The 140,114-nt window shown below is 43.8% G+C and overlaps 6 protein-coding genes across 12 annotated transcripts; 4 read left to right on the top strand and 2 right to left on the bottom strand.

The window, feature by feature from the left end:
- Window positions 1–351: 351 nt before the first annotated feature.
- LOC139548841 (TLC domain-containing protein 2-like) lies at window positions 352–24,002 on the bottom strand. The gene is made up of 5 exons (XM_071358729.1): window positions 23,628–24,002; window positions 23,150–23,232; window positions 16,336–16,418; window positions 3,170–3,338; window positions 352–2,131 (listed from the first exon to the last, which is right to left on the bottom strand). Exons 1-5 carry the CDS (start codon window positions 23,804–23,806, stop codon window positions 1,890–1,892), a joined length of 756 nt encoding a protein of 251 aa, XP_071214830.1. The 5' UTR covers window positions 23,807–24,002; the 3' UTR covers window positions 352–1,889.
- Window positions 24,003–24,696: 694 nt separating this feature from the next.
- LOC139548842 (putative nuclease HARBI1) lies at window positions 24,697–28,395 on the top strand. 6 transcript variants are annotated; one of them, XM_071358735.1, is made up of 11 exons: window positions 24,697–25,063; window positions 25,343–25,413; window positions 25,501–25,677; window positions 25,768–25,829; window positions 25,912–25,998; window positions 26,086–26,127; window positions 26,196–26,369; window positions 26,449–26,484; window positions 26,583–27,137; window positions 27,419–27,530; window positions 27,625–28,395. In XM_071358735.1, the coding sequence occupies exons 1-8, from the start codon at window positions 24,906–24,908 to the stop codon at window positions 26,482–26,484; spliced, it is 807 nt and encodes a 268-aa protein (XP_071214836.1). In that variant the 5' UTR covers window positions 24,697–24,905; the 3' UTR covers window positions 26,583–27,137; window positions 27,419–27,530; window positions 27,625–28,395. The 6 variants fall into 6 exon arrangements, with proteins under 6 accessions (XP_071214836.1, XP_071214835.1, XP_071214834.1 ...); XM_071358734.1 differs by having other exon boundaries at window positions 26,196–26,484; window positions 26,583–27,322; XM_071358733.1 differs by having other exon boundaries at window positions 26,196–26,484.
- Window positions 28,396–31,528: 3,133 nt separating this feature from the next.
- Window positions 31,529–62,218, top strand: LOC139548843 (vacuolar protein sorting-associated protein 53 homolog). 2 transcript variants are annotated; one of them, XM_071358736.1, is made up of 22 exons: window positions 31,529–32,088; window positions 32,628–32,708; window positions 34,539–34,588; window positions 34,674–34,740; window positions 41,192–41,278; window positions 41,942–42,057; window positions 42,496–42,615; window positions 44,342–44,420; window positions 44,588–44,731; window positions 46,636–46,778; window positions 47,203–47,344; window positions 49,001–49,093; window positions 49,326–49,420; window positions 50,465–50,707; window positions 51,712–51,859; window positions 51,930–52,012; window positions 52,145–52,223; window positions 52,321–52,469; window positions 52,628–52,697; window positions 52,866–53,003; window positions 60,639–60,743; window positions 60,894–62,218. In XM_071358736.1, exons 1-22 carry the CDS (start codon window positions 31,999–32,001, stop codon window positions 61,062–61,064), a joined length of 2,493 nt encoding a protein of 830 aa, XP_071214837.1. In that variant the 5' UTR covers window positions 31,529–31,998; the 3' UTR covers window positions 61,065–62,218. The 2 variants fall into 2 exon arrangements, with proteins under 2 accessions (XP_071214837.1, XP_071214838.1); XM_071358737.1 differs by lacking the exon at window positions 50,465–50,707 and having other exon boundaries at window positions 60,894–61,286.
- A 1,497-nt stretch (window positions 62,219–63,715) lies between these two features.
- On the top strand, window positions 63,716–66,641 carry LOC139548845 (refilin-B-like). The gene is made up of 3 exons (XM_071358738.1): window positions 63,716–64,358; window positions 64,625–64,719; window positions 65,042–66,641. The coding sequence occupies exons 1-3, from the start codon at window positions 64,161–64,163 to the stop codon at window positions 65,358–65,360; spliced, it is 612 nt and encodes a 203-aa protein (XP_071214839.1). The 5' UTR covers window positions 63,716–64,160; the 3' UTR covers window positions 65,361–66,641.
- Window positions 66,642–66,643: 2 nt separating this feature from the next.
- On the bottom strand, window positions 66,644–68,618 carry liat1 (ligand of ATE1). Its single transcript, XM_071358739.1, has 2 exons — window positions 68,036–68,618; window positions 66,644–67,321 (listed from the first exon to the last, which is right to left on the bottom strand). Exons 1-2 carry the CDS (start codon window positions 68,211–68,213, stop codon window positions 66,906–66,908), a joined length of 594 nt encoding a protein of 197 aa, XP_071214840.1. The 5' UTR covers window positions 68,214–68,618; the 3' UTR covers window positions 66,644–66,905.
- Window positions 68,619–103,631: 35,013 nt separating this feature from the next.
- Window positions 103,632–112,091, top strand: LOC139548847 (protein ABHD15-like). The gene is made up of 3 exons (XM_071358740.1): window positions 103,632–104,777; window positions 109,811–110,163; window positions 110,737–112,091. Exons 1-3 carry the CDS (start codon window positions 104,211–104,213, stop codon window positions 111,356–111,358), a joined length of 1,542 nt encoding a protein of 513 aa, XP_071214841.1. The 5' UTR covers window positions 103,632–104,210; the 3' UTR covers window positions 111,359–112,091.
- The last annotated feature ends 28,023 nt before the right edge of the window (window positions 112,092–140,114 follow it).

Below are 140,114 nucleotides of genomic sequence, written 5' to 3' on the forward strand. Positions count from 1 at the left end.
TGATCAATACCAACATGCCACTTCTATTCTTCATTTGGATGATTTCTTTTTCTTCTGGTTGAAACATTAAAGATTTCAACAACCGAACAACTAGTCAAGTACACCAACCTTCAAATAAAAAGGCCAATTTCCTTTTTACCGGTTTGCAATTGGCAACAAGACAGCTAAACCCTTACAACATAGATAGCAAAGCTCATGTTAGGAACAGATGCAGCTGCTACAGACTTTCGAGGTAGTAAGTGTTTAGTTTAAATAAGAATTGGCCAATAAACGTCTTCAATTCTTAGTGCTAGTGTTACTCAACATGTTTACAACATGTTCAAGAAGACACAGGTTTGGATTCAATGATTCCCTGTAGTATGTATATTTTTATATATTTTTTCTTTGTCAGTGCTATGGGATTTGCACCTCAACCTGTAAGACATTTCATATGTATAATTTCAAATGCCTTGACTTTTTCCACATTTTGTTAGGTTACAGCCGTATCCCTCATTAATCTACACACAATAACTCATAATGATAAAGCAAAAACAGGTTTTTAGAAATGTATTCAAAACAAAAAACTGAAATAGACCCTTTGCTATGAGACTTGAAATTGAGCTCAGGTGCATCCTGTTTCCATTGATCATCCTTGAATTTAATTGATTGGACATGATTTGTAAAGGCACACACCTGTCTATATAAAGGCCCACAGTTGCCCTTGCATGTCATAGCAAAAACCAAGCCATGAGGTCCAAGGAATTGTTAGTAGAGCTCTGAGACAGGATTGTGTTGAGGCACAGATCTGGGGGAGAGTACCAAAAATGTCTTCAGCATTGTAGGTCCCCAAGAACACAGTGGCCTCCATTATTCTTAAATGGAAGAAGTTTGGAGCCACCAAGACTCTTCCTAGAGCTGGCCGCCCAGCCAAACTGAGCAATAGGGGGAGAAGGGCCTTGGTCAGGGAAGTGACCAAGAATCCGATGATTACTCTGACAGGCTCCATAGTTCCTCAGAGGAGATGGGAGAACCTTCCAGAAGGTCAACCATCTCTGCAGCACTCCGCCAATCAGGCCTTTATGGTAGAGTGGCCTGAATGCCAAGCATCACGTCTGGAGGAAACCTGGCACCATCCCTACGGTGAAGCATGGTGGTGGCAGCATCATGCTGAGGGGATGTTTTTCAGCGGCAGGTACTGGGAGACTAGTCAGGATCGAGGGAAAGATGAATGGAGTAAAGTACAGAGAGATCCTTGATGAAAACCTGACAAAGATGAAAACAGGACAAAAACCCTAAGCACACAGCCAAGAGTGGCATCGGGACAAGTCACTGAATGTCCTTGAGTGGCCCAGCTAAAGCCCGGACTAGAACCCAATCGAACATCTCTGGAGAGACCTGAAAATAGCTGTGCAGCAATGCTCCCCATCCAACCTGACAGAGCTTGAAAGGATCTGCAGAGACGAATGGGAGAAACTCCCCAAATATAGGTGTGCCAAGCTTGCAGCGTCATACCCAAGAAGACTCAAGGTTGTTATCGCTGCCAAAGGTGCTTCAACAAAGTACTGAGTAAAGGGTCTGAATACTTATGTGAATGTGATATTTCCGGGGGGGTTTTTCAAATTAATTTGCAAAAATGACTAAACCTGTTTTGGCTTTGTCATATGGGGTATTGTGTGTAGATTGATGAGGAAAAAATGTAATCCATTTTGGAATATGGTTGTAACGTATCAAAATGTGGCGAAAGTCAAGGGGTCTGTATACTTTCCGAATGCACTGTAAAAAGTAAAATGTAATGAATAGTAGAATTGTATATTTTATACATACGTGTATTTTTGGCTATCATTCAATAGACTTTGTGTGTGTAAATTGTAAATGCCTGTACCCCAAAACAGGAGAGAGATTATCCCACACTACATCTCCTTCTTTCCCTCTCCTTGCCCTCTACTCTCTTTAACCTCTGTGGGCATGGGTGCACTACTCTTGAGGAAGTCAGACCTCAGCAGGCGGTAGAACAGGACTATATTCATGGCGGTCATGATGGCAAGCCCTACACTCCCAGCTGTGTAGCTGAACAGGGGGACGTTTTCCCGGTTCAGGACCAGCCAGCGGGTCATCCAGGCCAGGGTGTTGATCCGGAACACCACGTAGGTACCTGGAATGATATGCAGGTTGTTACTTTCAGTACAACGTCTTAGTGGCAAGAACATATATCTTATTAAATGATATGTATTTCTATACTGAACAAAAATATAAACGCAACATTCAACAATTTCAAAGATTTTACTGAGTTACAGTTCAATTGAGGAAATCAGTCAATTTAAATAAATTCATTAGGGCCTAATCTATGGATTTCCCATGACTGCTGGTCACAGATACATTTTTAAAAAATGGGCCTTTACAATGGGCCTCAAGATCTCGTCATGATAACAGGTATTTCTGTGCATTGAAATTGCCATCGATAAAATGCAATTGCGTTCGTTGTCCGTAGCTTATGCCTGCCCATACCATAACCCTACCGGCACCATGGGGCACTCTGTTCACATCAGCAAACCACCTGCCCACATGACGCCATACACGTGCTCTGCGGTTGTGAGGCTGGTTGAACGTACTGCCAAATTCTCTAAAACAACATTGGAGGCGGCTTATGGTAGAGAAACTAACATTCAATTCTCTGGCAACAGCTCTGGTGAACATTCCTGCAGCCAGCATTCCAATTGCATGCTCCCTCAAAACTTGAGACATCTGTGGCATTGTGTTGTGTGACAAAACTGCACATTTTAGATTGGCCTTTTAATGTCCTCAGAACAAAGGGCACCTGTGTAATGATCAGTATGTTTAATCAGCTTCTTTATATGCCACATTAGTCAGGTAGATTATCTTGGCAAAGGAGAAATGCTTACTAATAGGGATGTAAACAAATTTGTACTCAAAATTTCATAAAATATAGGACCAACACTTTACATGTTGCATTTATATTTTTGTTCAGTGTGTATGTAATTCTGTATGTAATTCTATGGTGCTAACATTTGTATAATCTACTCACAACAGTGCTTTACGACAGTTGAAACGTCATGTAGACAAACCCCTTCATGGCAACTCATGATGTGAAGTTATAGATAATGACTAGCACAAGCCAGCTGTTCATTAAAAATATGCTTTCATCATTGAAACCTTATGAACATGACAGTACCTAGGTTGACCATGCTGTTGATGCGGTAGAGGTCGCCCGCTGCTAGGTTGACCATGCGTAAGATCTGCCGCAGGTGGAGGAACACCGAGTTGATCTCAACCAGGAGGGCCACCACAGCAAATCCAACGTAGCGACCGGTCAGGACGGCGATGCCGAAACAGCTGATCACCTTGGAGGAAGAAGAGGGAGAGAGAGAAAGTTAGTCACTTAGTGGCAGTGATGTATTCAGGTCCCTAAATCGAGAGTTTGACTCAAGTCCTAAGTCCCAGCTTTCGAGTCCAAGTCAACTCACGAGTCCTAACATAACAAAAAAACAACTAACTCCTCTACCTAGAAGTCACATGGTTAACCATCATCTCATGAGGTAGTGGTGGGATGACTGGGATCTCATGACTTAGGTCATGTCTACCATATTAACAACGGTGCAAAACGCACCACATCCCGTGACCATCTCTGTCTGACTCACAACACTACAGCCTTTGTTTTTATGATAAATATTATATTATTTCCAGGAAAATGTCATAGTTAGATTCTCATAACAAGCAATTGTTTTTCCTTTATTTGATACATGCCTCTGAATGTCAAACACTATATAATTACATTGAGGAATGTCAACATGCTTATCAAACATCTGCAAGGTCATGGTTATGAAATTAAAGTCAGTGAGGTTACAGCATATCAGATAGTCTAAGATTTTTATAACCAAACCAAGATAGACTACAGCATGTCGTTTTCAATGTGAACAAATGAGTCATAGTGGGCAGAACAAGCAAGGAGGTGGGCAGAGCCAAGCACGAGCTAGCGAGATCTTATTAGCCCGTTCTAGCATACATCTGCATATTTCCGTTAGGGAACGCCTACTCTGTGAAGTTGGCGTGTGCAATAACTCAAATCGCCTTTGCATTCCTTAACAACTAAATTTTTTACAACTTTGGCAAAGATTAAAGTCTATAAAATGTAGTCCACTCTGTTCTTAACAGATTATAGTTTTGGAAACAGAAAACTGTATTGAGATCAAATGTTTCATCGATGAGAACATTTGCAGAAGGTCGGCCAAAATCCATCTTGTTCCATCTTCTCCCACTGCCGGCCACTGGGCTTCCTCTCACTACCATATTTGGTAGTGAGTAGAAACACCAAGCAGATGCTTCACATATACATCCTGTGAAATATCTGTCTCATTGTTCTATCTGTGAGAGAGTCTTTGGTAACAGGGGGTGATGTTGTAGTAGCGTACCAGAACCAATAGGTGGCACCCAGTGCCAGTCTACAATAGAGACACCATGAATGTATAAATTCTGCTCTGTATACAACAACTTAAGAGAAATCTTTTGAAAAATATTTTATTAGACTGCAGCTGCCTTTACAAGGTCTGTATTGTATTGTGTGTCAGAGTTTGATCAGTAAATCTCACATCCAACTTAGTTACTGTAGCAGACTGGAGGGCAGATTTATGTTTTCCTAAAATATCCCATTCCGAAAGAACAACACCCTAGTAGTACAATGACCTCACCCTGTCCACACTGTTACTAACCCTAACCTTCTCCACACTGTTACTAACCCTAACCTTCTCCACACTGTTACTAACCCTAACCTTCTCCACACTGTTACTAACCCTAACCTTCTCCACACTGTCACTACTCTCCATTCAAACCACTGGATTACTCAGTCTGTCTCCCAAATGGAACCCTATTCCCAATTTAGTGCACTACATGCGTGTGCACAAAAGTAGCAAACTACTTAGGGAATAGGGTGCCAATTGAAACGCAACCTTAGCCCCCCAGAACTAACTGTAGACCATGTTACATAGCAGTTACTGGCACACCAATGTAGCAATGTAAAGCACAAAGGTTCAAACATCCTCAATGGCTTGGTTGTGAGACTGAGCTTAACAATTAGGCAGGACCCAATGGGAGGCTTTAAGTGTGTGTGTGTGGCCCCAGGGGTGAGGCTGAAATCAACGGAGGAGGTGCCGTCCCTAAACTAACAAATGGTCATGTGATATACAGCACCACACACACACTGGGGTCTAGTCTAAAGGTCAGCACACACACCAGCTAGTGGCTACCCCCTCAACAGGAATAAAAAGACAGAATGAGACGCTTACATGTAGCAACTCAAGTCCAAGCATGTCTGAATAATAACACCTATTTAGCCAGACTACCAGTAGGCCAGCACTGACATGTATTATGTCCTATCTTCCCCTTATTTTCTAATATAGAGGCCCTAATCACATGCTGCTCTTAGTCAATAAGGTGTGTGTGACTCTCTCCCCAGAGAGAAGCCCCAGGTAAACACCCCAGTCTCTTATATATACACACTCACACTAAACCTCAAGCTGTCTTATCATTCCTCCTGGTCACACACACACAGACATCTCCCCAGGGACACTCAAACAGGAACTGTGGAGGTCAAATAATAGCCTTATACAATGCCCTGATAAGAGCATGCCCTGATAAGAGACCTCATGGCCAGGATTCTGTTTACATACTGTAGTTATCTATCACCTAGCAGCTCTCTCTGTGACGTCTTGTATGGTCTCTCAACGTTGATCGTTGGCACTCACTGTGTAGACTGGTTCTCACTTCAGCTGAACATCAAGACAGACACTTGCTGTATGTATTAAGAACAACTGCTTGGTTAATTAGAACACACATTTTTGAATCACCTATTTCATGAATACTGTTAGATGTTCAGACACTATTTTGGTTACCTATCTGTGATACTTCAAATAGTAGAATTTGACCATGGATTACTGGTTGAAATAAAAAGCCTGCATAAGGCAGGTAGCCTAGTGGTTAGAGCATTGGGCAAGTAATTGAAAGGTTGCTAGATTGAATCCCTGATCTGACAAGGTAAACATCTGTTGTTCTGCCCTGAAAAAGGCAGTTAACCCACTGTCCCTAGACCGTCATTGCAAATAAGAATTTGTTCTTAACTGACTTGCCTAGTTAAAAATAATGATTCCTGGGACAATAGACTTATCAGACTCATTGGAGATCCTAGTATGTGTGTTTATGCCTGCTTGTATGTCCATGGCTTCCTTTATGATGTTTGAGGAGTGTTGTTAGTGAGCGGGATCTTCAGTAGAGCCACTGATTGTAGTTTCCTCCCTGTTCTTGGGAAGGTAGGGGGTAATCAGAGCCATGTATATAATAACTGACTGTAATAATTGATATAAGTGGGTGAGAAGGCACTCAATAACCCCTTACACAATCTCCAGAATATATCACCTTACACAATCTCCACACTATACCACCTTACACAAGCCACACACTATCACCTTACACAAGCTACACACTATCACCTTACACAAGCTACACACACCCTACTACTATAAAACACGTGAGATGAACTGTACATCTCTTATACAGCAGCCAGCCATTTAATACAGCAGCCAGTGGTTACAAAACCTTTATGCCTTACTATGACCCAGCGAATCAGTCAGGCCATCATCTGGAGATGGTAGTCCCAAAGCACCGAGTATGTCCCAACTGACCCATCTGAACTCATCCTGAGAGAGACAGGGGGTCATCACTAGGCCCGAGCTCAGGCATGTGACTCTTTGTGGGGTAGGATTAGGACCAGAGACCATAGCCTGGGTCCTGGCTGGGACTTGTCAGTCAACCTAATTAAATCAAATCAAACCATGAGAGGGGATGAATCCCCAACCCGTGCCCGACCGTGAGCCCCACTGGCTGGGGTTGAAGCTACTGTAATGCCCCCTTCCCTGGGTCAACACAGATAAGACAGCCCCCTGGACCATTAGAATGATTCAGCATTAGCAGGCTATCCCCTGCTAAGCCAAGGTAAGCCTGGACATCTAGCTGCTGGTAGCTTATTAACAGTGCCACAGACAGACACATAGTGGATACACACAGGGCCAGGGTGATGAGACTGCTGGCAGGGGACCCAGTCTGTGGGCACGGTGAGGTTAACCTTGTCCCTACAGTATGTGCTGCTGTGTCGTGTTCAGTAGGGTACAACGTAGCAATACGTTTTGAAACGGAAAGCAAAAATCAGCAGTAGAACCCTCGTTTCAAAAGAGTTATCTCGTTTTGTGTATATTGAACAGGTTGGGGATAAAGGAGAAAGGGTGAAAACAGTATGTGTGTGTGTGTATTTCCTTAACCACAGTAAAGAATGGCAGATAAGGGACAGATAGAGCCAAGATGGCCGATGTTGTTCAGGAAGAGCCAAGGTGACACACAGCAGTGGCAGACCTACGAAGGCGGAGGATAAAGACGTGGCATAGATACTCAATTTGTAGGAATAACATAGAATGGACTTTGATGTAGAAAAGCCTTTAGATGCAACTTCCTCCTAGGGTCATATGGTCATGGCCAAGATGGCAGACAAAGATAAGGCAGCAGAGAAACCAAAATGTCAGCCAGGTGTGAATGGAACAACAGAGTCAGTCCATCTTCAGAGCACCTACCTCTCTGAGTGGTAGAGACACACCTGGAACCAAACCTGTTCCCCTGGTTACAGATTAAATGAAACCTCAGGACAAAAAAAGGCTTCCGGAGTGAATGTTGGCAGCCTGAGCAGCCTGTTCTGCAGGATAATCAGAATGATGAAATTACGACACGCTACACACACACACACCGCTACCATCTAGAAGGTGGAAACAGTACAGGTGCATCAAAGCATGGACCGAGAGACTGATAAACAGCTTCCATCTCCAGGCCATCAGACTGTTAAACAGTCATCACTAGCCAGCCTCTGCCCAGTACCCTGCCCTACACCTTTGACACGGTCACTAGCCGACTACCACCAGGTATTCTACACTGCACCGTAGAGACTGCTGCCCTTTAAAAAAAACATAACAAAAAATGGAATCACGATGGGCACTTTAATAATGTTTACATAACTTTTTACCCACTTTATATGTATATACTGTACTCTAGTCATGGCCAATCCTATATAACTACTGCTGTACATACCTTTTCTATTCATACACTGTCCATACTGTCTATATCAGGGGTCGGCAACAGGAGGCCCAAAACCGGCTGCGAGTGACTATATTTGTAAAAAATAAAAAAGTTTAGTTTTTGGTCACAAAAGACTAAATTACCAGCTGAAATGTAGTTTTATTTAGTAAATCTGTTTCCAATTATTCCCACAAATAAAAATGTAAGGTATGAGAATGTAAGGTATGAAAAGATTGTTTGAAAAATAATATATCTCTTTTTGGGGCTTAGTTGTGGTCAATCTTTTGGGCTTAAATTATAATCTTCCGGCCCCCAGACCATTTGCTCGGACAGAAAACGGCCCGCGGCTGAATCTAGTTGCCTAACCCTGGTCTATACCATTCACATACATATATTTATTCATATCCGGACTTTGATATTGCTCGTTCTGATATGTCTTCCTTTCTTGTATTTATTTATTTTTACTTTTGGATTATGTGTGTATTGCTGTTGTATTGCGAGATATTGCTGCTTTGTTGGAGCTATAGACTTAAGCATTCTGCTGCACCTGCGATAACATCTGCAAAACTGTGTACGCCACCAATACATTTAGATTTGATTTGACGAGCACCCCCTCACACCAAATCTTAATGTGTCTCATCACAGCGTCAAAGGTGAAGGTTAACAGCCTTTGTGATGGCCACTCCTCAGGGCAGTGCGGTATGGGTAATGTAAACATGGGGACAGGGACCAGGCAGTCAGGTAGTATCACTGCATCACACAAATTCCTCACAGGGCCTAAATATAATAGGAAGGCATAAACAACACTCAGACCCTAACTCCCTGTACAATATACTATCACGCACATGCACACAAACTTCACACACAGTCAATAAGCATGCCAAACCCAAAATGGGGTATTACGTGTTTGATGCTTTTGTGATTTTATCACAAGGCTAAAGATTAAAGAGAGTGGGTTGAGTGGGATGACATCAGAGAGTGGGTTGCCTAATATAGTGGCCTCTAACTATGAAGAACATAGCAACAGCAGGAGTTCTGTGTCATCTCGACTAGTCATGATTCTAAGAATCAAAACGGTAACAGGTATTCCTAACAAAATGTTTTTCATTAAGAAAAACCCACACAAGGCGTTTACTGTAAAGTTGGGTTGCACAACCAGTCTTGTAAGCTCACACACACAACCCCATAACCACCACTGCATTCAACACTCGTTACAACACTCACCAGCCCCCTCCACCCCCACCCCATAGGCTAGTCCCAGAGAGCAGTTTACTGACTAATAACGCCACGCTCCATAGCGACCATCACACTCAAACATTTACACTGATAGCAACGGGTCAATACTGGACTCGAGTAGACAGATGGAGCCATTTCCCCTTCCCTTAGTGTAAGGGAAGTGAAAATGGGCTTGGCAAGTCTATGGTAAGGAACTAATGGGAAAGCCTTGTATAAAGCAGGGCCAGGGTATGGTTCAGGAGAGGAAGTTTTATGTACAGTACGGGAGTGTAGCGAGGGGTCAAAGTCTACACGTAAAAGATAGTGTATGAACCATCATGTTCACACATATACACATACTGTCATGCCCTGACCATAGAGAGCCCTCTGGGTTCTCTATGGTGTAATAGGTCAGGGCGTGACTAGGGTGGTTTCTAGGTATTATATTTCTATGTTGGTGTGTGTATGGTTCCCAATTGGAGGCAGCTGATAATCGTTACCTCTAATTGGGGATCATACTTAGTGTGTCCTTTTTCCCACCTGCTATGGGGGATATTGTTGTGTATGAGTGCCTATGTGTGCTACGTATTTCACGATCATTATATCTTTGTTGTTTTGGAAGTTTCACTATCATTAAAATGTGGAACTCTACTCACGCTGCGCCTTGGTCCAATTATTCAAACGACGGTCGTGACACATACATACAAGCTTGCATAAACATAAACACACACATTACATAAAATAACACACATCCGCAGTAGTAGATACTATGATGACGCTTCTAGGGCTGACAAGGGTCAATGTCACAAGACTAAAGTTAAACAGATGACCATAGATTTAAGAAAACCCAAAACATTATGTGTATGGTGTGTATCCATGGTTAGTAATGGTAAAAGAAAAACAAAGTTCATCATGGAATATGTTTAGAGGTTGCTGTGACATTATTCATAATCAAGTCACTAGTCCTCACTAGTGGTTGCCAGGCAATAGGTGTGGAAGGGTGAATGGGTTTTGGTGTGTTTTTGCAGTGACTCACCTCACTATTTCTCACCTAACTGTTTCTTCTAGATGTTGATTAGTACAGAAGCTACTTTAAAAACAATGTACCTACACTATTCAGTGACCCCTTGGCTGTATATGTACACTACTAGCAGTGAAACAATACACTTATCCTATGGATACTTGTGCATTGCGTGTTGAGCAAATGAAAATGTTTCCATAACTACCCAGCGTACAGTTAATGGTGTGTAATCCGAACAAGTGTAAGTGAGCTAAATATAGGAATTCCCTTACACACATGTTGGAATCTGGGATATCTTTTGAGTACATCCTCTCCTCCCAAGACTACACACATTCCATAGTTGCTGGAAAACCACAGACGTGCATGCTTTGGAATTCCCAGGTATCCTTCTAGCTGGCAGCTAAGTCAGGGAGGGATCTCTCTCTGTGGGACACACACACAAAACAAATAGAGACCGTTCCTCCTCAAGTCAGTAAAGGCCAACTCCCTCATTCTCCTCCCCCTGAGCCTGTCGCTACGGTTTCTAAACGCGGCAGATTCCTCGAAGAACCGCATTCCTGGTTGCCATGTCAACGTCTCACAACAGTCGCTCTGTTTAACATCTGGATTTCCTGCCCAACCTTTGGAACTGAAGGTGTTGTCATGACAATGAGGGGACCGTGGGGACAATGTGGGGTTTTTCTGACAATGTGGACACTTCATAACAATGTATGGACATCATGACTTCGCAAGGACTTTTTCTCTAGGGGACGTTGTTGGCATTCTTATTGTCAGGCCCTAGGCACAAGAAATATGTTTCTGTCCAATACCAGCGTACAACAAAATGTTTACAGTTCCCTGAGTTATTAGAATTCAAAGAAAATGTATTTACTTGCATTTTTGAGAACTTTACTCATGTGCCCTGCATGATTTATGGTTGACTGGTTTATAGTTAAGTGACTGGTTCACTCTATGTATGGATATTGGATGAGAGGGGCCTTAGATAGGATGGTATCATTGGGTGAGTGGTTTACTGTATAGAACAACACTGAGGAATGGAAAGCTAAATGATGAAAGGGGCGGAGGCTGTCTTGAGTGGGTGGATTCGTGGGGGATGGGGTGATGTTTTGACTGTGTGGGTGTAGGGGATATGGGGGTGGACTGCTGGGCTGAGTGTGTATGAGAGGGGGTTCATGTGGAGACCAGATGTCTCCTGTCTGGAAACACACCAGGTGCTCTTTGGAGTGTTTCCCTGCTCCAAAGAGATGTGGCCGCAAAACACACCCCGACTCTCCTGCCAAGAATCTATAGACACGTTCTCTCCCTCACCCCACTTTCCTACCCTTCACACTCAATCTCACTCTGAATCCCATTATCCTTCTCTATTGTACTACTCAGTAGGTGGGTGGATGCTGGGTAGAATGGCAGCCCAACTGAAAACTGGTGTTCTCACTTTGGCTATTATAAGTTCTAATAACATTCATGCAGTGACAGAGCTAAAACACCACATGAGGTTATAGCTCATAGCTCTAGGTTAAGGCGACATGTTAAAAGAGATGAGAATTGCGCAAAAATAAACGGCAAGCGGTATTCCTTCTGGCTCCTCAACCCACAGAATAGAACCCTGGCCAAAATGGGAGTGTCTGTGTGAAACACATGAAGTTCTTTGGAATATTTATTTTGCAAATACATTCAGCAGCCTACTATACAAATGAAATTGCTCCTGCTGGCATTGCTTCTTCAAGTCCAGGGACATTTTAGTGGTTTGTGAAAAGTAAACCACAATTTAACAAACCATACAAACCACATGTTACGGAAATGTATGTTAAGGAATTTACTTCCGAAGCAAAGTAGATATTAAAACTCAACTTGCTGTTTTGCTTTTAGAGTACACATAAGAGAGAGCAGGGGGTTGAGAATGTTCAAAAATGTTGGAATGACGAAGCAGAATGCATGGCATGTACCACAGCTGTACTGCGGCCATATTAGACTGCGAGTCAGTGGAATATGACAGAACGAGGGGACATGGAGAAAGACTGTTCTGCAGGAGTAGGACTATCAGGGTCTGTAGAGAAGAAGCTTGGGGGAGAAGAAATGAGAGGACAGGAGAGGAAAGGAGGAGAAGAGAAGCTGGCAGGCATGACATTCCATAAGTGTCACACCACACCACAGTGACACAGCCACCGGTGGCGGCCAAATACGGCCATGCGGAAGTTCTTGTAGAACACTGAGTCTCCAAGTTAGGCCTAAATCACGGATCCAATCGCATGACATTCTCACAGGGAGCAAGTGGAAACTTCCAGCTTCTCCAATACTGCCTGCTTATATCAATCATCACCGTAGTAAACTGAACAGAGTTCCATTCATATCTTTAGGCTGGTGTTTTATGACCCTTCAAGTGGAGAATAGACTAAGCATGGAGATGGGGTGAGAGAACCTGAGGGAGGATCAAGGAGGGTAGACTGGGTTCCCAATATGGCAGCAGTAGTAGACAGGGCACATACAGAATGTAGGGGAACGGATAAGATAGTAGATCTCAAAGATGGAACACAGCAGTCCAAATATCAGTTAGAGGGTAGCACATGACACTCGCTTCCCTACCACTACAAATAAGCGAACTCAATTATGCGTAACGAGACAGGGATGAGGGAAATGGCAAACACACTGTGGAAACCTTCAAAAACATCTGACAGTGAGAGAATGTTTGAACTGAGAGCGTAGCTATAGAGAGTTCAATTATAAAAGCAACTAGAGTCAAATGACATCTTCCCTGCTGATCTACATATCTTAAATGAACTGTATTAGATGCAATGCCATTTTCAAAATGCTTTTTTCATGAACTTCTGCAGCAGTTCTCTAGCATCTACTCACCCTCGTTCATAGCAACCTTAATATTTCCAAATATCATGGCCAACTGTGGCAGCACACGAGGAGGAGAGGGGAGTGTTTTATGGTAAATGATTCCTTGTTTTTCCATGAACCCAGTCGAGGGCAGTGGCAGCTCCAAAAATGTTACTGAAACTACAGGAGAAAAACCCCTTGAAACAAAAAGCGTACCTGACAACTTCTACAGTTCTGCAAATGCAAATCTAGTGTTTGTCAGAATGTCTGTGCATTTCGTTCTGTTTCCAGACACTTATAAAGCCCTTATCTTCTGTTATGAATCTTCATGATGCTTTTTCATACATATTTTACAGTATCTTCTCAGTCAGATCTGAGTGGGGCAGTGCTGTGTTGTTACAGGTGCCCTATTTCTGGCACAGACAGTTTCCCAAAGGAAGGGAGGGGTCAGTAGTTGTTTGGCTATACTAGGGGACTCTGTGTTGCTCTGTGTCAAACTGCCAGTGGTGTACCCATATGTCATTGTAAGAGAACTCCCGCCTTTCTTACCCAGCAAGCTCCACTTATGTGGAAAAAATCCCCAAGTTTCCATGGAACGTTTGACAGCTTATCCACCCCCAGTTATTAAGACTGGGTCATGTTCACTAGACATGAAATGGTAGAAAACGGGCTGAAACTGGGAGGTAGCCTTCTATCTGAACTTGTCCAATAAGAAACCCTAGTTTATGTTTTGCGTTGCACATCGTTTTGACCCATTTTGCTACGATATACCCTGATGAATACGAACCCTGGTCGACGACTACTGGAAATACTACTACAGCTTTTCCTTGTTAACTCTTTCGCGTCGGTCCTTAGCTTGAGTCTTTAGTGTTGTTAAGTCTGCATTTCAGAGAAACGCCTCTACAGGATTACAAAGTGAGTGACTGTAACCAACATTACTTTCAGAGGATGAGGATGGGGTATGCCAAACGAAGGCGGTTTTTGCCGCAAACCATAGAAATTGTCAACAAGACAATAGCAAAGACCAACGAAATGCTCCATTGAGATCTCAGATTCAGAAAGAGAGTTTCTCTCCGTTTACTTCTCCCCACAATCACAAAACAATGTTCTTATTTATCATTACTGCCAGGCCCAGACCCCAGCAGTAAACACCAGGTGGAAGGAGGAAAAGAGAGAGTGAGAGCAAGGAGAGAAGGAGAGAGAGAATAAAGAAAGACTGATAAGGAGATAAAGAGAGGATGGGAGCGGGGAAAAGAAAGGGATCACAACACAGAGAAAAAGGAGGATGTGAGAGAAGGAGAGGAAAAGTGGAAGTCCTAGTTCCTCCCAGGCCACAGCCATGTCTGTCAACACTCATCCATACCTCCTCCTTCTCCTGTCCTGAATGGAGCTTCCAGCAAATAAAAGGAGCAAAGAGCAACAACAACAAAACCTCAGAATGGGGGACTGGCTGGCTGGCTGGCTGCCTGGCTGGCTGGCTGCTGGCCCTGGGATAGGAGAGGATGAGAACCATAGGGAGACATCAGGGGAGCTGGGAGTCCAGGGAGAGACTGAGCCAAAATACACTGGTTCACTAACCTTCCAGGGCCAGAAGCAGGTGGAGCTGCCTGACAAGCTGAGCTGAATCCAGTCAGTCAGCCAGTCAGTCAGTTTAGATATGGAGCTGCCTGGCAGGATGAGTCCAGTCAGTCAGTCAGTTTAGATATGCAGGACTTGCCCTGGACAGTGTTGATACATTGACGAGGAACAGCCAGCTGTGAGTCATACATACACATGAGAGGCTGAGTGTGAATACTGTACTACTCACCAGCATGTGTGCGAGAGATACTGAGACACACACTTATAGAGGCTCACACATATAAACAGGCATGTACCCACATACATTGGCTCAATTTCAGACGGGTATATACAAACATTAAGTATATAAGTAAGAAATCTATGAGACAGGCAGACAGAGACCGACACAACACAATCCTTGAAAGGCAGGTGCAAACCTACAGAAATCATCTATCCACTCATCTAAAAATGTACATCAACATCCCAAACAGGTCCTCAAACAAAAAGGTCTTCAAAAGCTCAGCATTGCCATGGAAATGGGTCAGGCAGACGACCATTGGCGCATGCCATGGTCAGTTTAGCATTTTACACCTCAATGGTTAAGGTTAGGATGGGGGGAGGGAAAAACTGATCCTAGATCTGTTCCCAACTGGCAACTTTATTCCCTGAGGTAAATCCTCGAGCAGCATTCTACAAAGATGAGACATTCATTCTCAAGGGAATGAAAACAAGACCATCAGGTCTTTCTCAAGAACGCTGTTCATCAGGTCTTTCTCAATGAACACTTTTCTCAAAGGACAATGATGAACAATGAGCATTTCTCTTCACCAGGTGCTCTCATTTGAGGCCTATTACGTAGTACTGGAGCTGTCTAGCTTTGATGGGAAAGAGAACGATAATGAGGGGTAGTTCCTAGCTACTGTGACCGATGGGGTTAGAACTCAATTTTCTGAGGGACAGAAGAGCACATTAGCCTGCTAAGCTAACGTCTAGACATTGACTTAGGGAGCCAATGCAACTCATCAGGTCTCTGGCAAATCTACTCATCATGCGAGGGTGGTTGTCCAAAGACCTCTGTTACACTGGAGTGCCTGGGGGTTGACATCCTCAAGGGGATGTCTGACAGGTCAGGAGCCTGATGAGGAATGCTAGCTGGACAAGGTTAACAGTCAGGTTCTGATACGTCTTAATTTCTTGTTCTTCTTTTTATTTATTTATTTTTTATTATGTGATTATTGTTATTGTATTGCTATATATTGCTGCATTGTCGGAGCTAGAGAGATAAGCATTTTGCTGCACCTTTGATGCCATCTGCAAAACTGAAATGTGATATGATCTGTGCTGTATGCTAACAGGGTCCAATGACTGTGGTGGTTTTATGTGTAAAATGTGTGTGCACTGTTTCAGTATTCTCTGGTGGGTGTGTTAGCTAGATAATAAGGTTGAGACAGGAGATTCTAGGCTAGGTTTTACCTAACCGCTGATACAGGGTCAGATATTCACCATCCCCCTAATGATCAAGGTTATGGTGAGTGAGGTAAGGTAACCTGATCCTAGATCTGTGGTTGTACACAACGTGTACCTCAAACCTCCTAGATGCTACCAGGAGGACCACTTACCACTGTGTGATGGAATAGGAGCTCCCATGACAGGATCATCTTCTGGTTAAGCACCATATCAAGGAAGTCATAGATGAAGTAACCTGTTGAACAAAACATAGAAAAGGCATATTCTAGCTTAGAACCAAAACAAAGGAATGGAGATCGATAGAACAAAGGCTTTTTCAGTAGAGGACCATTTGGCATATCAAGTATATTTAGTGGGGACCCCTCTTGCCAGTCGCTTCCATGACGAAACCAAGGATGGTAACCAAGATGTCAGTTAGAGAACACTATTTATATCAGTCCTCCGCTATGGGTGTAACCATGGAGATGGGTTTTCAGAATGGTGTAAAAATAATGAAGATTTAAAGATAGTCTGGCGTGTGTGCGTGCGCGTGCGTGTGTGTGTAGGGGAGGAGGTCCTCCTCTAGGGCAGACTAGAATTAACCCCAGTCTGTGTTCCTACTACATATTCCATTTGACATCCATTTGACAACACCAAAAAGCTTCTGTAAATATAGTGATGAGATGTGCACCTTGAGAGCATCCTCAGTTGCTACAGTATATGACAAACACACGCTGAAGAAACAACTGATGTTTACTTAACCAAATCGTCCAAATTGAATCCCAAAAATAATTCTCACTGTGCATTGGGAATCGATTTTGACTGAATAGGAGCCATAATATTAGATTTTTAAAAAGTGTCATCCATTCATATTTTATCATTCCTAGAGGTGTATAAAGAAAAGCCATTTTACAACCAGTGAAGACAGGCAACCTAGGTCAAGCGTTCACATTATCGAACCATGGTAACATGTGACCAACACTCTGCCAGTTGGCCTTCCAACAGGCTCTCTTATCATTATGACACTGACAGTATTTCATAAGGATTCATTGGTTCTGTCTCTCTCTGCCTCTCCCTCTGTGTGTCTCTCTCTTTTCCCCTTTATATCTCTCTCTCCCCCTGCCCCTGTCCTTCTGCCCCAGTCTCCAACCTGTCTAACACCACACGTGGCTGAAAAAGTTGTATTTTTTGAGTAGTGTTTAAATACGACAGCAGCATAGCTCTATATGTTGTCACAATGGGGACTGGAGCCAAACTCTTCCGTTCTGTGGGTTTTGGGCAGTGACCGTCCAACGACATGGCGATCAAACACAACTTGTCTTTATACTGGCTGACAGCCAAACCCTGGAATGTTTGGTTCTTGAGATGGTAACTAATAATACAGAAGTCTACTGAAATAGTTATTATCAGAAAATCTTTGTGAACGATCACAGATTCTCAAAACAAAAATATTTTTGAATGAAAAGAATGACACACCCAATAGGAGAGGGGCACTTCATGAGTGTCATGTTTGGTGCCTAACACTGCGTTTACCTTTGGTCAGCCTGGGAGGGTACCTAATGTAACTGTTCTGCATTCCAAAATGTCAACACCTTTGCCTTGGCCTGACATCATCAACTTGGCCCACAAACAGAGTCCCAGGCTAGTGTTGTTTGGTCAATCAGAGCAAAAAAACAAACAAACATTGTCAATATGGCCTCCGAACATATAGTGGGTTTTCACTATGTGGCCAAACTGCCATGTTGAAATTGCCTATAGTGAAAATACTTTCTCTTTCCGGCTTTGCATTGTGGCCTGATAGAGACAACAATACTATAGGCTCAGTGTCATGGTCACGCCACATTGTTTTAGGCAGGGCCCAGAGGACGCACCATCCTTACCTTCCTCACCCTGACTCCCTTCTCTGTTACAGATGGCCTTTGACCCGGGCAGGCTGCTGTGGCATAAATCAACAGCCTTCTTCTCAGGCGCTACGGCCCATTCTAGGGTCACGTGATCTACGGGGGTAGGTCCGGAGCGGTGCCTGGGACGAAGCAACATAATGCCCCACCATTGATTCTAGAACTCTGGCAAAACTAACAACACTGGCAGGCAGCATTCAGGGGTGGGTGGGATTCTCTGGGAGAATGCTAACAATCCTTGGAATTCTAAGGGAGCCCTTGTTGGAGCCCTTGTTAGCCAGGCACATATCCAATAAATTAGCAGTTTATAGCGTGGCATGCGGTCATTTAAATGGGCTCATGCCATTGGGGGAAACAATACACTAGCCAATTAGAGTCAAAGTCAAAATAGAGGAAGTTATATTTAAAGGAGCTGTACTGCTGGGGTTTACTCTAAGCTTGGCGTAAAGATTTTGTCCATCTAGCCGAGACTCCTAAAAATGTGAAAGCTATGGTCTGGTGTTTGACTTGTGCTGCAGGCTTAATTCTCAATCTACAGAGCAATTTTTGCTGTCAGACACGTGAAGCGTGTTGGGGAGATTGGGGGAGAGATCAGTGGAAGGGTATAGGCTGCCTCACACACACACACACACACACACAGTATTGTTCGAAATCACCTGAGAGATAGACATGGTCAGGTGGTCTGTCAGTCCAGTGTGTCCATCCACACAATTTCATAGTTGCCTTATAATGATCCTCACAGATCATTGTGACAGATAACCATACAAATAATAGAAAATTGCCATATGAATGCATCAGTAACCACAAGCAACAGTTACGAAACAATTTAGCCACAATTAAGGGAGTCCAGCTCCTCAGTGAATTGGTGTGGCAGAACATGTCAGGATCAATCCATGACCATCTATAGAGGATATACATGTCGTGGAAGGTGGTGTGTGTTCCACATCGCAGTGCCACTGTTGTTGATGGTCTAATCTGTTGATCCAGCCAGCTTCACTAAGCCTAGTGTGTCATAGTGCTGATATCGGATCAGGTCCCCCCTGTTTATATAATATTATTCATTATGATCTAAATTAAGGCAAAACTGATACAAGACCAGCACCCCTACCTTGAGACTTTATGAATACAGGGCCTGGTGTTGCAGGTCAGAATATAGGCAAAAACTTTTCAGCTTTTTTCCCCTCATTGTGTCACATTACAAACATGAGGTTGTAGAGTCTGAGTCCCACACTGCTTCAAATCAAATCAAATTGTATTAGTCACATGCGCCGAATACAACAGGTGACGGTAGACCTTACAGTGAAATGCTTACATACAAGCCCCTAACCATCAATGCAGTTAAAAAAATATACGAATAACAATAAGAAATAAAAGTAACAAGTAGTTAAAGAGCAGCAGTAAAATAACAATAGCGAGACTATATGCAGGGGGTACTGGTACAGAGTCAATGTGCGGGGACACCGGTTAGTCCAGGTAATTTAGGTAATATGTACAACTAGGTAGAGTTATTAAAGTGACTATGCATAGATAATAACAGATAGTAGCAGCGGTATAAAAGAGGGGGTGGGCGTGCAAATAGTCTGGGTAGCCACTTGATTAGATGTTCAGGAGTCTTATGGCTTGGGGGTAGAAGCTGTTTAGAAGCCTCTTGGACCTAGACTTGGTGCTCTGGTACCGCTTCACCAGCCCTTCCAAAAGTATCAGTATAATTTGTTTTATCATTATTATTGTATATCATTGTTATTATTGTAGACCTATTTATCAATCTAATAAATCTAATCAATCTAATTCTTCAATGCTGCAATATGTAACTTTTTGGCAACCCAACCAAATTCGCATATAAATGTGAGAGTTATAGATCTCATTGAAAGCAAGCCTAAAACACGGTAGATCTGCTCTATGGGCGCTATTTTTATGCTTCCAATTCTTACATTTAGTTTTTGCTTCTTTTACTTTCGGTTTTGTACACCAGCTTCAAAACAGCTTAAAATACAATATTTTTGTTTATGAGAAAAATATTTCACAGTGGTTTAGATGGGACCTTGATTCTCTACACTATACTTGCTTGTTTTATCACATAAACTGAAATTAGGCAAACTATTAGAATTTTAGCAACCAGGAAATGGCGGATTTTTGCATAGTGCATCTTTAAATGTGCAAAGTGTGTTTTGTTTTATTCTGTTAAGACATTTGTTGGCTAAATTAAGTTCAATCTGTCTTTAATTGTGTGCTCCGTATTTAGTTTAAGATAGGTTATAAGTAGGCCTGTTGTAAAATAAATATAATTAGACTATTGCTGTTATTTGGGTACGGTAAGCACTAGCCTTTCTTGGTAATTGCTGCAATATAGCATGTTCAAAACTTTTGTGAAAGTTTAAACCAGTTTGCAAGTGTTCTGTTTGATTCTGTTGAGCCATTTTCTTTGGACAAATTAATTTCCATGTTGTTTGCCAAGATCTGATAGGCAGCAGGTAGCCTAGTGGTTAAGAGCATTGGGCCATTAACTGAAGGTCAATGGTTCAAAACCCCTAAACGACTTGATGAAAAATCTGCCAGTGTGCCCTTGAGCAAGAAACTTAATCCTAATTGCTCTGGATAAGAGCGTCTGCTAAAATGTATTAATATCCTGATTGTATTTTCCCTATAAACAATGGCTTTACTTTTTACATTACCTTGATAAAGTTCAGAAACTTGTGAAGGTTTTGTGTGGCTATTAGCCTATTATACTGCAGTCCTATGATATGAAGGCAGTGCGCACTGGCGCTCCAACTGACTCTGACAGTTGAATTTGAGGTGCGGAAGAATGTTTTATACCTACCAGAGTTACTCCTGTAATCTAACAATATAATGTTTATCTTTATAGAACATATTCTGATCGAAAAAATAATGAATTATCCTCCTTCTGTATAGCAGACGCAGTAGCTTATCTGACAAGGATAAAGACCTGCATGTTGGTCATAGCATGCCGCCGGCATACCTCTCTCTTTCTCTGGGGCTAGGGCTAAGTTTCTCTTCATTTTTATTTATTTTTAAAATATTAATATCACAGTAGATGCCTAAGCCTATAGGCCTGTGCATCCCTTACGACGATGCATTTAGTGCTCAAATCTCTGACAGCTGAAACGTGAGGGGGACAATTGTTGCTTTAGGAAAGTTAAAAACCCTCAACGAAACACAAGGAATAGTGTTTTTGTAAGTTATAGGCTGTTTTTAACGACATGTAAATGTGGCTTATTTGGCTAATGTCCCTCATTTAGGGCTCCTGAGTGGCGCAGCGGTCAAAGGCACTGCATCTCAGTGCAAGAGGCGTCACTGCAGTACCTGGTTTGAATTCAGGCTGCATCACATCCGGCCGTTATTGGGAGTCCCATAGAGCGGCGCACAATTGGCCCAGCGTCGTCTGGGTTTGGCCCGGGGTAGGCCATCATTGTAATTAAGAATTTATTCTTAACTGACTTGCCTAGTTAAATAAAATAAAATAAATATATTGATTTTGCTGGCTGCGTGGGTGGGCATCCTATTAGGTTACGAACCCAGTGCATATGGATGACCGGTACATTTCTCAAATGTTCGATACGTTCAAATCTTCCTAGTCACTTGTCCGGCACCGAATCTTCATAACGGAAACCCTGATATATAGTATAGGCTACAGTAGGGTACAAAATTAACTTTACAGTAACTGACTCAATTATGAAGATGGAGCATAGGCTACTCACCGGTGATGGCCGATGTGCTTGTGCCAATATCTCAAGATAAGCTACTTTGAAAAGCAGTGCTGTTCGCTCTGAATCGCTCAAAAGTTGAGAAATAAAGTTAACTTCTACAGACAGATTAGTATTCTCTTTTCACCAGTAGGCATTTGCTTTCCAAACGGTAGGGCTACGTTTTTCTCGTGAATGTATTTTGAAATGTGTTAAATGCTTACTGACAGCCGTAACCAACCACAGAAATAGAATTAATAGATGGCAGTTCCCATTCAAGTCAGGACTGACAGCAATTGCTAGTGTAGCCATGAGTTTAACAGTCAAAGTTCCAAAATCCTTCCATGGATTATATCTATTTGTATTTATTATGGTTCCCCATTAGCTGCTATAAAAATAGTCGCACACTCTATAAACTCCCCATTAGCCGCTGCCAGCTACTCTTCCTGGGGTCCAGACACATCACACAATTAGCAAACACTTTTCTTAATAAAAGTACATCAAATAACATCATTAACCCACTGTCACGAGTTACTAGGTGTGGAAGGTAGGAGTCAGGCGCAGAGAGCAGAGGGTTCAATAATAGACGATTTATTCTCTCCGTCATAAAAACAGTTACGTCAAACACAAGGCGCAGCAACACCCGCCCAAACACACAGGGCAAAACTATCCGGAGAGAAAATAATCCAACACCGACAGTGAACACAAAATAATCCCGCACAACCCCAAGCGGGCCTAACAGGTTTACATAGACCAGAAATCAAGAAACACAAAAGAAACAGGTGCAACTAATAAGACTAAACCAACAGACAAGGGAAAAAGGGATCGTGGCGGCTAGTAGGCCGGTGACGACGACCGCCGAGCGCCGCCCGAACAGGCAGGGGAGCCACCCTCGGCGGGAGTCGTGACACCCACTACATATTTACAACAAAATGTATAATACCACCATATAACAATGTAAAAATATACGTGTGTGTATAGTGTGTGTGCTAGCGTGTGTGAGTGCCTGCGTGTGTTTGTCTCAATCAGTCCGCGTTGGCTACAACGGAACAAGCGGTTATATATTTGGCGGGTGTATTGGTCAAATTGCAGCCTTCCCAACTGTAAATGCCTGTGATAAAACTTAATCCACTGCTATTTTTTATTGACCCCCTGTAGCTAAATTAAGCTCTCTGGTGTAGTATTTTGAATAATTTGATTAATGTCTGTTTAGACAGAAGTAATATCATTTTGGGGGAAATTATTTGTTATAACCTAATTTTGGGAAAATTATTTTAAATTATCAGGGGGAGCTGCAGCACCTCCAGCACCCCTACTTCCTGTGGCTATGCGTGGACAGCTCACACACCCCTTCCCTTTACCTCTGCCCACCCACACACACTCACCGATTGATACAGAAACCAACGCATGCGAGAAAACAGAATGGGTTCCTATCAAATCTTCGGCCATCTGTGGGTGTACGAAAAAGCTGTAGGGGAAGAATAGACAAATTCATTTGCGATAATAAGCAGAAAGCAATTAAAATTGATATTTTATTCAAAACAATGAAATGTTTTTTTATTATTATTGGGAGAGAAATTGACAGAATTAGAATAGTGAAAATATGTGTAGGCTAGATAAAAGTAGAATCTGAAGCATTTTATATGACCATAGATTCATTGATTTAACATTTCACAATTCAGTCCAGAACAAAACATTGTCCACATTATTCCGTTACCTTATCCGACAAAAATTAACATATGAAAATGTATTATAAAACCTATTATATCAGTTACTAGTCTGTAACGTATAAGCTTTCAGTGGGCTAATTGAAAACAATGTATCTTTACATTTTAAGCATCATGGCAGTGGAAAACGACTCACCACAGTACAGCCCATATCCCAGTTATCAGACTGTGTGTGAAAGATGTGCATACATTTCTCCATTTCCAGGCGTTTCTGCAAGCAGACTCAGGTATAGGGAGTTTACTGACACCACAATTGACAAGTTTAAAAAATCCAATAGAGCCACCCGCCGTCAAAATCACTGAATTCAACTCCATGGCCACGACCAACTCCTGTCTGTGTGTTTCTCCACTTGAAGAATTCAACGTCTGAAAATTCGCGCGCTGTAGTTGTTAAAGATCTGACGCGCTCGCTCTCTCTGCTCGGGACTAATATTTACGCTGTCAAAGCGGACGCAACTACACTCACTGAAGTATGCGTCATGAATTTATCACCGCGCCTCTGTTCATTCATAAAGCGTTATGGGAATAGTTTTTTTCATGAAATGTACCAGACAAAATAGACGCACGTTGATTTTGTGTTGAAAAGTGCGACTTCTTGTGGTCATGGTAGATATTAGGCCACACAATTGATTTTGTAACTCCTATATACGGTATGTGATTAGTGGTCATTGCATACATGACCGCTAATTAGGCTACTACTCAGAATATGACATATGTATCTTGTGTAGTAGTTATAATTGCTCCCTCATCCATATTGACTCCTTATTTTCCTAATCTATTAGGCATATCGAGTTTGGGAAACCCTGCCCTAGTAGGCTACCGAAGAGCACACCTCATTTTCATTCATGTTCAAGTAACACATAGGCGGAAATCCCAGGGGGGACGGGGGGGACACGACCCCCCCATCTTGGGAAAAATATGATTTGTCCCCCCCAATATATCACTGTAAACATAACTATGTAATTTCAATAATATTAATAATACGCAATGAAAGCACTTGTGCTGATTATAGACACTTAATAGCGCGTTTTTAAGTTTCAAAAGATTGTGACCTCCCCCGCCCTTTGCCTCACGATGGTTTGATCCACTGCCAGTTCTTTAGCTGGCAAGGTAATAGAGGGTTCGTATCTACTGTCCGAAAGGCACATGTACGTAACTGACGTGAGGTTAATCCAGTCAATCCATAGCAGGGGCCTGTTGCACAAAAGTAGAATTAAGACATCCGGGATAAATGACTCAGCTGAGCTCAATGAAGCCAAAACATGTGCGTCCAGGCTTAATTGGTTGCACAAAGACCAAGCCAGGATGAGCAGACACGGATTCATTAAGCCAGGTGAAACCAATCCTGGATAGGTGCGCGCTCACGGCTCACTCAAATAGACCCCGCCACAGATCACAGATTAACTGATTTACCATGGCAACTAGAGCCGCGTACTTTTCCCCGTCGGAAGCACAAATCCTCATGGAGGCATACGAGGAGGTAAAAGATATAATTAAGAAGAAAGGCAACACCGCCACAGTGATAAAGCAAAGAGAAAAAGCGTGGCAAAGTATTGCAGACCGCCTGAATGCGTAAGTAGTGCACAATTACACACTCACCGCTCCGCTGAAACATCACAATTACAATTCAAATATTTAATTCACATCTCCAAAAATGCAGTTGTACTGTAATTATGAAACGGTTAAATTTTTAATTGAAATGCACTGCAGATATGAGTGAAATTGTGTAAAGTAACTCCATCACACTGTATAAAGCTATGATAAATTTTTTGATATTTTTACTGAAAACAAGACAAAAATACCAAGTAATTTTTTGCAGTGTGACTCCATTAAATGTGTGTGTGTGTGTAGATTAAACATGAACGGGCCAAAACGGACATGGCAGCAGGTCAAAATCAAATACAAGAACATTCTGCAGAATGGTATGGTCCCTGACTAATATTTAACAAAGCACAAGCATATATTGTACCCAGAAGGTGCCTGCTCACACATTGTCTGTACTGTTTTAGCAGTGAAAAAGAATACCCACAGACAAGGCACGGGTGGTGGGTCACCAAAGGCTGACCTTACCCCAGCAGAGGACATGGCCTTGGAGCTAAATAAAGGCAGGCCCGTCTTAGAGGGGATCCCTGGGGGGAAAGAGACGAGCATAGGTTCCTCCCAAGATGCCACCCGCTTCATTCAAGGTATGTCCTTCCATCTCTACATGGGATACAACCACATTCATATTGAATCAATTTGGACTGTCTGACTTTGGTTTACCTATTGCCTTGCAGTGTCTGGCAGCACTGTGTTCCTGTTAGAGCCACCAGCACAAGCACCAGACGATGCTGATCCAGTGAGTACTCCATCAAAGGCATACTGTAGGCCTGGCATGTCTTGTCTACTAGCTTCAATATGAATCCGATTAAATGTGATAGGGTGAAGGCCCCAGTGCAGCAGCAACAGCACATGATGGAGACGATGATGAGGAGGAGACCATCTCTCTGGATTCCAGAAGGCATGAGGTATCATGTTAAGACTGTGAAAGTACTATTTACTCTACAATGGTGAGGAGTCCTCATCAAAATCAAAAAATCTAATTTCTTTTACAGGACCCAGATGCTATACAGTGGGAAAACCAGCCTGGCAACATAGTGCGTATTAATAAAAGGACACCACATCCTGCCAAATTCCAGCTGCGCTAATTGTATTGTGTTCACAGAGCTCACAAGCTATCAGAAAGTTGTATGGCAACCACCTCCGGCGCCAAATAGAACTGGCAGACATAGACATTCAGTACAAGAAGAAAAAGATGGAAAATCTTGCACTGGAGTCCGAAATAAAAAAGAGGACAATTAGGAAACTGGACCTTGAAATAAAAAAACTTGAGAGGGAGGTGAGATATGCCTTCAATGTACACTGTATGCTAACTGTAACACAAATGTATTAATCATTATTTTTCTTTCCTCCCCCAGCTCCAAGAAGATGACACAGCTCAAAATAAAAATTAGGTATATTCTCGTAAAGTCAAGTGAGCCATGACATATGAGCTCTTATTGTGAGCACACAGGACGGTGGCATCTTTCTAAGGTTTTTTTTATTTTCCCAGCAATCAGTACAACCAAGTCATCGTTATAAGGCATCGCCCTCTTTTGCCCACCCCCCCAGCACCAGGTGTGGCCACTAGCCTATATGAAGGCCCAAAATTGTGTGTTCCTTTCTGCTCTGACAATGGCATGCCCATTCGTGCGAGATGTGGTGGATGAAGAAGCACTTGTGCTGAGGAGAGCCTTCAGGCGAGAAAGGGTCTTCAGGGACCGGTTGGACCCACTGGCCTTCCCTGATGACCATCTATATGAAAGATACAGGTTTTCTGCAGATGGCATCAGGTATCTATGCAGACTACTGGGTCCCAGGATTAAGCACCGCACTGCACGGAGCCATGCACTGAGTGTGGAGCAAATGGTTTGTGTGGCCTTGCGCTTTTTTGCTAGTGGAGCCTTCCTGTACTCAGTGGGGGATGCAGAACAGCTGAACAAGGCCACAATTTGCCGCACAATAAGGAGTGTGTGTCTGGCTATCAAAGCATTAGCAGATGTCTTCATCTCCTTCCCTGGCCACAGAAGACTCTGTGACATCAAAGAGGAGTTCTATAGGATTGCAGGTAAGAGGATCTACAAATTACAGGACAACTGTTAACACATAGTAGGATACTCATTACTTTGTGTGACAGGTTTCCCCAATGTCATTGGTGCAGTGGACTGCACACACATAAGGATAAAAGCCCCCTCAGGTGCCCATGAGGCCGATTTTGTGAATAGGAAATCCTTTCACAGCATTAATGTTCAGGTGAACATAACTTTTTGATATTGTCCATTGACGAACACTCTGCATTGCCAGTGATGTGCATTGATTGGTGTAATATTCCTCATCTTATGATTTCAGATGGTCTGCAATGCTGACTGTGTGATCAGCAATGTTGTGGCAAAATGGCCTGGCTCAGTCCATGACTCCAGAATCTTTCGGGCCTCTGAAATCTATCAGTGCCTATCACAAGGTAAGCCACACAACCCCTATTTATAACCATCATGGCTGTGTCAAGAATATCACTGTGTTTATGAGGTAGTAATGATGAGATTTTGTGTTGACAGGTGAATTCTCTGGTGTGTTGCTGGGAGACAGGGGGTATGGCTGCCAGCCTTTTCTCCTGACACCTTTCACAGACCCCCAGGAAGCACAGCAGGCCTACAACCATGCCCATGCCAGGACCAGGGCCAGAGTTGAAATGACCTTTGGCCTCCTGAAGGCACGCTTTCACTGCCTTCACAAATTAAGGGTCAGCCCTGTTAGGGCATGTGATATTACCGTGGCTTGTGCTGTCCTCCACAATGTGGCCTGCCTGAGGAAGGAGAGGGCCCCCAGAGTGCCACCAGCCATGGACTGGGACAATCCGGCAATCTTCCCTGATGACGACAGTGGTCGGCTGCTGAGGGACCAATATGCGTTGAATTATTTTAGTTAGTATGTGTGCTTTCAATTTTGGTTAAATATGTCCTGCGGTGGCAGAGGAATTTGTTTTTTTTTGGGTTCGTTTTTTGACGAATTTGGCCTCTTATGATGTTTGTGCGGTATACTGTGTGTAATACAAGGCTGCAGGGAGGCTACTGCATCCATTCATTTGTCTGTTCAGTTGATGTGTATGGATTTGTCCTGCATTTATTTTAGTGTGCAGACATGCAGGGTGTGTTATATACAGACCTTTGAATGTGTATGTATCATTTTGTATAATATGCTTGGATTCTGTGCTTTCCATCTTGTAGAGTCACTGTGACTTCAGTTTCGAAAGGAGCTGATGGTTTACCTGCTTTGTTTTGTCCTTATTCAATAAAGGAACATAATGTTACACATTGTGTTTTTATATTCATATGGAATGTGTATTTGTTTATATGACAGAGTACTAGGGCCACACTGAAGAAAAAGGATAAAGTCATACATTTATGAGGCTGGTTCTTTCTGCAGAAAAGCTACATATTGTTTTTACAGTTTTGATACTTATGACAATGTGATACTTAATATTCTGGCACATCAGCATGTCTTTGTTTATGAAACCATACTGAAGTACAATTTCACGAAATGCCCCACATCTGTCATTTTAACAACTGTCCTCCTTTAAAACAACTGGTTACAATATTATGACTTGTGTTTTTTTCCCCTCTGTGGCCCTAATATTCTATCATTTTATATATAGCCTTATAGTCTATGGGAAACTGTAAATTATCTAATGATAGCAACATCATCTAAAAATCATTTTTTATCCAAAATCATTGAAATTAATGATCACAAACGTTTAAATAATAACAGTGGGTCTAGTTATATGTGATAACAATGTATAGTGAGCAGTGAAATAACTATTGGTTTCCATTTGTGGTGACTGCTGACTGACATTAGGGATGAGATTAAATAGATCCTGGAATTTAGCCTGGTCTGGAGCAGGCTAGCTCCACAGAATAAATCTCCATGGTAATTTATACCATAACATATCCTCCTGCCCCCTATCCATCTTTAGTGCAACCGGATTACGGATCAATTGAGCCAGGATCACCAAGATATCCTGGCTTAATCCCTTATCCTAGTTTTGTGCAACAGGCCCCAGGTCTGATAGATGGGGTTTCACAATGTCTCAAACGTACACACTGTTGTAGTTATTGAAGTAACCATCATGATCTCTCCTTAGATGTCATCCCTAACTCTGACTTCCTGAAGGAAAGGCTGTCATCATTGATAGGTAACTATGGAGATGGTTATCATTAACAAACTATAGTTATGTTGATGTAATAACTGTGGTACTAATGGTTTACACTACCCAACACATTGCTGCTTCCATACAGTTCATGAGGACCAACATTCCAGATGTTTTTGGAGACATGGAGACATGACGTCCTTTCCTCTCACCATACGGAAAGACCAGAGGATCAACATTGGACATTGGCAGCTGGCATCAGCTCACGGTAAAATCAAATTTTATGTCACATGCTTCATAGACAAAAGGTGTAGACTAACAGTGAAATGCTTACTTACAGGTCCTTTTCCAACAATGCAGAGTTAAAGATAAGATCAAATAAAAAATATAAATAGTGACATGAGGAATAAATGCCCAGTGAATAATGAATAGAAATAAAGAGTAGAAATAACATGGCTATATACAGGGAGTACCAGTACCTAGTCGGTGTGCAGGGGTACGTAATCGAGGTAGCTATGTACTGTACACACAGTGCCTTCAGAAAGTATTCAGACCCCTTGACTTTTTCCACATTTTGTTACGTTACAGCCTTATTCTAAAATTGAATAAATATTTTTTTTCCCCTCATCAATCAACACACAATACCCCATGATGAAAAAGCAAAAACAGTTTTTTAGATTTGTTTTCTCATAAAAAACAACAACACTGAAATATGTATTCAGACCCTTTACTCTGTACTTTGTTGAAGCACCTTTGGCAGAGATTACAGCATTGATTCTCCTTGGTATGATGCTACAAGCTTGGCACACCTGTATTTGGGGAGTTTCTCCCATTCTTCTCTGCAGATCCTCTCAAACTCTGTCAAGTTGTCTGGGGAGCGTCGCTGCACAGCCATTTTCAGGTCTCTCCAGAGATGTTTGATCTGGTTTAAGTCCGGGCTCTGGCTGTGCCACTCAAGGACATTCAGAGACTTGTCCCGAAGCCATTCCTGCGTTGTCTTGGTTGTGTGCTGAGGGTCGTTGTCATGTTGGAAGGTGAACCTTCGACACATTCTGAGGTCCTGAGTGCTCTGGAGCAGGTTTTCATCAAGGATCTTTCTGTACTTTGCTCCGTTCATATTTCCCTCAATCCTGACTATTCTCCCAGTCCCTGCCGCTGAAAAACATCCCCACAGCATGATGCTGCCACCACCATGCTTCCCCATAGGGATGGTGCCAGGTGTCCTCCAGATGTGACGCTTGGCATCCAGGCCAAATAATTCAATCTTGGTTTCATCAGACCAGAGAATCTTGTTTCTCATGGTCTGAGAGTCGTTTGGGTGCCCTTTGGCAAACTCCAAGCTGGCTGACATGTGCCTTTTACTATGGAGTAGCTTCCGTCTGGCCACTCTACCATAAAGGCCTGATTGGTGGAGTGCTGCAGAGATGGTTGTCCTTCTGGAAGGTTCTCCCATCTTCACAGAGGAACTCTGGAGCTCTTTCAGAGAGACCATCGGGGTCTTGGTCACCTCACTGACCAAAGCCCTTCTCCCCCCATTTGCTCAGTTTGGCAGGGCGGCCAGCTCTAGGAAGAGCCCAAATTCCTCACACTTCCCTAACTCACGGCTGTCCTGTTGACTTGTACCAGAACGTGGCCCTTCTCTCTTCCACATGATACCTGATGTATAACAATAACATGCATTCCCCTCTATCCCTCAGTACCGTGAACAAGGATATTTCATATTTCAGGTTTAGAAGTCAGAACCCATCAATGGCCATACTCTTGGCTGCAGAGTGGCTGGAAGGCGTGAGGCCAGACAGGGTAGTCATCTGCTCTGACTCCCGTGCAGCGCTAATGAGATTAAATTAATTTGTGTTTCGGAGCAGACTGGATGTATTGTTTGAGGTTTTGCTGTGCTTGTATAGGGTGAGACAGATGGGGATATTTGTGATGTTCCTCTGCATACCAGCTCATGTGGGAGTAGAGGTGAATGAGGAGGTGGATGTTATCGCCAAGCAGACTCTTAAACATCCTAATGTTGAGATGGAATTGTCAATCAGTAAAACAGAAGCTAAGGGGTTGATAAAAACAGTGGTTAAAAACAAATGACAAGAGTTGTGGAAAAGGAAGGGAAAGTGAAGACAAAAAAAAGGGGAAAGGGAAAGGGGGATACCTAGTCAGTTGTACAACTGAATGTATTCAATTGAAATGTTACTTCCACATTTAACCCAACTCCTCTGAATCAGAGGTGAGAAATGCATGGTTGTTGATTGCCTTAATCGACATCCACGTCATCTGCGCCCGGTATTAGAGTCAGGAAAAGGTGGGGGCAGGGAGGGTCCTCAGGCGGAGGGAGAAGGGAGGAAAGTGTAATAACAAATCTGAGATTGGGACACAGAGGCTCAATAGTACATTGAAATTGATGGGGAAACATCGGACTGGGAGGCGCGATCAGTGTCAGGAGGAGAAGAGACAGTGAAACACGTTCTAATTCAGTGCCAGAAATATGGGAGGGAAAGAGAGCGATTGTTATTAGATTTGAGGTGTAATGGGGTTGAAGAGCCAAGATTAAGTGCACTGTGGGGAAATCTTCAGGGGATGTAGGATTTAATTATGTATTTAGTTTCCTTAGGAAGACGATAATATTGGGTAGGATGTAGACCTTCCCTGTCTCTGGTCCACGCTCCAATCCAGTTAGTGACGGTAATACACCTTAATTGCCAAACGCCACTTAAAATCCACAGAAGAAGAAGAAGGTGAAGGAAGTGACCTGCCTCGGCTTTCTGCGGTAGTTTGCTAGCTGTGCATGATGATGGAGGAGGAAGAATTGGAATTTGCGGAGGATTTGGAGGCTATTTTGCACCTTACTCCAGAGGTGCAGTTGGCCATCGAGCAGGTAATCATGTGCTAAGAAGGATACGTTTCTTATCTACAATGAAAATGGTAGTCTGTATTCAGGCATGAGCTAGATAGCTTACCTAACGTTAGCTGTGTTGCTATCCTAGTTAGCTACTAACGTTAGCTATTTTTAATACATGTCAACAGTCATCATATTGTCAGTGTATAGTTTTGTATTTCTAGATAACTTAGTTAGCAGACTAGCTAGCTTTGTACAACAACATCACCCTACCCTTAGTAAAAGCCAGACAGGTTGCCACCACCTTGCCTGTCATCGAAACTCTGACACTTAACGTTACTGTAGCTAGCTAGCTAGTTACAGTGTAAGATAATTATCTGAAAATGTCATTAGTGAAATGCATGAAATCAGCCTTCTTTATTGAAGGCTGTTGTTGATTCTAATTAATTAGGTAAACTGTTTGTTAGGCTAGCTACATAGATAGTAACGTTAGCTAGCTATTAACCACTGTATAGGCTAGCTGTTAAGCAATGAAGAACCAACAACGTATTCATTGAGTCATATTTTTTATGCCTTAGGTTTTCCCCAGTCAAGACCCATTGGACAGAGCAGATTTTAATGCTGTGGAATACATCAATACATTGTTTCCCACTGAGCAGGTAAGACTAGAGTCCATCACTTCATAGAAACTAAAGTCATTTTATGTTACACCGAGGCTCTAATCTTGGATACTTCTTCTGTGATCCTAAGCTATATGATTTCATACCTATGTTGTTACATGATAATAAAAAGTTATAGTCTAGCACCTGGCTGACACCAAACTTGAAGTCTTCCTGACTTCAGTCTGGAAAGGGACTCCCTAAAAACACGGCACTTAAATACAGTTACGACCGGAAGTGACTTTTCTTAGCAGGTTAGGCGAGCATTTTCCCTAACCCATTTCCTAACCTTTTTTTTAAATTATATATTTTTTATTATTATTTTTAAATAAATGTATTTTTAATTTGAATTTTTACCCCTTTTTCTCCCCAATTTCGTGGTATCCAATTGGTAGGTAGTTACACTCATCGCTGCAACTCCCATACGGACTCGGGAGAGGTGAAGAGCTGTGTGTCTTTCGAAACACAACCCAACCAAGCCGCACTGCTTCTTGACACAATGCCCACTTAACCCATAAGCCAGCTGCACCAATGTGTTGGAGGAAACACCGTATACCTGGCGCCGCCACAGGAGTTGCTGGTACGCGATGGGACAAGGACATCCCTGCTGGCCAAATCCTCCCCTAACCTAGACGACGCTGGGCCAATTGTGCCGCTCCATGGGTCTCCCGGTCGCAGCCAGCTGTGACAGAGCCTGGACTTGAACCCAGAATCTCTAGTGGCACAGCCTTAGACCACTGCGCCACTCGGGAGGCCCCTTTTCCTAACCTTAACCGAATTATCCTAACCTGCTGCGTAAATTCTCCTAACCTCCTATGAAAAAGTCACTTACGGTCATAGCTGTATCGAAGTGGCGTGTTTATAGGGAATCTCGCCTGGAAAGGCTCCTTGATGTTGTAGGCACGCTCTGTCGATATACTGATTAAGGGGATTCGATTAAGCTGCCCTGTGTTGAACCTGGCTATGGCCTGCCATGTGACTGTGCAAAGTGGCTGAGCGAGGCGCGCCCTGCTCGTATCAAACAGACCTTTGTTTTGCTAGGCCATACACATTTTATTAAATGTTTCCAGATTACATTTTTTGAAAAGTGAGGCAAACAAGTGAACATTTGTCATGTTGTCAACAAGGCAGCATGATGCATCGTTTCCATACAATATGGTTCACATTTTCCCAAAAATTTCATTGGTAAGGCAGATCAAGTATTTTTATCAAAATCAATTGCTTTTGAGAGAACCAATCAAAGCTCAAGTAAATTTTTGTGTGAATATGGCACCAACCAACTGACTAATGTGAACAGACCAGAGTCACAGCTCTCCCTCGCTGTGTACTACGTGAGTCTCGTCAGCCAGGGGGAAAAAGTAAGGCCATACAAATGTAAAAATCTGAAAAATTGCACAATCATACCAAAAATATTGTCCTCAAGCTGCCAGTAAAGAGATGCACAACTTCCTCTCGGATTATGGCTGAACTTTCTCTTTTAGCCTCCCCACGATGCTAAAATCTCTTGATTCGGTGTCAAAATAAAGATCCTATAGTATTTTAAAAAGTGTCTACTTATTTTTCTTTAGGTGCTTGCTCACCTTCACCTTTCAAAAAATGAAATTCATTAAACATTTTGTGAAATGTATATGGCCTAGCAAAACAAAGGTCTGATTGACCTAGTCGAAAGTAATAATCATGTAGACATGCCCAGTAGGTGGCGCTGCCTGCGTACCTTTGTAACATTAGAAAAGGATCCTTCATCATCCAAATTGGTCCATGCAACTTGGTGTTATGTGGGGGAGTAGATTTTGGTCAATTGATAATCATGATACCCCTGTTTCCTCACAGTCACTGGCAAATATAGACGATGTGGTCAACAAGATCCGTCTGAAGATTCGGTGAGTGACCTCATTGTGTTGTTTTGGTTGAAGTTTTTTTAAAGATGAGTTTGACAATATTATTGATTTTGTGTGTGTGTTTCAGGCGTCTGGATGACAACATCAGGACGGTGGTGAGAGGTCAGACCAACGTGGGCCAGGATGGCAGACAGGTGAGTGAGGGGACCGTCTGGGATTACTTTTCAGTGTGTTGTTATTGGTTAATTTTCCTAGAAACTGCCCCTGACTGTGTGTAAATACTTTGGTTGTTGGTTGGTTGTTATTAATGAGCTAATTAAGGACTAAGCTGTGTGCATGTGTAAACTCATGTTTGGAAGGGAGGGTAATGTGTGTGTGTGTGTGGCAGGCAGGCAGGCAGTGTTTTGTTATGTTTGGCTTTAAGCACTGGGCTCAGCGACAGCATGTTTTGACAGATGAATAGCAGTAGCAGTTTACTGTGAGACACAGTAGGGCCTTTTGGTGACGAGAGAGACAGGCCAGTCAGTCTACACTGGCGGGCCCCCACAGAGGGTTGACTTTGGGGCTACAAGACTGTAGCATGTTGCTGCTGCTTCAGTCTCACACTGACTATACACACACACACACACACACATCACCCCTCCAACAGATTGGTTGAGATGATGTTTTACAACCTTTTCCCCAGGATTAGTCTTTCTAACCCAGACAAATATGTTTGTGCTCCTTTTTCTGTTTCTCTGTCCTCACTAATACCATGGAAAAGGACAGGATGAGTCAGAACCATCTCATTCCCTACTGTTAGAACTACTGCTGTCTTAAAGGAAAAGATTACCCTTCATTATTCAGGGATTACATTTGGACTTGTGGTTTGGTGTCCCGCCAGAAAGTCAGGAAAAACCATTGATTTAACGCAGACCCTCGCTCTGTCAGGGAACTGTGGTTTTGAGGCGTGACACCTGATGGGGGAGCTGTTTCTGTGTGTGTGTGTTGCGTGTTTCTGGGATGGTGGTCCCGTCCTGCTGTTTCCACTGGATTATCAGAAGTGTTCTGGACAGAATCCATTAACCCATGAGGTTGGTAGGCACGGCAAGCATGACACTGTACTGTACCGTTGGGTTTCTGGTCTTGTGGTCTCGTAGCCGAGGCCCACTGAACCATCCACATCTCCCAAAGAGCTGTTGGAAAATCCTATTTGCAGACAGAAATGTGGAGAGGTGTTCATTACAGCCAGAGATGGAGACAGAGAAGAGGAGAGCGGGATTTGATTTAGCTCGCCTGGGGCTCTAGTTTGGCAGAGTGTGTCCGAAGGTGCCAAATACACCTACTTAATTGAGCGCTCCTAATGACAAAGAAAGGGAACAGAAAAAGAACTGAAGTGGAGAAGGACTGTTAATATTTCCCTTGTATTTAGTCTGTAGGGGCGGCAGACTGGCAGTGATCAGCAGGGTGAGGATGGAGGTGTCTGCTTCAGATGCCCAATCCCCAGGCAAGGGGTAGATGGAATCAGAATGCCAGGGATATTGGGTGTATGTATGTTGGTGTAGGTGCATATCAGAGTCTTAGAACTAGGAGGGGGCTCTTTGATGTTGTTGATTGATGGAATGAATTACATGCACACACACATTCCATTCAGTCTTCTCTTCCTTGTATAAACAGTTCTGACTGGTTTGTTGTTGTTCGCCAGCTCTTCTACTAAGCAGCTGTCAAAAGCAGCTACAAGTGGTTTGTCTGTCCAGCCTATCGTCATGGTAACATGGACCAGAAGGCCAAACATGTCTCACTCACTGCAGTTTAAACTGACTGAATCCCAAGTCAACTCTAGTTGTTTCCATTCCTCGCCATTCTCTTTAGTCTTTACAATCTCAGAGTGAACAATTTATAAGTGATTCATAATTTGCTCTCAGACTTACTGTTGTTCTCCTGAGTATGATACTTTGCAGCCAAAACTAAAAGGGGAAGTTATTTCTGCCCTGAGGAAATTGATGAATTGTTCTCGACAAGCTTATTGTGGGTGCATGGAGTCAGTATGGGAGAGTGAGTTGCGGAGGCTCGGTTTTGGGGGAGGGTGGGGAAAGGAGGATACCTAGTCAGTTGTCCAACTGAATGTATTCAACTGAAATGTGTCTTCTGCATTTAACCCAACCCCTCTGAATCAGAGAGGTGCGGGGGGCTGCCTTAATTGACTTTTGACTTTTTTTTTTTTTTTTTTTAACTAGGGAAGTCAGTTAAGAACAAATTCTTATTTACAATGACGGCCTTCCCCGGCCGAACCCTGACGACGCTGGGCCAATTGTGCGCCACCCAATCATGGCCAGATGTGATGCAGCCTGGATTCGAATCAGGGACTGCAGTGACACCTCTTGCACTTAGATGCAGTGCCTTAGACCACTGCGCCACTCGGGAGCCCCATCCTGAGTGGCGCCCAGGGACATCCACGTCTTCGACGCCCGGGGAACAGAGTTAAACTTCCTTGCTCAGGCAGGGGCAGAACGACAGATTTTTACCTTGTCAGCTCTGGGATTCGATCCAGCAACCTTATGGTTACTGCCCCAACGTTCTAGTCACTAGGCTAGAGAGGCCCATTCACAAACCAAACATTTGTTATCAATTACACGTAGCCTAGCCATTCATGCCAGAAAATGTTAACAGCATTGAGCTTGCATAGCTCAGTCACCATAGCCATTATTCAGCTATGCACCAAACTTTTCCCATGTGCAGCTTGATGTCCCCACATGGTCAGGTCAGCTGTGGGGCTTTATGGTCGTCAACGAGGCAGCGGGTGGGGTTCCGGCCGGCCGTCATGTGCATGGGTTATGGCTATTGTGTGTGTGTGTATGTGTCCATGCAAATGTCTTACGTGTGTGTGTGTGTGTGTGTGTGTGTGTGTGTGTGTGTGTGTGTGTGTGTGTGTGTGTGTGTGTGTGTGTGTGTGTGTGTGTGTGTGTGTGTGTGTGTGTGTGTGTGTGTGTGTGTGTGTTACTGTAGCTCCTAGCATCTGGATGTACTTATTAGGAACACTGAGACGGAATGGGAACCTCCTTGAGAAGAAAACATAACATAAATATTTAATCTAAACTCAGGAAGGGAAGTTTACTGCTTCAAGTTGGGTTCTCTGCTCTTTCATCTGCTGTGTATCCCTTCCTGTCTTTTCTTTGTTTCTCGGTTTTTCATACAATATACTTTATTGTCCACTTTTTTTTCTTTAATTTTTCTTCTTTTTTTTACCCCCTTTTCTCCCCAATTTCGTGGTATCCAAATTGTTAGTAATTACTATCTTGTCTCATCGCTACAACTCCCGTACGGGCTCGGGAGAGACGAAGGTCGAAAGCCATGCGTCTTCCGAAACACAACCCAACCAAGCCGCACTGCTTCTTAACACAGCGCGCCTCCAACCTGGAAGCCAGCCGCACCAATGTGTCGGAGGAAACACCGTGCACCTGGCTACCTTGGTTAGCGCGCACTGCGCCCGGCCCGCCACAGGAGTCACTGGTGCGTGATGAGACAAGGATATCCCTACCGGCCAAACCCTCCCTAACACGGACGACGCTAGGCCAATTGTGCGTCGCCCCACGGACCTCCCGGTCGCGGCCGGCTGCGACAGAGCCTGGGCGCGAACCCAGAGTCTCTGGTGGCACAGCTAGCGCTGCAGTGCCCTAGACCACTGCGCCACCCGGGAGGCCCCTTTATTGTCCACTTACATGGAAATTCATTTTGTGACCTAAGTATACAAAACACAATATATTACATGCAGTACGGAAAACTCTCGATTACCCTCTTCCTCTCTCTTGCTTTCTCTTTCTCATTCTCTGTTTGATGTTGCTGTTGCCTGTTCCCCAAAACAATATGAACATATCCTTTAACACTGGGTTAATGTGATGGTTACCATGTAATTTGGACACACGTGTGGCCCACCCAACCACAGAAATAGATTGACTAGAATGGACATGCCCATACAAACCAATGCTCATTCTATTTCTATGGACCAAGCATCCAGCTGTTTACACTGGATTCTCAATGGCTTTGCCCTCTCCTGTAATAAACCAGAACATATTTCTGTCCTTGTTATCATGGAGTACTTAGTTCAGACAATTGGCTACTTATTGTTGCCTCGCCTGTTTGCTTTCTAAACAAATGTGTGTGATTGTTCAGCTTGGTACATATGAAGAATGCCTTGTATACTGTTTATTGCATGTTCAATATGTCTTCATTCACTATTTCAGGGGGACCGAGTGGCACTGCATTGCAGTGCTAGAGGCGCCACTACAGACCCGGGTTCGATTCCGGGCTGTATCACAACTGGCCGTTATTGGGAGTCCCATAGGGCGGTGCACAATTAGCCCAGCATCGTCCGGGTTTGGCCGGGGTAGACCGTCATTGTAAATAAGAATTTGTTCTAACTCACTTTGCTTAGTTAAATAAATAATAAATGTACAACCTAGGCTTACCCCATAAACTACAGGGTCTGTGGATAGGAGGAATGCGTGACTTGTCATTGTGGGATACATCCACATCTCTTCATATCTGTCAGTGAAGAAACCCCCCTCTAACCGCCCCCTGCCTTCCCCTCCTCCTCCAAAAATCCCCAAATAGAGTCCACATGTGTGGCAGACAGTGCTCTATTTCTGCAGGGTTGAAATGTGGCCTCTCTCCGTCTGGGACTGGGATGGAACAGGGGATGGATGTGGGCGTAGTAGAGATAGCGATCTCAGCCAGGCAGAAGTGTGCTGGGCTGTGGTCTCCCCACTTTCCCGATGCTCAGACGCTTTGGCGATTAGGCTAAATGAGCAGCTTCTCCAGTCTAATTCTTTATCAAGGTCTTCAGACTATGGGGTCTACTTGGTGTGTGTGTCTGTGTGTGTTCTTGGTATTGGTTGTTTGATTGGGCCTCAGGTTGTTGTGAATGAGGGGCTTTGGAATTAGGATTCTGGTGGGTTCTTAAGGTGGTTAGAGGTAGTTTGTCTCTAGGGGCCTGTTTGAATCAAAATAACATCCTTCCTCCCTCCCTCCCTGAGGTATTCAAAGATCTGAGAGGGTTGGATTGGTGGAAGCAGTTACGGTTGAGACCTTGCTTTCACTTATTTAATCAGGTATAGATCAGTCAATGGTAAGCTCAAGGAAGTAAGGCGGAAAGGAGGCATTTTGTAAAGTATTCAAAGTATGTTAATGGTCCTGGCTAGTGGCAACCCTCAACAGGTCATGACCGACCAAGGTTCTCAGCTTCCTGCCCCTGACTTTCCTCACTTTTTCCTGGTAACAGATGGACTACATGGTTACTATCAGAGCCTGCCCTCCATGCCTGCTGGTTTAACTGAAAGGTCTACCAGTGTGTGTGTGTGTGTGTGTGTGTGTGTCGACACCCAGGGAGTCTACCTGTGACCTTGTGTCTGGCTCTGTGACCCTGTCATCATGCTAGGCCTCTAAACAGAATAGATGCTGCTTCCTGCAGAGCCAAAAAGGAATCCACCGCTGTCAACAACGCAGATTGTGTGTGTTTGCATTTGCCCCGTCCGTCCACTTGCATTTTTGAAGAGCCTTGTAAAAGTGGTACGTTCCTTGGGCAGCTGGTGCCGGCTGTTAGGATTCCATCTGTGTGAGAAGGAGAGGAGAGCCCCCCCCCCCCACACAGACACCACACGCTGGACCAGTGTTGGGACCAGCTACCCCCAATTACCCTGGCATTGGATGGCAGTGCCAAAGCCCAGCTCAGACCATCAAAGCCCAGCTGTGTGGCCTAAAAGGGAAACATAGCAATTAGTTTACTTCTCTGTGAAAGAAGCACCACTCTGTTCTCCTCCACTCTGATTGTTTCAAGAAGTAACTAGTAACCACTAGTTACTAGGCCTACATTTTGAGAGGATTGGAGATTCATCTTTTGATCAGAGTTGCACTTTATTTGACATTTTGCTTGACACCTCTCTCTATAAGCAATGTTATAACGCATGTCATGAGCAGGTCCACTGGCTATTCCATTAGTCAGTCAGTCTATAACATGGGTTGTTGGGGTTCAAATACATGGCTATTGGGTTGGGAAGGAGTAGTTGGACATCTCTCTCTCTCTCTGTGCATCGGTTGGCAGTAGGGAGAGACCGCTCTTCTTACCAACTGGAATGTGAGAGCAAACTGTGGGAGAGGTTTCTCATCCCCACGCCATTCCTTCTGGTTTCAAATCACGCCATTTTGTTTGGTTTTCCATCCCCCTGGTGAGGCGCCTATAAATACGACCTGACGAGGAAGAGAGGAGAATAGCATGACTCCAGAATGTCCATGGGTTTTCCTACTAAACAAGATATAGTGATTGGTTTGATTAGCCTGTAATCTCCAAACCCAGAGCCAAATTCTTGCGTGAACACTTGCTATTGGCCTGCTGTAAGGAGAGACTAAATAGCCTGGTCCCAGGTCTATTTTGCTGTCTTGCCAACTCCTATGGCCATTATCACGCCAAACAAACAGATCTGGTACCAGGCTAGAAGATGATAAAGAAGTTGAAAATAATCCCTCTTTGCCTTAATGCTAGATGTCAGCTTCATCCCACTGTGTCTGAAGAGATGTCTGCCAGAAAGTAAACTTCTTTAGAGAGTGCTGGTACCTAAATGACATCTTTCAAACCTGTCTCTCTCTCTTTTTCTTTCTTTCTCTCTCTCCCAGGCACTGGCAGAGGCCCAGGTAGCCATCGGCCAGCTCTTTGGCAAAATCAAAGACATTAAGGACAAGGCTGAGAAATCTGAGCAAATGGTGAGCAAACAAACAAAACACAGCCAGACTCCCTCACAGGAGCCACCTTGTCTACCATGTCTATAGCTTCAGGGTGTGTGTGTGTGTGTGTGTGTGTGTGTGTGTGTGTGACTGAGGGTGCCCCCTGGGGACTCTGACATCCTCTAGGGACATACACTGTTATGAGTGGAGGTAATTATCCTGCTGTGTGTGGGTTGGACCTAAAATCCCCCAAATTCCCCACAAGGACAGTAAAACAAGGAAAATTCTCCCTCGTGGGGACATTTCCCACGTCCCCAGGAGGACGAAGGCTATTTTAAGCTTAGGGGTTAGGTTTAGGGCTAGGGTTACATTTAGGTTTACGGGTTAGGATTTTGAATTGAAATGTATTTTAGGTCCCCAGAAGGATAGAAGAACATTATGTGGGGGGTCGCAGGAAGGACGCTGGATTGGGTAGGTAAACAGGGAGAGGGGAACCCCCTGGGTATGTTGTAGCAATTATGTCTCAACTCAAACAGGTATGTCTTACTCTTCCATCTCCCTTCCACTCTCTCTCTCACCCTCACCTCCCCCCTCTTTCTCACCCCTCGTCTCCCTCTCGTTCTCTCTCATTCGTCTCCTCTCTCGCCCCTTCTATCTCCTTTCTCTTTCCCTTCATTCTCTCTCTCCACCCCCCTCTCTCAGGTCAAAGAGATAACGCGGGACATCAAACAGCTGGACCATGCTAAGCGTCACCTGACCACCTCCATCACCACCCTCAACCACCTGCACATGCTGGCCGGGGGCGTTGACTCTCTAGAGTGGGTACTCACAGTGCCACCTATGGGCATGGAGGAAAGGGCCAACTGTTTGAAAAGCATTCATCTTGAAGTTACACAGGGATGACTCCTAAGTTAAATATTTGTGGGCAACTCAGACTTTCTTGTAATACATGCGTTGTTATCAATGGAAGATTTGTGTGAAAACGTACCTCTGTATGTGCATCTCGAGTTAGCAGTTGGCACATAGAAAGGAATACTAAAGATCATTGGAAACCATTGTGCACTGTTACTGCCTCAAGCCAAGGTGCTGGGTCTGTCTTAGTTTGGCACATATACCATTGACTACATGTTGAAGTGGCTGCTTGAGAACTTGTTCTCAACTAGCCTACCTGGTTAAATAAATAAAATAAAAATGCGTAGCCACTAGACAGGACTCTAAGCTAGATCTGCAGGTGATATGTTCTGTGTGTGTCCCAGGGCCATGACGAGGAGGAGGCAGTATGGCGAGGTGGCTAACCTGCTACAGGGGGTGGTCAACGTGCTGGAACACTTCCACAAATACATGGGCATCCCTCAGATCAGACAGCTCTCAGAGAGGTAACCACACACGCACACACACGCCATGCTCAAACACATTCCCTTCCTGAACTGACCATAACACTGTACCAGTAATACTGTAGGGAAACACTCAGTATTTCAAACAAACACAGCTCAATCTTGCAAACCAACCACTGCATGCATGCATCATACTGTATTTCCCAGTCACCTCAATTTTCCTGTCATTATTGTATTCATTCCTAACGCCACAGTTTTTTTATTTATTATTGGTGCTCTCCGGAACTGTAGTGTTATTTTATTTAAACAGGGAGTCACATTGAGATTAAAAATCTATTTTACAAGAGAGCCCTGTACACATTACAAGAAAAACAGAATATTTAAACTACATACACATATGTGTATAAAACAATATAATTCAGCACAATAAACAAAAATAAACATATTTAATAAAAGCAATCACATTCAACTACAAAGAGGTCCTCAATCAATAATTTAGACTGCAGCCAGGCCAAGCCTGTAGATCCCAGAGATATTCTGTTGTGCTCATCTGAATCAGATCCGGTTTAATATTTACTGAGGAGAGGAGGCTGCAGGCTGCTGAAATACACAGGAAGGAATGTACTGAATAGGAACTCTTTTATGCAGACATTTTCTTCCACTGAGGGCTCGGGCTTTCCTCCTGCTTGGTGTGTTTGAGAGAGTGTCTTTGTGTGTGTGTGTGTGTGTGTGTGTGTGTGTGTGTGTGTGTGTGCGTGCCAGATAGGAAAATTGTGTTTGAGAGAGAAAGAGTGTTTCTTTGTGTGTATGTGTGTGATTGAAAAGTAGGCCTTTGTTCTCCCTCTTCTTTCCCCTTCACAGGAACAGTTGTGGGTTGTGTTAAGCACTAGTCCAGACCCCATACCAGAGTACGGTCTGTGTTCAGCCCTCAACCCAGCTAGTCCCTGTGTCTCTCTGGCCGGGAGAGCTAGCTAGGCTATCTGCTCTGTTTGCCTTGGAGTGGATGATAAAACCATGAATTTAGGAGAGTAAGGAAGTGTGTTTGTGTGGGAGGGGTAATTTTAATGTTTTTTTTCTTCCATCAACTTTTATGTTTATCCAGGCTTGTGTCTGTGTGTCCAATATCATTCAAAGCCACCCACACACTCTCTGACCACCACTGCTTTGTTATCTGAAAAGGGTAAATGGGAGAAAAAAATAAACAGTCTTCAGAAGAAATTGACAAACATTTATGGAGGGATGACCAGACAGAAGGACAGCTGTAGCGTGGGTCTGACTGATTGTCAGGGGCATCTGCAGGGCACTGCCTGCCCTGTGGCATGGCATCCATCTTGTTTATTCTGGAAGGTTCTTCTTGTTGCTCTAGGATTGGACTCAAAATGCCCTACCAAATTCACTCATCACATTAGGCCAGTGGTTCTAGTTCTCACCATGGGTATGTGTCTGTGTGTCCTCTCCTCTTAAGCCAGTGGTTCTGGTTCCCACCATGGAACTATGTGCTGTACTGTGTGACCCAATAAACACTTCTGGAGTATCTCTGACCCAATGAGTAAACAAAACCACTGGCCCAAGTCATGCCAGTTTTGCCACGGCCTAAAACCAGTCAGTCACGACTTACCAGTGGGTCCCTCTCAACCTAGCTACCATTTGGGAAACCGTTGCATTATGAAAATATCTACAGTTATGCTACACCAGCTCTATACCCAGTTCCAGCTTTCACGATGGCAATGTTTTCTCAATGTTTCTCCACTGTTTATGTCATCCACAGGGTGAAAGCGGCCCAAAGCGAGCTGGGGACTCAGATCCTGGCGGACTTCGAAGAGGCCTTCCCTGCTCAGGGGTCAAAGGTGAATATTTTTGTGCTATGAATGCCTTGTGTGTTATCAAATGTGCTTCATTAATCAATTGTATGTGTGTATATGTATGACTATACATTATATAATGTATTTAATGTATATTATAATTGTGTGTGTGTTACCCCAAGGTATTTTGTGTGTGTACTCTATATCCCCAGAGAGCAGGGGGACCCAGTAACGTTCTGAGGGATGCCTGTCTGGTGGCCAACGTCTTGGACCCTCGCATCAAACAGGAGATCATCAAGAAGTTCATCAGACAGCACCTCTCTGAGTACATGGTGCTCTTCCAGGAGAACCAGGACGTGAGTTTCAGTTTATTGTACTGCTAAGCATTAAAGTGGAACTGACAGCGTTTTAGCAACATAATCTGTTCATAAACACCCCCAGGAAGAATACAATTTTCTGACAAGCAAGCACTTAGATATGGTCATTTTCCCGTTTTCATAAATTCATAGAATGTTTGGGAATGACGTCCAGTAAGGCATTTGTGAAAATGTCGCCATGCGTTTGGACAATTAATAGACACTGCAGTAAATAATACCTAATAAAAACATCTGTCTTGTCCATGACCGGAGCCTATGCATAGCCAATCAGAGCTACAGTAGGCCTATGTGTTAACAAGCCATTTGCCACATGGGCCTGCCACCATTCACTTTGAACTGGACTGTGTTTACAGGGTGTAGCAACAGCACAGCTTTAGATCATTAGAATGCATTCGCCAAAAGCCACAAAATACACCTGAATGGATTTCTGCAAATATGTAAATACCACGGGAGTCCTCTTACATTAGGGAACTACAGTCCTATTGATCAAACAACCATGAAAAGGTAGGCTCTCTCAGTTGCCTATGCACATCAACAAGATCAACAACTAACGCTAGCCAGAGGGAGAAGAGCTCAAATCTAATGATGGAACATTAGGTAAACCCTTTCAAACATTTTAGCTAGTTGGCTGTCAAAATTGCACTGATAAGCGATGAGGAATAGTACCCTACTCAGCGTTCTGCAGCTTGCCTGCTATTGCATGCTTTTTCCAACTCACGTTTTGACAACTGATTGGGAACTTGAGAGATCCTTGATGAAAACCTGCTCCAGAGCGCTCGGGACCTTCAAACAGGACAAAGACCCTAAGCACACAGCCAAGACAACGCAGGATTGGCTTCGGGACAAGTCTCTGAATGTCCTTGATTTGCACAACCAGAGTCGGGACTTGAACTAGATCGAACATCTCTGGAGAGACCTGAAAATAGCTGTGCAGCGACGCTCCCCATCCAACCTGACAGAGCTTGAGAGGATCTCCACAGAAGAATGTGAGAAACTCACCAAATACAGGTGTGCCAAGCTTGTAGCGTCATACACAAGAAGACTCGAGGATCTAATCGCTGCCAAAAAAACTAAAACAAAAAACAGTTTGCTTTGTCCTTATGGGGTATTGTGTGTAGTTTGAGGGGGGGAAACTATTTTATAACTTTTTGAATAAGGCTGTAATGTAACAAAAGGTGGAAAAAGTGTTGGTCTGAATACTTTCCGAATGCACTGTCGATGACTCAACGTTTGACTCATTTACAGGACCGTGGGCCTTGTTTGACATGTGCCCTAGCCTATTAGCCACATAATGACTGACTTGTGGTCATTGCCCTTGCTAGTTTGATTGTATTGACATTCCCAGCCTTAGTTAGTCATTCGTTTTTGTTCAAAATATTGAGTCATTGAAACGGTGTGTCCCGAATGGGTGGCGGCAGCAAACCATATACCAGGTCAGCTGTGATTTATAACCTGATAGCTATATTTTTTTGGACTACCAAGAAATGTATTGGTGAATTATATTAATCATGCATTGAACTGCATCCCTCTATTCTGCCAACAATGCCTCACTGTACATCAGGTTATATTTTACTCAAAATTCCCACTCTTTAAAACCTCTTAAAGTTGGTTTGAAGCATGAACTTGGAATTTGATATTTTTCCAGTTACACTTTAATCTAAGGCGTCCATTTTGGGCCCACTACACGAGGGATTTTGGGTAGGTACAAATGGGGATAAGTGACTACTATGTTTGTTTTTTTACATCCCAGTATTTCTTCCTTTGTAGATCATGTGAATCATAATTGAGATGTACATTGACCGATCTTTAATAATGCTAGTGTTGTGACAGTGTGTCTGTGGACCCTCCACCTGAAAGTGTGTTTGTCCACTGACCTGACTCAGGTAGCTTGGCTGGATAAGATCGACCGGCGCTACGCCTGGATTAAGCGTCAGCTGGTGGACTATGAGGAGAAGTACGGACGCATGTTCCCTGAAGAGTGGTGTATGACCGAACGCATCGCTGTGGAGTTCTGCCACATCACCAGGTACCCACACACACACCCTGTGCTGGAAACTGTTGAGACAGCCAGTGCCTCACTGTCAACACATCTATCAACTGTTGTAATAGTTGTGCTCTATCATCCCCTAATAAAATGTATGAGCTGGAACAGAGAATTATTCTGTGTGGAGGTGCTGACTAACGGCAAATAAACTGTAAGCTACTGTATACAAATAAATATAGTTGCACACTCTCTCTATACCTAGAGAGTTTTACCCAGTTATTTATATATATATATGTGTGCGACTCTCTTTATTTATTTAGATAGCTCCTCTATCATCCCAACACTATTCAGTAGACAGTTGATTTAGTCTTTGTTAGCCTACATGAGCACTGACCTGCTATCACAATCATTCATGCTGCAATGTGACGTGTTGACGCCCCTATGTGTCTGTCTCTGTCTCATCCAGGACAGAGCTGGCCAAAGTAATGCGGACGCGGGCCAAAGAGATTGAGGTCAAGCTGCTTCTGTTTGCCATTCAAAGGACCACCAACTTCGAGGGGCTGCTCGCCAAGCGCTTCTATGGGTGCACCCTCACCGACGGGCCCGGGGTTAGACACACACACACACACACACACACACACACACACACACACACACACACACACACACACACACACACACACACACACACACACACACACACACACACACACACACACACAGTGCATTCGGAAAGTTTTCATACCCTTTGATTTTTTCAAAATGTTGTTACATTACAGCCTTATTCTAAAATGGATTAAATTGTTTTTTCCTTCATCAAACTACACACAATACCCAAAATGACAAAGTAAATACAGTTTTCTTTAAAAAATGTTGTACATTTATAAAAAATATCACATTTTACATAAGTATTCAGACCCTTTACTCAGTACTTTGTTGAAGCACATTTGGCAGTGATTACAGCCTTGAGTCTTCTTGGGTATGACGCTACAAGTTTGGCACACCTGTATTTGGGGAGTTTCTCCCATTCTTCTCTACAGATCCTCTCAAGCTCTGTCAGGTTGGATGGGGAGCGTTGCTGTACAGCTATTTTCAGGTCTCCAGAGATGTTTGATTGGGTTCAAGTCCGGGCTCTAGCTGGGCCAATCAAGGACTTGTCCTGAAGCCAATCCTGCGTTGTCTTGGCTGTGTGCTTAGGGTCGTTGTCCTGTTGGAAGGTGAACCTTCGCCCCCAGTCTGAGGTCCTGAGCGCTCGGGAGCAGGTTTTCATCAAGAATCTCTCTGTACTTTACTCCGTTCATCGTTCCCTCGATCCTGACTAGTCTCCCAGTCCCTGCCGCTGAAAAACATCCCGACAGCATGATGCTGCCACCACCATGCTTCACCGTAAGGATGGTGCCAGGTTTCATCCAGACGTGAAGCTTGCCATTCAGGCCAAAGAGTTCAATCTTGGTTTCATCAGACCAGAGCATCTTGTTTCTCATGGTTTGAGAGTCCTTTAAGGTGCCTTCTGGCAAACTCCAAACGGGCTTTCATGTGCTTTTTACTGAGGAGTGGCTTTCATCTACTCACTCTACCATAAAGGCCTGATTGGTGGAGAACTGCAGAGATGGTTGTCCTTCTGGAAGTTTCTCCCATCTCTGAGGAACTCTGGAGCTCTTTCAGTGACCATCGGGGTCTTGGTCACTTCCCTGACCAAAGCCCTTCTCCCCCCATTTGCTCAGTTTGGCCGGGCGGCCAGCTCTAGGAAGAGTCTTGGTGGTTCCAAACTTGACACAATCCTGTCTCGGAGCTCTACGGACAATTAATTCGACCTCATGGCTTGGTTTTTGCTCTGACATGTACTGTCAACTGTGGGACCTTATATAGACAGGTGTATGCCTTTCCAAATCATGTCCAATCAATTGAATTTACCCCAGGTGGACTCCAATCAAGTTGTAGAAACATCTCAAGGATGATCATTTGAAACAGGATACACCTGAGCTGAATTTCAAGTCTCATAGCAAAGGGTCTGAATACATATGTAAATAAGGTATTTCTGTTTTTTATTTTTAATACATTTGCAAAAGTTTCTAAACCTGTTTTCACTTTGTCATTATGGGGTATCGTGTTTAGATTGATGAGGAAAATGTTTTATTTAATCCATTTTAGAATAAGGCTGTAGCATAACAAAATGGAAAGTCAAGGGGTCTGAATACTTTCCGAATGCACTGTATATACACACACCATTGGGCCATCATTGTTGACTGTAGTGTTGTTTTCAGGTGAAGAAGCCTGAGCCACCACTGGAGTCCACCAACCCTTTCCTGGAGGACGAGGTTGGAGATGATGGTTCAGAGATGGAGGATCTGGATAGGGTAAGACATGTTTGAGATGACCCTTTGACCCGGTCTGAACTTCGACCTTGATAGGCATAGGCTGACCTGCGGTTATTTCCTGTGTCATGGTGACTCATGATGGGAATATCTATTGGAGGATCTCGATAGGACCTTTTTAAGGGATGACTTTGAAAAAATATACTCATCACCAAAGAGAGAAATCATGAGTATTAACTACATCCTACATTGTTGACCATTTTCCGCTCCCCAGCCCAAGAAGCACAAGGCTCCTGACAACCCCTTCCATGGCATCATTTCCAAGTGCTTTGAGCCTCACCTCTATGTCTACATCGAGTCTCAGGACAAGTGAGTTGTGTGTGTGCGTGCGTGCGCGCGCGCGCTTGGAGATCTGGCACAGATTTGTTTGCCCAGAACGTTTCCTTTCTACCTCATCAGCCCCCCCCCCCCCATTTCACTCTCTTTCGTTCCCTGTTTCTTTGTGTCTCTCTGCTGAGGCAAAAATGGTTCCTATTAGCTGCATGACCACAGATGCTGAGAAAGATGGATTGAAAAGTGCTGCTGCAGCAGTTTGTTCTTCTTCTCTCTTTACTCCTTCTCCTCTTTGTTTCTCTCTCTCTCACACTTTTTCCTCTCCTCTCCCTCCACCACAGACGTGGGGTCTCTCCAGGAACATGGTTATGTTCTGGGGCTTGTCTGTCTCGTGGCGGCCCCTAGTATTGGATATCTGGGGTGTTTAGTGCTGACTGGGCCTTTCATGATCTGGCTATGGTTTCCTGTCACAACAGACAGGGCCAGTCAATTCTACAACAGAGATTTCCAAAGCAGCTTGTCTCAATGGATACAACAGGAGAGTGAATAGTGACCTGATTGTTCATACAAAGTAGATGTTGTTTTCTGTCCTTGGCTTCATTTTACAGTAACAGTGGATGGGCAGGGGGTAAAGTACTAGACATTAACAGCCATGTAGACATTGAAATCAAAGGACAGTGAAGACAGCTGCAATAGAGGGAGAATCTCCTACCCTGTCTGTCTCTTCCATTTTATCATCACTGATGTGTGTGGCAGGTTGGCATTTGTCATGAATCTTGCTCTGGAAGCAGCTCTGCAGAGTGGTTGCTAGCTGGCACAGCCACAAAGCCATAAATATCGGATTTTATACCTAACCACACTGCTAACCCTCATGCCAAACCTTCAATTAAGACCAAAAAGCTCATTTTTTGTTTTCAGAAATTTTTACGATAAAGCCAATTTTGACTTTGCAGCTGGGCCATCTAGTGTAAATCGCTCAGTTCTGCCTCCAGGGCAAGATTCATGGCAATAAACGTCAACCTGCGTGTGTGTGCTGGTATCTAGGTGTCATCACTGAGCTGTGTGTGTTACTATTCTCAGGAACCTGGGGGAGATGATTAACCGTTTTGTGTCAGACTTCCGGGCACAGGGCCCCCCCAAGGCGGGCACGGAGGACGGGGGAGCGGTGCTGCCCAGCTGTGCTGACCTGTTTGTCTACTATAAGAAGTGCATGGTGCAGTGCTCCCAGCTCAGCACAGGGGAACCTATGATCGCCCTCACCACCATCTTCCAGAAGTACCTCAGAGAGTATGCCTGGAAGATACTGTCTGGAAACCTGCCCAAGTAATTTACTACAGCCTATATAATGATAGGATGATCAGATGTATTTGTGATGATGTAGGTTTAGTGATTATTTAGTAAGTGCTTTTTATTCATGCTGCTCGCATACTGTGTTGGGCCCTAGAACCAGGATGGCAAGTTGCAGTACTTCCCAGTACGGGTTCCGGAAGGACACTGTGTACTCTGGTTTTCATTCAAACCATTTTCTGGATGGTTTCTGGTTTTGTTAGGAAAATATTGTGACACAGGTGGCACTATGACAACCAGTATAAACTGTGGCCTACTAGGAGCTGGACTGGGACAAATACTTCTGTCAAAGCAAGATTCAAATTCTTATGGATGATATATGCTGTCATCTGCTTCAATTCCCTTTTTGATGAAGCAATCTGCCAAAGTTTGTTAATTCAGAAGAGTGATCCATCATTCTCAGGGGTTTGTTTGATAATTGTATGTGTTTAGTCGTCACTGTGTTTTGATCGTCTGTGTTTGCATGTCATGTGGTGCTGGAGGTGTTTACATCGCGGTGAGGCCTAATACTTCATGAGCGAAAACATCTTTGGCTCGATGGCCACATAAGCCCTATTATTCACTGTGGTTGGTACACACACACACACACACACACACAGACCTCTTGTGTGGTGTAGTGTATGTATTGTCTTGTGGAGTTTTAATGTTGGCCCTTCTGGGGGGTTGGATCTGTGTTGTGGTTTTCCCAGAAGTTTCGGTTGTGGCGTTTTATTAATGAGAGGGAGGCGGTTTAGCCATGGTAACACTGTTCCCCCTGTCTGTCTGTAGGTCTCTGGCTGTGTCCTCAGTTATCCAAAACTTGCTTTGAATAATAACCTATAACTAGGTCCAGGAGTTTCTCCTTGTCAGTTCACATTAGGTCCCAGTGTTTTCCCTTTAGAGCTCATGTGTGCAGACTTCTGTCTTTAATTCATGAGAAAAGGAAGCTAGTTAAAACTATTTAGACGCTTTGCCTCTCTCGGTCTCTCTCTGTCTCTCAGGACTAGCAGTAACAGTGGAGGACTGACCATCAAGAGTCTACTGCAGGAGAAGGAGGGTTCGGAGGCTGCTAAATTCAATGTAGAGGAGCTGTGTCTCATCTGTAGCATCCTCAGTACTGCAGAGTACTGTCTAGCCACCACACAGCAGGTTAGAACACAAACACACACACACACACTCAAACGGGTCTAGACTTAACGTTAAACTTATTCTGTGTCAGTTGGAGGAGAAGCTGAAGGAGAAGGTGGATAAGACTCTGGTGGAGAGAATCAACCTGACTGGAGAGATGGACACCTTCAGCAAGTATGCACCAAATCCTAACCTTCACTATAGGGGCAACTTCTGCCAACTCAAAATGAACAACAGTTTAGGAGATAAAGTGGAGTAAATGGATGTGAAGTCCATGACTGTAAACTCTCTCTCTGCGTCGATCAGTGTGATTTCCAACAGTATCCAGTTGCTTGTTCAGGACCTGGACGCTGCCTGTGACCCTGCTCTCACTGCCATGAGCAAGGTGGGACACCCACTGCATTCCTCCCTCCCTCTTCTCCTCATGCTGTCATATTATATTATCACTTTCAACCATTCTCTCTTGGTCTCCCTCCCTCTAGATGCCATGGCAGAGTGTAGAGCATGTAGGTGACCAAAGTCCCTACGTGACGTCAGTCATCATGCACATCAAACAGAACGTCCCCATCATCAGAGAGAACCTGGCCTCCACACGAAAATACTTCACCCAGTTCTGCATCAAGTTCACCAAGTGAGTTACTACCCTCTTCACTGTTCGTCAATATGTGTGACGAAGACTTGGTACTCCCATTGACAAGACAATTGATTTTGAAATTTTAGAAGAAATTGTCAGTGTTCAGAAATGAAAACTGAATTGATATTCTTTCTTGTCTTTTTTTCCCCCCTCAGCTCTTTTATTCCTAAATTCATCAACCACTTGTTCAGGTGTAAGCCTATCAGCATGGTGGGGGCTGAACAGGTAAACATATTAACCCTTTTATTTAATTAGCCTTTATCTAAGTAGAATTACCCTTACGGTCTCCGTAACAATACAAACGTTTTGACATTTGTTCGTTTGCTCCTGTAGCTAATAATTCAGCTAGTTTTATTGGTAACTTTTTTTTTCTTTTTCTGCTTTGTTCTTCAGCTCCTCCTGGACACCCACTCCCTGAAGACAGTGTTGTTGGATCTGCCCTCTATAGGGTCTCAGGTGGTCCGCAAGGCCCCAGCCAGCTACACCAAGATAGTCGTGAAGGGGATGACTCGCGCTGAGATGATCCTCAAGGTGAGCCCTGTGACGCTAAAACGTAATTGAGTCCACAGATGCCGAGACGCAATAGTCCGGCATTCCATTGTGACACAGACATGGTCACCATCCACAGGGGATGCACAGCCCGACTGTGCACATCCCCAACCAACGCAGCTCCTCTATTCATTTGAATGTGTTAATTTGGAGAAATTGCATTAGCCGCACTGAGAATTCGAAAAGTATGAAAGGCAACAGTCCAATATTCTAGAACACTGCTGTGCGTACATCTACATGTTTTGGACTCTGATAGGCACTTCACACAACCATGCTACAATGTTACACTACAATGTTACACTCCAACCATGCTACAATGTTACACTACAATGTTACACTCCAACCATGCTACGATGTTACACTACAACCATGCTACGATGTTACACTACAACCATGCAACGATGTTACACTACAACCATGCTACGATGTTACACTAGAACCATGCAGCAATGTTACACTACAACCATGCAACAATGTTACACTACAACCATGCAGCAATGTTACACTACAACCATGCAGCAATGTTACACTACAACCATGCAGCAATGTTACACTAGAACCATGCAGCAATGTTACACTACAACCATGCAACAATGTTACACTACAACCATGCAGCAATGTTACACTACAACCATGCAGCAATGTTACACTACAACCATGCAGCAATGTTACACTACAACCATGCAACAATGTTACACTACAACCATGCAGCAATGTTACACTACAACCATGCAGCAATGTTACACTACAACCATGCAGCAATGTTACACTACAACCATGCAACAATGTTACACTACAACCATGCAACAATGTTACACTACAACCATGCTACAATGTTACACTACAACCATGCTACAATGTTACACTACAATATTACACTACAACCATGCTACACTGTTACACTACAATGTTACAATGTTACACTACAATGTTACACTACAACCATGCTACGATGTTACACTACAACCATGCAACAATGTTACACTACAATATTACACTACAATGTTACACTACAACCATGCTACGATGTTACACTACAACCATGCAACAATGTTACACTACAATATTACACTACAATGTTACACTACAACCATGCTACAATGTTACACTACAACCATGCAACAATGTTACACTACAACCATGTTACACTACAACCATGCGACAATGTTTATCTTTGACCATGCTACACCGTTTCTGTACAACCACAAAACAAAGTTTCACTACAGCCACTTCTACCTAATCCTACCACTTAATTGACCCTAAAACCTAACCTTAACCCACGCCTCAAGGGTAATCCTAACCATTAACCTCTACCCTTTAAATACACTGGCTTGGCTAAACATGATTATAACCACTGTTCATTCCTGTGTTTTGGCCTTTGACAATAGGTATCAATAAGACTAAATACTGGCTTTTGTCTAAATGTGTGCTGTTTGACTGCCGAGCCAAGTATGAACATTGTCTGACTTGACCAGATTATCAACTTATGTTTTATTTTAATTGAATAACTGCTTGTCTACAGGTTAATTATTTCTCTTTAACCCCACTAAGGAAAGGGTTTTATGACCAAGTTCCCATTAAGTAGCTAAGGAATAGGAGCTGAGCTGTGCCCCTGGGTTTTAATGGGAGAGACCGGAGAAGAAGGCAGGCTTTAAACACACATGGACGTGCTCATGCACAGTGTGTCAACCTGCTGGAGCCAAGAGGTGTGAGTGGTTAGGGAATGCAGGCATCCATGCGTATACTCACGCAAGCTCACATACGTCAGACACATGTATCCTTGTCTTGTCTCTTCTACAGAGTAAACACAGTCTGTGATTGGTTGACCTTGCCCCAGGGTTGGCCAATAGAATGCAGAAAGACAATGGCACGCACCTGTCTTCTCAGCCAAAACCCACCCATCCCTAGAGCCTATCCCCTCACCCTACCCTAGTCCAGTTACCCTGCCCCCAAGGCTTGTGACCCGATCCCAGAGGAAATTTTCCTCACCCCCTTGTCTCCCTCACACACACGAAGGAAGGCAGCCTTGATGTCTGTCTAATGGGCTTAATGGTCTGTTTTACTGGTCAGCTTGGGACCTGCTCTAATGGCCAGGCTGATCTGTCTTAATGGTCAGCTTGGGACCTGCTCTAATGGCCAGGCTGATCTGTATTAATGGTCAGCCTGGGACCTGCTCTAATGGCCAGGCTGATCTGTCTTAATGGTCAGCCTGGGACCTGCTCTAATGGCCAGGCTGATCTGTCTTAATGGTCAGCTTGGGACCTGCTCTAATGGCCAGGCTGATCTGTCTTAATGGTCAGCCTGGGACCTGCTCTAATGGCCAGGCTGATCTGTCTTAATGGTCAGCCTGGGACCTGCTCTAATGGCCAGGCTGATCTGTCTTAATGGTCAGCCTGGGACCTGCTCTAATGGCCAGGCTGATCTGTCTTAATGGTCAGCCTGGGACCTGCTCTAATGGCCAGGCTGATCTGTCTTAATGGTCAGCTTGGGACCTGCTCTAATGGCCAGGCTGATCTGTCTTAATGGTCAGCCTGAGAACTGCTCTAATGGTCAGCCTGGGACCTGCTCTATCTTGCTCTCATTGTTTCCGCCTGTTATAGACCCCCCTCAGCTCCCAGCTGTGCCCTGGACACCATATGTGAATTGATTGCCCCCCATCTATCTTCAGAGCTTGTACTGTTAGGTGACCTAAACTGGGATATGCTTAACATCCCGGCCGTCCTACAATCTAAGCTAGATGCCCTCAATCTCACACAAATTATCAAGGAACCCACCAGGTACAACCCTAAATCTGTAAACATGGGCACCCTCATAGATATTTTCCTGACCAACTTGCCCTACAAATACACCTCTGCTGTTTTCAATCAGGATCTCAGCGATCACTGCCTCATTGCCTGCATCCGTTATTGGTTTGCGGTCCAACGACCACCCCTCATCACTGTCAAACGCTCCCTAAAACACTTCTGCGAACAGGCCTTTCTAATCGACCTGGCCTGGGTATCCTGGAATGATATTGACCTCATTCGTCAGTAGAGGATGCATGGTTGTTCTTTAAAAGTAATTTCCTCACCATCTTAAATAAGCATGCCCCTTTCAAAAAATGTTGAACTAAGAACAGATATAGCCCCTGGTTCACTCCAGACCTGACTGCCCTCGACCAGCACAAAAACATCCTGTGGCATACTGCACTAGCATCGAATAGTCCCCGCGATATGCAACTTTTCAGGGAAGTCAGTTAAGAAAGCTAAGGCTAGCTTTTTCAAACAGAAATTTGTATCCTGCAGCTCTAACTCCAAAAAGTTCTGGGACACTAAAGTCCATGGAGAATAAGAGCACCTCCTCCCAGCTGCCCACTGCACCGAGGCTAGGAAACACTGTCACCACCAATTAAATCCACGATAATCGAGAATTTCAATATGCATTTCTCTACGACTGGCCATGCTTTCCTCCTGGCTACCCAAACCCCGACCAACAGCTCAACACCCCCCCACAGCTACTTGCCCAAGCCTCCCCAGCTTCTCCTTCACCCAAATGCAGATAGCAGATGTTCTGAAAGAGCTGCAAAACCTGGACCCGTACAAATCAGCTGGGCTAGACAATCTGGACCCTGTCTTTCTAAAATTATATTGCAACCCCTAGTACTAGTCTGTTAAACGTCTATTTCGTATCGTCCAAGATTCCTAAAGATTGGAAAGCTGCCGCGGTTGACCCCCTCTTCAAAGGGGGTGACACTCTAGACCCAAACTGTTACAGACCTATATCCATCCCTTTGGACATTGTGTTAACAAACCTCCAAACAGGCTTCAATGGCATACAACACTCCTTCGGTGGCCTCCCAACTGCTCTTAAACGCTAGTAAAACTAAATGCATGCTCTTCAACCAATCGCTGCCCGCACCTGCCCGCCCGACTAGCATCACTACTCTGGACGGTTCTGACTTAGAATATGTGGACAACTACAAATACCTAGGTGTCTGGCTAGACTGTAAACTCTCCTTCTAGACTCATATTAAGCATCTCCAATTCAAAATTAAATCTAGAATCAGCTTCCTATTTCGTAACAAAGCCTCCTTCACTCATGCTGCCAAACATACCCTCGTAAAACTGACTATCATACCGATCCTCGACTTCGGCGACGTCATTTACAAAATAGCCTCCAACACTCTACTCGGCAAACTGGATGCAGTCTATCACAGTGCCATCCATTTTGTCACCAAAGCCCCATATACCACCCACTACTGCGACCTGTATGCTCTCGTCGGCTGGCCCTCGCTACATATTCGTCACCAGACCCACTGGGTCCAGGTCATCTATAAGTCTTTGCTAGGTAAAGCTCCGCCTTATCTCAGTTCACTGGTCACCATAACAACACCCACCCGTAGCATGCGCTCCAGCAGGTATATCTCACTGGTCATCCCCAAAGCCAACACCTCCTTTGCCAGTTCTCTGCTGCCAATGACTGGAACGAATTGCAAAAATCGCTGAAGTTGGAGACTTAACTCCCTCACTAACTTTAAGCATCAGCTATTTGAGCAGCTCACCAATCGCTGCAGCTGTACACAACCCATCTGTAAATAGCCCATCCAACTACCTACCTCATCACCATATTGTTTTTATTAACTTTTTTTGCTCTTTTGCACACCAGTATTTCTACTTGCACATCATCTTCTGCACATATATCACTCCAGAGTTAATTTGCTAAATTGTAATTACTTTGCTAATATGGCCTATTTATTGCTTTACCTCCTTACTCCATTTGCACACACTGTATATAGATTTTTCTATTGTTATTGACTGTACTTTTGTTTATCCCATGTGTAACTCTTGTTGTTTTTTTGTTGCACTGCTTTGCTTTATCTTGGCCAGGTTGCAGTTGTAAATGAGAACTTGTTCTCAACTGGCCTACCTGGTTAAATAAAGGTGAAAAAAAAAAAAAATGCGACATCAGCCATCAGGATGTCATCTATTCTGAACACAATCATTAGGACTACTGAAGATATAAGCATAGCCTCGTCTCCCTTTCTGTGTTTCTTGTCAAGATCATGTATCAGATGCTTTTATACCAAGGGACTTCTAGTTACCAGATATTCAGGATATGTGGCCCTACATTCAAAATGGTTTAGCGGCCTCTCCTCAGTGTCGACACCTGGGACGTGTATGGATGATTCCACATGTGAAGCACACAAGGCCGTTAGTCCATAGAGGAATGACTTGAATGTGTTTACATACATTGCAGTACCCGTCAAAAGTTGGGACACACCTACTCATTCTAGGGTTTTTCTTAATTTTTTACTATTTCTACATTGTAGAATAATAGTGAAGACATCAGAACTATGAAATAACACATATGGAATCATGTAGTAACCAAAAACGTGTTAAACAAATCAAAATATATTTAAGATTCTTCAAATAGCCACCCTTTGCCTTGATGACAGCTTTGCTCACTCTTGACATTCTCTCAACCAGCTTCATAAGATAGTCACCTGGAATGCTTTCCCAACAGTTTTGAAGGAGTTCCCACATACAGTGCCTTCAAAGTATAACAATACAGCCTTATTCTAAAATTGATTAAATAAAAATCCTCAAATCTATACACAATACCCCATAATGACAGTGAAAACAGGTTTTGGCCAATTTTAGCACATTTATACAAAATAATAAACATACCTTATTTACATAAGTATTTAAACCTTTTTCTATGGGACTTGAAATTCAGCTCAGGTGCATCCTGTTTCCAATGATCATCCTTGAGATGTTTCTACAACTTGATTGGAGTCCACCTGTGGTAAATTCAATTGATTAGACATGATTTGGTAAGGCACACACCTGTCTATATTAGTTTTGATGTCTTCACTATTCTACAATGTAGAAAATAGGAAAAATGAAGAAAAACCCTTGAATGGGTAGGTGTGTCAACTTTTGACTGGTACTGTACATTCCCCTTTGTCTGCCGCCCATTACTCTGTGTGTGTGTAAGGCCTTGAACCGACATACAAGGCGTATAGAGTTGTTCTCTTCGATCTGGTGAGCAGTTCAGCCCTGGAAGTTGTGGTACCTATCTGCCTCTTAGGCAATTGTTTTATGTTGGGCCAGGCAGGGCCTACAGATGCTGAAAGTCTAGAGAAATGCATAGGCTCTGTCACACATGTTACCATATTTCCTATGTAGTGCACTACTTTTGACCAGAGCCCTAGTCCTTATCAATCCAAACACATAGGTCAGTGTGGGGCCTCAGGCCAGTATGGATGGACTATTCCTGGTCGAATGTTTGTAGGATGTCCATGGATGATCAAAGTAAAGGTTATGGTGATGATGACTGTGATAAAGTAGTTTCGGCTGTTTGAGTATAATAGTCTCCAAGTTTAGACCTGTTCTGGTGAGTCTGTCTGTAGGTTGTGTCTGTCTCAGGCTCAGGCAGCCCTCCTTGGCCCATGAGACGTGGCTGTTTTCCACGCTCTCCAGCCCTCTATCCACCCACCCCATCCCTCTCCCCCACCACCAGAGTTCTCTTCTGGGTAGTGGAAATGCTACAACACCCCTCCACCCCACCTACTTCTAGCCTGGGTGGGGTTTTTTTTGTTCTCGCTCGCTCTCCCTCCCTTTTTTCTGTTTTTACGAGCTAACTACAACAGTCCCTCCAGGCTTTCCCTGGGCCTCCCTCCAGGACAGTTGCTAAGTAAATCACTCAGTCCAGAGGGGAAGGAACCTCAAGAATTCCATACAATCCACAGTGTTCTATGTTCCGTCTCTCTTTGGTTTCGCTCTTTTATATATTCTGGCCCACACCCCTTAGGCACAGAGAGGGGACGAGAGCGGTTGGTGAGTGAGAAATGTTTTGGGTAGAGAAAAGGAGGGGGTGCAATTCACAATTTTTTATTTAAAAAATATATGTAAAAAATATGTTTTTTTTGTTTTTTTATGTATTAAAAAAAAAAATGTCAACCATGTTTGTCTGCCCGCTCTGTAGCAAGCCACTACGATCAGTCTCAATGCTATCTGATCCAGCTTTTCCTCTCTCCCTCTTTTCTCTCCTTCTCCCTATCGCTCTTGAAAGCAAAAAATAAATCCAACCTTCAGTATTTCACCTTATTTTTTTTTACTAATCTCCATTGCGATTCGCCCAACACTCAATCTCTCATTATAGCCCCAAATAATGACCGGTGAGGCGAATTCCCATCCACTCATGCGTGGAGTAATTGGTGTGTAAAAAGAAGAGGGGTCAGGTCTCCTAAATATAGCCTTTCAGTAATATAGCCCAACAGTGCAGTCAGTGTGTGCTTCTATAATGGCACCCTATTCCCTATAAAAAATCCCATAGGGCTCTTGTCAAGTTGTGCAGTATATAGGGAATAGAATGTTGTTTTGGAAGCAGTCAGTGTTATGTTTGGGCTTTGTTTGCAACTTGCACACTGTCTGGTCTGATAGTTGACTGACTCTGGGTCCTGTTTGTTCTTACGGGCCACACACACTTACCGTGCACACACAGTTTATGAATCTTGGTCGTCCCATAATGGCTCTTGGGAACGGGGGGGGGGGGGTCTAAAAACCCCATGCTGTGCTTCAGTATTGAGATGTGAATGTATGCGCAACACTGATGTCTACTACCCACCCCACCCAGGTGGTCATGGCCCCCCATGAACCCTCCGTGGTGTTTGTGGATAACTACATCAAGCTCCTCGCTGATGGAAACCCAGAGACCTTCCAGAAAACTCTGGATATGAAGGTAAGGGCCACTTTGGTTGGGTCCACTTGTTTTGTCTTTCTCAATGACCTGTTTTCAACAGTTATCGCCTACTTCCTCTGACTCTGTTGTCTTGTTCTCTCTTGTTTTTTCCTCTTGCAATAACGTGTGTGTGTGTGTGTGTGTGTGTAGGGGTTGAAGCGCAGTGAGCAGAGCAGCATGTTGGAGCTCTTCAGACAGAGGTTACCCACTCCACCCTCAGGGGCCGACGGAGGCCCCTCTCTCTCCTTCAGCACCCCCACCCCCGAGCAGGAGAACTCGCGCATACGCAAACTGGAGAAGCTCATCAAAAAGAGACTATGAGCGTGCACACACACATCCCTATACCACACAAAATATTCCAGTAATTCATCTCAAATACTTTTTTTCTTGCTCTGTTCAATTATAACAGAGAATTGCAGGCAGAGTAAAGACATGATTGTCTGATTTTTGTTAGCAGCATTAATGACCCTAATGATTTCAAAGTCAACTGTCGAATTATGAAGAAATTTCCTCAGCTGCAGAGCTGTTGGCACGTATTACTCATTTACTTCTGTATTTCTTTTCTGCTTCTCTTTTTATGACACTAAATACCCAAGCTTTGTAAATGTTAAATGTAGACTATATCATACACACACACTATGCATTTTAACAAAATGTGTTTGCACTTAAAGACTGAGCTATTAACTAAAAGCGGTTTTAGGAGCAATTTGCTGCCGCTTTGGCACCTATCCTCCCAGTCCCAGACTGAGAACAAGGAACTTCAATGCGTTTGAAGCTAACGTTTTCAGAATGTTCTAACTCTTTCAAAATGTTCTCCACTTCTCCAGTCCTGTGCCTTTGTGTGTTTCTCTTGGTTCCCTGTTCAAGGGGAGGATGCAGTTAGTTAGGAGTTTGTATGTTTCCAGTGTCCCTTCACAACAGGAACACCCTCCAGGTGGATGGACCGCATCCCACCATGCATTGATGTCTCCAGGTTCAGTGGTTAAGCCCCCAGGTCCAGGACAGAGAGGATCTTGGGATTTCCTATCTCCTCAATTAGACATGAGACAGTTTCTGTGCTTTTTGAAAATCCCCCATGAAATGAGAACCAGTCAAACCTTTTAACTCTGGCCCTTCGCCAGGAACTGTGTACGCGTGTGAGATGTTAAGCATGTTCATTTATTTAAGCTCTATTTCCCTATGTAATTCCTTGCTGTAGAGTTCTCTGAGCGTTTTCTAAATGTCAATCTGAAGTGTATGTATGTGTATATATATTAGTCTAAATCGATTTGATTACAGTGAGGGAGAGTCGCAGTACTTTATAACAGAGGAACTCATGTTCACTGTTGTACAAGGATGCATTGTACAACATTATATTGATATCTGTTTAAGATTTATTGTCTAAACCTTTTTTTATTTTCTGTTATTCCGGGCCTCTGTTTGACACTGACAGGCCTAGATTACCTGTCAATAAAAATGAAAACTTACCGACACTACCATTATGCTTGTTTACACTGAGCTGCACTGGGGTTGGAACGCAATAATGGTTACATTAAAACACAGTACGATTGAAATACCGCTAGTTTTCCCGGAAAACATCCCTTTTCGTTCTCATGCTAGCTAGCAGTAGCCACTGCGCCCAGTTTGGAATGACAGTGTCAGCCAATCAGCTCCTTTATTGTTCAACGTGACGTGCCATTCCAAAGTGGCTGCGGTGGCTACTGCTAGCTAGCATGAGGATGGAAAGGGACGTTTTCTGGGAAAACTAGCAGTTTTTTGATAGAGCAGTGTGGATAAAGGTAAAATCTGGAGTACAGTGTCATATCTCTGCATTGAGGTATGTTTTCCAACCCATATCTCGCGCTGGCTCCACGGTGTGTGTAACCATGATTGTGATCTGACCCCAGTACAGCTCAAGCGTAACGGTAGGGTTGGTATCTTCTGGCAAGTTTCATTATGATTGACAGGTAATCTAGGCCTGTCAGTGTCAGAGGCCCGGAATAACAACAGAAAAGAAAAAGGTTTAGACAAATCTTCAACAAAAAAACACAATTTTGTACAACAGTGAACATGAGTTTGTCTGTTAGACAGGGAACTGAGGAGTTAGCACAATGATGCTAGTGCAGAAGAATATATTATTGAACACATAGTTGCTTTTCATACTGTCATTGAGCTAATTATTTCTACTGTTACTTGCTTCAGATAAAGTACTTATTGCATGTAACAGCAAATACTCTGGATCAATGATCCTTTGAAGTGGTTCATACATACAGGAATATATATTATTTGGTGGTGTAGCACAAGATAAGGATGGGGTCTGAAGAATGTGTCTATCGTCAAGTATCTATTCTAAATCATTGTGGTTGAGGCATGAACGATTGTTTTTGGATTTCATCCTTGGAAATCCTTATTCTCCCCAAGAGATTAATGTATGTATTAATATATTAATGCTTTTCATGTACACATTCATGCCTTTAGTTCATAAGAAGAAAAACATGTTACTTTGTATTGTCAGTAGGGGTAGGCCATCATTGTAAATAAGAATTTGTTCTTAACTGACTTGCCTAGTTAAAGGTTCAATTTAAAAAATAATTAAAAAATAGGCTACTGTAGTGGCAACTGGTCAAAAACATGAATACTACAAGTGGGCCATGTTTTCCTTGTCGGAATGTTGTATCTCACACACACACACCGCTCTCTATCCGAGTCCATAGATGTAATCATCAGTCCAAACATTGTTTTATTTATTTATATTTATATATATATTGGACAAATTCAGGTAGGTCCCTACCCGTTTCGTTCAGTTCTCTCCCGTTTAAGAAATGTTTTGCAACAGAATCGGCCAAATGAATAGGTCCAGTTCAGTACCAGGGTATTTTTATCAGGGGGAGAGGGCAAAAGGAGTTCCCATGTTTCGTTTTGTAGCCTTTCCTTTTTCCTCCAATCAGAGGTCAGGGTGCGTTTGAAAGGCGTTTCCTTTTCTCTAGTTTACTGCAAAAAAAAACTGAAACCGTTTTGAAGGGAGAGAAGTTTGAAGACAGGCAGGCGGGGACAATCTTCAGTGTCTTCTCATGTGTTCTTTTATACTTCAGTGCCCGTGACACATAGCTTGATTTCACTATTTTATTAACTTCAAGGCCAACGATTTATGTTGAATCTCTTTATTTCGAAGGGCAAAAACATATTGGGGGGAGAAATGTTCGTTGATTTATGGAGGATTTAAATAGCATGCGGTACAATTTGTCTAGACCGTAGCCTATTGCGAAGCAAGAGAAGTTGATGCAAGCCAATTGCCAACTTGCTTGATCATTGGGAAGGATCAATTGCATTCAAGGAAAGTCGCTTCTACGAATTGGAAATCAATTTTACCTAACGTTACAGTTCTGCAAACTCGTCGCGCAGTAGGGGTCGTTATTTTTTGACTCTTTTTGTAAAACAATGGTGGGCGGACTAAACTTGCTGAATGTATGTGACGACGAGCCACTGGACATGAGTTGCAAAGCCGAGCGGGGACTTGACAGCCCGGACTCCGGACTACCCCCCAGCCCCAGTCCGAGCCACTGGCTGCTGCCTGATTGCGGGGATAAAGGTGTCATAAGCCCCGTGTCTGAAGACGAGAGGACAGGGTCATCCTTGGTACGTAGGCTGTCGCACGTTTTACTACAATTGTTACAGTAACTGATAGAATCCCGCTATGAAATTGTAAGACAAAGTTGTTGCATTGTTAAAACATTGTTTCTGAAATAGTTTGCCTCTGAATACGTTTCCCTGCATGGCCCATAGTGAATCTGGGTCATGTCAATAGTAAATTGTGTCAGTAGCCTAAGCCAATCACATTTGCCACCTCCACCAAATATTTTCTCCTTATACGAGTGCTGACTGTTGGCTGACTCTGCTTGCAGGTCCCTATTTTATCGATTGGATCTGTTCCTCAGCGGCACACGTTGTCCTACGGGGAGGGCATAGAACTTGATCCACTACCGTCCAAGGAAATACGGTATGCTGTTTTAAATGACTGCATGTAGGCTATGAATGTTTGTGTGTGTGTTTGTGGCTTGAAATTGGCTTAGCACTGTGTGCTGCATATGCCTCGCTATTGGTATAAATACCTTTTTTTAAAGAAATGTGGTGGACCACAGATCAAGTGTTGCATTTTTTTTTTTTTTTACTTCTGTCAGCCTGTGTGTAGGCCTCCTGTAGCCAAGTGTCTATTTCTTGGAGGTTTGCAGTGCTTGAAAACTTGCCGCATTCCAGTTCTAAAACGATATCTAGCTGAACATGCAGTGAAATGACACTTGCCCAAACGTTGTCATTCCTAGATACACATCGTCTGTCCACTATGATTCAGAGCGTCACTTTATCCACGACGTGGCCATGCAGCCCAGAGGCCTGGGTCTGGAGAACTGCAGCCAGACGTTCCTGGCTGTCCCTCACAGCACCTGGAGACACTACAAGACCCAGCTAGACCTCCAGCCTCGCCAGCGGGGCCAGCATTTCCAGAGCACCACCATCGTCTACCCCAAGCACGCTCACACCATCTACACCACAGAGCTGAGCTACGACAGCCGCCGGCTAGCCAGGAGATTCTTGTCGAGCGTGGAGCTGGAGGCTGCTGACCGGAGAAGGCTACCCCATTGAGGTTAGGGGAAGGCTGGGCACAGCCTGAGGGAGAGGTCCCTGGGCCCTGTGGGGCCCAACCACCACATGGACACAGGTTACACAGTCTATTAGTTTAGATTGGTACTCAAATGTGGGTTACGATGCTTTCCAGTCTCAAGAGGAGGGCAGAAGATGGAAGCCATATCTCTAGATCTGGAGTATCAAACAAATAGCAGGGACATCTGAGTGAGGCTGCCATCTACCAAAGTGTTGATCCATTAGTAGCTAGTAAAGAGTTCTCTGGTATGTCAAAGTTGGATTCATTTTAACCAAGTGTTGAACTGTGGACAGACAGGTGATGGTGTACTGTATACTATCACCATGGAGGAACTTATAAACCAGATTTGGAAGTGAAGGATTGTTAGGGAAGTCTAGTCTGGACCATCACTGTCAACATTCTGTGTTTAGGCCTAACCATTGCAGTGGAGCTCAATGAACAATGATCCAACAATATTAGATTCTAAGGCAATAGTGGAGTTTCCATGTGATTTTTGTAAGCATTTACATTTGTAGACATGGGGAGTTGTCAAATTACTGTTTATGACTGGGCTTCAAGATGTCTTGTCAAATCATGGTATTATGGTGTATTTGTTGCACAATGTTACTTACCACAAGCAGAATATATATTCCTGGATAGTGTAACACCGAGCCATGTATAGAGATGTATGATCCTGGTGTAACACCAAACCCCATCTTAGTCTTGCCTAAACCAACATTGTCTACTGTAAGTATGGTCATGGAGCAGAAAGCCACAGCTTTTTTCATATTGTGTAAAAGAGTTGCAAATTACAGCAAGTTCTGTGTTGAAAGTTGGGACATTTTTTTCCCACAGACCACTGCGAATTGAAGAAGTTTGTATTAGTTTGTAATGAGTAGCGAGAGATTATCCAATGTGTCATTATTGTTTTCAGTTATAACGTTTTAGTATTTTACTAATAGTGAAGTCTTGTTCTTACTAACACCTTATGGACTGTTCATAATCTTTGCCTATCCTCTTCTGGTTGCTTCCAGAGGTTTAATTTAGTTATGCATTTATTTGATGCTAATAAACTCCTTTTGGTAGCCTAATAGATTACTATTAGATTACTATTAGGCTACCAAACACAGGTAACTTCCCTCAAGGTCCTACAAGGATACAAATCTAGAGGACCTGAACTGTCTTGAGATACCCAAAGGGCCTCATTGAAGTAAAATGATATTGCTTTTAAAGCTCTGTTTTTATAGCGTTTGTTTGAAATAAAGACCAACTGTTTTATATCAGATTTGAGAAGTGTAACAATTATTTGATATGTACTCCAATGCCATAAGCAAATTCAAAATAGTCTTATCAGAATTTTATCTTTTGGTTATCAACTAGGGATATGCCTTTTTTTAAATTGCCACTAGTTGAGTAAAGATGCAATTACAATGTTCCACTGTCTCAGATTGAGACCGCTATGCCATCTGCAGGATAGAGAAGGTGCTGCACATACTATTTAACTGCACATAAAACCTATAGATTTATTAATGTGAAAACAGCCCCACCTAGATATTGTGTGTAATGGCACCACTGCTCTCCAAGTGTCCCTTGAACAAGCCCAAGTAGTCCATCGCCCCCTGCTGTGAGGCCAGGTACCGTTTCCTCCGGTTGGCCTTGTACACCTCTATCCTCTCTGCCTCGGCCACCGGATCCTCCAGAACTCCATCCCACCTCAGGCTCTCCCTGGCTGGGTCGTTCTGGCCAGCCTGGTCCCATGACAGTGGGGCTTGGTGGGTACCAGCGTCTGGCCCTGTCAACGTTTCCTCGTGTTTCATTGCCTCTCGCTGGGATTTATTGTTGCGGAGGCTGGTCAGACTTCTGGCCTTGGTCTTTTTGCTGTTGGAGCCCTTCAGGGTGGGTTTGGACCGTGTGGAGGAGCCTTTGACGACCTGTTGCTGCTCAGTGTTGGTGAGTTTATCTGCTGTGAGTGCAGGCCGGCAAAGTGCAGGTTAATCTTAATTTGATACCAAAGTGTTTTGATTTCACAACACTCACTCAACACATTCTCCCCTTGCAGGTCACTTTAGACTGTCTCTCACATTTAGTGCCTTTTTAGCGACAGGGCAGGCAGTGTTTAAAAAAAAATATAACGCTATAAACTATTCATTGTTTATTAAAGGTGCAACATGCAGAAATAACTCAGCCATTTCCTTTTTACTTAAATTCTAATAGTTCCCCTAATTTCCGTTTTTGACAACACAAGAAATGTATAGTGTTGAAAATCATTGTACCATCTAAACCGCTGTAAAATATCAATAACCAAAAATATTGTGTTTGAAGCTAGTGTACAAAACCGAAAGTAAAACACACAAACGAAACTTCAGAACAGGAAACAGAAATGGTGCACATAGAACATATCTACCGCTTTCTTTTTTTTACCTTTTATTTTATCAGGGAGTCAGACTTGCTTTCAATGAGTATGACAGATCTATAACATTTCTATGCGAATTTGGTCGGGTCACCCAAAAAGTTACATATTGCAGCTACATATAACAAAATCTATGACAAAAACATAAATGATCCATGTTGGGGTTACTATGATAACGTTATGTGGTAAAACCGTTATGGGTAGGACTATAGTCCTACACTAGGCATTTAAAACTAGATTTTGTGAACATCACCAAAACAAACCAACCTGCTGCATCATCGGAGTTTGAAGGCGAGCTCGGTCCTTTTCTCGTCGATCCACTCTTTTTATCTTTTGTTTTATCCTTTCTCTTCTTTTTCTTTCGCTTGCTGTCATTTGTAACGCTCACGTTGGTCAGAGCATCCTGGCTCCATACCGCCGTATCAACGTTTCTGCTGTGGTTCATTCTCTACCGATGCTTGGGCTAACTCGATACACCATCAAATTATTGATAGTTGATACATTGTGTCAAATGCTTTATATCGAAGGATACATAGGCCTACACTTTATAAAACGGTTACACCGGCGTGATGAATTGAAAAACGAGAACTTAATCAGACACTTAAGGTGTGCACTCCGATTCACTCTTCTCACATGGAACTTCTCCATGGAAACCGAAGGATCACCATTCCCCAATTCCTCGCGTTCGTCTGACCTATTCTAGAATGATTTCTATGAGTAGTACAGTATAACTCGCGCGTGATACAAAGTATAAAACAAGACCCCATATGACTTGTCTGTGGAGGATCACGTGAGGAACTAGTGTTGCAGCGATTGATTACTGTAGCAACATTTTAACAACACTAGTTACCCACGTGATCTTTCACAGACACGAACCAATGAGACACGATCAAAACTATTCTGACGTCATATGGGGAGTGACGTTACTCTGACAAGTCTGGGCAAAAAATCAATTTTACAGTCGTGGCCAAAAGTTGAGAATGACACAAATATAAATTTTCACAAAGTCTGCTGCCTCAGTTTGTATGATGGCAATTTGCATAAACTCCAGAATGTTATGGAGAGTGATCAGATGAATTGCAATTAATTGCAAAGTCCCTCTGCCATGCAAATGAACTGAATCTCAAAAAACATTTCCACTGCATTTCAGGCCTGCCACAAAAGTACCAGCTGACATGTCAGTGATTCTCTCATTAACACAGGTGTCAGTGTTGACGAGGACAAGGCTGGAGATCACTCTGTCATGCTGATTGAGTTCGAATAACAGACTGGAAGCTTCAAAAGGAGGGTGGTGCTTGGAATCATTGTTCTTCCTCTGTCAACCATGGTTACCTGCAAGGAAACACGTGCCGTCATCATTGCTTTGCACCAAAAGGGCTTCACAGGCAAGGATATTGCTGCCAGTAAGATTGCACCTAAATCAACCATTTATCGGATCATCAAGAACTTCAAGGAGAGTGGTTCAATTGTTGTGAAGAAGGCTTCAGGGCGCCCAAGAAAGTCCAGCAAGCGCCAGGACTGTCTCCTAAAGTTGATTCAGCTGTGGGATCGGGGCACCACCAGTACATAGCTTGCTCAGGAATGGCAGCAGGCAGGTGTGTGCATCTGCACGCACTGTGAGGGGAAGACTTTTGGAGGATGGCCTGGTGTCAAGAAGGGCAGCAAAGAAGCCACTTCTCTCCAAGAAAAACATCAAGGACAGACTCATATTCTGCAAAAGGTACAGGGATTGGACTGCTGAGGACTGGGGTAAAGTCATTTTCTCTGATGAATCCCCTTTCCAATTGTTTGGGGCCTCTGGGGAAAAAAAGCTTGTCCGGAGAAGACAAGGTGACAAGGTACCATCAGTCCTGTGTCATGCCAACAGTAAAGCATCCTGAGATCATTCATGTGTGGGGTTGCTTCTCAGCCAAGGGAGTGGGCTCACTCACAATTTTGCCTAAGAACACAGCCATGAATAAAGGATGGTACCAACACATCCTCCGAGAGCAACTTCTCCCAACCATCCAGGAACAGTTTGGTGACGAACAATGCCTTTTCCAGCATGATGGAGCACCTTGCCATAAGGCAAATGTGATAACTAAGTGGCTCGGGGAACACCATTCATGTGTTAAACAAATGAAAACATCTTTTAGATTCTTCAAAGTAGCCACCCTTTGCCTTGATGACAGCTTTGCACACTCTTGGCATTCTCTCAACAGGATTAACCTGGAATGCTTTTCCAACAATCCTGAAGGAGTTCCCACATGCTGAGCACTTGTTGGCTGCTTTTCCATCTCAATTTGTTTGAGGTTGGGTGATTGTGGAGGCCAGGTTATCTGATGCAGCTCTCCATCACTCTCCTTCTTCGTCAAATAGCCCTTACACAGCCTGAAGGTGTGTTGGGTCATTGTCCTGTTAAAAAACAAATGATAGTCCCATTAAGCGCAAACCAGATGGGATGGTGTATTGCTGCAGAATGCTGTGGTAGCCATGCTGGTTAAGTGTACCTTGAATTCTAAATAAATCACAGACAGTGTCACCAGCAAAGCACCCTCACATCATCACACTTCCTCCTCCATGCTTCATGGTGGGAAGCACACATGAGGAGATCATCCATTCACCTACTCTGCGTCTCACAATGACATGGTGGTTGGAAACAAAAATCTCAAATTTGGACTCATCTGACCAAAGGATCGATTTCCACCGGTCTAATGTCCATTGCTTGTGTTTCTTAGCCCAAGCAAGTCTTATCTTCTTATTGGTGTCCTTTATTCTTTTTGGCAGACTCAACAGCCTTGGTTTCTCAAATGATTGCCTCACCTGGTTCACCAACTACTTCTCCGATAGAGTTCAGTATGTCAAATCGGAGGGCCTGTTGTCCGGACCTCTGGCAGTCTCTATGGGGATGCCATAGGGTTCAATTCTCGGGCCGACTCTCTTCTCTGTATACATCAATGGTGTCGCTCTCGCTGCTGGTGATTCTTTGATCCACCTCTATGCAGATGACACCATTCTGTATACCTCTGTCCCTTCTTTGGACACTGTGTAAACTAACCTCCAGATGAGCTTTAATGCCATACAACTCTCCTTCTGTGGCCTCCAACTGCTCTTAAATGCAAGTAAAACTAAATGCATGCTCTTCAACCGATCGCTGCCCACACCTGCCCGCCCGTCCAGCATCACTACTCTGGACGGTTCTGACTTAGAATATGTGGACAACTACAAATACCTAGGTGTCTGGTTAGACTGTAAACTCTCCTTCCAGACTCACATTAAGCATCTCCAATCCAAATTAAATCTGGAATCAGCTTCCTATTTCGCAACAAAGCCTCCTTCACTCATGCTGCCAAACATACCCTCGTAAAACTGACCATCCTACCGATCCTCGACTTTGGCGACGTCATTTACAAAATAGCCTCCAACACTCTACTCAACAAATTGGATGCAGTTTATCACAGTGCCATCTGTTCTGTCACCAAAGCCCCATATACTACCCACAACTGGGAACTGTATGCTCTCGTTGGCTGGCCCTCGCTTCACACTCGCCGCCAAACCCACTGGCTCCAGGTCATCTACAGGTCTCTGCTAGGTAAAGCCCCGCCTTATCTCAGCTCACTGGTCACCATAGCAGCACCCACCCGTAGCACGCGGTCCAGCAGGTATATCTCACTGGTCACCCCCAAAGCCAATTCTTCCTTTGGCCGCCTCTCCTTCCAGTTCCCTGCTGCCAATGACTGGAACGAACTGCAAAAATCCCTGAAGCTGGAGACTCTTACCTCCCTCACTAGCTTTAAGCACCAGCTGTCAGAGCAGCTCACAGATCACTGCACCTGTAAATAGCCCATCCAATCTACCTCATCCCAATACTGTATTTGTTTATTTATCTTGCTCCTTTGCACCCCAGTATCTCTACTTGCACGTTCATCTTCTGCACATCCTACCATTCCAGTGTTTAATTGCTATTTTGTAATTACTTTGCCACCATGGCCTATGTTTTGCCTTACCTCTCTTATCCTACCTCATTTGCACATGCTGTATATAGATTTTTCTACTGTATTATTGATTGTATGTTTGTTTATTCCATGTGTAACTCTGTGTTGTGTAATTCTGTGTATGTGTCAACCTGCTTTGCTTTATCATGGCCAGGTTGCAGTTGTAAATGAGAACTTGTTCTCAACTAGCCTACCTGGTTAAATAAAGGTGAAAAAAAATAGTATTGGTTTCTTTGCAGCAATTCGACCATGAAGGCCTGATTCACGCAGTCTCCTCTAAACAGTTCATGTTGAGATGTCTGTTACTTGAATTCTGTGAAGCATTTTTTGGGGGGCTGAATCTGAGGTGCAGTTAACTCTAATGAACTTATCCTCTGCAGCAGAGGTAACTCTGGGTCTTCCTTTCCTGTGGCGGTCCTCATGAGAGCCAGTTCTCATGAGAGCCTTTGTCACTTGAGGGTTTTTGCGACTGCACTTGAAGAAACTTTCAAAGTGATTGAAATTTTCCATATTGACTGACCATAATTAATGTCTTTAAGTAATGATGGACTGTTGTTTCTCTTTGCTTATTTGAGCTGTTCTTGCCATAATATGGACTTGGTCTTTCACCAAGTAAGGCTATCTTCTGTATACCAAGCCTACCTTGTCACATCAGAACTGATTGGCTCAAACTCATTAAGAAGAAAATAAATTCCACAAATTAACTTTTAACATGGCACACCTGTTAATTGAAATGCATTCCAGATGACTACCTCATGAAGCTGGGTGAGAGACTTTTTTGGTTACTACATGATGTGTTATTTCATAGTTTTGATGCCTTCATTATTATTCTTTAATGTAGAAAATAGTAAAAATATAGAAAAACCCTGAGTGTGTGTGTGAATGAGTAGGTGTCCAAACTTTTGACTGGTACTGTATATACTTGGAATAATGCCTTGTAATGCTTGTTAATGCTTGTAACTTAAGCTTTATGCCTTGTATGTGAATCCATTCATTGTACAATGTAAATTAAATATCTGCCTTTGATATAGATAATTCTCAGACCAATTTTTGGTGTTCAATGTCAACTCATTGGCTAATGCTTGCTTGTATCTTCCAATTACACTGAACAAAACTATAAACGCAACATGCAACAATTTCAAAGATGTTACAGTTCATATGAGGAAATCAGTCAATTTAAATAAAATCATTATGACCTAATCTCTGGATTTCACAACTGGGGGAATATAGATATGCATCTGTTGGACACAGATACCTTTTTAAAAAAGGTAGTGGCGTGGATCAGAAAACCAGTCAGTATCTGGTGTGAACACTATTTGCCTCATGCAGCGCAACACATCTCCTTCGCATAGAGTTGATCAGGCTGTTGATTGTGGCCTGCGGAATGTTGTCCAATTCCCCTTCAGTGGCTGTGCGAAGCTGATGGATTTTGGCGGGAACTGGAACATGCTGTCGTACACGTCAATCCAGAGCATCCCAAACATGCTCAGTGGGTGACATGTCTGGTGAGTATGCAGGTCAAGGAAGAACTGGGCCATTTTCAGCTTCCAGGAATTGTGTACAGATCCTTGTGACATGAGGCCGTGCATTATCATGCTGAAACATGAGGTGATGGCGGTGGATGAATGGCATGACAATGGGCCTCAGGATCTCGTCACGGTATCTCTGTGCATTCAAATTGCCGTCGATAAAATGCAATTCTGTTGTCCGTAGCTTATGTCTGCCCATACCATAACCCCACCACTACCATGGGGCACTCTGTTCACAACGCTCGCCCATACTATGCCATACACGTTGTATGCCATCTACACAACATTTTAGAGAAATAAGATTTTTGTGTGTATGGAACATTTCTGGAATCTTTTTTTTTAGCTCATGAAACATGGGACGAACACTTTACATGTTTTGTTTTTGTTCAGTGTATATTAGATGTATTGAAGAAAGCACAGAAGTCTTGCATGTGAAGTAGCAACAACCCCTGTCATTTCTCCCACCTGGTGGTGCTAGTGTGTAAGACATGTTTTAAACTGATCCTTATTATGAATGAAATGTCCCCAAGCAGTAATTTTGTATGCCAGTTTTCATTATTCATAATCTATAAGGCACCTATGATTTGGTTGCCATATTCCCTGGTTCTGTACTATGCAATTCACTACTCTTTAAAATTCTGAAAGCAAGTTTCCTAAAATGAATCTTAATATGAATAAATTAATAATTAATAAACTAATAAGGCCTATTTCTCTCTCTCTTATTGTCAGTCAGAACACAGCATTCTGTGCAGAGTTCAGTCCAGGTTAATTTTAGTTGGTCCCAGATCTGTTTTTGTGCATCACAGTGAACATAGGAGTTGGCTAATTGTACGTCATAAACAGATCTGTGATCAGGCTAGATTCGCCTATCAGTGTATTGTTATTGAATCAGGATTGGGCAGTGGGGTTGGTTGTTTTTTCATTTGGCTGTCAGAGACACAGCCTATACCCTGTATAGTGCACTACTTTTTACCAGAGCCTTGGGCCCTGGTCGAAAGTAGTACACCATACTGTATAGTGAATAGGGTGCCATTTGGGACAAAGTCAAGGGTACCTGGTGTCTGGACTGCATCCTCGCTATCGGCTATGACACATTAGCGGTCTAATGCATCACACGTCTGGCATCATAAACAGCTACAGCAGAGACTCCATGACTCCCTTGAGACACAAAAACAATCTACTCAAGCTCAAACAAAATGCGTAGAAGCTGACGTGTTTAGGAATTGTCCCTGGTATTGAGGACTTTAATCAAATGGTATTAGAGCCTGAGTTTTACTATGACTTGTATAAACTAGTAATATCCCCTCAGGGAGGAATATAGTTATTCTATTCTGTACAAGACCTCTCCTCACTTCCTGCTGGTAAGCTAGTTGTTGCAAGTCATTTTTTGTTATTTTTGTTCTGTGACCAGATGGTGTGTTTACAAAAATACATTTCACTGTATGGTTACTTTGCCAAAAGCCTTTTCAGGTTTGCTTCATCTCTCAAAAAGGAGAGATTTTTACAGACACGGCTGCCATAGGCCTGAGGGGGGTTAGGTGTCTGTTTTGATTATCTATTAGATGAGAAAGGGCATGCTCTGGTATGAAGACTGTCTGCCATTTGTGAGATATTTTTTACTAAAGCAATCACTGCACGGTTTAGTATAGCGTCATAACACTTCCATACAAAATAGAGTACCCCTTTATGTTCATGCTTTACCTCCAGAGAATGACTTTCCCTGTCAATCAAAATACCCTCTTAAATCAGATCAGAAAGGACAGGCCCTAGTATGAAGCCATCTGTAAGGTATTTTTACCAAACCAATTGCTGCCTGTGGAAAATAAATCATGTCATGAGTAGCCTCTATCTCTGATGGACTCCCATCAGAATACATGGCCTCTAGTTTCTCTGATGGACTCCATCAGAATACATGGCCTCTAGTTTCTCTGATGGACTCCATCAGAATACATGGCCTCTAGTTTCTCTGATGGACTCCATCAGAATACATGGCCTCTAGTTTCTCTGATGGACTCCATCAGAATACATGGCCTCTATCTCTGATGGACTCCATCAGAATACATGGCCTCTAGTTTCTCTGATGGACTCCCATCAGAATACATGGCCTCTAGTTTCTCTGATGGACTCCATCAGAATACATGGCCTCTATCTCTGATGAACTCCATCAGAATACATGGCCTCTAGTTTCTCTGATGGACTCCATCAGAATACATGGCCTCTAGTTTCTCTGGTGGACTCCATCAGAATACATGGCCTCTAGTTTCTCTGATGGACTCCCATCAGAATACATGGCCTCTATCTCTGATGAACTCCATCAGAATACATGGCCTCTATCTCTGATGAACTCCATCAGAATACATGGCCTCTATCTCTGATGAACTCCATCAGAATACATGGCCTCTAGTTTCTCTGATGGACTCCATCAGAATACATGGCCTCTAGTTTCTCTGGTGGACCCCATCAGAATACATGGCCTCTAGTTTCTCTGATGGACTCCCATCAGAATACATGGCCTCTAGTTTCTCTGATGAACTCCCATCAGAATACATATCTGTGTGTGTGTCTGTCTCTCTGTCTGTATCTCACTCATTCACTCCAAATTGAATGGTTAATGCATCCATCCAACTGTAAGGCAGAAAGCCCTACCAGGCAGTAGTCAAGTGAAGGTCTGCTCTACTCTATGGTCCTATATAACCACCAGAGCAGGTGGAAGGGCAGCAGCTAATGGCCATCTCTGTGAAATGTTTGCTCTGCAGTAAATGGGGTGGTTTTACCCCCCCCCCCCCCCCCACACTTCCCTTCTCCCTCCCCTCTCCCCCACTTGCCACTGGTCTGCCCTGCAGTAAATGCAGTGGTTTAATAAAAAATATATATGTTTTATTGTCACGTACAATAGGTGCAGTGAAATGTTTTTATTTGTTTGTTTTTTTACCTCCCCCTCTTTCCCACCAGGGCAGGGGCCACTAATAAAGTTACTCCAGGCCTAATGACACTCCAGAGGCCACTAATGAAGTTACTCAAGGCCCTAACGACAGTCATTGAGGCCCTTAAAGTCCCTGCCGCAGCCTGAGATGATGGTGCTTGTCGCTGCAAAGTGCTCCCTGCCACTCACCCTTCGCCCTCATTCACCAGAGCAAACACCCCTTCGTCTGGCCACTAATGTGCCAATTCTGTCTGGGGCTTCTGGTCACGCTTTCTATTTTTCTCCCTCATTATCTTTTACTCTCTGTCTCACTATCTTTCCCTGTCTGTCTCGCTATACTGTTTTCTCTCTCCCTCTCTCCTCTCTCTCTCCTTCTCATGCTCTATTTTTTTATTTATTTTACCTTTATTTAACTAGGCAAGTCAGTTAAGAACAAATTCTTATTTTCAATGACGGCCTAGGAACAGTGAGTTAACTGCCTGTTCAGGGGCAGAACGACAGATTTGTACCTTGTCAGCTCGGGGATTTGAACTTGCAACCTTTCGGTTACTAGTCCAACGCTCTAACCACTAGGCTACCCTGCCGCCCTACCAGGCAGTAGTCAAGTGAAGGTCTGCTCTACTCTATGGTCCTATATAACCACCAGAGCAGGTGGAAGGGCAGCAGCTAATGGCCATCTCTGTGAAATGTTTGCTCTGCAGTAAATGGGGTGGTTTTACCCCCCCCCCCCCCACACTTCCCTTCTCCCTCCCCTCTCCCCCACTTGCCACTGGTCTGCCCTGCAGTAAATGCAGTGGTTTAATAAAAAATATATATGTTTTATTGTCACGTACAATAGGTGCAGTGAAATGTTTTTATTTGTTGTTTTTTTTACCTCCCCCTCTTTCCCACCAGGGCAGGGGCCACTATGTCCATCGGTCTGATTATAAACCTTGTGAAGAGACATGGTGAGACAGCTGCTTACACTGCAAGTGACAAACAAGGAATATGGTTTAAACACATTTACTTTGAAATGTGTCTATAAAGAGTTAAAGAGAGAGAGAAAAGGTTTGTGTTCACTATGGAGAGAGGAGTAAAGAGTCAACATTTCTGCTAGCTTCCTTAATGAAAACCAGAGTGTTTTCATTCTGAGGGTATCACGAAAATATTTTGAGAAAGTGTACATTTACACTGACTCGACATTTCAGGGCCATAGCATGCCTGTGTGGTTCCTGCGCACCAGTCCCCCCTGTCCCAATGACCCCACCCTACCCTGAAACGGATCCCTGTACTGTAAATACAGTAAGCTTTTACACGCTTCCCTTCTCCTCTGTGTCCCTTTAGCAATAACTCCATTTAACAAGGAGAAACTGCTTGACTGGCAACCGAGGAGTAATACAGTATATCTAAATTAACAACATAAGCTCTATGTTGCTATAAGGAAGTGGGGACCAACTCTGGGGCTACGTCCCAAATACCATCCTATTCCCTTTGTAGTCCATAGAGCTGTGGTCAGAAGTAGTGCACTATAGGGAATAGGATGACATTTGGGACACGTCCTGGTAAGATCTAATGGAAATATACATTTATAACGCAACATAATCTCTCATTTTAAAATCAAATCAAATCACATTTTATTTGTCACATGCGCCGAATCGAAGCTGTTAAGGAGCCTTTTGGACCTAGACTTGGCGCTCTGATACTGTTTGCCGTGCAGTTGCAGAGAGAACAGTCTATGACTTGGAGGACTGGAGTCTTTGACAATTTTTGGGCCTTCCTCTGACACGCCTAGTATAGAGGTTGTGGATGGCAGGAAGCTTGGCCCCAGTGATGTACTGGGCTGTACGTACTACCCTATGTAGCGCCTTTCGGTCGGATGCCGAGCAGTTGCCATACCAGGCGGTGATGCAACCTGTCAGGATGCTCTCGATGGTGCAGCTGTAGAACTTTGCAGTAATAGAAGTCTCTTCTCTCTCTATGCATGGTATTGTTTTCCTCTAAGGAGGTACGGCATCGCAGTCCATATCCTGGAAAATTAGATTGAAAAGCTGGCGAGTAGAACAGGATACTTTTCAGTAGATGCCCAGACATAAATTCACCACTTGTCAGCTAATTGGCAATTTAAAGGGCTGTAATGTCTGCAACGTGAAGGAGATTAATTTCTTTTTGTTATGTAACATTCCCAGAGGACAATATTTTAAAAACCACAAATGTTTAGCCTCATAAACTTGCATGTGGTTTTACCTTGGTGACTACTGTAAATAATTTATGAAGGTCTCCTTCGCCATTCCACTGGATGTAATAATAGTCATGGAAATGTTTGTGGTCGCTCTCATTATTATAATCCATAGCCTTAAACTATGACGACAACACCTGCAGCATCTCAAACCGTACAGTACAGTAGTTATTTGCAAGCTGACAAGGCTACTGTAAGTAAATCTTCTATATGATATTCTATGCCCAACCCATTGAATTGTCAGGGGTACCCAGAGCTAATGAACTCTAGGAGTGAGTGACAAGGGTAAGGAAGGTACACCCTCAGCCCAACCCTCTCTCCTCTACTTCTCTTTCTCCTTTTCTTTCCAATTCCCATGGGATACCTAGTGCTGAGCTGAGTGTGAGTGACTAAACTCAAGGCAGGCATTTCTAGCTCGTTCTATGTGAAGTGGTGAGAGAGGGAGAGAGAATAGATAGTTCCTCGGTTCAATATCCGACACTGCCAGCCAGCCATTCCAGAACCCAAGAACCACAGTATGGGACTGAGTGTGCCAGTGGAGCCAGCTAGATGGTAAAAACATATTTACCCAGCTGCTTGCCTCTGTCTTCTGTCCCTCTCCGGTCCCTCCCTGGCCTCAGCAATCCCTAAAGGCTGGGAACCAATCTTAGGAACAAATGTGGAGCTGTCCATACCAACTAGGCAACACTTGGGAAATCCCAGGTTGCCCAATTTCATTCTTTCTTGTCTCAAGTGAAAAAATAAATTTCCCCTTTAGAGCCCTGGCTGAAATAAAAGCTTTTAGGACCAGACAAATTGGGTGAATTAAGATTTTACTTTGATGTGGCCTATCTCTTTGAGCCTCATGTTTAGCTTGAATTTACAGTCAGCATAAGAAGAGAACATCTGTCGACTACCTGTTTATCTTACTAATGAGGATGCCCTTATGGTGTATTTCTCGGAACATAGTCAGGATGTCTGGGCCATTGCCTCTGGCTGATAGGTCTTTTACAGTAGTCCATTTGCTAGACTCTACAATCAGCTACAATCCATTTAGTCACTACCGCTACAGGTATCTTTTCAGTGCTCATTCACTCATCCATGTGCTGTGGTTGTAGATCTAACATGAGGAGTTGGAGAGATTATAGGACAATTATGTTTAGGACAACGATACACTTTAAGATTCCACTAGTACGGTAAATACCATGGAAAGTCTCCTTCCTCTTCTATGGTATCATAGTCGTGTCCAATATCTTGTCCTATGTTTGGGTGAAACAGAGGTCAAATCTGAAATGTCTCCCTACCCTATTCCCTAGCACTACAGGGAATAGGGTGACATTTTGGACCCTGCCAGAACCTTGAATGGGCTTTTAGGCTGGCTGCAGTGAGAGAGACTGTCACGCTACATGGCTGCTTACTGAAGTGGGAAAGGGTAGGGTGTGTGTGTGCGCGTGTTTATGTTATGCCTAAGTAGTTCTCACACCACTCTTGTGTGTGGAAAATTACACCCAAACAGCAGTTAGCTGTGTAAAACCTACTAGTGTTGTTCCCAGCAGTGAACAGGGAACACAGATCTGTGAATATGAAGTCAATTGTTATATAGATGTTCTACAATCGTCATGTACCAAGTGTGTTCTTTTCAGCTGTGGTGTCAACAGGGTATGTGATATGTTATGGTGGGCCGATTGAGACAGATTCCCTGTCAATCAATAGATGACAGGTTTTGTGGCTATCAATGTAAGGATGATCTCAGTCTACTCTGATGGACTTCACTTCAGTACTCAACAAATCAATAAAGCCTAATTTATCAAACATTGATTTGTTGACGAGTCAACGACAATGAGGCATACAATCATTATGATTTCTATCTGTGACTATTCTGTATCTATGATATCTTACACACACACACACACACACACACTCTCTCTCTCACAGAGAGCCTCTTGGTACAGTTTTACTTATTCCCTCAGAAGCTAGAGGGCTGAATTAATTAGCTATTTTTGGAAAGTTGAGCTTGCCAGCCAGGCCATTTAGGCCCGTTCACGTGTCATTGGATGATGGATTGAACAGGATACATAGCCTTTGTAATATGGTTGGAACAGAACAGGTCTACCTCTGTGATGACAGTCTCTTCCTCCTGTCTTTTTCCATTTTATTTGTGCTAATTCTGGTGTTCATCACCAAAACACGTAATTTAATTAAGGTCATCCTGTATTTCCTTTTTTCAGTGTATTTTCCCTGACCATCACCTTTTCCTTGCATATTCACTGACAGATAGAAATCCAATGAAAAACAGCTCTATTACGTTTGGCATTAAACTGGGATTCATCTTTTGTGAATCAGTGCTTTCCCCCTGTATGCTATTTGTACACAAATTAATTACAAAATTATTAGTGACACTATTCCCTTTCTCTTAATTTTGGAAAATGTTATCCATTTTATCTCAGCGTCCGGTTTTATCTTAATTTCATGCCTATCAAACACAGGTTAGGCTGCTACTAGGCTCTAAGAATACAGCTAGGCTTTGACCACAAAAACAACACCCAAAGAGTGTCTGTTTCCTGGACAACAGTGTTTTTAGTATATTAATTAATGGTAGTGTGTGGATCAAGTGACTTGCAGGCTTTGTACAGTTCAATAGTGTAAAGTACTTAAATAAAAATACTTTAAAGTACTACTTAAGTCGTTTTTTGGGGGTAACTGTACTTTACTGTTTATATTTTTGACTACTTTTACTTTTACTTCACTACATTCCTAAATACAATTATGTACTTTTAACTCCATACATTTTCCCTGACACCCAAAAGTACTTGTTAAATTTTGAATGCTTAGCAGGAAAGGAAAATGGTCCAATCTCGAATGCCTCTGATATGGCGGACTCACTAAACACATACTTTCACTTTTGATACTTAAGTATATTTTAACAATTACATTTACTTTTGATCCTTAAGTATATTTAAAACCAAATACTTGTTTACTTTTACTCTAGAATTTTACTGAGTGACTTTCACTTTTACTTTTACTCATTTTCTATTAAGGTATCTTTACTTTTACTCAAGTATGACAATACGGTACTTTTTCCACCACTGGTACTATTTATTAGGACTTCAATGTCAGGACCAACAGACCTGAGGTCAAATACTATTTGAAATCTTTCAAATACTTTTTGTATTTGCTTTAGCCTGCCTGGAGTGGCAGAGGGGTGGAGTTTGCACATTTGTGACCACTTTTATTGGTTCCATTGCATCAGGCAAGCTCAATCAAGCCCAGCTAACATATTTGAAATTATTTAAAATAACATTTGATTCCTGGAAGCCAGGATATTTGAATAAAACAGAGTAATAAAATGTGGCCTGGACCTTGTCATTATTCATGACAGTTGTCAAATATCCTGACTGTTCTCACTACTTATAAACGAGAGGATACATGGGACATTTTTGGGTTTGCGATCCTGACCTGAACCGAGGACTCGCTTGTCCAAATACGGCTGTATATCTTTCCTTTTCTGTCATCCTTTCACTTTCTCTGTGTCCCTTTCTCCCATCTCTGTTTCCTTCTATCTCTTCATCTCTCCCCTTTCTGTCTCTATTTCTCTTAATCTCTCTCTCCATCCCTCGCCATCCTTCCCTCCACACTGCCTGTTCTTGTCCTTGGGAGAGTCATATGAACATTGAGAGCGGCTAAATTCCCTATCCATTACACAGTGTGTATGTTAGCGTTCAGGGTGCTCTATGCTTGATGTCACAATGGCCACTGTTGCTAAGCTTGAATTTTCCAATCATAAAGATCCTATGAAATTACTTGCCTTTTAATTTAGTATTCAAATTCCTAATTCTATGGTTCCAATCATGTACTATCTCCTCTCCACATCCTCACAGTGAAAGAGATTGTGGAAAATTTACTAATGGGAACAAAACAACCAGAGGTGCTTTCTGATCTCATCATCACCATTATTCTTGATGATGCCATTGGCTGGCTGGTTGGCTGGCTCATGTCATTCTCATTATACCCAATGTTCTTTCCTCCAATGTTGCAATTAAAAAACAAACCATAGCATCACCAATTTGGTGCATTCTGAAGAATCACAATTTCTGGTCCTTGCCTTCAATTTCTCAGTATACGTTCAGTAGCTGCATCTCAGTCTCCGTTGTTTATGTAGCTAGGAACATTGTGAACCAGATAACATGAGGCTCATCAAGATCAGATGTCCATGGCAACCTCACATATACCAGTGAAATGGAATCTGACACAGCAGGAGTTGGTGGTGGGTTGACATTTACAGGTAGACAAAGGCAGGTAGACAAAGGCAGGTAGACAAAGGCAGGTGGATCCGTAGAGGTATTGTGCTGATGGTGTACCATGGTGGGCAGCAGGGTTGTTCACCTGTAGAGGTGTGTGACTGTGAGATTATTAAGGATAACTACTGTCTTATTGTGTGTGTACGCATGTGTGGGTATGAATTTGATGAACCATAATGTATAACCCATTATGTAAATGGTGTTGGAGTCATGTTGCCATGGTTGCTGTGTGGCCACTGCTTTAGGAGGGACAGCAGAACAGACAAACACACACACAAACACCTGGGGTGCTCCTCTACAGACCTTTATTTATAGACCTTCTGAGTAGTCAGTCTTTAGGATGATGAGGGAGCAGGGCGGTGGCAGAAAGGCAGAGAGATGATAGATTGGGAAACCCACTGGAAGCCCTGTGCCCTTTGGAGCAGTTCAGTCACCTCTGTGCAGGAACACAGTTGTTATTGTTGTTCTGTCTGGTCTAGGGACTTTATGGGAACTGTATGGACTTGAGATCGGCTGAAACTACACCGGATGACGTGTGTGTTGTGTGTGTTTACATCTTTCCATGGAGTCCACCCTTTATTGTTAAGTTAAGCAAACCCCCGAGCAGCTGTCTGAATGCATATAGTTCTGTACAGTTCTGTATATTTATGTACCAGGTTCAACTGGGTGCCATATGGTACACCCTCATACTGTAACAGTATTTCCTAGAGGGAGGAATCTGTGTCTGTGTGTGTGCGTGTGCGTGCTTGTCTGTTTGTGAAAGCCCAGGAAGCGGTGTTCACTGAGGCAAGAAGCAGAACCTCCAGTGCGTCACACACACTGTGTATAGCCACCACCAGAGAGTCCCCATTCAGACCTCGGATGTTCTGTGAAACCATGTGTGAAAATGCTTAAGACAGGAGACATGATTCCTTTCCCATTTTCATTAACCTTCATTTATCCAGGTTATACTCACTGAGATCAAATCTAATTTGCATGAGAGACCTGTATAGAACATAGATAGAGCCAATGACAAAATATTTTTTACACAGTGGCCAATCTGTGTTATCTTCACAACAGTTATCTCCTTCATAAAAATGCTTCAGGTTGGACAGGATGTCATTCCATTAAATGTAGGGGCAGTATGGGAAATGGAAAAAGGAATAACCTTTGACCTTATATGCTGGGTGGGTCACCCATTAACTGTGTGTGAAGTCCAACAAGATCTCACCGTTTTACCAACTTGTCTTTTGACACCCTGGGTTGACTCCTGCTTAGCATCGTTCTGTTCATTCAAACCTCAACTTTCAAAGTTAAGGTTTTGGATAGGGATGAAACATTAAGGGCTCTATTCAATCAGGCCCGCTTCTCCTAAAGTGACCTCTCCTTGTCCTAAAATGTGAGACTACAGTCACCTCTAACAAGTAGACCTAGATGGTTTAGGAAAATCTCTTCAAGCAGAGAAGGAAATACAGATGTTTAAAACTAGATCCCTTTCTCAGTCATGGAGTCTTTTCTCTCTAGTGAAGCATGGCATCGTGGCGGATAGAATGAGAGTGTTTTGACAGAAAAGTGCATATAGAAGAAACGACTTAGTCTTGCAGAGAGAGAAGCTATTTCTTTCCTCTTTAGCCTCAAGGTTCAGAGGCTCATTCTCTCCATCCAGTTCAAACCAGGTTAAACAGGTTCAACGAAATTAAGTTCCTGGCAAAATCTCAGTACTTACTGAAAAAAATAAGTTCCTAGGGAAATGTAAATGTAAATTATTTTTGCTGTAAAAACAGTGGCCATGTTCCTTTGTTGTTCTGGTGGGATGGATGTTATCTAATGCATTGTGTGTCTGTAGAATGGGCTTGTGTGGGTCTATTCTTTTCAAGGGAGAGACTGTTAAGGGCATCGAGGATGAATGCCTTTTTTTCTCTAACTTCCTTCCTGTCATTCACTGTTGTGATTCACTTTATTTTGAGAACGCACTAAAGCTCTTGGGGATGGATTTGTCATCACTGTTTCAACTGACTGGAGAAAGCAAGACAGGAACAAGGACAGCTCTAGATGCAAGGTTCACATATTGTAGTTTGCACTCAGAAATACACCATATGTGATAGAGGGTCTATAGTGTTGTAACAGGCTTTGTACATAACCTCCACAAACAGTGCCTTCGGAAAGTATTCAGACCCCTTGACTTTTTCCACGTTTTGTTACGTTACAGCCTTATTCTAAAATGGATTCAATAAAACATTTTCCTCAGCAATCTACACACAATACCCCATAATGAAAAAACAAAAACAGTTTTTTTGTTTTTTGTTGCAGATTTATAAAAAATAAAAAACAGATCAATCAAATCAAATCAAAGTTTATTTGTCACGTGCGCCGAATACAACAGGTGTAGTAGACCTTACAGTGAAATGCTTACTTATAGGCTCTAACCAATAGTGCGAAAAAAGGGTGTGTGTGTGTGTGTGTGTGTAGGTAAGTAAAGAGATAAAACAACAGTAAAAATACATTTAAAAATAAGAGTAGCAAGGCTATATACAGACACCGGTTAGTCAGGCTTATTGAGGTAGTATGTACATGTAGATATGGTTAAAGTGACTATTCATATATGATGAACAGAGAGTAGCAGTAGCGTAAAAGGAGGGGTTGGCGGGAGGTGGGACACAATGCAGATAGCCCAGTTAGCCAATGTGCGGGAGCACTGGTTGGTCGGGCCTATTGAGGTAGTATGTACATGGATGTATGGTTAAAGTGACTATGCATATAAGATAAACAGAGAGTAGCAGCAGCGTAAAAGAGGGGTTGGAGGGGGGCACACAATGTAAATAGTCCGGTTAACCATTGGTTACCTGCTCAGAAGTCTTATGGCTTGGGGGTAAAAACTGTTGAGAAGCCTTTTTGTCCTAGACTTGGCACTCCGGTACCACTTGCCATGCGGTAGTAGAGAGAACAGTCTATGACTGAGGTGGCTGGGGTCTTTGACAATTTTTAGGGCCTTCCTCTGACACCGCCTGGTGTAGAGGTCCTGGATGGCAGGCAGCTTTGCCCCAGTGATGTATTGGGCCGTACGCACTACCCTCTGAAGTGCCTTGCGGTCAGAGGCCGAGCAATTGCCGTACCAGGAAGTGATGCAACCGGTCAGGATGCTCTCGATGTTGCAGCTGTAGAACCTTTTGAGGATCTCAGGACCCATGCCAAATCTTTTTAGTTTCCTGAGGGGGAAGAGGCTTTGTCGTGCCCTCTTCATGACTGTCTTGGTGTGTTTGGATCATTCTAGTTTGTTGTTGATGTGGACACCAAGGAATTTGAAGCTCTCAACCTGCTCCACTACAGCCCCTTCGATGAGAATGTGGATGTGCTCGGTGCTCCTTTTTCTGTAGTCCACAATCATCTCCTTAGTCTTGGTTACGTTGAGGGATAGGTTGTTATTCTGGCACCACCCGGCCAGGTCTCTGACCTCCTCCCTATAGGCTGTCTCGTCGTTGTCGGTGATCAGGCCTACCACTGTTGTGTCGTCTGCAAACTTAATGATGGTGTTGAACTCGTGCCTGGCCATGCAGTCGTGGGTGAACAGGGAGTACAGGAGGGGACTGAGCACGCACCCCTGGGGAGCTCCAGTGTTGAGAATCAGTGTGGCAGATGTGTTGCTACCTACCCTCACCACCTGGGGGCGACCCGTCAGGAAGTCCAGGATCCAGTTGCAGAGGGAGGTGTTTAGTCCCAGGTTCCTTAGCTTAGTGAAGAGCTTTGAGGGTACTATGGTGTTGAACGCTGAGGTGTAGTCAATGAAAAGCATTCTCACATAGGTGTTCCTTTTGTCCAGGTGGGAAAGGGCAGTGTGGAGTCCAATAGAGATTGCATCATCTGTGGATCTGTTTGGGCGGTATGCAAATTGGAGTGGGTCTAGGGTTTCTGGGATAATGGTGTTGATGTGAGCCATTACCAGCCTTTCAAAGCACTTCATGGCTACAGACGTGAGTGCTACGGGTATGTAGTCATTTAGGCAGGTTGCCTTTGTGTTCTTGGACACAGGGACTATGGTGGTCTGCTTGAAGCATGTTGGTATTACAGACTCAATCAGGACCATGTTGAAAATGTCAGTGAAGACACCTGCCAGTTGGTCAGCACATGCCCGGAGCACACGTCCTGGTAATCCGTCTGGCCCCGCAGCCTTGTGTATGTTGACCTGTTTAAACGTCTTACTCACGTCGGCTACGGAGAGCGTGATCACACAGTCGTCCGGAACAGCTGATGCTCTCATGCATGCCTCCGTGTTGCTTGCATCGAAGCGAGCATAGAAGTGATTTAGCTCGTCTGGTAGGCTCGTGTCACTGGTCAGCTCGCGGCTGTGCTTCCCTTTGTAGTCTGTAATAGTTTGCAAGCCCTGCCACATCCGACGAGCGTCGGAGCCGGTGTAGTATGATTCAATCTTAGTCCTGTATTGACGCTTTGCCTGTTTGATGATTCGTCGCAGGGCATAGTGGGATTTCTTGTAAGCTTCCGGGTTAGAGTCCCGCACCTTGAAAGCGGCAGCTCTACCCTTTAGCTCAGTACGAATGTTGCCTGTAATTCATGGTTTCTGGTTGGGGTATGTACGTACAGTCACTGTGGGGACAACGTCCTCAATGCACTTATTGATAAAGCCAGTGACTGATGTGGTGTATTCCTCAATGTCATCAGAAGAATCCCGGAATTTTTGCTTGTAGGCAGGAATCAGGATGATAGAGTTGTGGTCAGATTTACCAAATGGAGGGCGAAGGAGAGCTTTGTACGCATCTCTGTGTGTGGAGTACAGGTGATCTAGAATTTTTTTCCCTCTGGTTGTACATTTAACATGTTGATAGAGATTTGGTAGAACTGATTTAAGTTTCCCTGCATTAAAGTCTCCGGCCATTAGGAGCGCTGCCTCTGGGTTAGTGGTTTCCTGTTTGCTTATTTCCTTATACAGCTGACTGAGTGTGGTCTTAGTGCCCGCATCTGATTGTGGTGGTAAATAAACAGATACCTTACTTACATAAGTGTTCAGACCCTTTGCTATGAGACTCGAAATTGAGCTCAGGTGTAGATGTTTCTACAACTTGATGGGAATCCACCTGTGGTAAATTCAATTGATTGGATATGATTTGGAATGGCATACACCTGTCTATATAAGGTCCCACAGTTGACAGTGCATGTCAGAGCAAAAACAAAGCCAGGCGAAGGAATTGTTCGTAGAGCTCCGAGGCAGGATTGTGTTGAGGTACAGATCTGGGGAAGGGTACCAAAACATTTCTGCAGCGTTGAAGGTCCCTAAGAACACAGTGGCCTCCATCATTCTTAAATGGAAGAAGTTTGGAACCACCAGGACTCTTCCTAGAGCTGGCCGCTTGGCCAAATTGAGCAGTCGGGAGAGAAGGGCCTTGGTCAGGGAGGTGACCAAGAACCCGATGGTAAACCCAAGCCTTTATGGTATACTGTCCAGACGAAAGCCACTCAGTAAAAGGCACATGACAGCACGCTTGGAGTTTGCCAAAAGGCACCTAAAGTCTCTCAGAGCATGATAAACAAGATTCCCTGGTCTGATGAAACCAAGATCGAACTCTTTGGCCTGAATGCCAAGCGTCACATCTGGAGGAAACCTGGCACCATCCCTATGGTGAAGCATGGTGGTGGCAGCATCATGCTGTGGGAATGTTTTTCAGCTGCAGGGACTGGAAGACTAGTCAGGATCGAGGGAAAGATGAACGGAGCAAAGTATAGAGAGATTCTTGATGAAAACCTTCTCCAGAGTGCTCAGGACCTCAGACTGGGGCGACGGTTCACCTTCCAACAGGACAATGACCCTTAGCACACAGCCAAGACAACACAGGAGTGGCTTCGGGACAAGTCTCTGAATGAGTGGACCAGCCAGAGCCCGGACTTGAACCCGATCAAACATCTCTGGAGAGATCTGAAAATAGCTGTACAGCAACACCCCCATCCAACCTGACAGAGCTTGAGAGAATCTGCAGAGAAGAATGTGAGGAATACTTGTCTAAATGTTATATTTCATTTTTTTATTTTTATACATTTGCAAAAATGTCTAAAAGCTTGTTTTTGCTTTGTCATTATGGGGTATTGTGTGTAGATTTATGAGTGGGAAAAACTATTTAATCAATTTTAGAATATGGCTGTAACGCAACAAAATGTGGAAAAAGCCAAGGGGTCTGACTTCTTTCCGAATGTACAGTACATAGCATGACTGCCTGACACTTCTTACAACACGTCAGGATCAGCATGTCAGCTGCAACACATCAGGATCATAGGTTCTGTTACTGGAAGAACATGGAAGAACTAGAGAACCTAGATGATCTCCAAGAGGTCAGAACACAACATATTCTGTAGCGGGACATATAAGGGGCTGTCATTATACCATTCAGTTTAAACTGAAAGATGAGAATCAGGGGTTTTGTAAGATATTACCCTGCCCTGCTCTCATTTACCGGAAGTAATTTATTATGAAGCCAAGAGCAATGATATAAAGCATGATGGAACAAAAACTTTGGAGCACTTTAAATGTAATTATGGGCAGAAAGACATTCAACTCCATCTTTCATCGAATCAGATGGCTTATTCATCACAAAACCATTTGATGTAGCCAATTATTTTAATGATTACTTAATTGGCAAAGTGGGCAAATTTAGGCAGGAAATGCCAACAACAAACAATGAACCAATGTACTCATGCATAAAAAAAAGAAAAGCATTGTAAGTTAGAATTTTGTAAAGTTAGTGTGGGAGGGGTGGAAAAATGTATTGTTATCGATCAATAGTGACAAACCTGGCATTGACAACTTAGATGGAAAGCTACTGAGGATGGTAGTTGACTCTATAGCCACTCCTATCTGTCATATCTTTAATTTGAGCCTAGAGGAAAGTCTTTGTCCTCAGGCCTGGAGGGAAGCCAAAGTCTTTCCACTAATCAAGAGTGGTAAAGTGGTCTTTTCTGGTTCTAACAGCAGACCTATCAGCTTGCTGGCAGCTCCTCAAATCAAATCAAATCAAATGTATTTATATAGCCCTTCTTACATCAGCTGATATTTTAAAGTGTTGTACAGAAACCCAGCCTAAAACCCCAAACAGCAAGCAATGCAGGTGTAGAAGCATGGTGGCTAGGAAAAACTCCCTAGAAAGGCCAAAACCTAGGAAGAAACCTAGAGAGGAACCAGGCTATGAGGGGTGGCCAGTCCTCTTCTGGCTGTGCCGGGTGGAGATTATAACAGAACATGGCCAAGATGTTCAAATGTTCATAAATGACCAGCATGGTCAAATAATAATAGTTGTTGAGGGTGCAGCACCTCAGGAGTAAATGTCAGTTGGCTTTTCATAGCCGATCATTAAGAGTATCTCTACCGCTCCTGCGGTCTCTAGAGAGTTGGAAACAGCAGGTCTGGGACAGGTAGCACGTCCGGTGAACAGGTCAGGGTTCCATAGCCGCAGGCAGAACAGTTGAAACTTGAGCAGCAGCACGGCCAGGTGGACTGGGGACAGCAAGGAGTCATCATGCCAGGAGGTCCTGAGGCATGGTCCTAGGGCTCAGGTCCTCCGAGAGAGAGAAAGAAAGAGAGAAAGAGAGAATTAGAGAGAGCATACTTAAAATTCACACAGGACACCGGATAAGACAGGAGAAGCACTCCAGATATAACAAACTGACCCTAGCCCCCCGACACAAACTAATGCAGCATAAATACTGGAGGCTGAGACAGGAGGGGTCAGGAGACACTGTGGCCCCATCCGATGATACCCCCGGACAGGGCCAAACAGGACGGATATAACCCCACCCACTTTGCCAAAGCACAGCCCCCACACCACTAGAGGGATATCTTCAACCACCAACTTCCATCCTGAGACAAGGCCGAGTATAGCCCACAAAGATCTCTGCCACGGCACAACCCAAGGGGGGGCGCTAACCCAGACAGGAAGATCACGTCAGTGACTCAACCCACTCAAGTGACGCACCCCTCCTAGGGACGGCATGAAAGAGCAACAGTAAGCCAGTGACTCAGCCCCTGTAATAGGGTTAGAGGTAGAGAATCCCAGTGGAGAGAGGGGAACCGGCCAGGCAGAGACAGCAAGGGCGGTTCGTTGCTCCAGAGACTTTCCGTTCACCTTCACACTCCTGGGCCAGACTACACTCAATCATATGACCCACTGAAGAGATGAGTCTTCAGTAAAGACTTAAAAGTTGAGACCGAGTCTGCCTCTCTCACATGGGTAGGCAGACCATTCCATAAAGATGGAGATCTATAGGAGAAAGCCCTGCCTTCAGCTGTTTGCTTAGAAATTCTAGGGACAATTAGGAGGCTTGCGTCTTGTGACCGTAGCGTACATGTAGGTATGTACGGCAGGACCAAATCGGAAAGATAGGTAGGAGCAAGCCCATGTAATGCTTTGTAGGTTAGCAGTAAAACCTTGAAATCAGCCCTGCCTTAACAGGAAGCCAGTTAAGGAGGGAGGCTAGCACTGGAGTAATATGATCAAATTGTTTGGTTCTAGTCAGGATTCTAGCAGCCGTATTTAGCACTAACTGAAGTTTATTTAGTGCTTTATCCGGGTAGCCGGAAAGTAGAGCATTGCAGTAGTCTAACCTAGAAGTAACAAAAGCATGGATTAATTTTTCTGCATCATTTTTGGACAAAAAGTTTCTGATTTTTGCAGTGTTACGTAGATGGAAAAAAGCTGTCCTTGAAACAGTCTTGATATGCTCGTCAAAAGAGAGATCAGGGTCCAGAGTAACGCCGAGGTCCTTCACAGTTTAATTTGAGACAACTTTACAACCATCAAGATTAATTGTCAGATTCAACAGAAGATCTCTTTGTTTCTTGGGACCTAGAACAAGCATCTCTGTTTTATCCGAGTTTAAAAGTAGCAAGTCGGCAGCCATCCACTTCCTTATGTCTGAAACACAGGCTTCCAGCGAGGGCAATTTTGGGGCTTCACCATGTTTCATTGAAATGTACATCCGGTGTCATCCGCATAGCAGTGAAAGTTAACATTATGTTTTCGAATGACATCCCCAAGAGGTAAAATATATAGTGAAAACAAGTGGTCCTAAAACGGAACCTTGAGGAACACCGAAATTTACAGTTGATTTGTCAGAGGACAAACCATTCACAGAGACAAACTGATATCTTTCCGACAGATAAGATCTAAACCAGGCCAGAACTTGTCCGTGTAGACCAATTTGGGTTTCCAATCTCTCCAAAAGAATGTGGTGATCGATGGTATCAAAGGCAGCACTAAGGTCTAGGAGCACGAGGACAGATGCAGAGCCTCGGTCTGACGCCATTAAAAGGTCATTTACCACCTTCACAAGTGCAGTCTCAGTGCTGGGGTCTAAAACCAGACTGATGGGGTCTAAAACCAGACTGAAGCATTTCGTATACATTGTTTGTCTTCCTCTTTTTTTTGAGAGGAATGGAAGATATATAGGCCGATAGTTTTTTATATTTTCTGGGTCAAGGTTTGGCTTTTTCAAGAGAGGCTTTATTACTGCCACTTTTAGTGAGTTTGGTACACATCCGGTTGATAGAGAGACGTTTATTATGTTCAACATAGGAGGGCCAAGCACAGGAAGCAGCTCTTTCAGTAGTTTAGTTGGAATAGGTTCCAGTATGCAGCTTGAAGGTTTAGAGGCCATGATTATTTTCATCATTGTGTCAAGAGATATAGTACTAAAACACTTGAGTGTCTCTCTTGATCCTAGGTCCTGGCAGAGTTGTGCAGACTCAGGACAGCCGAGCTTTGGAGGAATACGCAGATTTAAAGAGGAGTCCGTAATTTGCTTTCTAATGATCATGATCTTTTCCTCAAAGAAGTTCATGAATTTATTACTGCTGAAGTGAAAGCCATCCTCACTTGGGGAATGCTGCTTTTTAGTTAGCTTTGCGACAGTATCAAAAATAAATTTCGGATTGTTCTTATTTTCCTCAATTAAGTTGGAAAAATAGGATGATCGAGTAGCAGTGAGGGCTCTTCGATACTGCACGGTACTGTCTTTCCAAGCTAGTCGGAAGACTTCCAGTTTGGTGTGGCGCCATTTCCGTTCCATTCCAGCTCTTAGCAAATTGTTGTAAAAATTATGTTTGACCAAATACAATGCTATTTCTCTGTAACCAAATTAACAACAGACTTTCAGCATGGTTATAGAGAAGGGCACTCAACATGTACTGCACTGACACAAATGACTGATGATTGGTTGAAAGAAAATGATACGAAGAAGATTGTGGGTGCTGTACTGTGAGGTTTCAGTGCAGCCTTTGATATTATTGACCATAATCTGTTGAGAATTTATGTGTTATGGCTTTTCAACCTCTGCCATATAGTGGATTCAGAGCTATCTATCTAATTGAACTCCAAGGGTTTTCTTTAATGGAAGTTTCTCTAATGTCAAACATGTAAAGTGTGGTGTACCGCAGGGCAGCTCTCTAGGCCCTCTTTTCTATTTTTACCAATGACCTGCCACTGGCATTAAACAAAGCACGTGTGTCCATGTATGCTGTTGATTCAACCATATAATGAAGCTAATGAAGTCACTGAAACCCTTAACAAAGAGTTGCAGTCTGTTTTGGACTTGTTGGCCAGTAATAAACTGGTCCTGAACATCTCTAAAACTAAGAGCACTGTATTTGGTACAAATCTTTCCTTAAGTTCTAGACCTCAGCTGAATCTGGTAATGAATGGTGAGCTTTTTGAACAATTTGAGGAGACTAAATTATTTGTTTGTTACCTTAGAATGTAAACTCTCATGGTCAAAACATATAGATTCAATGGTTGTAAAGATGGGGAGAGGTATGTCCATATTAAAGAGATGCTCTGCTTTTCTGACACCACACTCTACAAAGCATGTCCTGCAGGCTCTAGTTGTATCTTATCTTGATTCATGTCCAGTCATATGGTGAAGTGCTGCAAAGAAAGACCTACACTGAACAGAAATATAAACTAAACATGTAAAGTGTTGGTCCCATGTTTCATGTGATGAAAAAAAAGATCCCAGAAATGTTCTTGATGCACAAAAACCTTATTTCTCTAAAATGTTGTACACAAATTGCCAAGATAATCCATCCACCTGAGAGGTGTGGCATATCAAGAAGCTAATTAAACAACATGATCATTACACAGGTGCACCTTGCATGGGGATAATAAAAGGCCACTCTAAAATGTGCAGATTTGTCACATAACACAATCCCACAGATGTCTCAAGTTTTGAGAGAGTGTGCAATTGGCATGCTGACTGCAGGAATGTCCACCAGAGCTGTTGCCAGATCATTGAATGTTAATTTCCCTTCCATAAGCCGCCTCCAACGTTGTTATAGAGAATTTGGCATTACGTCTAACTGACCTCACAAGCACAGACCATGTATAACCACACCAGCCCAGGACCTCCACATCTGGATTCTTCACCTGCAGGATCATCTAAGACCAGCCACCCGGACAGCTGATATAACTGAGGAATATTTATGTCTGTAATACATTCAATTTGTGGGGGAAAATGAATTCTGATTGGCTGGACCTGGCTCCCCCATGGCTGCGCCCCTGCCCAGTCATGTAAAATCCATAGATTAGGGCCTAATTTATTTATTTCAATTAACTGATTTCCTTATATGAACTGTAACTCCGTAAATTGTTTGAAATTGTTGCATGTTGCGTTTATATTTTTGCTCAGTATAGTTAAGCTGCACCTTGTCCAGAACAGAGTGGTACGTCTTGCTCTTCATTGTAATCAGAGGGCTAATTTGAATACTAAGCATGCCAGTCTCTCTTGAGGAAAGTTGAGGAAAGATGGACTTCTTGTTTTTACAAGAAACATTCATGTGTTGGAAATTTCTAATTGTTTGCATAGTCAACTGATACACACACTTACCCCACCAGACATACCACCAGTGTTTTTCTCACAGGCCCCAGGTCCAGAACAAATTCAAGGAAACGTATAGTATTATACAGAGCCATGAGTGCATGGAACTCTCTTTTTTCACACACTGAGCAAGTGTGATGTACTTAATGTTTGTAAATGTTAAGTTGTCTATTGTTTTTGTCTATGTGTGTTTTGGTTTATTGTCAACTAAAATAAAATATTACAAAAAAAGAAAGGGAGAGTGGGAGATAGAGAGGGAGGGAAAGTGGGAGAGAGAGAGGGAGGGAGAGTGGGAGAGAGATAGTAAACTGAAAGAGAAGCTATCAGGAAAGGAGGTCAACAATGCTGTCTGTGTGAGTTGAGGGAGAGGAGAGTTGAAACGTATTGCAGGGCAATGATAGAGTTGGTTACAGCATAAGTACATACAGTACAGGCTAATACAATGCTGTGTGTTGGTTGAGGTAAAGAGTAGAAACCATGATGACGGAGTGTAATATCTGTATTTAACATTCCTCAGTTTCACACCAGAGGATTCCTCTAAAATATTGAAGAGGAGAGTGGAGCTTGTGGTTGACGATAGTGTGTAGAACGCAGAATGTTCTTCCTCTGAGCCCAGTGGAGCATAGCAGGTCTTTAATAGGGGTATTTCTAATATCTGTGTTAAATAAGACAGTAATGTTCAAAAGAACATCACATAAAACACTTTCAAGGAGGCTGTTATTCTTCAAATAAAGACAGAGAAGGCCAAACAGAAAGAAGCAGAGGGTGGCTTCTTTTTCTTGTTTTCTTTTTAACTAAAATCTATTGATTTTGTGGGTCTCATGTGAACTGTAGACCTTGTTAAAGACTCAAGGTTGTTACGGAACCCACTCTGCAAAAACTGGTTGAATCAACATTCTACCATTTCATTTCAACAAAACAATTCAAAGTGATGACGTTAAAACAACGTGGAAAACAAATTTGCAATAAGCCATCAACGTAAGGGAATTTTGTATTTTTTTCTGCCAACTTTTAACCTAAATCCAATGACATGGTGACAAGTTTTGTTGATTTCATGCTGCATTCACATTAGTTGACAACTCAGTCAAATGTAAATCAAAACTAGACGTCAATATTAAGTCTGTGCCCAGTGGTTAGCTTCGATCACTTTGTTTTGGGGAGCATTTGAGGTTTTTAGCATACTTGAAGAAATCTATTGGCACTGTGAAATGTAATGGCTTACTCCAGCCCTCTATAAAACAAAGCTGTTATTTTCTAAAACCAAATCTCCATCTTGAAAAGTCTTTATTTTCATTTTTGATGATACTGTAAATGAAGAGAAAGAGAACAGTTGCAGGGTGTTTGATCAGACTGCAGTGTGCAGAGCTGTATCCTAATGAGCTCTAACTCTTTTCATCCTCAGATGAACTGAAGAACACTTTGATCTCTAATCAACATATTAGTCCACATCTCCTACTAACAGATTCCAACTGTGAGTTCCTCTATGCTTAATTGGTAGGTAAAATATGATTTTTGTTTAGATTTTGCACACGTACAATAGTGTACCTTTAATTTGTGTCGGAGAGAGAAACTGAGAGTGTGTCAGAGCATGTGTGTATGGTTCATTCCTGCCGGTCCTTATCTCTGTAACCTGCTTGTTAATACTCTGTTTCACACAGACACTTGGCAATTACTCACTGCATGTGCAGAACACCCTGCTGGGCTAGCACAAAGACCTGCCCCATCCCATCCCATCCCACCCCCAACCACAACCCTATCTACAGCCAGTGAGCCTGGAAAGCAAGCTGTTGGGCCTTTCATGTTCAACTTTTCATGTGCTATTTGTCTCTCTGCAGTGTACATATGTACAGGTAACTGTCAAAATAAAGGAAACACCAACATAAAGTGTCTTAATAGGGCGTTGGGGCACCACGAGCCGCCAGAACAGCTTCAATGCACCTTGGCATAGATTCTACAAGTGTCTGGAACTCTATTGGAGGGATGCGACACCATTCTTAATTTGATTACACTATTGGTGCTGAAAATTGTCCGTCTCCGCAGGCAATGCAGATGACTTTCGTGATTTACATAAATTCACTGAAAACACATGGTTATGTTAGCAGTACTGCACTTTTCAAGTAGCCTACTTTGGCCAGCTAATAGCCTAACCACCAATCAAGCAACATTATGGACTAAACGTTCAAATCCTGTTGCTGCAGGATTATTTTGCTGTGACAACATGTACAGTCTAAAGTGTGTGTGTGTGTCTCTGTTGGAGAGAGAGTACTTTAACAGAAGCAAGGTGCATGAGAATCAAAGTGCATCGTGGGAACATGGAGTTTAGAGCATTGTCAGCTCTGGAACCTTCCATCTTCTTGTGTCCTCAGCACTGAGAGACCTGCTTCTCAGTGGTCATCATAGAAAGGAATCATATAAATAGAATAAGCAGAACCAAAAACAGGTTCTCAACTCACTTTGGATAGACCAAATGTATTTAGCTAAACCGTGATCTGACTGACTAATCTATCTCCTCTGATTTTAGTTCTAGCTTTCAGCCCCCACTCCCCCTTTCCACCCACTCACCCATCTCACTCTCTCTCTCTCTCTCTCTCTCTCTCTCTCTCTCTCTCTCTCTCTCTCTCTCTCTCTCTCTCTGTCTCTCCAGGGTCTCTCCGTCACTGTCACCTCACGGCGTCATAGTTTTATCCCCATGGCCTTGCAGATAGTCAGGCCTCTCTTTGAGGAGTGTAGGGCCACAAGGCCATGTTCTGTTTACCGTACATTCAACACACACACAAAGCACCCAGACAGGGCCAGAACACACACACATTTTCAGAACATTATGCCCTCAATGGTGACCCGCTACATTGTCTGTAAGTGAGTGGTCAACAGAGAGGAACGTACACAAAGAGGGTGTGTGCGTGTGCGTGTGTGCGTGCTTGTGTGTGTGTGTGCGTGCGTCCGTGTGAAATGAAGCAGATCGGCTAGCTTCATGCACTGATATCGGGAAGGTTTGTCATTTGAGGATATAGTTCAGTTAATGATGTTTATCTGCGGTTCAGTATTGGGGTAGGGAAATCTAAACCCTAGAGTGGTAGAATACAGAGCTAATGGTTGCTATTATATTTATAGTATTTTCAATTAGCTTGACATTTTCTCTGAAGTGAATGTTCACTAATGTGCTCTAAAAGTCTTACAGGTGTGATCCAAAAGGCCAAGGGCCAAAAGGAGTAGAACACTGCTCTACCGCTCCTCAGGCTCATCCATCACTCTGGTGAGGATGATCTCTCCCTTGGGACCAAGAGGGTACATGGAGTACATGGAGGTAGAGTTATAATTAGTTAATGAAGACTCTGCTACACACACGCGCACACACACACACACACACACACACACACACACACACACACACACACACACACACACACACACACACACACACACACACACACACACACAGTCATAATATTCTTTCAATTAACTTTAGGCAGACATGGCAGCGCGTTATGAACATAAGTTTTGTTTGTTAGTTACTCTGTCACTGTTATGTAGCTGCCATGGAGGAGAGGGGACTGAATATTCAACTAGATGGTTCATCTTCTACAGTAGCCTATCTATGTGGCTTCAATGGGATTTTTAAATGATCCATTTGACTGATCTATATGTCTGCAGGTGTTCAGACATGCTGTGGGTTTTGCGTTGTGAACAGTTGGCAGGCACACTCTTTGTGATGGAAACGTTAACAAACAAACACATACTTGCATCCTCACCAACTCATCCCCAGGTTGTCATGGGAACCGGGGCTGCACCCACCCCCTTCAGTCCCTTTGTCTTCATTCTGTCTTCAGTCCACCACTTTGCCTAGCAAGTGAGATGAATTCAAGTGATAAAATAAAACTTAACAGAAACTGTTACTCTACTTAAGATGTCCGATAATGCCCTATGACAATGCCTTGGTTTGGTTTGTCTTTAACAGTCATGATCAGTTATGTAATTTATATAACAGTGTTATGACAAGACACTCCAGAGATCCTATAGAATAAACACTCTCTCTAGAGATACTGTTTGAACAGTCAAAATCTATACTCTCTCTGGTTGAAGATCTCTTCATCTCTGTCTAATCTACTTCTAATGCACCTCATTAATCTATATTCAGATCATCCAGGAGCAGGGCGGGAGGTCGAACAACATCCGCATTTCTGTCCCTCTTTTTTTCCTGACTCTTTCACTTTATCTCACTCTCTTCTTTCTCTAACTCCCTCCCCCTCTCTATCATTATCCTCCTACCTCTCTCCCCTCACTTCCCTTCTCCCTCCCCCTCTCTATCATTATCCTCCTACCTCTCTCCCCTCACTTCCCTTCTCCCTTCCCCTGACTCACAAACTGAATATTTCTCTCTCCTTCCCACCATTCTATACCTCTCTCTCTCTCCCTCCCTTTCTCTCCTCCTTTGATGTCATACCCAAACTCTCCCTGAGGAGTCAGGATGTATAAACGTTGAGCTCTCAGATTAGCTTCTCCTCTCCTGGCCGCGTTGAGGATTCAGGACAGGCAGGGCTGCAGGCTTTGTCATAGTACAGCTACACTATGAGGTAGCTAGTTTATTCCCATTGGTGACACTTGGAATATACTGTGGTACTTAACGTTACAAGACAAACAGCCTCATTGTTTTATCAACTATTTGTATCAAATAAAATATAATGGCACAGCATCCCTGCTGTTGTTCTTTTGTATGCTTCAAAATGCGTTTTACAAACAGAAAGTTGTGCAGTCCTGGGATACTGGTCTCTTTCAAAATATTTGTCTCTTTTATAAACACTCCCTGACTGACTGACTCTACAGCTTATCCTCAACCTGCCAATAATGAATAACCGAATAACGTGTCAATCAATAGTACTGTACTTTAGCATTTCAGCTGAGGTCAGGGCCATCACGGACACTGCTATCCGTCAGTGGAGTAAAGAACTCCTGATTATAGTGCTGTGGTACAGTATACAGTCTGGAAGGACATGAGGGAGATTGTCTGTTAATTAGCTAAGGTAGTCTACTCTTAATGCTTTTGACTGTTAGTGTTATGTCTCTTGGTTGGGGATTGTTTTCAGCATTACTCCTTAAACAGGAAGTGTAAGAGGGACAGGAAGTGAGCCACAGAGGATGTGGTCGCACAATTTGACGCATCACCCCACATCTCCGAGTCACTGGTGTGGCGTACCACCAGTGTGCACTGAACCAAGCCGGCGTACCACCTCTGTGCATCAAGCAGGTTTCCAGCAAACCAGTGCTTACTGCTTACACAACAACAATCTACCCAAAAAACGGTGTCTATGACATTTCAGAGTGCTGTCTGTGCAGATCTGGCTAGACATACTGCACAGTGTGTGCGTGTGCGTGTATGTGTGACCAATGGGGTGTGAATAGAGGACTTGTTGCCGCTAGCATTTGGCTAGATGAATTCTCAGAATTTATTGATGTCATAAAAAACAAACTGCGTCAAAGTACAAAAGTGTTAAGATGACATTTGAGTTGTTTACGCCTTTTAATTCATTAGAGGATAACATTTGAGGCTGAAGTGGGTTTCGCCTAAATACGCGTCTGTCTGGTCAGTGGTCACAGACGTCAGTCAACTACACCCTGCATTCTACCTACGTCACGATGGGGTTCAGGAGAGGGACAGTTTAGGAGGACAACAGAGGGAGGAAGTGCAGCTTTAAAAAAAAATTGAAGCCAAAACTTTCATTGGGCTCTTGAGCTTCTCTGCATCCTGATAGCAATAGACTTCACACATGTACTGCATGTTAGCCATGTTATGTCAAGGTCTCAGTGGTGGATGTTGCCTAACAGAATTTGGAATCGTTGTACATTAAAAAGTTGAATAGTAATGTAATGTAATCCTGTTGGATGTGGGGTTCAGGGATGGGGTTGACACCAGAGTGGATGAGCTCATACTCTATCTGAAGAAAGCAAACTGAGGTAGTGTTTGCCTTCTAACACAGGTCTTGGATAATTTAACTGCACACTGATCAAGCCTTAGCGATTCAGAGGTAAAGAAGCAGAACTGAAGTTATATCAGCATTTAGGTGATCTCATCCCACACCAAAAAGGTTATGTGAGCTTGTGTCATGGTGTGAAATGTTTGTTTTGAAGTCGTGGTAGGCTGGGTTTAAATGTATACTCCCCCCCCCCCCCTCACACATGCAGTGTTGTGACTCCTGCCAGTGGTGCCATGGTGACCGTGGTGGGTGAGGAGAGGAAGTGAGGGTAGGGGAAGGATGGGGAGATGTTGGTAGGAATGAGGAGAGGATGGGAGGGCTGGGGGGGTGGCGGCGTACACAGGGGGCAGGCAGTGTTGTGATGATAGTTCCCAGATGCAGGAGGGAGAACACACAAGGGGGACACAACACACAGTCCTGTTGGACAGCCTCTGACACTACTATCATTTCAGTCTTCCACACTACAGCTGGTTTCCATTCCCATCAGGGAGGCAATGAGATTTAGAGGGCGGGGGCCATTTGTTTATCCAAGCCCCACAAATCGGTTCTCTACACATAAACTATGACTATGAATGACACATGAGGCCTCCCACAGTTTCCTCTCTCCTCACTTCACTTCTCCCCCTCTTTATCTACTTCACCATCTCCTTGGTGACATCATACTGTATATGTGGCTGGAGATTGAGCTAATGTACTTCTGTTTTGCATTTTCCTTCAGAAAACCAATCAAAAGATTAATATCAATTGATCATGTAGAATTTAGAGATCAGCTGTCAAAATCTGTGTTTAGTGCACCATCATCAAACGCTAAATACTTAATCATGAATCTATTATAAATCTATTGATAGTGTTTGATTTCTCATTCCCAGTTCAAACACACCCTGTATTAAACTAGTATGACCTCTGCTGAACGATCAACACTACAGCTGCGAGATATGTCATTCATAATGCATACTGTACACTGGTTGTATAATTCAGACATTCTGTTCTGCAGGAGCAGACTGGGGATGTGTTCTAAATGGCACCAAATTCCTTATATAGCGCACTACTTTAGACCATAGCCCTATGGGCCCTGTTCAAAAGTAGTGCACTAAATAGGCAATAGTGTGCCATTTGGGATGCACACTGGGTGTTATTTCCAGCCAGTGTTTTTTACATTTAGTCAGCACTCCTGGGGAGGGAGTCCAGATTTAGCACCACGTCCCTGGATCAGTGTTCAGTAATGGATGAGGAGGGGTGTATGTGTGTGTGTGTGTCGGTGTTTGTGTATGTGAGTGTGTGTGTATGTGTCGGGTGTGTACGTACCCATGTGTGTGTTCGTGTGCGTATATGTGTTTCAGTGTAGACCATTGTATGCCTCGTCAACTGCAGGGTCAATGCTTTGGCAAAGCCATGACAGGTGTGTCCTGTCTCTAGGGCAGACAGGGAGCAATTATTCATTCATTTATGCATCTGCCAACACACCTCATTTGTCTGGAAAGGTTGTTTTAATAGAGAACATCTCTTCTACAGTACATTCACTCTTTTACTATAGGATGGAGAACAAGAGACTTCTGCTTAATGCAAGAAGATCAACAGAACAGTAACACATAACCATCCACTCTGTTACAGCAATTATTTACATGTTATGGTGTAACTATCATGAGAGGAGAATGAAAATAGCACACAACACATGACAAGGAACATACAGAGAAGGGTCATTTAGGGCTATGTTCATGGGGAAGGGTGGAGGTTGTTCACCCCCCATTACAGGACACTAGAGCTGCTAGATTATGCCCTTCATGGCTCTTCTTATGTCAGTTAGAGTAATTCGTGTCATATTCTCTATGGCACCGTTTCTCTTATCGGTGTCCTCTGGTGTCCTCTGGTGTGTGTGTATTTATGTTCTCAGACCTCTCAAAGACCACAGCCCCTCTCAAGGACCATTCGCCACCAGTTCCTGAGTTCACGTGGTACACTGTGTGTGTGTGTGTGTGTGTGTGTGTGTGTGTGTGTGTGTGTGTGTGTGTGTGTGTGTGTGTGTGTGTGTGTGTGTGTGTGTGACTGTGTGACTGTGTGGTGACTGTGTACCAAAGATAAACAGGTGAACCACAACTGTGGTTGTGTGACTGTGTCTGTGCGTGTTCCCAAAACCTTGGATCATGCAGAACAATTTATCGTCCATAAACAAAACAATAAAGGGTGTGTGCTTGTTTTTAGATATCCTGTGACGTCCCTCGAGGGTGTGTGATGTCCCATGAGGGCCATAACATGTCTTGAGAAGCAGGTGTGTTGAACAATCTATAACAAAAACCTCCAGGCGCCATAACCCCTATCCTTACTGCATGTCAACTCTCTCTCTCTCTCTCTCTAGATACACTATCCTCCCTGTCACTCCTCTTGGTCTCTTCCTCCCTTTCACTTTCTTCCCTTTCTTTCTAATCAGCATCCCTCGCTCCACAGACATAGAATATCATTTATTTTCATGACTAAAAAGATGAGTGAGGCCAAAGTTCTGTTCCGTTCATTTCTTAATTTATCTTCTTTGGTTCAGCCTCATGAATAACATTAGCTGTTGTCTTCTTGTGTCTCGCCAACTGAAATCGTCTCATCATAGGCTCAAAGATAAACAGTTGAACCACATGCACCAACAACAGACTGCAGTCTGGTTAATGTCTAAGCACACACACATATACACACACAACACAATACAACACACACACACTTTAAGTCCACTGACTCATACACCACAGGTCCTCATCATCAGTCCTCCCTGACAGGCTACATTTCTCTGTCAGTCTGGTCCTCACCATCAGTGCTCCCTGGCAGGCTACAGCACTCTGTCAGACTGCCGTCAGACTGCCATCATTTTCAGATAGGTCCAAAACAGCAACAACTGCATCATCATCACCCCATACAAGCAGCGGTTTACGAGCACTACCTAACATATATTGCCTCCCTAATGTCCCTCTATTCCCTACATCTAGCCATACTATTTCACATAGAATGACTACTTTGAAAGAGAAAATGTTGCGGTACATCCCTAAGTTAATTTTATAGGAGATGTTTTCGCCTCTGACAGTCTGACAAAGAGGGTTTCTGCATGGGAGCTGGGAGGCGCCTGCCTGCCTCGGACTTGAAGCATGAACAGTGCAATGCATTCTGACGTTTCTCTCGCTCACATAGCTGTTGAGGTTGAGGAGCGAAGCTTGCGCAGTTCTGCATGAAATTACTGATAATTCAAAGGCGCGCGCCGAGAACACCATGCATCTCGATTTGGAACGACCTGGAGAGGGGGTGTCCATACCTTTCATGTGCTGTCGGAGAAAACACTTTGCGTAATTTACCCAGAAATGCACCTTGAAGAAGGCAGCCATTCTGGAGTGGGGCGCTTTATTTTGAAACAGTGGGTCTTTTCCAGTCAGTTTCTGCTTCAACAATCTGTTTTCAATAAGGATGAACAGGAAATCTAATCAAGGCTGGAGATATCAAAGTGAAAATGTTACTGTAGGAAATAAAGTGGAGACTGTGGCTGTGCGCATTCTGGTTTCTCCCAACGAAAGCAAGTAGTCTATATGGTTACGCGCACGTTGTGCTTTGTGAGAACAAGACATCAACCAACCGAAGATGGTTCTTTGTGCTTTAATATTAGCTTTGGCTGACTTGAATTAAAAAATAACTGTAGGCCTATAGAACATCCGTGGAATTGACCGTTTATTCCCCACCGTTCAAATGCTGGAATGGCTAGTGGTTTTGTGTATTCTGATTCTGGTGGCCGTTATTTGGCCAGCTTCGAAATATGTTGGTACCCAGGGCGAGCCAGACGCACTCCTCCAGAGGCTCGGAATTTCACGGCGGCAAACGAAGGAGAGGGTCTCGGAGAGGTGCGTCTCAGACCGGGAGGTCCCGGGGGACTGGGCTAATGCCCAGACACCGGACTTGGAAGGTGAGAATAAAGTCCCCGCTGTTGCGCTGATATGCAAACCCTCGGCGCTGGCCAACTATCTCCTCAAACACTGCAGGACTTTCAGCAATTTCACGGCGTGCACCGGATGGACATGGCGGGCGAGTGCGTTTCTTCAGACCGTCTACGGCGCGTGCTGGCCGTACAAGAGCCGGGTGCATTTCGTGCGGGACTACTTGCAGTTGAGTGACGATGGTCTCGTGGCACTGGACTGGGCAGTGTCGGTGGCCGGTGCGTCGTACCAGAAACGGAGGAGAACCTCGAGTAATTCCACGAGCCCTATCCTCCTCATCATACCCAACTCTTTCGGGAAAATCACTAGAAATGTGCTGAAGGTAGCCTAATGATTTAATGAATGATGAAATATCATGCAATACCTTCTCATAACCAGGCTTATTCTTGTTCATCATGTGAAAACACCCTCAACCATAGTGTGCCCAGTGCCCACCTACACCTGTTATTAGGCCTACAGTATGTGCTAAGGCTGCCTTATGGTCTTAATGGGGGCAGAATTATACTAATTGTCTTGCTCCTTTTTTTACTTCTGCTCTGACAACATAGCTGTTACTTAGAACATAGCTTATAGTGTTACAGTGCTATGGATGTCTATTGGGGGCTGTTGTGGACAGTCTCCGGGGCAGAAATAAGATTTACATAAACTCTAGACATCTCTACACTGTAATGGGGTTACTGTGAATATACAGTAGCTTACAGGCAGCTTGGTGGCAAGTACAATTCTGTATTTCATATAACAGTACATCTACTGTAATAACACAGTCTCAAAGCAAGTACTGTATAATGACATGTAGTACAATACCGCAAAATTGACTATTATACTGTAAAAAAGTAAAATGCTACCATAATCAGTATGAATGGATGGATGAATTAATTAAATTAATTAAGGAGAGGGTTTTGTATTTCACAGTATTTTACTGTAATTACAAGGGATTAGTTAGTGCAAGCAGGTTGGCTGCAAGGGAAAGTGTTGACACGTTACAACATATTAATGAATATGTGGGGTTTTATATCACTTGCACTTCTAGAGGCCATAACAAAGGCTTCCAAACTGGCAGCGACTACAGATCAAAACAGACCAAAAGGGCATGGCAAAATGCTCAACCATTTAAGGTTTAGGGCTTACTGCCATTGCAATCTGTCCCCCATACAAATTGATGGATCACTATAACCTGAAAGGAGTTAAATTGTTACATCATTCTCACTCACAGGTGCAACAAATACAGCCTCAAAATATGTGAATGAGCCAGAAACAACAATACCATGCACGCACTAGTGGTCAAAATGTTTTTGGTGCTCCAAAGATACATTACGGTATTGTATTCTGCGGGGTGGAAATACATTACCATTTGAAATACAGCAATTATTTCCCCGCCCACAACATTTTACCACAATGCACCATCATTTACCGTATGCTGCAGCAAAATGTTTCATAGTATTTTACTGTCGATAATACCCCAAATTACTGTATAATTTACTGTTTTCCGTTACAGTGTAGTTATTCTGATTTATTTGGTAATCATATATTATATGCATACACATAACAAAGCCTATCTCATGGTCATACAATTCTCTGCTATACCTTTCATTGTTGAAGGTTCAATCTGTGAAGTTATTTGTAATGGTGAAATTACATAAATAGTGAAATTATGTCTAATTCATCATTGCATTGGTGTAAAAAAGGAGGTTGGACGAGATATGAGAAAGTACCAGTGCCAATGCCTATTTCCATTGCGCATGGGGGGCATCTTCATTCAAGTCAGCCTTGGCAAGGTGAGGAAGAGAGCAAGAAAGCGAACAACGAGCACAGTGCCATGCGGTAAAACCAGGGTTCAATACAGTGATTGTGGTAATTGAGAAACGCTTTTACAAGGCTTTGCTCTGCCTGGACAGGTTGTGAGTGAAAGGATCACATCACTGCAGTTGTACTCCCAATGGTCTAGTCCCAGATCAGTTTGTGCTGTCTTGCCAACTCATACCATTATCAGCAAGACAGCACAAACAGATCTGGGATCAGGCTACACTCCAATGCTCATTAGCCTTATAATGAGTCAGTGTGCCCTGCGGTCCAGGCAATGTTGCTAGATTCTTCTGACACTTTCTACCCCAACTAGATCAAAAAACCTGCCCAATCCACTATAAAGTATCCCAATTGAGTGTAAAACTGTCTAATCTGGACAGGCTTGCATTGTTACAAGCCTGATTTATGTACTCTGTTACTGTTGTGAGTAACAAAAAGTCACAACCTTGACCGCCAGCACCCCCTACTAGCCTAGTCTGTCAACAATGGGAGCATTCATAGGCGCTGATTCACTATCAACAGCCTGTCAGCAGTCAGCAGAAGAATGGGAATTTAGACTAAGGTTTAAGTGAATTATTTTGTTTGTAGCCTAGGGAGATGTGGGAGAAAGAGATGGAGGGAGGAGAGGGGGAAATAGAAAGAATGAGAGATGCGAGAGGGAGATTTGGAGAAAAATGTATTCTATCAGATGTGTCAAATGGGACTTTTCTGTTTTCTGGGAGATGGAGAGCTGAAGAAAAGGAATTTGGAGTAAAAGTTAAAGTGAATGATTTTTTATGTCTGTAGCCTAGGGAGATGGGGGAAGAAAGAGAGAGGGGGATAGGCGGGAGATAGAGAGGGATATGGGAAGAAAGATTTAACTAAAATTGAATTCTGTCAGATTTGACTTTCCTTTTTGCTGGGAGATCGAGGGAGCATCAGAGCGAAAGAGAGGGTGATGGGAAGAATGTAAGAGAGAGAGAGAGAGAGAGAGAGAGAGAGAGGAAGAAAGAGAAAGATAGATTATGTTGGATTATTTTTTCTTTTGTCTTTCTGGGTCAGCTCCAATTGTGTGTGTGTGTGGGGGTATATGTGTGTGTGAGAGAGAAAGAGGGAGTCAGAAAGAAAGAAAGAGAGAGAGAGAGAGAAGGCGAGGGAAAGATAGAGATGAGATAAGAAGAGACAGGGAGAGGAAGAGAGAGATAAAGAGAGAGTACATTCGTGTATTTTGAGAGAGCTAAATCAGTGTGTGTTTGGACATCATCCTTTCTAGATGAGACTTTGTCATCCTTTTTCATAATGAGATTGTCTTTGTTTTACCCCCTCCCCCATGTTATGTTACAGTAGTTGGGCATATACTGTAGCGTATGGGCCTACATTCCATCACAGCAAACTCACACACCATAAAAGTGTCTAGAAACAGATGGTGAATGGCAGGTGCGTCCCAAGTGTGCCTATTCCATATGTAGTGCACTATATAGGGAATAGGTTGCCATTTGGGACACAGACATATTCTTGCTCAGTCCTGCTGCCCTGGCTATACAGTATGAAAGTATGCAGAGTGTGCGGTGGATGATTTGTTGGAGGACAGTTACAGGTTTTATGCCCTCTACCCCCCTAACGGCCTGAGTTGTAGCAAGCTAGTCTGCAGTCTTTCAGAGTTCATTCTGACTAAGGCTGCATTCCATTCAAAAAATGTTTTCCACTCCCATTTTCCCTCATAACTCCCCAACACAGATCTGAGATGACTGGGTTGGTTTTAGCATTGCGCTCCAAATAGTTTTCACCATATTTCTTTCGCCTGTCCAGTACAGTCAGATCTGTGAAGGGGATTAGGGAGGGACCGAGAGAAGGGAATGAACAACGTTGTGGAGTGAAATGGGTCCCATGACTCCTGTATGCTCTCTTTAAGGTCAGACATAGAGCCAAAGGTGAGATCACGTCTGAGTGTGGATTTTACAGGCTTGTGTCCAGACACAGGACACCATACTGTCTACACGTTTATTACACAATTAGTCAAGCCAGTGAGTAAGACTGAACTATGGTAATTCGGAGCTAGACAAATGCCTGGTTCAAAATAAACCCTCAGTTTTCCAACATGGCAGAAGCCCAAGTCCTGCGTTAATTCACACATTGTTGCACTGATGAGTACGTTTCTATAAGCATTTAATCAAAATAGGAATGCTGATGATGAACTTGACTGGGATACCCCTCCAGTATGATAAACTTGACTGTGATACCCCTCCAGTATGATGAACTTGACTGTGATACCCCTCCAGTATGATGAACTTGACTGGGATACCCCTCCAGTATGATGAACTTGACTGTGATACCCCTCCAGTATGATGAACTTGACTGTGATACCCCTCCAGTATGATGAACTTGACTGTGATACCCCTCCAGTATGATGAACTTGACTGCGATACCCCTCCAGTATGATGAACTTGACTGTGATACCCCTCCAGTATGATGAACTTGACTGTGATACCCCTCCAGTATGATGAACTTGACTGTGATACCCCTCCAGTATGATGAACTTGACTGTGATACCCCTCCAGTATGATGAACTTGACTGTGATACCCCTCCAGTATGATGAACTTGACTGTGATACCCCTCCAGTATGATGAACTTGACTGTGATACCCCTCCAGTATGATGAACTTGACTGTGATACCCCTCCAGTATGATGAACTTGACTGTGATACCCCTCCAGTATGATGAACTTGACTGTGATACCCCTCCAGTATGATGAACTTGACTGTGATACCCCTCCAGTATGATGAACTTGACTGTGATACCCCTCCAGTATGATGAACTTGACTGTGATACCCCTCCAGTATGATGAACTTGACTGTGATACCCCTCCAATATGATGACTTTACCTCTGCATTTAACAGCTGTGTTATGAGAGTGATGATGTCATTTCTACTTCCTCCATTTCTACGGTTGGTCGAGTCAGAGACAAATCCCTTTGGTCTTGTTCACAGAGCTATGTTCAGGCTGAATGGTGGACCTTCAATATTTGTGGGAGTTTGTGAGAGTTTGGCATCGTTCGTCTGAAGAATGTGGCAGTGTGTAAATGTGTGTGCAGATGCATGCGCAGGAGTGTGTGCAGGGGTCTGTGTAGGCATATGTGTGGCAGGATGTACTGCAGGCGTGTGCATGCTTCTGAGTGACAGTGTGTAGGTGTGTGTGTCTGCGACTGTACAGGCATGAGTTTAAGTGTGAGTGTTGGCGTGTGCATACTTCCGTGTTTCTCGAGTCTCAGTGACAAGAATTCCTCATGGGCTCGACACTGTTAGCATAGTCCAGAAGTCCAGAGGGAAAACAAATGGAAGACTGGAGCAAAGATAATCTGCTTTATACCTCATCATCCTTATGTTAGAAAACTGTACTTCAATTAGTGCACTATATAGGGAATAGGATGCCATGTCAGATGCAGCCTGTGTTGGTGTTGTAACAGTTCATAGTCAGTTGAAACATCATGCATTAATGAATTCATGTATTTAAATAGGGCTTTTACATTGACCTAACACTATGAATTACACTATGTTCTGTTTCTCTGTCCTTCAGCTCTGTGAGGTGGCGTTGTCCCATGGCTACCTACCCGTGGTGTTTAACCGGCGCAGCCACAACGCCACCCCCCTCAGCACCGTCAAGCTGCAGCAGTTTGGCGACCCAGGGGACCTACGCGAGGCCGTGCGCTACATGCGCTACAGGCAGCCCGTGAGCCGGCTGTACGCGGTGAGTGAGAGCACCGGGTCCGGTCTCCTCCTCGCCTACCTGGGAGAATGTGGTTCATCCAGCTACGTGACGGCCGCCGCCTGCCTCTCGCCAGTGTTCCGCTGCCAGAGCTGGTTTGAGAACGGACCCATCTGGCCCTTCCACTGGGCTCTGGTGACTTACCAGAGGATATGCCTCAGCAGGTAAAGGATGGAGGAAGGGGGGAGGAAGGGAGTGGGGAGGAAGGGAGGGAGAGGGTAGAAGGGGACAAACACACAGGGTAAGGATGGAAAGGGAGGGGTGAGGGAGAGGGGATGGTGAAGAGAGAGAGAAACCTGATTGAGAAGAGGAGAAGAAAGGGAACGATGTCAAATACCCTGATATTATAGGATTTTATTAAAATACAATACCATAACCATGGCAACCGGTGTCCTGCCCACAGTGCTATTGATCGAGCGGGGCATCGGGACCCAACTTGTGGTTTCACAATCAATGCTAACAAGGATGTTACAGAGCCTTGCAGCTCTTCTACATTTATTTACTGATTGTACTTTATTTGCTGATTGTACTTTGTGTGTGTGTGTGTGTGTGTGTGTGTGTGTGTGTGTGTGTGTGTGTGTGTGTGTGTGTGTGTGTGTGTGTGTGTGTGTGTGTGTGTGTGTGTGTGTGTGTGTGTGTGTGTGTGTGTGTGTGTGTGTGTGTGTGTGTGTGTGGGCGTTGTGGGTCTGTCTCTTTGTTTGCGTGTGTGTGTTCATGTCTGTGTACTGTATATCTAGGTACAGGACAGTGCTGGGTGAGACAGTGCACACCGACACCCTTTTCTCCAGCTGTTCCCTGCGTGGCCTGGAGGAGGTGCTGTTCTGCCAGCCGCCTGGCCCTAAAGGAGCCCTGGCCCTAGCAGCGGGCACCAGCAGCAGCAGTGGGGGAGCCTGGGAGGCCTACTGGGAACGCAATGAACCCCTCCGGGACGTAGACGAAGTCGCCATCCCCGTTCTGAGTGTCTGTGCTCAGGATGACCCTATCAGAGGAGACCCCCAGTCTACCCTACCCCTGGAACTCTTCGAGAGCAACCCCCACTTCTTCCTGCTGCTGACCACCAGGGGGGGACACTGTGGCTTTAACACCCAGGAAGGGAGTGCTTTCTCTGTGGGAGTGACCGGTGGAGGGTCCCCTGGGACTAGCTGGAGCCACCAGGCCCTGCTGGAGTTCTTCAGGGCCACCACGGACTTCATTGCGGCAGAGGAGAGGGCTAAGCAGGCTGTCAGACGAAGGGGCCTAGGGGGTAGCAGCCAGGGCAAAGTCTTCAGACATCGTAGTGTCAGTACCTGTAAGAGGCTGCCCGCATGCTCACATAATATACACACTATCTACAACTGGCAGAGGTCTTATACACGATGAGCTGGGGTGATGATATTGGATATTATGGATGATAAGGGATTGATATTATGGATGATAAGGGATTGATATTATGGATGATAAGGGATTGATATTATGGATGATAAGGGATTGATATTATGGATGATAAGGGATTGATATTATGGATGATAAGGGATTGATATTATGGATGATAAGGGATTGATATTATGGATGATAAGGGATTGTATCTGCAGAACAAGAGAGCTTTGCATTTAAGGGCTGAAAATGAATCTGTGTGCACCAGCCACCTGGATAATTGATGGAACAGGGTTTCATCGACACACACACACTCTCAGAAATTGAGGATGAACACTTCAAAACACACTAGGGGTAACCAGAAAAGCCTGTTTGTGTGTGTTTGTGTGCGTGTGCCCCCGCCCGGTGACTGTCCAAAAATGCCCGTCTGGACACTGGACTGCCAGTATTTCTCAGACGAGCCAATCAGATTCAAGAGGAAAATTTGTGTAATGATATTGTGATGTTTTGCTGAACTGGGTGGAACCTGTTGGGTTTGTGGGTTTTCCCACATGTTGTAATTCAAACTCTGACTGAGGTTTGTTGAATGTAGCTGGAATCTGCGACTTTGAATTGGCACTGTTAGTGACATGTTGATTTTCCTGTAGTTTTCTCAACAATGTTAAACTTCTGTTAAATGTGTTAAATGATGTGAATGATTGGTAAGGATCAATGTAATAAAAACAAAACTATGAGGGAACATGTATCATGCAATCATTTCATTTTGGTCACATACTGTTATTTTTTGTCCAGAAATAATTACAGTAACATTGTATGAATTAAATAGTCTTCAGTTACTGTATGTGGAACTTTATGTACTGTACAATACTGTACGTGTCATACTTTGAACTTTGTGACTATGTAAAGCAGAGTTCTGTTTGTCTGAGGATTCATAAAACGCATGGAGAGTTTTCCATTTAGACCTCTCCTAAAATAGCTGTGTGCCCAGAGCGATGCCTCTGTGTGCGTGTGTGCGTGTGTGTGTGTGTCTTTGTGTGTCTTTGTGTGTGTGTGTCTTTGTGTGTGTGTGTGTGTGTGTGTGTGTGTGTGTGTGTGTGTGTGTGTGTGTGTGTGTGTGTGTGTGTGTGTGTGTGTGTGTGTGTGTGTGTGTGTGTGTGTGTGTGTGTGTGTGTGTGTGTGTGTGTGTGTGTGTGTGTGTGTGTGTGTGTGTGTGTCTTTGTGTCTTTGTGTGTGTGTGTGTGTGTGTGGGTCTGCGTGTGTGGGTCTACGTGTGTGGGTCTGCGTGAGCGTGTGTGTCTGTGTGATCTAATTAGACATCTCTCCGCAGTGTGTCCCTACAGATCCTCATCCAAATCCTCATGTAAAAACAAAGGGGGTCAATGCAAATAGTCCGGTTGTCCACTTGATTAATTGTTCAGCAATCTTATGGCTTAGGGGTAGAAGCTGTTAAGGAGCCTTTTGGACCTAGACTTGGCGCTCCGGTACCGCTTGCCGTGCAGTAGCAGAGAGAACAGTCTATGACTTGGGTGACTGGAGTCTTTTGGGCCTTCCTCTGACACCGCCTAGTATATACAGTTCAAGTCGGAAGTTTACATACACTTTGGTTGGAGTTATTAAAACTAGTTTTTCAACCACTTCACAAATTTCTTGTTAACAAACTATAGTTTTGGCAAGTCGGTTAGGACATCTACTTTGTGCATGACACAAGTAATCTTTCCAACAATTGTTTACAGACAGATTATTTCACTTATAATTCACTGTATTACAATTCCAGTGGGTCAGAAGTTTACATACACTAAGTTGACTGTGGCTTTAAACAACTTGGAAAATTCCAGAAAATTCCATCATGGCTTTAGAAGCTTCTGATAGGCTAATTGACATCATTTGAGTCAATTGGAGGTGTACCTGTGGATGTATTTCAAGGCCTACCTTCGAACTCAGTGCCTCTTTGCTTGACATCATGGGAAAATCAAAAGAAATCAGCCAAGACCTCAGAAAAAAATTGTAGATCTCCACAAGTCTGGTTCATCTTTGAGAGCAATTTCCAAATGCCTGAAGGTACCACGTTCATCTGTACAAACAATAGTACGCAAGTACAAACACCATGGGTCCACGCAGCCGTCATACCGCTCAGGAAGGAGACACGTTCTGTCTCCTAGAGATTAATGTACTTTGGTTTGAAAAGTGCAAATCAATCCCAGAACAATAGCAAAGGACCTTGTGAAGATGTTGGAGGAAACAGGTACAAAAGTATCTATATCCACAGTAAAACGAGTCCTATATCGACATAACCTGAAACGCCGCTCAGTAAGGAAGATGCCACTGCTCCAAAACCGCCATAAAAAGCCTACGGTTTGCAACTGCACATGGGGACAAAGATCATACTTTTTGGAGAAATGTCCTCTGTTCTGATGAAACAAAAATAGAACTGTTGGCCATAATGATCATTGTTATGTTTGGAGGAAAAAGGGGGAGGCTTGCAAACTGAAGAACACCATTCCAACCGTGAAGCACGGGGGTGGCAGCATCATGTTGTGGGGGTGCTTTGCTGCAGGAGGGACTGGTGCACTTCACAAAATAGATGGCATCATGAGGGAGGAAAATGATGTGGATATATTGAAGCAACATCTCAAGACATCAGTCAGGAAGATAAAGCTTGGTCGCAAATGGGTCTTCCAAATTGACAATGACCCCAAGCATACCTCCAAAGTTGTGGCAAAATGGCTTAAGGACAACAAAGTCAATGTATTAGAGTGGCCATCACAAAGCCCTGACTACAATCCTATAGAATATTTGTGGGCAGTGCTGAAAATGCTTGTGAGAGCAAGGAGGCCTACAAACCTGACTCAGTTACACCAGCTCTGTCAGGAGGAATGGGCCAAAATTCACCCAACGTATTGTGGGAAGCTTGTGGAAGGCTACCTGAAACGTTTGACCCAGGTTAAACAATTTAAAGGAAATGCTACCAAATACTAATTGAGTGTATGTAAACTTCTGACCCACTGGGAATGTGATGAAATAAATAAAAGCTGAAATAAATAATTCTCTCTACTATTATTCTGACATTTCACATTCTTAAAATAAAGTGGTGATCCTAACTGACCTAAGAAAGGGAATTTTTACTAGGATTAAATGTCAGGAATGGTGAAAAACTGAGTTTAAATATATTTGGCTAAGGTGTATGTAAACTTCCAACTTCAACTGTATATGTAGTCTACTTTCTCTCCCCTTTTGCAAACCTCTGCATCACAGTATGCAAACAGGCCTTATGGTTGTAATGTAACAATGTGCACCTACATTGTAATGACACTGTAACTACCATGTAAATACAGGTATTACATATGATCCCAGTGCCCAGACAACTTCAGCACAGAACATAGCCACTGTTATTTGTTACAACAGTTTTTCTGGTTCTACAAATGACTATGAGCCGAAGCAGCCTGCCTAGAATGCTCATTCTTTTGTTGTTCATTTTCATTTAGTGAAATGTCAACTAGAGCAGACAGACATAGTGGCGACAGAAACATTAACCACCAGGCCTCTCAGCCTCCCGGCCCAATTAAGTTGTTAACATTGGATTGACCTTTAACACTTTGCTTATTTAATTCCAGCCCCAACGTCTGTGTCTGTCCAATTGAATTTGCATTGATTGATATTTCATTAGCTTACATAGCTTATAATAACCTAGTCCATTGATATAATCAAGATATATGCATGGATCAGTGAGAAAACCTGCTTTGGAATAGAGAGGATATTATAATGGGATTTGTTTGATGACTAAGTGAAGTAGGCTAGTTCTGTGTTGATGTACTGTAATATTTCCCTAAAGTAAGGAGGGCCATCTAGTGGTTTGGGTGCAAGTGACATTCCACAAGTTTTTGAAAAGCTGAAGCCTCTGGTATAGATAGCATTAGTATCTAATCACAGCGGCTAATACAGCATTGAATTTAAACAACGTTATGACGAATGGATACTGGACCCAACACAGCTACAGATGAATCTATCTTGATTTTCACGAGACCGTTTTAAGAAATGTTGCAAAATGCCGGCAGTCACTTTTTACACATTTTATAATGCACTCAATGAAAACATACATTATTGTAATGATTCAAGGACTACCCGTGATATAATTCACAGAAAATAGTCTAAATAACGAACATAAAACAACAGCAACATTAATAGAGCATACGTTTCCAACCTTATGCACAGGAGAACAGGTTATATTGTGTGAAGGGTACATCGCCTAACAACCAGAGCAGAGACATATAAAGTCTTTATGGCTCTACTAAGAACTGTATGCCTGACCTACATTTCTAATGATACTCTTACTTTGGCGTTATCGTCTGATCTATTTACCCATCACAATGATGTCATTAAGACCACATCCCAATAACCTCTAGTGTCCAGAAGGTGGCAGCACTGGCTAGGTTTCTGAATGGTTTCTCTCTCTCTGAGAGACTGCCTAAAAGACACAATGACACAGCTATATCTCTGCTGCTTTTGGCTGGGAAACTGGAGCACAGCACATGGAGGCCAGATATAGCCTTGGTTTAAAAAGATATCTGCCAAGTCACAAATAAATCTAATCAGGGAAGTGATACATTTATTTTGTGCCAAAAATGCACAGAATTATGTGTATTAAATCAAATCAATAAAGTCATGAATTCATATACTGTACTTTTAAATGCAAGTATGCATACAATATGTGTGCAGAGCGGACATTATGGACTTGTAGTTACAGTATATCCAGTATTCAGCCTATGTCCACCCTCAGGTCATATATCAATAATGCGTGTAATGTGTGCTATTTCACATGGACCAGTGAATTTGACACCAGTCACGTTGGGTCGCTGACTTACTGTTCTCATTTGCAGTGATGAAGTATAGCTTAGCCTAGCCGATGTAGCTCGGATTCCAAGTCTCTTCTCTTATCCAATATGTTGCCCTTGCATGCTAATATGTACAGCTGCATAAACTTCTAAGAATCTGTGACTGCCAGCCCAGGCAGTATTTCTGAAAAACATAAATAAACACAAGAATCTCACATGTCAGATCGTCAGGAAAAACATCTGCTCATCTGGAGCTTTTTCAACCCTGTTGCACCTCCTCTCTCCTTCTACTCCCCCTCTTCTCTCTTCCTCTTCTCCTCCAACACCCTCACCCCCCACTCCTTCTCTCCACCCTCCCCTCTCACCTTCTTCCACCTCCTTCCTCCCTCCTCTCCTCCTCCCTATCTCTCCCCCCACCCAATCCTCTCCTCCCCTCCTCTCCTCACCCTCAGTTGGGTTGGTGATGGTGATGTGTGAGTAGCTCCATCTCAAGCAGAATATTTGTGGTGCCTTTAGCACATTCCTCTGCAGACACATGCCATAGGCATATTGGGTGTGGTGTGGGGATATCTGCTAGGAAAGGCCTAGCTAGCTATTACATCAAATTCTATATGGTTCTGTGTTAGGTTTGGGTGTTGTGATATCTGCTAAGGAAAGCCTTCTCTATGTACTGTAGATAGAACATCAAATCCTCAATCCTATATGTTATGCTCTGTGGTTCATACTGGGTCAGTGGTGATATCTGCTTAAGGAAAGGCTCACTATTATTCTTTATAGCTAGCTAACACATCAAATCCTGTATGTATAGCCTCTGTGGTTCAATGTGGGTTTAGTGTTATCTGCTAGGAAAATACCTCACTGCTAGCTAGTAACATGCTATACATGACATCAGAGCTCAGGGTCTCCGATTCACTGCTCTGTATGGGTTTTGACTGACAAACGGTCTGAACTGCCCAGCGCATGACAAGTTGCCCCATAACTCCTGTTAATTGGGAAACTTTAGCAAATGTTTTGTTGTCTGAGTGAGGGAAAAGTTGTAAATTAAGAGTCCTCAATGTATTTTGAAAGATAAGATGTTGAGGATTATAATAAATACCACTTTGATGTCATACAAGAAAGCCAAACAACCATGAGTCAAAATGTGCACTTCACATTTCCATATCATAAAACTCATGTAAATCACATTTTATTTGTTACATGCGCCGAATACAGCGGGTGTAGACCTTACCGTCAAATCATTACTTACAAGCCCTTAACCAACAATGCAGTTTTAAGAAAATAGAGTTTTAAGAAAAAAATAAATAAATAAAAGAGTAACACATATATATTGGGTAACGGTACCGAGTCAATGTGCGGGGGTACAGGTTAGTCGAGGTAATTTGTACAAGTAGGTAGTGGTAAAGTGACTATGCATAGATAATAAACAGCGAGTAGCAGCAGTGTAAAAACAAAGGGGGTCAATGCAAATAGTCCGGTTGTCCACTTGATTAATTGTTCAGCAATCTTATGGCTTGGGGGTAGAAGCTGTTAAGGAGCCTTTTGGACCTAGACTTGGCGCTCCGGTACCGCTTGCCGTGCAGTAGCAGAGAGAACAGTCTATGACTTGGGTGACTGGAGTCTTTGACAATTTTTGGGCCTTCCTCTGACACCGCCTAGTATATACAGTTCAAGTCGGAAGTTTACATACACTTTGGTTGGAGTTATTAAAACTAGTGTTTCAACCACTTCACAAATTTCTTGTTAATAAACAATAGTACGCAAGTACAAACACCATGGGACCACACAGCCATCATACCGCTCAGGAAGGAGACGCGTTCTGTCTCCTAGAGATGAACGTACTTTGGTTTGAAATGTGCAAATCAATCCCAGAACAATAGCAAAGGACCTTGTGAAGATGTTGGAGGAAACAGGTACAAAAGTATCTATATCCACAGTAAAACGAGTCCTATATCGACATAACCTGAAACGCCGCTCAGTAAGGAAGATGCCACTGCTCCAAAACCGCCATAAAAAGCCTACGGTTTGCAACTGCACATGGGGACAAAGATCATACTTTTTGGAGAAATGTCCTCTGTTCTGATGAAACAAAAATAGAACTGTTGGCCATAATGATCATTGTTATGTTTGGAGGAAAAAGGGGGAGGCTTGCAAACTGAAGAACACCATTCCAACCGTGAAGCACGGGGGTGGCAGCATCATGTTGTGGGGGTGCTTTGCTGCAGGAGGGACTGGTGCACTTCACAAAATAGATGGCATCATGAGGGAGGAAAATGATGTGGATATATTGAAGCAACATCTCAAGACATCAGTCAGGAAGTTAAAGCTTGGTCGCAAATGAGTCTTCCAAATTGACAATGACCCCAAGCATACATCCAAAGTTGTGGCAAAATGGCTTAAGTACAACAAAGTCAAGGTATTGGAATGGCCATCACAAAGCCCTGACCTTAATCCTATAGAAAATTTGTGGGCAGTGCTGAAAAAGCATGTGCGAGCAAGGAGGCCTACAAACCTGACTCAGTTACACCAGCTCTGTCAGGAGGAATGGGCCAAAATTCACCCAACGTATTGTGGGAAGCTTGTGGAAGGCTACCCAAAGCATTTGACCCAAGTTAAACAATTTAAAGGCAATTCTACCAAATACTAATTGAGTGTATGTAAACTTCTGACCCACTGGGAATGTGAAATAAGTTGAAATAAGTCATTCTTTCTACTATTCTTCTGACATTTCACATTCTTAAAATAGTGGTGATCCTAATTGACCTAAGACAGGGAATTTTTACTAGGATTAAATGTCAGAAATTGTGAAAAACTGAGTTATAATGTATTTGGCTAAGGTGTATGTAAACTTCCGACTTCAACTGTAGGTCCTGTACGGCAGGAAGCTTGGCCCCAATGACGTATTGGGCTGTACGCACTACTCTCTGTAGCGCCCTACAGTCAGATGCCGACCAGTTGCCATACCAGGCGGTGATGCAACTGGTCAGGATGCTCTCGAAGGTGCAGCTGTAGAACTTTTTGAGGATCTGGGGACCCATGCCAAATCTTTTCAGTCTCCTGAGGAGGAAAAGGCTTGGTCGTGCCCTCTTCACAACTGTCTTGGTATGTTTGGACCATGATAGTTTGTTGGTGATGTGGACACCAAGGAACTTGAAACTCTCGACCCGCTCCACTACAGCCCCGTCGATGGGGGCTAGTTCGGGCCTCCTTTTCCTGTAGTCCACGATCAGCTCCTTTGTCTTGCTCACGTTGAGGGAGAAGTTGTTGTCCTGGCACTGCACTGCCAGGTCTCTGACCTCCTCCCTATAATCTAACTCATCGTTGTCGGTGATCAGGCCTACCCCCGTTGTGTCGTCAGTAAACTTAATGATGGTGTTGGAGTTGTGCTATGCCATGCAGTCATGGGTGAACAGGGAGTACAGTTGGGGAGCACCCCTGAGGGGCCCCTGTGTTGAGGATCAGCGTGGCAGATGTGTTGTTGCCTACCCTTACCACCTGTGGAGGGCCCGTCATGAAGTACAGGATCCATTTGCAGAGGGAGGTGTTTAGTCCCAGGGTACTTAGCTTAGTGATGAGCTTTGTTGGCACTATGGTGTTGAACGCTGCGCTGTAGTCAATGAACAGCATTCTCACATAGGTGTTCATTTTGTCCAGGTGGGAAAGGGCAGTGTGGAGTGCGATTGAGATTACGTCATCTGTGGATCTGTTGGGGCGGTATGCAAATTGGAGTGGGCTGAGGATTTCGGGGATGATGGTGTTGATGTGAGCCATGATCATCCTTTCAAAGCACATCATGGCTACTGTGACGACCCTCCCACTCTGTCTACCGTTTTCTCTCTCTCTGCTCTTGTTTCCTTATTAGGATGCCGGTGGGCGGAGTTGGGAGGGTCGTCAGCTACATGGGAAACACCTGGGCCCACTCTCCCAGGATAAATACACCACTTCCCCATTCATGGAGGAGACTCTCTCCATGCAGACACCTTGATAGATTCGGTTATGTTTCATGGTGCTTTTTGGTTGTTTGTTTTAGCATCTTTCAACACCCTGCATTATCACATTCATGCATGCAAAACATTCACTTACACTACTGATTACTGATTACACACACCATTGTATATTATACCTAGTTTAGTTATTTAATAAATATATTTTGTTACTCCTTATCTCCACGTGGTCTCCCTTTTGTTACGGGCTCTGAGCCGGTTCGTGACAAGTGGGGGCTCATCCGGGATTAATTGAACTTAATTAATTGAATTAATTGAAAGCTGACTTTGGGCAAGAGTGTCACTACTGTCAAGGTTCAGGTCATTGGAAAAACGAATGTCCACTTCTCAGATCAAAGGGTGCTTACGCTAAACCTAAGCCTACCGCGTTAGCTGCGCCTGTTCTACATCAGTTCATTCATGACTCATTGCCTCAGGTCCAGGAGGATGTGAAAGTACATATTGATCCAGACTATTTACCTTTCATTACGGAAGGTTTTGTGTCTATGTTAGGAAGTAAGGAATTAGTGCCAGTGAAGATCTTGAGAGACACAGGTGCCTCCGAATCGTTTGTGTTGGAGTCTGTGTTACCCTTTCCAGCTGAGACTGATTCGGGGAATAGTGTTCTAATTAGGGGAATAGGTTTGAACACTCTTTCAGTTCCATTGCATAAACTGATGTTAGATTGTGGACTGGTGAAAGGTGAGGTTGTTGTGGGGGTGCGTCCTTCGTTGCCTATTGAGGGTATCGACGTTATTCTTGGGAATAACTTGGCAGGTGAGCGGGTGTGGCCTGTCGCGTTTCCATCTCTAGTGGTTTCCACAAAGCCGTCAATTGTTGAGATTCCTGATGAGAGTGTACAGAGCTTCCCAGAGGTGTTCAGTGCGTGTGCAGTGACGCGTTCTATGAGCCGTGGCGAACTGGTCACTGTGCCGACTAATGAGAAGTATGCCACTGCTTTCCCTGTTATTCCATTATCTGTTAACCGCTCAGATCTAATCAATGCGCAACGGACTGACTCCACATTAGAAGAGTTGCGTGACCAAATTGTGCCTGTGGAACAGTTGGGAGATGTCGCCCATGGTTATTTTCTCCTGGATGAGGTCCTGATGAGAAAGTGGGTGTCTCATGGTAGTTGTTTTCTGGGGGAGGCGATTAGTCAGGTTGTGGTACCAGTAAAACTTCGTGAGTTGGTGTTGACAACTTCTCACAATGATGTTGCTGGACATATGGGTGTAGGGAAAACATACCATCGCATATTAAGACATTTCTTTTGGCCTAGATTAAAGAGGGATGTTTCTGATTTCATCAAAACTTACCACACCTGTCAATTAACTGGGAAACCTAATCAAGCTATTAAGCCGGTACCACTGTTTCCTATTCCTGTACTCAGCCAACCTTTTGAGTATCTGATTATTGACTGTGTGGGTCCTTTGCCTCGTTCTAAAAAGGGTAGTAGTTACCTGTTCACTGTGATGTGTCAGACCACAAGGTTTCCAGCAGCCTATCCTCTCCGGTCTATCACGACTAAGTCTGTGTTAAAAGCTTTGACTCAGTTTCTGTCACTGTTTGGAATACCTAAGGTCATTCAGAGTGATCAAGGGTCTAATTTCACCTCTAATCTGTTTGGTCAGGTTCTCCAACAGCTCCATATTAAGCACAATCTGGCTAGCGCCTATCACGCGCAAAGTCAAGGAGCACTAGAACGTTTCCATCAAACACTTAAGTCTTTGTTGAGGAGTTATTGTACTGAGATGGATAAGGATTGGGAGGAGGGGTTGCCTTGGTTATTGTTAGCCGCTAGGGAGGTTTCACAGGAGAGCACCGGTTTTAGTCCAAATGACCTTGTGTTTGGACATAGGGTGCGTGGACTTCTATCTGTTCTTCAGGATGACTGGAAGTCTCCCGAGCCTCCTCAGTCTTTGTTATCGTATGTGTGTGATTTCCGGCGCCGCTTGTATGCCGCTGGCGAAATGGCTAAAGAGAAGCTATCATCTTCACAGGAGAGGATGAAAGGCATATTTGATCGCCGAACTGAGCCACGTCACTTTAGTCCAGGTGACCAGGTTCTTGCTCTGCTGCCAATTGTTGGTTCTCCTTTTGAAGCCAAGTTTCAAGGTCCATATACAGTGGTGCGCAAGTACACTGAGCAAAATTATCTAGTTGCCACTCCAGAACGGAGGAAAGCACACCAGCTGTGCCATGTAAATTTGTTAAAACCCTATTATGCACGTTCCTCAGAGACTGAACAGTGGGTATCTATAGAGGACGGTAAACCTGTTCTTTTGGCTGAAACCGTTATTCCCTTGGATTCTTCTCAGGATAGGTCTACGAATGAGGAGGAAGATGTTCCTGGTCCCGACGATTGCATACTGCAGGGTAGATTGAAAAATTCAGAGACACTGGATATTTTGGGCAGCATTCTTACTCATCTACCCGTTGATAGGCGGGAAGAGATGGTTGGTCTGATTTGGAGATTTCCAGGTTTGTTTTCTGATACACCTACACGTACAAACTTGATAGAACATGATATTGACGTTGGAGATGCTGACCCCATTCGTCAGCGGTTCTATAGAGTTTCTTTAGAGAAACTGCATTGTCTGGATGCTGAGGTCAGATACATGCTGGAGAGTAAGATAGCAGAGCCTTCTTTCTCCAGTTGGGCTTCTCCCTGTATCTTGGTCAGAAAACCAGATGGAACAAACAGATTTTGTACAGACTACCGTAAGGTCAACAGTGTCACTAAGCCAGATTCATTTCCTCTTCCTCGGATGGAGGACTGCGTTGATCAAGTCGGGGCAGCTAGATTTGTGAGTAAATTTGACCTGTTAAAGGGCTATTGGCAGGTGCCACTGACGAGTAGGGCACGTGAAATCTCTGCCTTTATTACACCCTCTGGTCTGTACTCGTATTTGGTTATGAGTTTCGGCCTGCGTAATGCACCTGCCACTTTTCAGCGACTTATGAACAGGGTTATCGCCGGTCTGACAGGGTGTGCTGTTTATCTGGACGATGTAGTGATATATGCAGATACATGGGAGGAACATCTGTCCCGTATTCAAGCCTTATTCGAACGCCTGGCTGAGGGTCACCTCACGATCAATCTGGCTAAATGTGAGTTTGCTCAGGCGACTGTTACATACCTTGGAAAGGTGGTTGGGCAGGGGGAAGTGCGTCCTGTTCGAGCTAAAGTGGTAGCTATTGATGCGTTTCCTCCACCAACTACTAAAAAGGAACTGATGCGTTTCTTGGGCATGATTGGGTATTACCGTGGTTTTTGTAATAACTTCTCTACTGTGGTCGCTCCATTGACAGATATGCTGAAAGCAAAGGCTGTTTACATTTGGTCTTCTCGTTGTCAACACGCTTTTGAAGATGCAAAGAGGTTGCTTACCTCAACTCCGGTGCTGGCTGCTCCTCGCGTGGAATTGTCATTTACCTTGCAGGTGGATGCTAGTCATGTGGGGGCAGGGGCAGTTTTGATGCAGGCAGATGTGTCTGGGGTTGAGAGACCTGTCAGTTTCTTTTCGAAAAAGTTTAACCATTATCAGTTAAACTACTCGGTCATTGAAAAAGAAGCGTTAGCACTCATCTGGGCGCTGCAACACTTTGAGGTCTATGTCGGGTCGGGAGTAGTACCTATTACGGTCTACACTGACCATAACCCTCTCACCTTTTTGAGGTCCATGATGTGTCCTAATCAGAGGATAATGAGATGGTGTTTATTTTTACAATCATTCCATCTCGATGTGCAGCACATTCGTGGAACGGATAACGTGATTGCTGATGCGCTCTCTCGTGCGCCCTGTTCCTGAATGTTTGTATGGTCAGGTTCTGTCTTTCCTGTCTATTCCGTCCTGGTCTGGGGAGTCTTCTTTCCTCTTAAAAGTTGCTTCCTATGCACTAATGTTGCTGAGGTCTGGGGAGTCTTCTTTCCTCTTAAATGTTGCTTCCCGTGCACAAAGGTTGCTGAGGTCTGGAGAGGAGGTTGGCTGGGGAAATTTGGAAGTGGGAACACGTAACCCCTCATCAATTTGGGACGCCAGTGCTGTGTCAGTTTGGGACGCAGAGGGCGGTATGTTGTTCCGGGGTCCTTGATGGTCCCCGGTTTTATGGGGGGGAATGTGACGACCCTCCCACTCTGTCTACCGTTTTCTCGCTCTCTGCTCTTGTTTCCTTATTAGGATGCCGGTGGGCAAAACATTCACTTACACTACTGATTACTGATTACACACACCATTGTATATTATACCTAGTTTAGTTATTTAATAAATATATTTTGTTACTCCTTATCTCCACGTGGTCTCCCTTTTGTTACGGGCTCTGAGCCGGTTCGTGACAAGTGGGGGCCCATCCGGGATTAATTGAACGTATTTGTTTGGGAGCACGTGGAGATAAGTAAGTAACAAAATATATTTATTAAATAACTAAACTAGGTATAATATACAATGGTGTGTGTAATCAGTAATCAGTAGTGTAAGTGAATGTTTTGCATGCATGAATGTGATAATGCAGGGTGTTGAAAGATGCTAAAACAAACAACCAAAAAGCACCATGAAACATAACCGAATCTATCAAGGTGTCTGCATGGAGAGAGTCTCCTCCATGAATGGGGAAGTGGTGTATTTATCCTGGGAGAGTGGGCCCAGGTGTTTCCCATGTAGCTGACGACCCTCCCAACTCCGCCCACCGGCATCCTAATAAGGAAACAAGAGCAGAGAGAGAGAAAACGGTAGACAGAGTGGGAGGGTCGTCACACTACCGACGTGAGTGCTATAGGGCGATAGTCATTTAGGCGGGACTATGGCACCGGGACTATGGTGGTCTGCTTGAAACATGTAGGTATTACAGACTTGGTCAGGGAGAGGATGAAAATGTCAGTGAAGACACTTGCCAGTTGGTCAGAGCATGCTCTGAGTACACGTCCTGGTAATCCGTCTGGCCCCGCAGCCTTGTGAATGTTGACATGTTTAAACTTCTTGCTCACATCGGCTACAAAGAGTGTGATCACACAATCGTATAGAACAGCTGGTGCTCTCATGCATGCTTCAGTGTTGCTTGCCCCGAAGCGAGCACAAAAGATATTTAGCCCGTCTGGTAGGCTCGCGTCACTGGGCAGCTCGAGGCTGGGTTTCCCTTTGTAGGCTGGGTCTCCTAATGTAGTATACAGTGTCAACGTTTATTATCACGATGTTTGATGTACACTTAGAAGATGACATGACATTAAACCCTGGGTTGTTCTGAACAGAATGAGCCTATGTTTGTTGTATTTTGAAGAAAATTTGCCATGGACCACACATCTGAATTCACTCATGACTCCGTTCTATGCGCACCAAAATGATCTGCTTCTCTGCATTACCTTGTGAAATCCTCACACCTAAAGATCATATTTCATCATTTAGCTAATCATGTTGGCAATAGAACAAGCTTTCAAATTATCCCCCCCTGACCCAGACTGCGATTTATAATGTAACGCTTTTGGATTGTGTAAACAACAACAGCAATTGTGTGATGCAGGGCTGTGTTCCAAACAAAACAACTACAAATGTGCTTTCTCTAGTTCCTCAACGTCACAGCTAGGAGAGCTCAAAAAGCTCATCTTTGAGTCATGAAAGTGCATTAAAATTACTTAGGAACTGTTACACTGTCTAATGTTTAAATTGTGCACAATTGGAGAGGTGTGTGGCCACTTGGAGACACCAGTTTGACCTCTCACTCAAACCCTTGTATTTTTTTTGTCTTATGTTGTACTTACCCCATATCTTCCAAGAATATTCTCATCATATTGTTGAATGTATCTACAGTGTAATGTTTGGATTCAGCCTTGTGTCAGGTGAACTGTTGTGTCCTCACCTTTAGTCTAATCATTTCACCATAATCTCCAAACTGTTCCCTTTTAATTGCTACCATGGTTATGTAAATGCTTTCCATAATTCTTCTGTAAGAAACATTTCAACATAGCCCTATCCATATAGGCCAATTCCCACGAGTGTAAAGGGTTAAATGGCTATGGTGCATATTGGGTGTGGTGTGGGGATATCTGCAAGGAAAAGCGTTGTTATTCTCTATGCTAGCTAGTACATGAATTCCTGTTTGTAGTATCATGTGTAGCTAAGGTTTAAGGACTTGTGTGTTAACGCCTGTGCCTGAAGCTAAGGGAGGGTAGCCAGACACTATGGGAGAGAGCTAATGCCATGTGACAGCTAGGTACCCAGCTAGCACATAATGTTCTGAGAACCATATGTTTCTTAGCTCCAGGGGTGAAAGTAAGCCTGTACGGTCCAGTACGGCACGGTACGGCATCCCAGAAAAAAAAATAGTGGGGGTATGCCGTACCGGTAAAACATGAGACTATCACAATAATTAAAAATGTCAAGAAAACTGTAGACTTTTACAACATTATTTATCATGACCGAATGTCAGCCACATGAAAAATGAGCGAATGGACTTGAAAACAGGTGGTATATACACTCCAAAATGCTGTGTGGTTTGATGAGAACACTGACATTTTTCCATGGAGGAGATGACTGGCCGAGACTGAAGCGCCCGGGCAGCAGCAGACGCATCAATTCAATCGCTGAATGTCATCAATCGTCGAATGTCATTAAACTAATTGGGTGTTTTAACAGATGTTTCTTTCCATTCATCAAATGGCGGGTGCACAGAGCACTGTTTGGCTGCTGGAATTCATTTGTGCGTGAACAAACGTGCGCGGATAGCCTTGAGCCTTTGTTTTTTGTGTGTTTTTGTCACTTATGTTGTCAGAACATTCAGTTTTATCGATCAGGAAACTTATGGCTTTCTTCTCACAACCAATGTCAAACCAAAAACATACTTTCCCACAACTTCCAAGGAACCGAATGTGCTAGCTGGGTAGCTTTATGATTGTCACTCTCTGTTCCTTAGCAGGGCTGAACTACGCTTGACACCCAAATCCCAAACACATCTGCAGTCGAGAGAGAGAGCGAGAGAGCGAGAGAGCGAGAGAGCGAGAGTGAGAGTGAGAGCCAGAGCGAGAGCGAGAGAGAGAGCGAGAGAGAGAGACTTTGTTTGTGAAATGCAAAATTATTATCACGTGAAAATGTGGTTTAACTCATTGCCATGGAAGAAAACAATATAATTTGATGTCTCTAGAGGGAGGAAAGAGAGAGGGGTTGCGAGAGAACACACAATGTCGCTTTCCAGTCTGTGGCAGCTATCAGTTCACTGTTTGGTAGGCTGGGTTTGGATATTTGAGTAAAAGCTATCTCTCGCTTTTTCTTTCCTCTCCATTCCCCCTCTATATCCTAAACAAAAATATAAACACAACATGTAAAGTGTTGGGCCCATGTTTCATGAGCTGAAATAAAAGATACCAGAAATGTTCCTGATGCACAGAAACCTTATTTCTCTCAAATTTTGTGCCCAAATTCTTTCACATCCCTGTTAGTGAGCATTTCTCCTTTGCCAAAATATTCCATCCACCTGACAGGTATCAAGAAACTGATTAAACAGCATGATCATTACACAGGTGGACCATGTGCTGGGGACAATAAAAGGCCACTCTAAAATGTGCAGTTTTGTCACACAACACAATGTCACAGATGTCTCAAGTTTTGAGGGAGTGTGCAATGGCATGCTGACTGCAGGAATGTCCACCAGAGCTGTTGCCAGATAATTTAATGTTAATTTCTCTACCATAAGCCGCCTCCAACGTCATTTTAGAGAATATGTCAGTACGTCCAACCGGCCTCACAACCGTAGACCACGTGTAACCACGCCAGCCTAGGATCTCCACATCCGTCTTCTTCACCTGTGGCATCGTCCGGGACCAGCCACCCGGACAGCTGGTGAAACAGCTGGTGAAACTGAGGAGTATTTCTGTCAGAAAATTAAGCCCTTTTGTCTTAATCTCTATCTCTCCCCCCTCTCTCATTCTCTCCCTTCTCCTCTCTTTCTCTCTCTCTCACAAACTACCACCACACGCTCTCTCTCTCCTTCTCCCTTCTCCTTTCTTTTTCTGTCTCTCTGTCGCTCTCTATCGCTCTCACTCCAACCCCTCCCCCTCTCTCTCTTATTGTGGAACCTTCCTGCATTGTGTAACCCAGGCAGTGTGGTCTGTGAGTCTTGTTAGCACCCTCTTCCCAGGGATGCTATGACGAATGGCGCTGTGTCAAGCACACACATGTAGGCAGGTATACACGCACATACACAAACTCACACACATGCCCTGGCCTCAAAGACATCACAAGGATAGTGTCTGTGCTGTAAAGGTTGTGCCTTGTTCTAGTCGGCCTGTTTGTTCAGGTGTTTCACAGCGATGCATAAGAAAAAAGCAGCATATGACCTGCTAGTTTCTAAATTGATCTCCACAGACACAATCATTCTCTTACAATCACACCTGACATGCTCTCTCTCCGGATCAAACAATTGATTCCCATTCAAAATCCTATTTTCCCTAAATCTAACCCCTAAAATACATTTCCTTGTGGGAACTGGCGAAATGTCCCCACTTTTCCGTACTTCTGGTCCCCAAAAGGATAGTAAAACCAGAACTCCTGACATGGTTGAGCTGCTTCCGTGTTTCCTCACAGTCTCTCTCTCTCTCTCTCTCTCTCTCTCTCTCTCTCTCTCTCTCTCTCTCTCTCTCTCTCTCTCTCTCTCTCTCTCTCTCTCTCTCTCTCTCTCTCTCTCTCTCTCTCTCTCTCTCTCTCTCTCTCTCTCTCTCTCTCTCTCTCTCTGCTCTCTCTCTCTCTCTCTCTCTCTCTCTCTCTCTCTCTCTCTCTCTCTCTCTCTCTCTCTCTCTATCTCTCTCTCTCTCTCTCTCTCTCTCTCTCTGTGTCTCTCTGTGTCTCTCTGTCTTTCTCCTTCTCTCACGCACAAACACACTCACACTCAAATGCCCGACCACCCCAGACAGTGTTGCCAAGTCAGGCTGTCATACTGTATCAGTGGGATCCTCAGTCACCTACAGAGGATGGTACAGTGCCCTCCTCGCCTGTCTCCCTGTCTCCCCGCCTGTCTCCCTGTCTCTCTGTCTGTCTCCCCACCTGTCTCCCTGTCTCCACGCCTGTCTCCCTGTCTCCACGCCTCCCCGCCTGCCTCCCTGCCTCCCCGCCTGCCTCCCTGCCTCCACGCCTGTCTCCCTGCCTCCCCGCCTGTCTCCCTGTCTCCCCGCCTGTCTCCCTGTCTCTCTGTCTGTCTCCCCACCTGTCTCCCTGTCTCCACGCCTGTCTCCCTGTCTCCACGCCTGCCTCCCTGCCTCCCCGCCTGCCTCCCTGCCTCCACGCCTGTCTCCCTGCCACCCCGCCTGCCTCCCTGCCTCCCCGCCTGTCTCCCCGCCTGTCTCCCCTGTCTCCCCGCCTGTCTCCCTGTCTCCCCACCTGTCTCCCTGTCTCCCCACCTGTCTCCCCACCTGTCTCCCTGCCTCCCCGCCTGTCTCCCTGCCTCCCCACCTGTCTCCCTGTCTCCCCTGCCTGCCTCCCCGCCTGTCTCCCTGCCTCCCCGCCTGTCTCCCTGCCTCCCCACCTGTCTCCCTGCCTGTCTCCCTGCCTCCCCGCCTGTCTCCCTGCCTCCCCGCCTGCCTCCCTGCTTCCCCGCCTGTCTCTCTGTCTCCCCGCCTGTCTCCCTGTCTCCCCGCCTGCCTCCCTGCTTCCCCGCCTGTCTCTCTGTCTCCCCGCCTGTCTCCCTGCCTCCCCGCCTGTCTCCCTGCCTCCCCGCCTGCCTCCCTGCTTCCCCGCCTGTCTCTCTGTCTCCCCGCCTGTCTCCCTGTCCTCCCCGCCTCCCCGCTTGTCTCCCTGCCTCCCCGCCTGCCTCCCTGCCTCCCCGCCTGTCTCCCCGCCTGTCTCCCTGCCTCCCCGCCTGTTTCCCTGCCTCCCCGCCTGTCTCCCTATCTGACTCCCTGTCTCCCTGCCTCCCCGCCTGTCTCCCTGTCTCCCTGCCTGTCCTGAACTGACAGAGACAAAGAACGAGAGAAAGCGGGGGGAGCGATACAGGGAGAGGAAGGGAGAGTGAGAAAGAGAGAAAGGGAGATAGAAGGGAAGAGAGGATGAGAGAGAGGGCAAGAAAGAGAGAGGGAAATATGCCTTGAATCCAGACAGACATCTGCCTTTCTCTTTGTCCCAACGCAACCTTCAAAGGCCTTCACATTTACACTCTCATCTTCCCAAAATAATGCAGAGGGCAGGGCAGGGCAGAGCAGGCTGGATTGGTGGCACAAGGGTATGTGAGTCGCTGTGTGCGTTTGTGTGCGTTTGTGTGTGTGTCTCTTATCTCCCCAACCTAGGATATGTTGTGTCTCATCAACATCCAATTCCGCCCGTCCCCCCCGTCCCCTCCTCCGTGTCGTACTCCTCTCCCCCTCTTTCTCATTCCATCTCTCCCTCCTGTCTGCTTCTATCCTCCAGCCTGTTGATTCCAGCTGTGGGCATCAGAGAGAGATTGATAAAGAGACCAGACAGACCTTCAGACAAGGTAGGCAGGGGAGAGTTCACTGGCTGAAAACCGTGGAGGAGAAGTGCATAGTTAAATGAAACACTTACTATGGAGCACATAGCTCAATGTAACACCAACCATGTAGCATAGAGGGCATATGAAACAAACAAAAAAGTCAAAAGTGGATTATAGTGCAATAACGTGACTTTTCAAACATAGCTGTTGGCTTTAAAAGGTATCGCAGTGTACCTAGAAAGCCATAGAGTTGAATGAGGTCCCAGTGAGACATAGGATGAGGGGTTCCTATCGTCAGTATGTTCCAGGAATGAATGATTGTCTATTTATAGCAGCAGGAAACACAAGATGCTGATGAGTCATACTGTTCCGCTATGCTAGTCGCTAGTGGGCGGCTGACTGACGCAGCAGCAGGACCAGCCCCACAGTCTCACAGTTGAACTGAGTCATATACAGTTCCTCTATATGCTATAGACTAGTGGTCACCAACCTTTTCTGAGTCAAGATCACTTTCGCAGTCAAAAAGCAAGCTGAGATCTACTGCTCAGATCATTTTCTTTACATTAACCCACACAAACAGTGTTGTAGGAATGAGGTTTGGGCAGTAGGCCTAATACATTATCACAGCATATTGGCTATATGATTGGCCTGCCAATATTGTTAATCAGATCATATTATATTTCAAAACTCGAGCTTTGTTAACAAAATATATCAGTTGGTTTAGCACTTGTGAGGCACTGTGGAGCTCTATGATGAATTTAAATAATTAGCTTTTTTATTTAACTGGACTGATGGTACCTGCATCTGATGGTCAACGAGGTCAAATCACCACGTCAAAAAGTCGGTGCTCTAGAAAGATGCCCGAATTTCCGACTTGGAATTCCGAGTTGGATGACCTTTCAACAAAAAAAATCCCAACCGCCTCTCACGGTCCCTGCCCTCTCCTTCCTTTCCTCCGGTGAGACTGACCAGAGAGAGGGGACACCGTCTTCCACCTGATGGCGAAACTCGAGTCGCACCGCATCTGCCTCATGCACAAATTCATGTTGACCAGAGAAAGTTAAATATTCCTTCATATTAAAATCGACACGACGAGCTGCTAATAATAATAAAACGCAGGGCTATCGATACTTGGCTACTCATTCATTGCAAATGTGTTTTGTAATAGTGTTGAATAAAAACAGTGACAGTGCTGAATATAAACTTAAACATGAACTCACTCATAAAAACAGCAGCTCTTTGCTGTATTCATTGACAGTCTCTCTGTGGTCATGGTTTTAAAAGTGATTAAATCTTACGTAGGCTACTAGCCTATTAAACTTGGATGTGGCCAGGGTCATGGAAGCTCTGTAATCACGGTGATTTGAGCTATCCGATTGGGCAGCGAAGTAGGTGCACTCGATTTAGTCACAGATTTGCCGGTCCGCCGGGTAGGCAGAGTTTGTCTCATGGGAACACTTTGCTTATCCGGTGCGCAGGACTTTTGAATCAAGTGCACCTACCGGCAACAGCTCAACACAATTTTAAAAAAGGAGCGCAAGCCTTTATCGTTCTTTGGCTTTTCTACAGAAATATTTGGTGATCGACTAGGAATGCCTTGAAGATCACTGCTATAGACAGTATCCGACAAAAGCCATGCCCACAGTCTGTATCAGAGGCAAGCAAGCGGCCTGACGACGGGTCTGGCTCTTGGTAACATCCCATCTTTGAAAAGGTGGTTACCAAAAAATCTCCCTCAAATATATATGCTTTGTGTTGTAGTCATGACAGAACCATTCCCTCTCTTTGATTCCCTATCTCCTCTCACCTTTGAACCCAGACAGGACACAAGTCAGGAATCGTTTCACCTCTGAACCTGGACAGGACACAAGTCAGGATTTGTCTCACCTCTGAACACGTCAGGGTTCCTCTCAGGTTGAGTCATAATTATTACCCAATGAGTACTTGTCTGGTTTCTGAGGTGGCTAGTTACTTTCCATGTTCGGTATTATCTTGGCTGTGGACTCACTCTTAAAAACAACAATCTTAAAAACAAAATGGCTGTCTATAAGGTCTTCTGGCTTCGTGCTTCAGTTTCCACAGGACCTTGATTAAAGATGACTTTTCTTCACAATGTATTTCAATGGGGTGCTGCAGAAAGAACAGAGTACTTATGAACAATTTCAGAAACATCTATTGGCTTTGTAAAGCGTTCATGAAGGCTTTTAATTAATGGGGCAGCAGGTAGCCTAGTGGTAAGAGCATTGGGCCAGTAACTGAAATGTTGCTGGATCGAATCCCAGAGGTGACAAAGTAAAAATCTGTCATTCTACCCCTGAACAAGGCAGTTAACCCACTGTTCCCCGGTAGGCTGTCATTGTAAATAAAAATGTGTTCTTAACTGACTTGCCTAGTTAAAATAAGAATGTTTTAAATAATGGGGTGGCGCTGCTGGTCCAAATCAGCTTATAGTAATTGCAGGTCAGACTGGTCGAGGTGACATTCTCGCAAGATAAGCTTCACCTCAGGGGATTGTCACAGCACAAGGGAAAACCCTGACCCGTCAATGATGCTGTCACCGTCACAAAGAGTAGATGGTTGGTTCATGTTTTTCTAAAAGAAGGAAAAGTCTGTACAAAGTATGCTCCCGTGCTTTATTCCTGCACAAACATTTATGGAATAGAGCAGTAATGCAAGAATAGCATTTTATTATCTATTGCGAAACATATTTTTTTCTGGATTGCATTGGCAGGTTTTGAGTCCTTAGAGTTAGTGGAAGACAGAGAAATGTCTTTATGTTTTGAAAAATATATTTTTCTGAAAATATTTGGGTGGTGCTGAACAGGGGTGTGTGAAGTTTTTCAAGATAAGGCTGACTGTTTCTATAACACCAATGGAACAGTGTGACACACAGGGCAGGGCAAAACGAAGGTGTATACACCGCAGGCACAAAGTAGAAACACTAGTTATTTGGCTTGGTGACATCATTATCCAAGGTCATCTCACCTCTCAGTAGTACAGTACAGCTGCATGGCTGACTCCTTTTTCAATAAAGTTGCCCTCCATTCAAAACCCAGAGACCCTAAGAAAAGGATAGATGCCTCTTAGTGGTTTCCTATTATATGCCCTTTCACCTATTGCTAAGTGTGTGTGTGTGGCTGTGTGCGTGTCTGTGTGTTTGTGGCAGCTAGGGCCTTGTCTGGCTGGTGACAGCCCAGCCTGGCTCTTTCCATGAACGTCCCAACAGTTATGTCATGAGCAACTGCCCAAAAAATCGATATATCAGCAGCCTGACCAGGCTTCTCACAGTACTGCCCTGCTTGGAGCTGCGCCTCTCTCTCTCTCTCTCTCTCTCTCTCTCTCTCTCTCTCTCTCTCTCTCTCTCTCTCTCTCTCTCTCTCTCTCTCTCTCTCTCTCTCTCTCTCTCTCTCTCTCTCTCTCTCTCTCTCTCTCTCTCTCTCTCTCTCTCTCTCTCTCTCTCTCTCTCTCTCTCTCTCTCTCTCTCTCTCTCTCTCAGAGTTGTGGTTATTGGGGGGAGGAATGGGTGATGTTGGAGGGGGAAGGGGGGAAGGGGGAGAGAATGTGGGTCATCATCCACACCCAAAATCTGTATCACGTGTCCCAGTCAGCTGGAATCCCATCTCCAGCTCAAACCGGCACCAATGAGGCACGTTATATAAGCGGTTATTGATCCATCAGAGAGAGTGCACTGCACACAAAAAAACACCACCGGGACTGGGAACAGGGACTGATGGACGGAGGGAGGGTGGAGGGTGGTTCAGTGATTTGGCTGCTGCAGAGGTGTCACAATATGTCACTATGACTCAGGGTCCAAAATATAAAGCAGCCTGCCCTATGATTGAGAAGTGCTGTGCTAATGGTGCATTCTGATAGCAGCTAGCACTGGTTTGTTCAGCCATTCGTGTTATTAAAATGCTATAAGGCCAAGAGGCCTATATAATACACCTGATCTTTTGGGGGAAATCTATCTACTTTAGGGTTGATCACTCTCTTAAATGAGGGTCAATCAATATTCGCACTGGGTGCTACAGTAGGCCGATTTTTAGGAGGATAAAATCAATGATTACTCTGAATGGTGAAGAGATCTCCAGTGAACTTAATGGATTGAAAATACAGGGCTGACTCACTAGTAACGCTGAGTTAACACTGAGTGCATGAGAGTAAGCTGTCATTCTAGATAGGGCATATTCAGGTCAGTGACACGTCGACTCCCAAAGTCTCCAATTTGGGATGTCATAGTTTTCAGCAGCCATGCAATTCTGCTGCTCCACCCACAGCAGTGGCGGTCAGTGCAGTTTAATATTAGGGAGGAAAATAGTTTTTATGAGCATGACCTTATTTCTATTACATCATATTGAAGGACTGCCATTCATATTCCATTCACCCAGCTCAATGTAACATCGATAGGTTTAGGCTGCTACATGATGCTCGAATTTGCCCTATCTATACCCATCATGAGGTTGCTACAACCTACAAATGAAAGTTTATAACGTAGGCGCACAGGTCGAGAGACAAACTGGAGTAATCAAGGTGACAGACAGTGACATTCAATACCGCCTTGCACACTTGCCTGCATCTAGCTGATCTGGGGTGTAGTCATTAGTCCAAACAGAGAGTTCCTATTGGACAAATTCAGGTAGGTCTCTCCCCGTTTTGTTTTGTTTGCTTCTGTTTAAGAAACGTTTTGCAACAGAATCGGCGGAATGAATACACCCATGATCACCTGCACACGCAGTTCAATTTCATAACAGCCACATACAGCATCGTCACTTTTCTTGTTGTAGAATTCCTTCTCCCAACTACACATGCTCAACTTTTCACTTTGCTTGTGGACTTCAGTGCACAACACAACAGCTGTCTGTGACCAGGTACAAAAACCTCTCCAAGAAGCCAATCCTTTGTACCATAACCGCTTACCGCTACACATCCTACATCGTTGTCACCATATTAAAGTTAAAGCTAATCGACAAACTAGAACTAACGTGTAAGTAAACCCACAATCCAATCCATGTGTACAATCACGCAGTACTGTGTACAGCAAGCAGTTTAGCAGTTACATCGGCGGGCCCCGGTGGCAATAAATTCATAAAAACTAAAGCTTACCTTGACTTGGAAGAGTTAGCCAGATAGCTAACATAAATTGCATTCCTCTTTGTTTGAATCCGGTTGTTGAGTAGGCTAAATGAGCTGCTTTAGCTAAGTAAGTGAACGGTAAACTAAGATTAGTAAGACGAAAAAAAACATAACGAAATTCTTCTCTCTTACTCTGCTGCTTCTCCTTAATTTATGAAGAAATGCATTTGTTCAAAACAGTTAAACTATTGTCTCTCTCTCTCCTTGAGTAAACTACTCACCACACTGCTGTGCTAGCTAGCTGTAGCTTATGCTTTCAGTTCTAGATTCATTCTATGATCCTTTGGATGACAACATGTCCGTTCATACTGCAAGAGCTCTGATAGGTTGGAGGACATCCTCCGGAATTCGTCATAATTACTGTGTAAAACTATTGAAGGGGGTGAGCTCCATGAGCCGCTTAGGTTTTATATTTAAGTCAATGTACCCAGAGGAGGATGGAAAATAGATGTCCTCCGGCTACCCCATGGTGCTACCCTATAGGGTGCTGTTGACGCTACTAGAGACCTTCATTGCAAAACAGTGTTTTAATCAGTTGATTGATGGCTTGTTGGTTCAAGCCACAAGCAGACAAATAAGGGTATTTGAAACACTGAGAGACAGAGACAGACAAAGAGAGAGAGAGAGGGAGATGGGAGGAAGAGACACACACAGAGAGAGAGAGTGAGAGAGAGAGAGAGAGAGAGAGTGTCCAAGGATAGTGTATTCCCTTTACATGTACAAGGCTAATCATATCTGTAAGTAGGCCTTGGCCTTACCTCCGTGTGGCAATGCAGATAAATACTCTAAAACTTTTCTCTGACTGGTGCCTCTGGTCCTGGGGCAGGCAGGCATAGCGTTCACATGCACAGGGTCAGAGTTCCCTGCTCGCTATGGAGATTGTTGAGGGGTGAAACGTGAAGTAGGGCAGATGTGGTAATACAAGGTAATAGTAAATCTATGACCTGCGGACACTCTACTGGTGACATGGCAGGGTCAAATGAGTCCAGAGGTTTCTCACTTATTCCTAGATTCCTGGAGATAAGGATGAAGTAGTTCAAGTTTCTCTAGGAAATATTTTCACTGTTTACTGGAGTGGGTCTTTAAATGCTCCAAATGGTGTCTACATGTGGGCTACAGAGAAAGCTTCAGTCTGTGTCAGGCTCAGCAGTGCGGAGAAAGGCATTGATGAATGCCCTAGCTATAATAATTAAAGTTACTGTTTCACCAATATAGAACTGACTCCATTCTATATATATATATATCCTTACTTCATAATGCCTCTGTAGTTATACGAACAGGTGTTGTTGACGTCATCATACCTTTGATGTGACGCTCACAAAACCACCGACCGTACAGAAAGAGAGAAAGAAGGAATGAAGGAGAGGGATCCACGGATCACATAGATCGATACGGAAATGGGATTGCTCCTCCAGGAAAAGTGGTGAAGTTGAGATCTCTTAAAGTGTCAGAAACCGAAGTTCAAGTCATAATATAGCTGTTATGTCTACACACAGTCAACAGTTAACCTCGATGAGGAGGGCTGTGTGAAACAGCAAAGCTAGTAGGCTACAGTTCATGTAGAATGCAATGGGATAGACCTACAGGGTCCACAGAATTCAATGAATCGGAAACCTACCTAATCCAGCACTGGTAACTATGAGGGATGTTCATAATTATGTCATTAAAACAACGGGTTACAGTAAGTAATGCAAATGCTGATTCAACCTATACCTCCAAGAATGAATGTGTCATGTTGGCCTTCATTTGTTAGAGCTCATTTGCACATAGCACTAAAATAACCTTGTCTGACATGTTTTGCAACAGTGTGATTAGTTGACAGAAAAACACCTTTTTCCCTCCTTTACCCTTCAGCCAAGGACAAGTCAAGCAAGACCAAATGATTGTGTATGCATGCATGTGTGTGTGTGTGTGCGTGCGTGAGGAGTGCGCGCGCGCATGTGTGAAGAATGACTTAGTGAGGGTTAAATATTTTTGCATGTCACCAATGTAAAACCTCCTTCGCCTTGTAAGCAGCGTGACTCAAAAATACGTATCCTGGCAATCTCTCTTCCGATCTACAGTACAATGCATTTCACATCTATATTTACATTATTGCAGTCATTTAGCAGACACACTTATCTAGACACGTTTCACACATACGGAACAGTACATGGAAGTAGCGTATCTATAAAAACACATGAATGTCATCACAAGTCACAACAGGACAGACGGCTCATTTGCTTTGGTGAGATTTTCAGAATCACATTAGTTAAAGAACATTCTAGAAGGGGGCCTCCCGGGTGGCGCAGTGGTCTAGGGCACTGCATCGCAGCGCTAGCTGTGCCACCAGAGATTCTGGGTTCGCGCCGGCCGCGACCGGGAGGTCCGTGGGGCGACGCACAATTGGCCTAGCGTCGTCCGGGTTAGGGAGGGTTTGGCTATATTAAGAAGCAGTGCGGCTTGGTTGGGTTGGGTTGTGTTTCGGAGGTCGCATGGCTTTCAACCTTCATCTCTCCTGAGCCCGTACGGGAGTTGTAGCAATGAGACAAGATAGTAATTACTAACACAATTGGATACCACAAAAAGGGGGTAAAATTTAAAATTAATTTAAAAAGTAATTTAAAAAAGAACATTCTAGAAGAATTTTGGAATCTAGAGGGTAATTTCCCCCCAGTAATGTTCAATTGCTTTTCAGCTATACTACAATTCATTATACTGTACTACTGATATTTGTATTCTTAGAATTATTCATGTATTTTTAGAATCTCTTGAATCAAAGTTGTGTATCTTTAAGAGGCTCACTGGCATGTCTTAGCGAGGATTCAGGACCCAAGAGATCTGGTCAGCAGCATGCGCAGTACAGTTGGGCTGGCTACAGTATATATATACCCTGTGCCTTGTCAGTGTGGTGTGCTGTGCTGACTGTTGCAGCCCAGCCCTGTCCTGAACTGACCAAAACATTGCCCTGGACACCAACAGTATACCTCATGGAACTTTCCACTGTCGACTTCACCTCATACTGTACATCTAACATTACAGCTGGGGAGAGTGATCAGAGGGAGGAATCCGTACTATGCAAGTGTGTGTGTGTGTGTGCGTGTGTGTGTGTGTGTGTGTGTGTGTGTGTGTGTGTGTGTGTGTGTGTGTGTGTGTGTGTGTGTGTGTGTGTGTGTGTGTGTGTGTGTGTGTGTGTGTGTGTGTGTCAGTGGCGCGAAGTGGTTGGAGTTGTCTACAAAGCAGCAAGACAGAAATATGATGCCAAGTTTTCGAACTACCGGTGTTATGAACAGATTAGATTATACTATTTAGAATGAGCAGCCAGCTCACACACGAACACATGCTCCAGGGAGAACTCAACAAGCATGCAGATGCAATAAGTGAAAACACATTATCGCACTGGGGATAGCTAACTAACATGTCACAAAGCATGATGCGCTAGCCAGTTAACTTTCATTTTGAAATAACCTAATAATTCTGAGTTAGTCAGATATTAGTTTTGAAAGAGTTGAAATTGGCATGGGAGCTAACTAGCTAGCAAGCTACCAGCTATCTATAGCTAGCGAGCTTCTTATCAAAGGTAGATAACTGGTTCATTTCTCAATGTTTCTCAAAATTGTGATACACCCGGTTTAATTCTGTTTTAGTCCACACAACATGTCACCCTGTCACCTACAGTATAACCTGATGGACAACATGGGGGGAAACAATAATTCACCGTCATGCTTTTTTGTCCTATCAGATCAGCCATGAGAAGGTTCTAGCTAGTGTATCCCTCTTTACTTTGACTCTTGTTAGATGTAGATGTCTGGTTTATCAGGTCCCAGGCTCCCATGACTGTTATGATTATTTATTTACAAGTTAATTACAATTCGCTTTTTGCTTTTTGCTGTACCTGATAGAGCAGATTTAGTCTCATGTGCAGAAGTAAGCCATCTGGCACGAGAGACATATTGGGGGGGAGACTAGAGCAGGCCCAGAAGTTCTGACTGCACGCACATTTGAGTGCCCCAGGACAGTCAGACAGTTCCCCCCTCATAGCAAATAGCTGGAAAAACAATCCAAGCAATGTTCGCACGGTCTATGTGCCCGTGGAGGTGGAGCTGCGGCTGGATGTCACTGAGGGGCACAGCAGTAAGTAACTGAACATCTTGTTTTAAACAATGTACTCTGAAACGTATACAATGTACAAATGTACCTATGGATTTTATGGTATGTGCTGCGTGGGACTGTTTTAGCCATTTAGCCCTGAGTGGTTTGGAGTGACATTGTGGCGGTTATGGCAGTTATGTCCTTTTGCATAGACGGGTTGTTGGTAGGAGGAATAGTTCAACGAAATTGTGTGACAATGTGTGCGTCCCAAATGGAATCCTACTCCCTATGTAGTGCACTAATTTTGACCAGAGCTCTATG

The sequence above is a fragment of the Salvelinus alpinus genome, chromosome 22 (assembly GCF_045679555.1).
Source record: "Salvelinus alpinus chromosome 22, SLU_Salpinus.1, whole genome shotgun sequence".
Taxonomy (NCBI): Eukaryota; Metazoa; Chordata; class Actinopteri; order Salmoniformes; family Salmonidae; genus Salvelinus; species Salvelinus alpinus.

Coding starts and splice junctions, on each gene's coding strand:
- LOC139548841 (XM_071358729.1), bottom strand. CDS start 23,806: ATGGAGTTGAATTCAGTGATTTTGACGGCGGGTGGCTCTATTGGATTT. Junction 16,419..23,149: donor GTTGGTTTCTGTATCAATCG/GTGAGTGTGTGT, acceptor TTTGTTCAACAG/GTTACTTCATCTATGACTTC. Junction 2,132..3,169: donor CAACAGCATGGTCAACCTAG/GTACTGTCATGT, acceptor ATATCATTCCAG/GTACCTACGTGGTGTTCCGG.
- LOC139548842 (XM_071358731.1), top strand. CDS start 26,666: ATGAAGGCCCAAAATTGTGTGTTCCTTTCTGCTCTGACAATGGCATGC. Junction 27,138..27,206: donor GGAGTTCTATAGGATTGCAG/GTAAGAGGATCT, acceptor TTTGTGTGACAG/GTTTCCCCAATGTCATTGGT. Junction 27,531..27,624: donor CTATCAGTGCCTATCACAAG/GTAAGCCACACA, acceptor TTGTGTTGACAG/GTGAATTCTCTGGTGTGTTG.
- LOC139548843 (XM_071358736.1), top strand. CDS start 31,999: ATGATGATGGAGGAGGAAGAATTGGAATTTGCGGAGGATTTGGAGGCT. Junction 42,616..44,341: donor ATCAGACAGCTCTCAGAGAG/GTAACCACACAC, acceptor TGTCATCCACAG/GGTGAAAGCGGCCCAAAGCG. Junction 49,421..50,464: donor TACATCGAGTCTCAGGACAA/GTGAGTTGTGTG, acceptor TACTATTCTCAG/GAACCTGGGGGAGATGATTA.
- LOC139548845 (XM_071358738.1), top strand. CDS start 64,161: ATGGTGGGCGGACTAAACTTGCTGAATGTATGTGACGACGAGCCACTG. Junction 64,359..64,624: donor AGAGGACAGGGTCATCCTTG/GTACGTAGGCTG, acceptor CTCTGCTTGCAG/GTCCCTATTTTATCGATTGG. Junction 64,720..65,041: donor CTACCGTCCAAGGAAATACG/GTATGCTGTTTT, acceptor TGTCATTCCTAG/ATACACATCGTCTGTCCACT.
- liat1 (XM_071358739.1), bottom strand. CDS start 68,213: ATGAACCACAGCAGAAACGTTGATACGGCGGTATGGAGCCAGGATGCT. Junction 67,322..68,035: donor AAACTCCGATGATGCAGCAG/GTTGGTTTGTTT, acceptor CTGCACTCACAG/CAGATAAACTCACCAACACT.
- LOC139548847 (XM_071358740.1), top strand. CDS start 104,211: ATGCTGGAATGGCTAGTGGTTTTGTGTATTCTGATTCTGGTGGCCGTT. Junction 104,778..109,810: donor TCACTAGAAATGTGCTGAAG/GTAGCCTAATGA, acceptor TCTGTCCTTCAG/CTCTGTGAGGTGGCGTTGTC. Junction 110,164..110,736: donor CAGAGGATATGCCTCAGCAG/GTAAAGGATGGA, acceptor CTGTATATCTAG/GTACAGGACAGTGCTGGGTG.